Below are 131247 nucleotides of genomic sequence, written 5' to 3'. Positions count from 1 at the left end.
CCCCCTTCCCCACCCCCCCCAAGCTGTGCCCCCCATCTCGGAGTGGTTTGCCCCCCGCTTTTGGGGAGGGCGATGTGTTTTCTTCCCCCCCCCCCCCCCCCCCCCCCCCCCCCAATCAACTTTCTGCCGGGCGATCTCGTAGGAAATTAGTGCCGCCCTGTTCCTCAATTCGCTTCTCATATGACCTCCAGACTTTCTGGCGTCAGGAATTATCTTGTGACCAGAGAAAAAAATTAATTGCGGTAAAGCTGAGGTTACGATGGAGAAACCAGATTTAGGTCAGCGACGGCGCTCCTGCGAGCGGGCGGGAGGGATTTCGGGGGGGGGGGGACGGACCGGGGGGGGGTGGGGGGTGGTAGATTTATGGGCACGGGGCTGATTTCAGCAGCAGGACCCCCCCGAACCTTGAAGTCCGAAGGTGTATGGCCGGGGGGGGGGGCGGACCCCACGTGTGTGCCCACAGTGGGTGGCACTTGGAGGAGGGGGGGGGCAAAGCTCCCCCGTGAGAGCCGCATTGTGGATGGATGTGAGGGGTGATTTCCCCCCCCCGCAGTGAAAGCAATGGCTGTGCCCCCTCCAACCCCCCCCCCCGTGCATCCATGGGGCGTTTGGGGGAACTTCTGTAGGCTTTGGTTGCTTGGGAAGGGAGCTGGGACCCAGATAATGGGGGCTGGGGGGGTGGGGGGGAGGGGGGCAGCGGCACCTGGAGCAAATCACTGCCCCCCCCCCCCCCCCCAAGCAACGGGGATTTGTTCCGGAGCTGCCCCAATCCCAGGACAGCAGTGCAGGGTTTTGTTTCCCTCCTTCCAACCCGTCAGAGCAGTGCTGGGGGGGGGGAATGGGGGGGGGACGGCACATTTTCTATTTTTCTTCTTCCCCGTCTCACCCTCGTTACAAATTCCCTGGGAAATCACCTCAGTGTGCAGCACAGGGGCAAGCAGCCCCCCCCAGCTCCCTAAACCCCTATTGAATGGCTTGGGGTGAAGGGGGGGGGGGGGGGTCACGTAGGAACCACCCCATGGAAACAACAAAATCGGAGCAGAATAAAACAGAACACGATCAAATAGCTGAGGACACCCCAAACCATTTCCTGGGAGTGAGGGGAAGGGGGGCAGGGGGGAGGTTGGGGGCAGATGTGGGGTCCCCAATGTGTTCCTGGGGTGTGATGATGATGATGATAATGATAATGGGGGGGGTGGCAAATATGGGGTCCCCACTGCGTTCCCCTAGGGGGGCGTGTTGATGATGATGATGATGATGGAGGGATGGAAGGGAAGGGGGGAGGGACAGATGTGAGGTTCTGTTCCCATCCCTGGGGTGTGATGATGATGATGATGATGGGGTATGCGGGGGGGGGGGAAAGGGTGGGGGGGCAAATTTGGGGTCCCCGCTCTGTTCCCATACCTGGAGTGTGATGATGACGATGGGGGGAGGATGGGGGGGGGGGGGGGGAGAAGTTGTGGGCTTCAGTTCCCATCTGGGGGGTGTGATGATGATGATGATGACGGGGGGCGTGGGGGGGCAAATGTGGGGTCCCCATCCTGTTCCCACAGGCAGTGTGTGACGGTGATGATGATGACGATGGGGGATGGAGGGGGGGTGACACCCCTATTTCCCACCAGGCTGAAAGGACAGAACCAGAGGGTGAGGGGGGTTGGGGGGGGTGGATAAGAGAGGGGGGGGGGGGGGTTTGCTTTTGTTTGCAAGGGGTTTTGTTGGCGGCCGTTCCCACAGGCCCGAACGGGGCGGCGGGACCCGCTGCCTTTGCCCAGCTGTGGCTCGGGCCCTCCAGCTGTGTTGATCTAACTCCCGGCCCCAGACAGCCTGGCGCCAGCCCTGTGCACGTCATGCATTCACACAGGGATGCGTGGCCAAGGCAACCTCCCCGCGCCATGGCCACGGAGCGTGCGAGCCCAGCCGGCAGCGCGGGGACGTTTCCGTCGTCCGATGGGCCCCCCCAAATAGCGGGGGAGGTCGGGAAGGGGAGGGGGGGGGGGATGGATCCCTACTGGGGGGGGCTGGGGGGGGGGGGGGGGGGTTATCGATGTGTCCTCCCCCTCTCCGACCCCCAGCCCTGCCCTCCTTTGGATGGGAGGAGGAATTCTTGGCTCGGAGGAGGGAAAAGTGTGTGTGTGTGTAAGGGGGGGGGGGGGGAAGGGAGAGGGAATGCTCCAGAGTGCAATGATTTCATGTTGAAAAGGGCCCACACTGTGTGTTTTATTAAAAGAAGAAGAAGAAAAAAAAAGCCAAAAGGGGGAAAAAATAGAGTTGGAAGCGCGGAGCGTGGGAGGGAGAGGGGTTCAAACCTCCCCCCCACCCCCAGCGTGAGCCCAGCGCAGAGCTGGGGGGGCACCCATGTATCCCCCACCCCCCACCCCCCCCCTGCAGCACCTTTCCCCCTCGTTCCCAGCACACGAGGTCTCTTTAATCCCGGATAATTTTGGCTGTAGGGCGCTGTGGGAGTTTCACAGGGGACGCCCGTCACCCCCTGCCCTCAGCCCAGCCATCGCCTCCTGCTGCTGTTCTTTAGGACGCTGATGGAGGTGGTTTCTCCCCAAAGAAGCCCACGCAGGTGGCGGGAGGGAGAGGATGCAGAGCGGGGTGGAAATGGAGCTCTATGGGGGAAGGAGGGGGGGGGGAAACTCTGGTGTTCCCAAACCTGAGGGCAACGCTGGCCCTTTTGGGGGAATTTGTGGAGTTCTGGAGGGCAGAGCTTCCTGGAAGTGCTGCATCCATCCGGGGAAGTGATTTGGATGGGAGAGGGGAGGGACAGAGACGTGGCAAGAACCCAAGTGAGCTACAAAGGGAAGAGCAGCTCTTCCCCAGCGGTCATCTGGATTCACTTTCGGGACAAGGACAGGGCGTAAATCCCATCTCCCTGTGATCTTTGGAGGGCCTTTTTAACCAACCCTAATTCATGAGTGGGGGCTGGAGGGGTCATAACCAGCAGCACCCAAAGCAACCACATCCAGCTGTCCATCCATCCATCCATCCATCCATCCATCCATCCATCCATCCATCCATCCATCCATCCATCCATCTCTCCATCTCTCCATCCATCTGTCCATCCTTCCATCTGTCCATCCCTCCATCCATCCACCCATCCATTCCTCCCTCCCTCCCTCCCTCCACCCATCCATCCCCCCCTCCATCCCCCTATCCCTCCACCCATCCATCCCTCCATCCATCCGTTGAGTTTTGGGGATGCTTTGAGCAAATCTCAGCTCTCACCCCGGACTGCTGCAACCAGAAGAAGGTCGGAGGAGAAATGCAGATGGATGCTAAAGGGGAAAAAAGGATTTTTACTTCTTAACCTCCGTAATCTCCGACGCTCCTTGTCCCGAGGGCTGGACCCAACCCGGTGCCACACCGGTGAGGTTTGGTAACCGCGCTCCTCCCTGGGGCGCTGGGCTCCAAATGCCCCAATTCCTGAGTGTTCCCACTGGGGCTGGGCTCCCCAGCACCCCAAAATGAGCAGCGAGTCCCCCAGCCCCATCACTGGGAGCACTAATTGTGCTGGGATTACCCCCAGCCCCCCACCTCCACCCCCCTGTGTTGCAGCATTCCCTCCCATAGCCAGCCAGAGCCCGGCCCCCCCCGTTTCCCCAGCCTCCCCCATAGTGAGCTGTGGTGCTGCAGGAGGGGAGGGGGGCTGCTCATGGAGGCCATGGGGGTTTCCCAGGTTGGGGGTTGGCCTCCCCTAAGACATTGGGATCCCATGCAGCACCTATGTGCCTTCCCACTGAGCAGCCCCAAATCCCAGATTGAACCTTTCTGACCTCACCTGGGAGAGGCTCAGCCCTGAGCTCGGCAGTGTGAACACACAGGGGTCAAATCCACCTCTTCCAGCACCAGAACCCTCTGATGAAGCGTGATTTGCTCCTCCTCTCTGTGCTGTGCCTCAGTTTTCTCTCTCTGTTATTCCTATGCTGGAACACCCCACTATTTTGAAGGGGTGGAAGCTTCCCAGCAGCACAAACAGGAGGGATCCACTCCATCTCTCCCCAGCTCAAGGGAAACTGAGGCACGAGCCGAGGGGCTGCCAGGAGGGCAAACCACAGGGATGGGGTCTGGGGATCTCCTCCACCCCCACCAGGACAACGGTGCCTCACACTGGGGGCTCTCCTCCCCAAGGAAAGTCCAAAGGGGAGCACACAGCGCTGAGCCATCATTAGGGTTCAGAATGAACACAGAGATGCATCACCTTTACGGGCAGGGAGAGGAGAGCAGGCTCTCCCAGGGGAGGGGGGAAAAGGGGGGGGGGGGGGGCTGCATGAGGCAGCCTTGTCCATCCAACCCCCCCGGCATCGCACCAGGCTTTGGGGGTGGTTCTCTGGGGGGTTCTCACAGCCCTGCAGGGCCTCAGCGGCCGTTCCCAGCACCGGGATTCCCCACAGCTGCTTCCTGCCTCCCTATCTCACGGGCACATCTGGGGGAGCAGCCCCCCCCCTCCCCCCCCACAGCCGCTTCCTGCACTGTCCGCCTCCCCCCCCCCCCCCCCCCCCCCCAACTCTGGCCACTGTTCTCACGGCAGCCCCCAAGGCCAAGCGGAGCCCCCCGGGGTCCTGCTTCCCCTCCAAGATGCCCACCCTGAGCCTGACCCTGCTGCAGCCTTCCCACCTCCCAGCTGCATCCCCTGGGCTGTTTTACTGCTCTCCCCCCTCCCCCCTTCCCCATCCTTCACCCTTTTCGGGCTCCCCAGTGCCGCAGGGGGGCTGGAGCTGGACCCAAAGGAGCCCAGTACGCCCCCCAACCCACCCTGATGCAGCCCCACACGGGGGTCCCACAGCACTGTGGCACACAGGGAGAAGCAGAACCCCCCCCCCTCGCCCCTCCTGGGCACCAATATCCCCATCTCGGTGCATCCTCAAACCACATCCACCACCCTTTGGGCTGCACCCAAAACTCAGCATTCCTTCACCCCCCCCCACCTGCATCCCATGGTTCTCCCTTCCTTTTTCTCTTGCCCATCGTTCCCCATTGCAAAAGTGGGGGGATTTGGGGGGGGGGGGGGGGGGGGTTGGTGCAGGTGCACTCAGCAGGGTCTGCAGGTGTGGGGGGAGGACATGGGTGACTCACAGGCCTCGCTGCCACCCTCCTCCCACGATATCCTCCCAGGGAGGCGGTGAGGGTGGCTGGGGGGGGGGGGGGGGGCAAGGCCTGCCCCATAACCTCCCCCATAACCTCCCCCCATCCCCACACATGTGGGGCACTGCGGCTCCAAGTGGGGAAACTGAGGCTGAGGGGGATGGGAGCGACAAGGGGGTGGGCAGCTCTGGGGGGGGGGGGCTCTGCTTGTACCCCCCCCCCATCCCCACCATGCTCAGCTCCCACCTTCCTCCCCCCGCATCCCACACAGCCGCAGGATGTGGCTTTGCCTCTTTCCACCCACAGACACCCTTAAAACACCCCCCCCCCATCCAGCACCCCTTTGGCCCACGCTGCCCACCCAAAATCACCCCAACCCCAGCATGGGTGATGGAGGGGAGCACCCACACAAACCCCACCTCCAAACTCACCCCTCCATCGGCCTCAAATCACCAGAATTCACCCCAAAAAGGGCCAAATCCCTCCCCCCCCCCCCCGGAAAGCTGCGTCCCATGGAAAAAGATGGGGCGAAGGCACGGCGTTATCGCGGCCCCATCGACCCTAATGAGGCAGCTTTATTTTTAGCAGAGGTGAAAGGCAGCTCGCCCGGCGCGGAGCATTTTCCACTCGCATCTGCATTTGTACAATTTGGGTTTCCTGTCGTGTGGTTTTCGGCTCTTTTCGAACCTGAATTGTTATTTCTTTCGCTCGGCACAGAGAACCCTTCGCATCTGGGTATAAATAACGCTGCAGCCCCTCCCAGAGCTGCATTCGTCCCCAACCCCCCCCCACAAACCCCAAACCTCCTTAAGGCAGAGATGGGGGACGCGGCAAGGGTACGACAGGCAGCAAAGGGGTGGGGGGGTGATGGGGGTGCAGGGATGGGGGGCAGTGGGTTTGTCCCCCCTCCCAGCTTCCTGTGACGCAGAATTTCCATCCGGCCCAGCAGGTGCCAGGTGAGGGGCAGCGGGGTGGGGGCTGAGACCCTTTGGCCCCCGTCCCTCTGAGCACCGCAGCTGGGGATGAAGATGCTCGCATTTGAGTGCTCAGCCCCATCCGTCACCCCGTGTGCCAAACCCCACCACGAGCCGGGGGCTCACGCAGGCTGGAGGTCTCCTGTCCACGTCCTCATCTCCGTCCTTATCTCTGTCCCCATCCCTGTCCCCATTCCCATCCCTACCCCTGTCCCCATCCCCACCCCTGTCCCCATCCCCATCCCTATCCACGTTCTGTCCCCATCTCTGTCTGCATCCCTGTTCCCATCCCCATCCCTGTCCTCATTTGGTCCCCATCTCTGTCCCCATCCCCATCCCCATCCCTATCCATGTTCTGTCCTCATCTCTGTCTCCAACCCTGTCCCCATTCCCATCCCTTTCCCTGTCCCACATCCCTACCCCTTTTCTCATCCCCACCCCTGTCCCCTTTCTGTCCCCATCCCCATCCCTGTCCCCCCCCCGCTCCCCAGCTCAGCTCTCAGCACACACGCGGTGCCACAGCTGCAGGCCAGGTGCCGGGGCCGGATGCCGACCTGCCCTCGCTTTCTCTCCTCTTCTATTTTGTTGTTTTGTTCATTCTCCACTGACCCGGGAACTTCACTTTCTAAACAAGAGGTGCCATCGCACCCCCCGCTCCCTTCCCCCTCCTCCAGCCCCCTTTTTTGGGGACATACTGCTCAGCCACCCCATGCTGGGCTCAATTCCAGCCCTGCGACGTGGGACAGCGTGGGGACAGCAGCCCGGCCGTGTGTCCGTGTGTCCGAACGTCCCGTGTCACGTCGTTGCCCCCTCCCCCCCCCCCACCAGCACAGGACATTACCACCGTCCTTTCTCATCCCCTCACCGTCCCGACGGTTCCGTGTGTTGTGTCCGTGTCCCCCCGCACGCAGCCCCGCGTCCCCCTGCGCGTGACAACCGCGGCGACAACGGAGCCGGGACCCCCGCATCTCCCACCCGCTCCGAACCCGCGCTGGTGCTGCCCTCTGGTGGCGAGCATCGGAACTGCACCCCCCCACGGAACCCAACCGCACAGACGGTGACCCACCGCCCCCCAGCATCAGCCCCACGGCCATGGACCCCCCCCCTCCATCACCCCCCAGCCATACAGACACGGACCCCCAGCACTGTCCCCTCGCCCCCAGGCACACGTGGGACAGCACAGGACCGGGTGATGGAGGGGATGCAGCTTTAATCTCCCAGCAAGGAGCTTGGGTGGCACTGCGGGGACACGGGGACATCGTGCTGGGGATGCACGGTGAATTCAGGGCACAACGGGGCAGGGGACCCCGGTGCCCTTCAGGCCGCAGTACCCCCCGGGCACTTTGTGCAGGTACTGCTGGTGGTGGTCCTCGGCGTAGTAGAAGTCACCTGCTGGCTCGATGGTGGTGGTGATGTCCCCTCGGTGCTGCTGGCTCAGCTCCTGGCACAGCCCCACGGTGGGGACAAGTTGGGAACACCGGGACAGACCTCTCCATCCCACTGCCCCATAGCGTGGCATTGCCATAGTGGGGCTTTGCCCCACACCTGAGACAGGGGATAGCAGCCTGTGTTCCCGGAGAGGTGTCCCAATGTCCCCAAGAGAGGCCCTGCTGTCCCCAAGGGGGGTTCTGGTGCCCCCAAGAGGGGTCCCCACGTCCCACCTACCTGCTGGTAAGCATCCCTGCTGCGGAGCGCGGCCGCCTGCTGCTGGGGGTTCAGCGTGAGGATGATGGAGCGGTACTGGGTGCCCACGTCCTCCTGCTGCTGCATCCCTGGGGGACAGCACTGGGGGGTTATGGGGCACCAATGACCCTGACAGGCACTGTGGGGCCTCAGCTTATGCTGATGGAGATGGGGAAACCGAGGCACGGGGAAGGCAGTGGCTGCTAAATGGGTTTACGTGAGCACTGAGGGATGGGGGTGCAAAGGAGCTCAGATGGGGCTGGTGTGGTGTTTGGTGTTGAACTGCCTGGCCAGGGCTCCAGAAATGGCACCAGGGCTGAAGTCCCATCCTCATCCCCATCCCATCCCATGCCATCCCATCCCATCCCCATTCTCATCCCCATCCCAACACATCCCATTTACATTTCCATCCGATGCCAATCCCCATCCCATTCCCATTTTATCCCATCCCATTTTATCCCATCCCATTTTATCCCATCCCATTTTATCCCATCCCATTTTATCCCATCCCATCCCATCCCATCCCATCCCATCCCATCCCATCCCATCCCATCCCATCCCATCCCATCCCATCCCATCCCATCCCATCCCATCCCATCCCATCCCACCCCATCCCATCCCATCCCATCCCTCTCCCATACCCTGTGTGGGGTCGTGGTTCTCCCAGAAAGCCTTCAGCAGTTCCTCATAGCTGATCTTGTTGGGGTTGAACACCACCTGCACCACCTCAGCGTGCCCCGTCTGCCCTGTGGGGACACCCCAGTCCCTTCCACCCCAAAGTCCTTCCCTTCTGGGGACCGAGGGCACAGAGGGACAAACCTCCCCACCTCACGGAATGCCCCTGCCCAGCCAAACCCCACACCCAAATCACAGGGGCACACCCAAGGTAAATGACAGCCACAACGGGGACATTTTGGGGACAGAACCCCCCGGTACCTGAGCGCACTTCCTCATAGGTGGGATTGGGGGTGAAGCCCCCCGCGTATCCCACCTGGGTAGAGAAGACCCCCGGCATCTCCCAGAAGAGCCGCTCCACTCCCCAGAAGCAACCCATGCCTGTGGGGAGGGGAGGGGGGAGGAAGGCAGTGGGGTGACCCCACAGAGGTCATGGGGTTCCCAATTTGGGGCTGGGGGCAGCGCTCACCAAAAATCGCCGTCTGCATCTCAGGGGGGAAAGGAGGCAGCGTGGGATTCCCAGTGACGGCGTGAGTGGCTGCGTAGGGATGGGGGTCAGGGCTCCCCGGAGGGGTCGCATCCCCCCTCCCTGGGATTTGGGATCTGGGACCCCCCAACCCAACCCCAAGGAGCCCTGTGGGTACCCTCCACGTGCAGCCGCTCTGCTCTGCCTGCCAGAGCCGCGCTGGGGCTGGGGAGTGCCTGGGGATCCAGCATGGCCACCTCAGAGCTGTGCCACCGCTGTGACTTTGGACTGGGCTGAGCCCTGGCACTGGGAGCACTGGGAGCACTGGGAGCACTGGGAGGGACGGGGCACCGCAGGCAGAGCCAGGAGCTGTGTGAGCACACGGGGCTACAAACAGGGCTGATGTGTGACATGGGGACGGAGCTGGGGACAGTGCGTGTCGTGAGCGCATGGGGCTGCCGTGCCCTCCTTCCCTTTGGGGACAGCGGGGTTTTCGTGCCCTGTTCAGGGGAATGGATGCAGCACGGTGGCTGTTGCACAACTCCTACAGACAGCAGAGAATCCATCGCATGGGGCAGTGGACCCAAACCGGGTCCTCTGTCAACCATTAATGTGCCCCAGGGTCACCGTGGGACAACCCAGCGCCCTGTACCCCATGCAGGATTGGGGGCTGGAGCCCAACCCCAGCCCCCAGCATAGAAGGACAAAGGAAGGAAGTGCTGCTGAGACCCCCACCCACATCGCCCCTGTCCCCCATGGGTCCCCACGTGTCCTGCATTCCCCATGTTGCTGTAGGTCTGTCCCCACAGACCCCTCATCCCCATGGGTCTCCTAACACCCCCCAATCTCATCCCCGCAGGTTCCCATCCCTGTCTATCCCTATCCCTACGGGTCACATCCCCATCATCCCCCATTCCCACGTTTCCCTACCTCTGGGGGTCTCCTATTCCCCACGGATCCCCACAGACCCTCACCATTGTGGTCTGTCCCCCTCCCCCAAATCCCCACCCCACCTCGCACGGCGTCCTCATGGACAGGAGGTTCACAGCAAATCACCCCCCCATGGGAGAGCACAAAGGAAGCAGCATCCCCAAATCTCCCCCTCTTCCAGACACCCCAGGACCCCCCCCAGCAGCACTGTGCTCCCCCAGCCATCAGCCTCAGCGTTTCGTGTTCGCTGCAGACCTTGATTTCATGTCACACCATTAAGGCACAGCGAATGCCAAAGTGGGGAGGCAGCCCAGGCTGAGAGATGCTAAAACCAGAGCCAGAAGGAGCAGCCCTACGACACCCCAGGTAAGGGGATGCAGCCAGGGCCCATTGAGACCCCTGGTTCCCAAGGTGGGGGCAGCACACACTGAAAGGGGGGATGACAGAAGGCAGAGGGGACCCCAGAAATCAGCACAAAGCTCTGCAGCCCCAAAGCAGGTGGGGGGAAGCTCATAGAGCATCGCACAGCTACAAACCAGTGTGCAACCCCACACAGCACAGCAGAGCACGTGTCTACAGCAATGCACAACGACACACAGCAGTGGGCAGCAATGCACAACCTCACAGAGCAGAGCGCTGCGCGGCCCTGCGTCGCGATGCACAGCCCTGGTTGTGATGCACAGCCCTGGTTTGCAATGCACAGCCCTGTGTCATGATGCACAGCCCTGGTTGTGATGCACAGCCCTGGTTGCAATGCACAGCCCTGGTTTGCAATGCACAGCCCTGTGTCGTGATGCACAGCCCTGGTTTGCAATGCACAGCCCTGGTTTGCAATGCACAGCCCTGGTTGCAATGCACAGCCCTGGTTGTGATGCACAGCCCTGGTTGTGATGCACAGCCCTGGTTGTGATGCACAGCCCTGGTTGTGATGCACAGCCCTGGTTGTGATGCACAGCTCTGCACTGTGATGCACAGCCCTGTGTTGCAATGCACAGCTCTGCATTGCAATGCACAGCCCTGTGTTGCAATGCACAGCTCTGCATTGCGATGCACAGCTCTGCATTGCGATGCACAGCCTTGGTTGTGATGCACGGCCCAGCAGCACACAGCAGCCCTCACACAACAACCCCGGCCCCAGAACAGCCCCTACCCTGGTGTCTGGAAGCAGGGCAGCAATGCTGTGCGTTCCTCTGTGCTTCTCTCCAAATCCAAACCACGCACAGATGCTGCGATCGCAGTGGAATCCAGCGCAGTTTTCTTGCACCCAGCCCCCAAAACAGGGCTGGATGGCACCCATGGGTGCTGCACCTCAGCCCATCTCACCCCACGGGGGGCTCCGAACGCTGCTGCATTCCTGCACTCAGGGCACAGGGAGGCAAAAAGGGAGCAGCAAACACCAGTGATGCTCAACAGGATCTCACGTTTATTACTGAGAAGTGATTAATGGTGAAAAGAAAGGCGACGCCCAATTCCTCATTGGCTTAACAAGAACTGAAGGAACAAGTTCATCACTACACATTTTACAATATTTTTTTTTTTTTTCTTTCTTTTTCCTGTAAACAAAAAAACGGGAGGTTTTTGGTTTCTTTCTTTTCTTTTTTATTCCAACACCATCCCCACCTTTCCAATGCCATCAACACAAACCTCATCCGCGAGCCACGCAGCGCCGCAGAGCAGAGCATCGCTTTGGGCTCCCAGTGCTTCTGAGCAGCCTTTGGGCAGAGGAAAAGGAACCACTGGGACAGAACCTCGTGGGCAACATCTGCTGGATCCCAGGCCCCAAAGCCCCCCTGTGCTCGGGCTGCTCCTCCTCTTCCAGGCCAGATGGGAGGGGGGGGGGATAACAAAGTTCCTCCGCTTTGCACAGCGGCTCGGTGCTCCAAGTGCAAATGTCAAACCCAGGGGAGGAGGCGTGGGGTTAAAAATTAAAGGGGGGGAAGGGGAGGGAAAAGGCAAAAATGCCCCTTATGGGCCTTAAAATAAAAAAAAAAACGTAGTAGAAAGACAAAAACCAAAGCGTTTGCTCCGAAATCACAACCAAAGCCAAAAGGAAAGGGAACGGTTTCAGCTATGCTCTATAACCTAGAAGGGACTTTTTTTTTTTTCTGTATTTTTTTCCTTTTTTTTCCTTTTTTTCAGTCCTATGTCTTGTGAAATTCCAATGCTTTCCTCTTGTTTTTCCTCGAGTTTGTCACAGTCCTTTTTCTTTTCTTTTTTTTTTTTTCCTCCTCCATTTGAAGTCACTGAAATGAAGAAAAATAAACCAAAAATAAACCAAAAATAAACCCAAACCCAACCAAGTCCTAATTTCTCTCTGGGATTTTTTTTTGCTCTTTCTTTCCTTTCTCCGACAGACGGCGCGATGCAATCTCTGCTGCAGTCTCTGGGGGAGGAGAGGCCCTTCTATTTGACACGGCCCTGGCGTTCCTGCAGGGGGAAAAGAGAGAAGGCATCAGTGGTGCCCCATGTAAGGAAGGCAGGAGCTGCCTGCCTTCACCCATGGGTGCCACCTCACTCCTTCCAGGGATGTGGGATCACAGAATCACCCGGGTTGGAAGGGACCTCAAGGATCACGCAGTTCCAACCCCCTGCCCAGCAGGGCCACCAAACATCCACATTCAGATCAGGTTGCCCAGGACCCCGTCCAACCTGGCCTTGAACACGGCCAAGGACGGGGCATCCACAACCTCCCTGGGCAGCCCGTTCCAGGGCCCAACCGCTCTCCTTGTGAAGAACTTCCCCCTAACATCCAACTTCAATCTTCCCTCCTTCAACTTGGATCCATCCATTGGGATGCAGACACCTGCTTGCGTCCCCCTCCTCTCTGTGCCTCCAGCTAAGTGCCAGCAGGGCATCGCCACACCAAAGGGAGCAATGGGAGAGAAGAACCGAGCAGCACAGGGAGGAAGAACAAGGAAAAAACCAACTATGACAAAGGGAATCGCAGAACAGCCAGGCTTGGAAGGGACCTCAAGGATCACAAAGCTCCAACCCCCTGCCACACGCAGGGCCACCAACCTCCACATTCAACACCAGCCCAGGCTGCCCAGGGCCCCATCCAACCTGGCCTTGAACACCTCCAGGGATGGATGGGGCATCACAGCCTTTCTGGGCAGCCCTAAAGGTCTGGGTGAGGACAGGGACACGGTGTGCTGCTCTGGGTGGGCAGCACAGGAACCCAGAAGGTGGCTGAGGGTGGGCAGAGGGGCAGCTGCACATCACACCTCCCCAGCTGCCATGGACCCACGTGAGTCGCTGAAGCCAAACCCCAGATAGAAAGACAACAAGGGCACAGGGCTGCGGCCCCACAGTGCAGGGGAACGGCTCAGAAGGCACCCAGAGAGGCAGCAGCAACAGCACTTGGAGGCACTGAGCTCTGCAGGGAAGCAGCAGCAGCCAGGAGCACTCAGTGGTGGCCCTGCTCTGCACACACCGTGACCCTGGGGCTGTGGTGGCAGCACAGCCCTGTCCTGCTAACAGTGAGGAAGGCTGATGGCAGATCTCGTTATCCAGCCCCAACCACAGGCTCTGCAGCTCAGGATGGCAACGTCTGTGTGCTCTCACCTTCAACAAACACCTGACTGCAGTGCTCCTGTGGGGCAGCAGAAGGCCATCAGAGGGCAGAAGGAGGCAGCACGTGGCTCCCAGCTTCACTGGGATCAGCCTGCTTCCCAGCACCAGGGCTGCATGCTGCCAGCAGCGCTCCTGCAGGGCTGAGCTCAGCCATCCAACCCCTCACCCAGCAGCACACCCAGCCCCCAGCTCTGCTTCCCCAGTCCTGCTGCACAACGGATGCCCCCCCAGCCCAGCACAGCACAGCATTGCTACGTGCCCACTCCCAAGATGGGCTTCAGACCTGCCCTGGTCCTGCATCACAGCCATCACTGCCTCAGAGTTGCCCTGCAGAGCTTTCCCTTCTCAACACACCCAGCTCGAGGCACAGCCACAGCCAACAGACTGGGCATCACTTCTATAGTGCTCCACAAACAGCCCCCAGTCCTGATTTACAAACCAAACACCAGGTTTTTCTCCTGCCAGCATGAAAAAAGCCATCAGAGCTACAGAGGAAAGTTCCACCCCAGTCTGCCTCACCTATGAAAGAGGACAAAATCAAACATGTTGCTCTGGCTGCAGCCAGAAAGCTTCATCCTCCCTCTCACCCGCAATACCGATTGCAAAGGATGAGCCTCTTCTTGCTCAACCATCACCTCGGATTGCACAAACGAAGCACCCAATTCCCAGGAAGCTGATCATCCTCCTGCTTTTCCCCTTGGCTCTTTGGAAAAGGCAGAAGCCCACCTGGCTGTTTCAAGGCAGAATCAAGGCATGAACACCTCTGTGCTCTGCACATGAGTGCAGTGCTAAGGACTGCATAACCTTGGGCACAGGGGGCAGCTTGAGGGCCTTCACTGGAATTGGTGGTTTGATGTGGTCATAAGGAAGCCAGCAAAGCTCACTGATGGCCCTAAGGCATCCGAGCTAATCAAAACAGCAGCCACGTGTGAAGAAATGGAGGAACCTGCAAGAAAACACAGCGAGTTTGGCCTGCTTGGTTAGAGAAATGAAGTGATGCAGATGGGAAGAAGCAAAGCAGACACAGAGAGCACTGAAACCTTCTGCTCCCCACCTCCTCCTGGATGAGGTCCTCTGGGTCAAGGAGCTCCTGAGACACAAGTTGTTCCAAGGAAGGACTGCTTTCAGAGATGGACAAACACGTGCTTGCAGAGATCTGCTCCTAGCACTGCATCGTGCTGCACACAGAGCTCACGTGTTGTTTGCATGCACCCAGCAGGCCTCCAAAACCAAGGTGAAGATGCTGCCTTCCTCTCACACACAAAGCAAGTGCTGCAGACCCTTCCCCAGAGCCCTGGGACAAAGCTCTACTTAGACTTCACCTTAAGTTTAAGCTGACATCGGGTATCATTGTAAGAAATGACCCTGCTGTCAATCACAGAAAAGAAAGCTCAGCACTGTGCTTTGAATACAGAGCCTCTAAAGGCACGGAACCAGAAATGCTGCCTCCATTTCCAAATGGAAAGGACAGGAGAAAGCAGCATCTTGCAGACAAAGGGCACTGCAGCAGCATGGCTGTGTCAGCAGCCTGCCCTCAGCCTCCTCACACCCTGCACACGCAGCAGGGCCTCGTATCACCGCACCTCTGGAGCTCCTCAGCATCCTGGTCAGCTTTAGGCAACGTCCTGCAGCAGGCAGGAAGCCCAGCATCACTAAATGACACGGCTGATGGATGCTCTGCTTCAAAGGCAAGCTGCTCCCTATGGAGAAGCCTCTGCTAATAAAATAACCCAGAACACAGCCTGTGTCAGCAGCTCTTAACCTCGGTGCCAGCAGCTTACCCCAAACACTCACAATAAAAGCCACCAGCGATGACATCTTCCTCACTCCCTCCTTTCCCTCCTCGCATACCAAAACCTCCATGTGGTTCCCAGGGAATTCGCCAACCACACTCGCAATTCAAGTCGGCTGAAGAAGGAACAAAGTCTTGTTGTATTTGTTAAAGACTTTCCCTTGAAAGGGGGAAATTCTGGTTCACAACGAATGCAATCAATGCTTTGGTAGGAAAGAGCAGCTCAGGGCATCCTGCGACTCGGAGCTGCAATGCTGAGGCCAAAGGGAACCTGAAGCTGAAGGCAGCAATGAGCTGCTGGAACATGCAGCATGGTTTGTGCGTTACGGAGCTGTGACAGAAGGGCACAGACAGGCAGATTTAGGAGGCCTGGAACTGAACTGGGAGAAACAAGGTGTGTTATCCTCTGCTTGGAAACACTGTGGGTATGGTAAAATGAAATGTGAATGCAGTGCCAGCCAGGACAGCAAGCAGAGGGGTACAGCAGAGCCAGTCTGGGCTGTAGGACAAATGGAGAAGGAAAAAAAGAGCTCTGCAGAACGCATCAGAAAGCATTGCCTCTTTACAGGGCTGTGCATAGTCCCCAGCAGGCTCACACTGCACCACTCTGCTCACCCTCACCCCAGCTCCCACGAGGGGCAGCAATACTCCTTCCATCTCTGCTTCCAGAGGGTCTGAGCTCAGTGAGGAGGCCGACCCACGTGGTGCTGCAGCCCTGGGATGGGACAGGACACGACTGCACCCAAGCACATCCTTCCCAGCTCCTCCTGGGGAGGCAGTGAGACAGAAAATGGGATCCTCCACAGCTTACAGATGCTGCTTCCAGACGAGGCAAGTTGCTGCCCTGCACACGCAAGCTGCACATCCCTCTGCTATCCAGACCTTCATGCTGAGGTCACTGCAACGTTCCTAGAAACACACAGGCTTCCCAAGGGCTCTTTGTCCCACAAGGATAAAGCAGGCTTCCCAAGGAAGGCACTGCTGCCACTCTCCACACACAGCAGCTTCCAGCACTCCCACGTTCCTTCAGCTGGGATCAGGCCAGCGATCAGCTGCATCAGTTTGAGCAAAAACACCCAGAGCTCTCATAAAAGTGCATTCAGTGGAGAAAGGCACTGGGAAGGACTGAGAGCCTGTGGGCACAGGCAGAGCAGACAGCAGCAGGACGGCAGCGCTTTCAGCTCTGAACCATTCCGCCTCCCTCTGCTGGCCAGAGCGAACAGCACAGCACTAAGCAAGATATTTCTCCTCTGATTTCTTGGAACTATTTCTGGGCATTCTACAGAAGTGACTCTCACAGCAAGCAGCACAAAAGAACATTCAGGAGTTCCCAGACTTTCACAAGAGCTCGTCCATCTGCCTGGACAGCGAGCAGGAACCAAACTGTAAAGCAGACAAAGCTTCAGGCAAGCTGAGAGCCAAGTGAAACAACTGCAGCTTGAGTTCCAAACAAGCCAAACCCTGAGACATTTCAGCTTCAGGGGACAGGAATGCAGGACAAGAATGCATCGCCAGCATCCCAAGGCTGCAGCATTCACTCAGCTGCTTCCCCATGAAGCCACCAAACAGCAGCGAGAAACTCCAGCCATCCTCACAGAGCCACCAGAGAGGTCAAACTGCAGCAGAAAGCCCAACTCATTTCCTCCCCGGCGGATGTGACAGGGCAGGGGCCCTCTGCATGTAACACTGAGTCAACAGCAAAGCTGGCGTTTGCTTTGTCTATCTACAAGAATCCCTCCTTGCCTGTGAATTCCAGAGATGGATGACTAAGTTTCCTTTGAGAGAATAAATGCTTTCCTACTCAAAACTCCTGCACCGTGGGGTCGCACTCCGATGCTGCACTAGGAGGAGGTTTGGGCATGCTGTGCCTGCTGCTGACCCTCAGCAAGCTGCAGAGAAGCTGAGCATCTCTGGGGAGGAGCCTTCAAAATGCAACTGGAGAGATGAGCAAAGATGCTGTACATGTGAACAGAACTGCTGTGTTGCCTGTTTTCATATCCTGCCCACTTTAGGGCCACTTGCTCTCCAGCAAGGCCACCCGTCTGCCTCCTTCCTTCCCCCACGTCTCCCCCATTCTGTCACTCTTCCTTCTTCTCTCCTATTTCCATTCATCACTTTCATTGCTTTCATCCCCCTCCCCCTCCATCCTGCCGTGCTTCTCCCCTCACTGGGATCTGCCCCTTTCTCTCACTGTCAGATGCACAGCACACCACAAATCCCACTTCCTACAGCATCCCACACAGAGCAGATTTCGGATCGCATTCAAAACCTCAGCTGATAAAGGAGAAATCACCACTTTGGGACAGGCTGGAGAGCACGTGAAACCACGCGAGGTCACACAGAGATCAAGTTTACATGTAAAACAGAAGGAGAACCTTCCCTCTGCACACCTTGCAGTGAATTCTGCCTTACAGGCTTCCTTCACACACCACAAATGCTCGAGCATCAGCTGCAGCACACGACTGCCTTTGGTGGGAACGTTTGTGCACGCAACGTTCCATGCAAACTGCATGGCAAAAATGAAGAACCGAGCTGCTGAGGTGAGCAGCTGCAGCTCCTGACTCCGTTCCTCAACTGCTGCGTGGAAAATTCCCCGCTGCTGAAACTAAGGAGATGATCAGGAAACTTGGCCAGCTCCCAGAAAGCTGTGCTAATGCTAATTTGTCATGACTGTTCTGACCAAAATACGGCAGAGGGGGTCGGGTGGTTTGAACGGTCACTGAGTTTGGGTAGAATTTTCAGCCCTCCAGAGAACAGACAGAGGGGGACGGGGGGCTGTGATGCGATGCAGCCCAGCTGAGGGCTCAGCCAGGAGCAGCTCACTGCCAGCAGGAACACAATGACCTGCTCTGCATCCAGAGGGGAGCACCAGCAGTCATAGACTTAAATTGCTGCAAGGGAGATTGAGGTTGGGCATTAGACAAAGCCTTCTAACAGGAAGGATAATTAAGCACGGGGCTAGATTGCCCGGGGAGGGACAGGAACTGCTGTGCCTGAAGGTTTTACAAGCAGTGGGAAACATCTGTCACACTGATCCTGCTCGAGGTAGGGGGTGGATCAGACAGCTTGCCAGAGCCCAGCTCTGTTTCTCAGCCATTGCCCGGAGTCCCCACCGCTCTGTAAGTCCAGCATCTCTGAACCAGGAGCTGCAGGAGTTCATAGAACTGAACACAACACTGACAAGTCTGGGATTTACAGCAACCCGAGGGCAAGCTGCTATGAGCTCTGCCTGCCAGGACAGCGCCCAGCTCTGGCAGCACACACTGCACCCCAAAAGGAGCTCCTGCTTGGGCAGCACACAGCCAACCCCAAACCCACCCACCAGCCCTTCAGACCTCCCTCCCTCTCACACACACCCCCCCTTTACCTTTTTAACAGTTTCCTCCTCCTCCTGGCGTTTCTCATAGTGTGAGAAGTCATCGAAGATGGACGTGGTGTGCTTGTAGGTGGCAATGATTTTCAACACCTGCTTAGCCTTTTCCAGAGGCACCTCCTGAGTGTCCCTGGAGTTGGTCACTGGTTTATTCTCGTTGTTCTCTAGGCGGATGTGCCGCAGCTGGCTGTTGGGAACGTCCTTCACAAAAATCCACCTGACATCAAAACGTCCCTTCCACTTGTCCTGGGACCACACACCCGCACACGTGTTGTAGTCCACAGCAGATTTCATTTCTGCTACTCCGCAGAAGTGACCGCTACCGTTGACGCTGAACAGTAAGTAAACGGGGCCCTTCCCATTCATGGAGCGGTAGGCAGCGTCCAGTCTCTTGTTGCCGTGCTCTGTGCTGCACCAGATGTTGTATTTAATGGAACGGTGGATATCGTCCTCAGAGTAACTCTTAATGATGAAAACCCGGCCGTGCTTCGGGTTCCAATCAAAATCCTTGGGGTTGTAGTTGTTGATGGACCTCAACTTCTCCAGCACCGGGTGAGGTTCCGAAGGAGCCGTCCCAGCGCCGGGCTGCGCCGCCGCCACCCCCGCTGCCCTCCGTGCCGTTCTGGCCGAAGGCGCCGCCGCCGCGGTTGCGGGGGGCGACCCAACGCGCGGGCTGAGCTGCCGGCTGCGGGACGGGCAGCGGGGCGGGCGGCGGAGGGGGCAGAGCCTGGGACTGCTGCCCACCGGGAGCCTGGGCCGCGGGAGGGCTGCTGTTCATCTGCTGAGCCGCGGGCTGGGGGGAGGCCTGGGGGGGCTGCTGGGCCACGTTCTGCGCTAAGGTCTGCGAGGGGGCTTTCGTCACCGGCCCTTTGTTATCCCAAGTTCCTATATCCATGTTGTGTTTGATCGGAGGAGGGGGAAGACTCGAACCTGCCATGCCGTTCTTGGTCTTCAGCTTGGGCTGCTGCTTAGCTGGCTTGCTAGCGATGTCAGCCCAGGACGTCGGCTTCGGGGGAGCGATCGTGGCAGGGGGCAAGCTGTTAGATGCCACCATGTTGCTGGTCATGGATCCGCTCCCCACGGCCGAACCCACAACCTTGGGGACGTTGCTGGCCACGTCCGTGCTGCCCAGCTTCAGGGCTGCCATCCCCTGGTCAATGGTGTTCATCCCCGGAGCCTTGTTGAGAGTCTCGCTGGCAAAAGCGGACTGCCCGTCGATCATGGCCCCCCCCAGGGAACTGGGGGCATAGGCGTAATTGCTGCTGTAGCCGGAGCTTTGAGTGGATTGTCCCTGAGAACTGTTATTCCCCCAAGCCGAAAAGTCAATCCCGCTTGGAAAGAAGTTAAAGCCGTGCTGCCCGAGGAACGGAGTGCTGCCAAGGGCCCCTGGCTGCCCAAACATGGCATCTGGGAGGAAGTGAGGCTCCCCGTTGCTCAGCTGTCCGTAGGAGGTTAGGTAGGGCATGGGGGGATCGCCCCCCGTGGACCAGGCAGCCTCACCCAGCGAGTAGGAGAATCCAATGGAGGGGCTGTAGTAGTTTGGTAAGTAGGAATCGGACATTGCAGTGTATGCATTGTTCTGCAAGAGAAAAACGAGCACTGAACAGTTAGGAACAGGAGAACAAGCGGGCAGGGACCAGGACTAAGGGCCACCTCTGGCTTCCCTAGCCTTCCCACCCCGGGGTTGAGCCCACAAACAGGCCTGGCCCCAAGCACCTCTGCTGCTAGGGGTGCTCCCACAACGGCTTCGCTGCCCCCAGTACGAAGCACAAAGGCTCAGCAGGCTCCTCACACTGAGATCAGAGCACAGCTTTGGTGCGCCATGCAGGGCGCACACTGGGCTGCCCAGGAGCTCCTGCTCAGCTCTGAGAACAGCACCTTACCTCATGCACGGATATCATCTTCTGCTTTTCCTCTCTCTATGAAAGAAGGCTTTTCTCACCTGGGTAATGCACGTCTCAGAGCTTATTTTGCTGGGTGTTTGATGAAGGGCTTGGAGGAAGGAGGTGGAGAAGGGCAATACGGAGGGCAAAGGTCCAGTGGCACTGCACTGCCAAAACCATAAACATCCCTCGCTGCTCTTAGCACAAGCCCCTTCCTTGCACTTCCTACAGCTTTATCCTGACAATCCACAATTTGAGAGCTCCAAATACCCAAGAACTTGCAAACAAAACAGGATTTAATGCCAGAACGCCAGCTGCTCCAGCGCTGCAAGCACACACTCAAAAATACCTGAAAACAGAGAGCAGTCAGTAGTGCTGCACTGGGAGCCCTTTGCAGCACAGGGACCTCTGCAGCACAGCAAAGCAGGCTTTGGTCTCCCTTTTAACATCCAAATAGCCTTCAGGTTATGAAAACAAATGTTTAATTTTACAATTAGGAAACTCTCAGACATGACTAAGGTTCACTTACATGAAAAACATCTGTCATTCAGCATTCAAACCAACATCCCCCCGGGGAGCTGTTCAAGCCACACTAATGGACATTATCATCCAGTAACGTGAACCCATGTGCAGACAGCCTTGTGCTACACAGCAGCTTACATGCCAACCCGATGCAGATGAGATGAAAAGTCAGCCTGGGTTCCCATTTAAGAGCCTGGCTCGCAGCAGCTCTGCTCCATTTTTTGTTGAATCACGTTTTCGTGCGCCAGGCGCAGCTCCCACAAGACTTCACACCACACTGAAGCCTATGGAGGCTCCCAAGATGGCTCTGGCCTCCTCCAGAAACAGTTTTACCTCTCCACTATCCACTGAGTCAAAGGAAAGCAACAGGTTTGGGGCTGGGGCAGCCTCAGCCCTTCCAGAAAATCAGCAGGAATTATGGTAATGCTGCTCGGTTCATCGCACGACACGCTGCAAAACTTCCTGCGCTGCGTGAAGCTCAGAGTTACTGCAGCCTTTGTTTTCCCAGGGAAGATGGCACAGAAGTAAAACAATCAACTCTTAGCAGGGTACAGCTGTAGTTTCCAATTTCTGCAGCTCTGCTTTGCTATCAAGCACACCTCGCCCTGCTGCACTGGCACAAAGACCGATCGGTATGCAAATAAGCCTTTTAACTCTCTTCATTAAGACTTCTCGTGCAGTTGATTCCTCAAACTCACTATTCCTCTGCATCTGCACCTCAGACAAGGAGGGTTTAAGCTTACTGACTCCTGGAGCTGAGGAATCTCTGTGTTCCCGAGCCTTAAGAACACACAGCAGTGTGATTCTGCAGGGCTGACAGCTAAGAGTCACACCTGAAACTGCAGCTCTCCAGCAAAGAGCCAAGAAACTTTACCAGGTGTCACCTGGTGTGAGCGCAGGCAGCTCAGGTAGCAGCTCTGAAAGCACCTGCATTACTCTGCAACAGTTGGCTGCGTTTAATTCAGAGCCTCAGCTCCCTTCCCCTCGCCAGAAAGGCACACGTGTGACACTGCTGTCACAGCCCAGCTCGTGGGCTCGGCAGCTCCGCCATCCAAACTGAACCCCAGCTTTTTGTTTGCTGCCCACTGAGGCATCAAAGGACGGATGAGAGCGACGGGCAACGCAGTGCAGTGAGAGAAAAGGAGGCAAAGTCACCCTCAAGTTTCACCCAACGTGAACACAGAGGTTTTCCCTCACTGCTGCTGCATTCCCACAGCTCTGCTCCCCCTCCTCAGCTGCTGTCCTTTCTCACGACAGCCTGACCAGTTTGTGACACGCGTGCACAAGAAGAAACTAAATGTTGAGATGTGGCCCAAAATGGAGTAAAATACCACTGGGAAAAGGAAGCAGCTCGCTTTATTCAGGGGTGGAGAAAGCAGTCACTCCTCTCTCCCTGTGCAACTCAGATTCAGGCCTGTGACTTGTTTTAGGGAGCTAAATAGAGCAGAGTTACTTAACGGACAGGTGGAATGCCCAAGATTGTGCAACAGCTAACAGGTCCTTACAGAGCACAAGCAAGGAAAATACCTGCTGAGCGTTTAACTGAGACAGAAACCTGCTCATACGTTCCAACAAAACATGAATCACAAGCATCTGAAACGATACACTGACCAGGAAAAGTGATTAAAAAATACAGAAAGGGAGAAACAAAGCAGCTTTTTTTTTTTTTTTTAACCAGTCCCAACAGTAAAGGGAAAAGAAGCCAAGAGAAGGAACTGCTTCAGCCTTACTACAGATGTTTATCTGTAATGCTTGTAACATCTAATCAGCTGAACTCCATCTGTTGTGTGTCACTCTCCTCCTGCTCACGAGACAGAGCAGTCAGCAATGGAGCTAATCTCAAACAACAACTGAAAAGTATCGGGAAACCTGACTTTCAGGAGCTGCTCACAAACTCCTCAACTCCTAACTGAAGTTCTAAGAAAGTCCCATCAGCCCTGATGACAAGAGTGTTCTGGGAGGTGAGAAATGGAGAAAACCCCATGACACACATTTTCTGTTTCCTTGGCAGAGACAGGAGAGCACAGATAGCATCTTCCAAATGCCTCCACAGCACGGCTGCATCTCATGAAACAATTTCACAACGCTGCACAGCGCATCTGCTCCACAACGAGCCACACACAAGCAAAGAAACAAAGCCAAAGCAACACAACTGAAAGACCAGAAGCAGTAATTTCAAGACAGCCGACAGCGGGCTGAACCTCAACCGTAGGAAGCCCCAAAAAGGAAGACACAAGAAGTTGCCAACAGCTCCAGCCCTCACCCACGAGTGCAGCTTTTGCTGGGAGAAGCACGGGGACACGAACAGGGGGCGACGAGGGGAAGCTGGCAAGCAGCAGAGCGCAACGGGCACGGCAGAGCTCCAGCAGCTCAGCTCACTCACCGGCCGGGCCTGAGGGCTCAAGTAAGGCTCGAAGTCGTCGTCGTTCAGCCCATCCTTCTGATGCACGGAGCCGTTTTGCACTGAGGAAGAGATGCGCGGCGTTAGGAAGCGCTCAACAAGCAGCAACACGACCGACCGCCTCCTCCTCCTCCGGGCCGGCCCCGGGACCGCGCTGTGCCACCACACGGCGGGCAAAGCCAAGCCAAGCTCTCCTCCGCACACAAACTCTCCCCGTGAGCACTTTTAAGGTGTTTTCTTGTTGTTGTTTTTTAACGTTATTTTCTCGGCCCTTTTCCCGGCTCTGCTCCCCCCGCGCCCATCCGCACCGCCCGGCCCCGTCTCACCTTTGTTGCCTTGGCCTTTGGGTCTCTGCGGAGGCGGCATGGAAAGAGAAGGGAGAGCGGTGAGTGAGGGGAGGGGCGGCCGCAGTCGGCGGGAAGGGAAGGAAGGGGAGGAAGGCCCGGCCCGGCCCGCGCCCCGCAGCTAGGCCTCAGCCGCGGCCTCGCCTAGCGGGCCAGGCCCGGAGCCACCGAGGGGAGGCCGGGGGGCGGCGGCGAGGCCCCTACCTGCTCCAGGAGGCTGCTGGCCGACATGGCTCCGCGGCGGAGCGGCTGCTGCCGGGGCGGGGCGGGGCGGGGCGGCGGGCGGCAGTGGCGGCTTTGTCCGGGAGCGGGCGCGGCGCGGCTGCTTGGCGGACTCCGACTCGCCCGCGGCGGCTGCCTGGTTGAGGCGACGCTCTAGCCCGCTCCCCCCGCCTCGCCTCTCCTTCCGGCCCGCGTCTATGGCCCAGGCCCGCCGCCTCGCGCCCACACGCGCTCCCCGGGCGTCACGCGGCACCGCGCGCGCGCCGCGCTCCCAGGCACAATGGCGTGGGGGGGGGGGGGAAGGAGAGCGGGCGCGGCGCATGCCGGGCGGGAGGAGGACCGGCACAGCGCCCCCTCGTGGATGGGCGGGGGAGAGCGCGCCGTGCGGTGCGAGGCGCTCTTAAAGGGCCACGCACGCCATGAAGGGATGCGCTTTGCCAGCCCCAAAGCAGCAAATCCCAAATCCTGCTACAGACATCTCTCTCGGGTCCAGCGATTCATCACCCTATGATTTAAATTCCCTGAGCTCACTCCATCCCTACTCCGGAATGTGCAAGGGTTGCCCCCCACTCAATGCCCTCAGCCCCGCTCCTGCAGCAACCCAAGTTTCCGGGGGGAGGGAGGAAGGCAGTGATGGGGGGCCACGGTGGGGCCTTGGTGCAGGGTTAAGGGGGTGTGAGACTGCATGCAGAGCCCCTGAAAACTCAGTGCAGCAACTGCACCCACAGTGATGGGTTGCACCTGCAGCACACACAGACCCTGCGCCCCTCCTGCCAGATAGGGGCCCCGAAGCCCCATAGAGGAACCCAGTCCCTCTCCCCTCCCCAGCCCGAGGAGCTTCTGCACCTGCAGCTCTGTAAAGAGTAGTGCAAACTCTGCACTACTGCTGCCTCCAAACAAACCACCTGAGCCCGGTGCCGTTTTTCCTTTTAATGCAAAAAATAGCCAAACACATCTTCCTCCCCCCTCCCCCCGCCCTCCCCAGGTGTGTTTCCTTCGCTGTTGTTTTGCTTCATTCACATTTCCAACCAAACAGCTCCCCTCACCCCCCCCATCCAATCCCCCAGCTATCCCTATTGCCTTCTGCTGGGAAGAGGAGGGAGGAGGGACCGCAGAGGTGCACGCACTGTCCTGGCGACGCACCGCTCCTAATCCTGCAGAGAGATTATAGGAAAAAAAATAATAATAATACAAAAATAAAACCACCAAACGAGTAGCAACAAGCACGGAGCGGCCCCAGCACGGAGTGTAAACGGGACCGCCCCGATCCGATCCGGAGGCCGGCGCTCCTGGAAAGCGACAGCACGACATGCTTTGCACGCCCCACCGTGGGGAGGCTGTGGTTTTAAGCTTGAGTTGTTCTTTTTGCCTTTAAGCAAGTGAAGTGATCGGAAGTCTCCAAGCAGTGTGTGTAGCACCGAGCTCAGCCAGGCGGGGAGAGGGAAGGGCAGAAGTGCTGCGGGGAGAGAAGTGCAACCCAGAGCGGGACCGGGGCTCTGCAGCTGGCGAATGTGGGCATGGGAAGGGAAAGCAAATACAAAAAAATAGAGATATAAAAACAACGTGTGTGGAGGAAAACACAGGCAGCGAAGTCAGGATTCCTGTCTTCTTCCCCCAAGCAAAAATAATAATAAAATAATAATAATAATAATTAAAAAAAAAAAAAATCCCAGCTGAGGTGACAGTGAAAAGTCCAAAAGAATTCCCTTCCCTGGGCAAAAATAAAAATACAAATGAGGTACCTGTGCCACCCCTTCCCGCAGTGCCACCAGCACTCAGCCACTGGCTATTGTCTCTGTGACACGGAACCATCGGGCTGCAGCAGCCCTGGGGCAGAAGCACCACGCTCCCAGCACCGGGAGCCCTGTCCCATCCCTCCCGGTGGGGTTTTCAGCAGAGATCCAGTCTCTCCACGACCCTACAAACAGGCAGTAATGTTCAGTGCTCCGTGGAGGTGGAGCCTTTTCCAGGTCTCACGCGTTTCTCCAGCTTTTTTTTGTTTAAAAAAAAAAAATTATATATATATATATATATAATATATACAGTACAATGAAAAAATATCCATGGAAACAAATGGGGCGGCTGGAAAGTATGCTGAACAACAACAAAAAGCCCAAAATGAAACAGATTCCCAACTCTTTCCCGAGCTGACGCTCGCTTTTCCCACTAGTCCTCCAAAACCACGATCTCCACGTTATGCACGTGGTGCTGGTGGTCCTCCACATCTCCTACCACTTTCTCCTCAGTTCTCAGCTCTGTTTCCAGGATCACAGCTTTGCCCTCTGACTCATCTGCATCCGCCTCGGGGTCGGGCGCCGGGTCGATCTCAATGATGGTCTGCCCGTCGTCTGAGGTGCCTTCCACAGCCTGGATGGTGGAGGTGAGGCCGGATTCCATGGCCACCAGTTCCACGGGGTTGACCACGGCCGCCACGTTGGCCAGGGCACCTCCATCCTGCATGGCAGCAGAGCTCAGCAGTGCCAGGCTGGAGGACGGATGGAGGGTGACGGTGTCGGAGGAGCTGGTCTTAGAGGAGGACACCACGGTGGCGTATCGAAAGAGCTGAGAGCCTGAAGGCAAAGTGTGGACAGTCACCGGGCTGGAGCCTTGGCTGATGGTCGCCACGGGGATGTTGCCCACTGAGAACTGCTGGCCGACGGGAGCGATGGCGATGGGAGAGATGACCGTGAACTGAGGCTGCTGGATGGGGGTCGAGGGGCTGAGGACGGTGGCAGAGGCCGGGCGCTGCAGGCGGGGTCGTTTGGGGGGCTTTGGAGCACTGACGGGCATCAGCACCACGTTCTGGATGGTTTGGGACTTGGCCTTCTGGTCCTTGGCGAGTTTCTTCTGCTCTTCCAGCTGCCGTTCCAGGTCTGCAAAGAGAACGGGGAAGCTGTGCGTGGGGCTGGGAGCAGCAGGCTGTGAGTGCTCCGAGGGGCTCCACCAACAGCCAGCCTGCCCCAAGGAGGAGCAGGCACTGCTCCGCACTGCTCAGCTACTCCCACTGCCAAAAGGACAGGCACTTCTGTCTCCAGGGGAAACCCACCCATGGGGAATGGACAGCCCCTCCAGGCAGCAGGAACTGGTGACTGAGCACGGCTGGGTCCCCCAGAAGCCAAGCCCTGTGCCTGGAACAAGGAGCAGAGCTCAGACATCCTCCTCCACCCTCATCCGTATCACCATTAGAAGCCAAAAGCAGCACAGTAATTTCATTTATCCAGGGCAGTAGGGGACTAGAACACCGCAGATAAGTCCTACAGGACACAGACAGGAGGGAGACACATCCACCAAGCAGCTCTGGGGAATCCAGGTCAGGTTATTGGCTTCAGCTCAGGGGAGACACCGGATAGCTCCACGGCGAGACAGCAGACAGCTCAGCACCACACAGACAAAGAGTTTTATGAGCTTGGGTGCAGCACTGCACTGCCTGCGGCTCAGATGACTGCAGCACAGCTCACAGCTAGCAGCAGCACCTATCTGCTAATGCCAGCTGAATCAGATGGTGCTTTGGGGTGCTGAATGCCCTGAGCACCTCATCTCTCCTAGGAAAGGATACGTGAAATTCCACTCAAGCCTTAGGATGGAAAGGGGTTGGTTGGGGTACATCTGTTTGAGGGCCACGTGGATTGAACAAGGATGCAAATAGAGTTTGTTAGGTGCTGTGTTGAGGAAAGGTCACATTGGTTCCCAAGGGTGGGATGAGAAGCCAGGGCACTGACTCTACCTGCAAGTGTGTAAAGAAACTGTTCTTCTCCTTGCTCTGTCTGGTTTTTCCTGTTGTCCAGAACCTTCTTGACTGTGTCCATCAGGCCAAACGTGTGAGCAACGTTGTTTAAAACTGCAGCATCTGCAAGGAAAGCACAGGGGAATGAGTGCCTGATCCCACAGGGGGCCAAGGGCCTCAGTCAGGAACTCAAAAGGTGCTGTGATCAAAGCAAGAATTTTCTGCTGCTTTTTGTAAACCATTTCTGTTCTTCCACATGTGCTGGCTGACAAGGGCAGAGCCATCTCTCCTTCGTCCTTCAGACATCCAAGGACTAAATAAATTCATTCACATGATAATGAAAAGGAAACAGAGATGTGTCACCCAAGCAGCTCAAAATTGCTGCAAAGTGAAAGCATAATTTGCAATCACACAGATACAAACCAGATCTCCACCTACAAACCATCACCCCATGCAGCTGACGGTGTCATTAATGTGCCAGCTCCACCAAAAGCTGTGCTAAATTCCTATTATAATCCACTGACTTCAACCACTCACAGCTTCCAAAAGCTGCCACCTACCTGACACAAAGATTCACCAGCCCAAAGCTATATGAGAAGCAAAAAAAACACCTTGGGTAAAATGAAGTTTGAGGTTGCATGGGTGTTCTGCTAGAGCATCCACAGGCCGTGCTGCCAACCCTGTGCTCACAGGGCCACGAGCTGAACTGGATAAGGGAACGGATCCAAGTCAGAAATAAGCCTCAAAAGGGGAGGGAAGCTATTTTGAACCTGTGCCCTCATCTGGTTCAGCCCCAAAACAAGATTTTTTGGCACAGGTGAGGATGGAACAAGAAGTGAGACTGCAAGACCTATTTAAATTCACAGTCATGAAGAAAAGTGTTTGAGTAACCCCAGCCCAAGCAGCACATCCAGGCAGGCTTTAACAAGCACCTGGAGCTGAGGACAGTCATCCAATGGGCTCCTCAAGCTGCCAGTCAGCATGCTGCAGGAGCAGGGCAGCACGTTGAGTCCTTCTGCCTCGCAGTGGGGTAAATGAATGCACCCCTCATGGTTGGGAAGGCTGAAACCATGCTCAGGCTCAGCTTACAGAGCCCAGCCGGCAGGAAGGAACTCACCATCCTGACTCAATAGCTCTACATGCCTTGGCTGGACTCTTTCACTGGTTTTCCTGCAGCTCCCTTTCGAGCATTCTTCCCCATGATGAGGCTCTGGCTCATCACCTACCTGTCATCTGGAAGGGAGATTGCCCCAGCCTCTGCTGGACACCTCTCAGCACTTCTTCTATCTCCTTCTGGATGTTGCACACAACCTCTTCCATCAACCCCACATCAGCTATTCCCTTCCAGAACATCAGCGTGTCCTCTGGCACAGAGAGAAGGCAGAAGTCAAACATACAAGGAGTTGGCATTTCCCCACAGGACCACCTTAAACCTATGCCATGTGCAGCAAGCTTTTTGGCAAGAATAACTTTGCAAAATGACTTCTAATTTGGCCATTTGGGGTGGACAGATCCAGGAAGCAATTCAGTAACACGTTTTCAAACGGCACCATGACCTCCAAGGCAACGTTTCGTTGCTTCTATTCATCTTCCCAAGATGCAGAGCTTAAAATCTTTTGAGGAAATTCCTCCTCTGCTTCTGTACTGATCCTGAGAGGGAGAGCAAAGCGCTGCAGCCAGAGAAGCCAAGAGAGCTGACAGGGTACTAACAAGACTCTGCTCGCTGATGGTTGCAGTCAGGCTCTGGGCTGGCAGACATTTACGTCCTCTAAATGAACAAAAACCCCACAGTCCTCACTGTAACTGATAGCAACCGATCTGAGGGATCAGCCCCAAGGTCGAGGCTGAAGTTCCACACTGCCTGCACGTGGCTGGGAGCTCTGCTTGGCAGGGAGTTCTGGGATGGCCAAGGGGCAGTGGGACAGCTCCAGCACTACCTCAGCTCTCCTTATTTCCAGGATTTTCACCTTCAAAAGGAGAGCAGAGGGAGAGAAAACACCCGAGGAGCAGCCAGAGTTACCTGAGATCTCATCCGTGTCCTTTTTCATGCCCTCCTCAGTGGCCATGGTGACAGCAGCTGTCAGAGCAGAGTTCCACTCGATCCCCTCCTCCATGCTTTCCTCGGACAGTGCGATCTGGGTGATGCTCCCTGCCAAACAGGCAACATCAGCCCTCTCTGCAGCACCAGCCTGGAATCCCTGCTTGGCATTCCGCTCCCCTGCCCTTCTCAGGCTCCTTTTCACTCTCTTGGTCAGGTTGGTTCTGCCTGGCCTCTTTCAAACAAATCAGCTACAAGCAAGTAATGCTGTTTCTCATTGGAAGTACGATTGTGAAAGGCTCTGGGGCTTCTGGAGGGAAAACCACGTGCCCCAAAAAAACAAACTGGAGCTTTTGTAATAAAGGAAAGGGATCAGAATAGAGAGACAGAGAGCAAGTCTCAGCCCAGCCACCTTTCCCCTTCTGCATCACCAATAGAGTGCTCTGCACCTCAGACATGCCCTTATCTCTTAGGAAATGACACAGCCTGAGTCCACGCCAGTTCATACACATGAAATGTATCCAACTTGATCTTAAGCTTTTGGATCAAATTTCGGACACCTAAGGCAATATCCAGCCACTGCGATGTTTTCTCATGTGCTCACAGAGCTTTCCAGGAGATCTTCCCTAGCTTACAGACAAGTCTGCCATCCCACCCCCCCACAGCCTTATTAAAAAGTCACCCACCCAGATGAACAATGTGGTATTCTTCTCCTTTGACCTCTGCAAAGAGATCATTTCCTGTTGCAAAGCATGTGATTAGCTGAGAATCTGTAGCTGGAATGGCAGTCAAATCAAGCCTTCAGCCACTGTACTCTATTTGCTGAGCTCCAGGTGATGTGGAACAGGCTGCCTGGAGTCATTAGCATTATCCCATGCCATGGCTTTGTTAGAGAGCCTACCATCAGCTGAGGTTGGGGTCTGCACCACGCTCTGCTGCCCTGGCATCGGTGCTCTGGCGCTGCTGATGAGGAGATCAAACTTGGTGCTTCGGCAGGTGTTGGTGCAAACCTTGTCATGCTGGTAGAAGTCGATCTGTCCCGAGTCCATCATCTTCCTGTGCAGGGAGTGGGAGAGAATCAGACTCAGCTAAAAGCTCAGATTGGAGATGAAAGGGAGTTTTCCACTTTGGCCACGGGAAAGATGGAGAAAGGGGAACCCCGTGCCATTCTTCCACACAGAACTGCACAGCTTTCAGATGGGATGCACAAACCAACCCCCAGCTTCACACACATCTCCAGCCATCCCCCTCCCACCCCCGCTTCCCCCAGGCGAGGCTGTTACTACTCAGGATGAAGAATCCTGCCCTGTAGAGCACGATCTCTCCCCCAGAGATGCTGCAGGGAACAAGAGCCCCCAGGAGGTTTCCTGACAAAGTTCCTGCTTGGGATCCTGCAATTGTGCACAGTGGTGCAAGTCACCTCAGCATGATTCCTCCGAGACGGATAGCCCTCTTCCAGTCCTTTAGGGTAGACTTCCCAGCCAGGTGAACAAAATGCTTCGGGCTGATCAGTTGGTCATTGAACTGACAATGAGATAAAAAAAAAGCTCAGCAAACTCATGGTAGCATTGCTTCAGAAAACTGTGGACATATAACTACAGCCAGTCCAGTTCATCTAAGCCCTTACTTCTGCTCAGAAAGAGAAGCTGCTTTCAATTCTTACCAGTTTTGAATGCCTAAACACATCAATGATTCTAACTCCATGTTTGTGAGGACAGCCTGCCAGTCATTGGCATTCAAACCACACAGCCCAAGCCAGGAACAGCCCTGCAGGCTTTTGTACAGAGCATGAACCAAATGGTCTCCTTCTGTGAGAACACACAGTCATCTCAGAGATTGTTATGGGAGCTGCCTACGAAATCAAATCAACCAGCAGACACTTGGTATTCGCTTGGGCATCTGTTCCATCCTATTCCAGCACCTGAGCTCCTGGAGAGGGTCAGCCCTGGACTGCTGTCACTGCAGAGCCCTGTGACTCAGCCTCGGTGCATCAGCTGTTATGTGAGCACACTGTCAAATGGGGAAAGGTAGCAGCACGATTCCTCTTCTTGGTGCAGCCTGCTCACTGAGGAGCTGACAGGAGTGGAGTATCAGGGCACCAAGGGAAAGAAACAAGGAAGAAAAGCTCTGGCAGATCTCACTACGCATTCCTGCCTTCAGCTCCAAGTCCCTCAACGAGAGCCAAATACAACTCTGCTTTAAGCAGTAGCCAAGAAATATGAAGTGAACGAGACCTTCACCCCTTATCCCTCTCTTTCTCTCCTTCTGCTCATGCTAAAAACAACTTTAGCACCAACAATCCAGCACACTGCAAAGGTAAAGTCGCTCAGCTCCAAGGCTCAGATGAAAAACAAACAGTAAGGAAGTGCTGTGGAGATTCAGTGCCAGTCCTGGAGAGCAGAGAAGGAATCTGCTGTGAAAACTCCATTACCTTCACACACTTGACATTAATTCCTGGACAGACAAACTTCTTCCAGAGCAGGATGGCTTTGCTCTCCCCGCAGGTGATGGGATAGGCAATCTCAATTTCCTCGTTTGTTTCAATGGTGCTGGGGTCTGAGGGAAGAAAGGGACAGATGAAACTTGCCACCCGAGAGGCTCAAAGCCCACACATCGAGAGCTGAAAGCCCACAGGCTGAGAGACCTACGCTCTTGTGACCAAAAGAAGGGACATTCCTAGCTCAGGATCAGTCCTGTTTTAGCCTTCTCCTGTTGCTCTAACAGCAAGTGACATCTGCTTTTTAATACAAAAAGGAAGCTCGTCTATTTGGAAAAAGTGGGATCACATCTGTAAGGGGAAGGTCAGCGAGAACAACCATATGGAAAAAAACGCTCCAAAATCTGAAACACGCATCTCACAGACCTCTTGGAGCCCTGGTTTCTCTAGCAGAGCCATCAGCTACGTGCTCATCAGAAGTTCTCCACTGCCAGATTTTGCTAACGCTGCCAGAAGAGCCGCAGCCACACAGGAAGCACAACAGCAGTGAAGATCCAGCACCGAAGGCCAGGGGGCTTTTTCCCACTGCTCCTCGGGAGGGCAGGGTGCACACAGAGCCTCTTTAGAACGCTCAACCCAAACCTGTACAAGTATTTGTTCTGCAAAGCACAGCAATCAGAGCGCAGTGCAGACACAGCCACTACCCTGACAGCCCTCATCCCAGCTGCTAGAATCTGCACAGAGGCTACAGCAACATCTTGGCTCCCCGTGACCCCATGGGAGCCCTTACCAAGCACTGCAAGATAGCCAGGATCTCAGCTCCAAGGCCAAGCAGTAACAGCTCTCTTATTCCAGAGCGTGCCCAGACCCTGCACCCACATCCACAACAAGAGCCTAGGGAACACCATCTGCAAGGGCAGAGCCAGAGGGAAGCCCCACGAAGCAGGGACACCCTCTCAGCCCTGCAAAGCAGGGATTGTCCCACGCCACGCAGCCACTCACCGATCCCTTCCTCTAGTTTGTGTATGGTGTGCGTTTCCACGGCCACAACAGCAGCACTTGCCTCTGAGCCCTCCTGGTAAATCCTGTTGGGAGAGCATCCATGGATAAACAAGTTATTCAGATCATGGGAATTTAAGATTCGTGGAAAATTAAGATTCATGGCGCAGGGCTAAAAATCTGGCTTGTTTCTTTCCTCGAGGGACGTGCATTCTGTGCTTGATGCGGATTCAATCACAGTCATTTTTTGGCACAAAGGCACGATGACAGTCCCAGGGACCGACACAGGCAGAGGCGCTGCCAGCACCACTGCCACAGCCCTGCAGGACGCTTCCCTCAGCCTTTTCCTTTGATTCCTGACACAAGCAGTTACCACAACAACAGGAAGCAGAGCTCAATGGTCCAGGATTTCCCCTCCAACCCTGTGTGACATTCTGTAGCATCGGTGACTTCCCCCGGGGATCACACAGGGCTGCTGTCAGTCCCACAGCAACCCTGTTTTGCATATACTGCCAAACCAGATCCGTGTATTTCCATCCTATAGGAAGAAGTGCCTGCTGGCAGCTGCTTTAGAGTGCTGCAAGATTCCCCCCGACACCCTGGCATCATTGCATTTGAGAGGATCAATAAAAACCAGCACAGAGGTGCATGCAGATTTGCAGGGCACAGTCAACCAGCTGCAATGCTGCAAAATCCCACCTGGAGCTGAGAAAGGGTGACAGGAAAGGACAGACACGGGGCTGGGCTGCCCCACGCCCGCTCCCCACTGCCAAAGCCATGCAGCTGCAGTACGCAGGGGTGGCACCGTGCAGCCGCGTCTCTGCAGGACGACTTCAGCCCTCGGAGGCTCTGCAGTGCTCATACACAAAAACCCTTTTTGAGTTACGCCTGGTGAGGCTGCAGATGGTTTATTCCCCTCCGTTATCGGCACGGAGCTGGAAAATGCATCAAATTGCAGCCCCCCCCTCTTAAGCGCCCCCCCTAAACCCCAACCATCACCACGCCGGCGCTTGACTCACCCCTGCTGCACCGGCTGGAGCTGAAGGATCACTTGGGTTTTGGTATCCTCCGGGTTCTCCCCTTCGTTGTTGTCACTTGGTACAACCACCACATCACCCACCGGGACGCTCACTTCGGCATTCGCCATCTCTCACATGAAGCCCACCAGCGGGGGGCAAGCAGAAGGGGGGGCTGGACTGCAGCAGCCTCCCGAGCACCACCGCCTGTGTGCCAAGGGGGAAAAACCCTGTAAGCATCATCCCCGGTTCCCACCGCGGCACACGGCGTGGCTCCGAGCTGGCGGAGCAGCCTGAAGAATGGAAGCAGGCGTTTTAAATTCACCACCAGAGAGACAGCAGGTGCCTGTCAATGCACGCGAGGATTTCTCCCCGCCTGTCGAGCACCATTGCTGGGATCATCGCATCCGGCAGCACCGTGCAGTCAGGCGGCCACTAAAGCAGAACTTCCCCAGCTAGGGAACAGCCCAGCCCCGCAAACCGCACGTGAGGTTCTGGCAGCGGTACGGGAAGGACAAACCCCAGGGCCGGGCTTCTCCTGCAGGGAAACGCTCGGAGCATCGTGCCGGGACGGCCCCCGCTGCGGGTTGGAGCGGTGCGGATGTTGGCTGTGTTCTTACAGACTGCTTCACAGCAAAGCACAAAGGTGGTTTTGTTGCAGCGGGAGCAGCTCGGCCCCGCGCACCCGGCTCAGAGCCGCGTCCCACCGTCCAGCCCCACTCCCTCGCGGGAGGGGCAGCGTTCCCTCCGCAGCCCCCAACACCACGAGCGACGCGTCGCAGCTCGGGGCCACGCGGGGCCAAACCCGATCCGCACCGAGGAGGCGAGGACGAACGCAGGGCGCGCTGCGGCTCCGCGCCGCGACACGAGGGCAGGCGGGGACGCCACCCTCGGGACCCCTCAGCGCCCAGCCCGCCCAAACCAGGGGGGGGGGCTCAGAGAGCCCGGGGACCCCCCGCGGCCACACATGGCCGAGCCCTCCGTGCCGCCCCCCCCCCGGGGGCGAGGTAACCCCGGTAACCCCGGGCCCGCTGCAAACGGCGGCGGCCCTCAGCTCGGGGCTGGGGGCTGGGGGGCAACGCGCGGACGCAGCGGGGCGTGGCCGCCCGCGGGAGGGGCGTGGCCTCGCCCCCCCTTCTCTCCCCCCCAACCCCCCCGCAGGCGGACGCAGCGGCGCAATTCCCCCCCCCCCCCCTCCACCCCCCCGCGGCGCGCGGCGCCCGCCCTCGCGCCGGCGGCGGCACGTACGGCGCGACGCACGCGCCCCCGCCCCGCCCCGTCGCGCCGCCGCCGCCTCTGCCGTCGCGTGGCCCCTCCCGGCTCCCGTAGCGTCGCCGCCGGGTCGGCCCTTACCGTCGTCGCCCGAGCGGCCGAGTCCGGGGGCTGGGAGCCGAGGGGGGGAGGGGTGGGGGAAGCGGGGCCGGGCAGAGGGGAGCATGCGCACTGAGCGCCGCGGCCTCGGCCGCCAGCACTTCCGGCCGCCGCCTGTCTTAAAGGGGCCGCGCCGCCTCGAGCCGAGCGAGGCTCTCGGCCGCCCCCAACCGGCGGGATGCCCGCTCTGCTCCGTCCGAGTGGCGCCGAAGCTAGCCAATGGCGGCGCGGGGCTGGAGGGCAGCGGCCAATAGGAGCGAGGGGGCGGGGCGAGGCGGCCGGTGGCGGCGGCGGCGGTGGCGGCGGCGCCGGGAGGATGCGGGCGGGCGGAGGGGCGCGGGCGCTGCTCGTGCTGCTGCTGCCCCGCTGCCTTCTGATGGGAGCGCGCCCGGCCGCGGGGCAGCACGGTGAGTGCGGGCGGGAGCGGAGGCAGAACCGGGATGGACTCCCGGCGGTGCCGTCCCGCAACGGCTTCGATGTCGGTGCCGGCGATCCCGCCGTACTTTGGGGTTTCTTTCTTTGGGGGTGGCCCGTCGGTGTCTCCACTGAGATCCCCCATTGATGCTCCTGTTGAGGTCGGGTTCGGGGTTTACTTTTTGGGAGGTGACCCATTGACGTCCCCGTTGATGTCTCCATTCATATTGCGTTCGGGGTTTACTTTTTTGGGGGGTGACCCATTGACGTTCTCCATTGATGGCGTTGCCCTTGCAGCCCCCCTTTCCCACCCTCCCTGCCCCGCATCCCATCCGGTGCTCCCGCTTTGGCCGCCTTCCCGTCCCGTCCCGTCCTGCAGTTTCGCCTCCGCGCAGGATTTGGCACGGCTGAGGGTTTGGGGTTTCGTTTCCCAGCAGATGAGCGGTGTCCTCCCCCCCCCTCCCCACAGAGCCCTTGGGGGGCTCAGCGCTGCTCCCCCCATCCTCGTACCCTAGAGGTGCTGTCCCCCCCACACGCACATGGCAACACACAGAGCAGACTTTGCCCGGGGTCTCCGTGCTGCTGTGAGCTTTGGAGCCCCATCCAGACATGGCTTTGTCCATTTCTGGGGCAGGAACTGAGCGCTTTGGTTGACACGACCCAGTGAAAACCCCTCTAACGCTTTTGTATCTGGATTTTGGGGGTATTCTGCCATGTAAAGCCCCTTTGTGGCGGGTGTCACTTTGAGGACACGAGGGACACAGTGGTGGCTGGGCGCTGTACAGCCCTATGGGGTTATTTCCCCCAGATCCCCCCCAAATCAGGGTCCTAAAAGTAAAGGGGTGGCACAATGATGTCTGCAGAAGGGAAACTGGGGCTGTCGTGGTCTTGGGGGCCATCCTCAGAGAGGTTTGAAAAAGGACCCATATCCCTATGGGGCAGCGCAGCATGGGGAAACTGAGGCACGGAGAACAACCCCACTCCTTTGCCTTCATTTAGGGGACGGCTGTGGCCACACAGTGCTGACAGCACAGAGTGGGACGCTGAGCTCCAGGAACTACCCCGGCACGTACCCCAACCACACGGCGTGCCATTGGCAGCTGCGGGCCCCCCCAGGCACCTCCCTCATCGTGGCCTTTGGGGACGTCGACTTGGAGTCCTCGGAGCACTGCACCCACAGCTCCCTGCTGCTGGCCGACCCTGAGAGAGGCACTGCTTATGGTAAGGGGGAAACTGAGGCAGCACAGAGGGGTGCAGATCGCGTTACATAAAGCCTTCGCTAAGGAGGGGATCAGGGGAAATCCGGCTTTTTAGCTGATTTCATCCTGAGGAGGATTGGGGGGGGGGGGGGGGGATAGAGATAGCCAAGGCGACCCAGATGGGAGCAGATGCAGCTGCTGATTAAGTAACTTTGCCCAAACGTTTCCAGGATTTTCCTGGAGAGATTGAACAATTTGACAGCACCCCGTGGGGAAACATTTCCAGGGGGGAGAAGTGGCAGTAAGGTGGGACGGCCCCAATGGGACGGGATGGGATTGCAGAGGGGGGGTCAGCCACGCGGCCCCATTCCCAGCAGCACGCTGCCCACCCACCCAGCGTTCCGGACCCCCAGCCTCTTTCAGTGCCTTTGCCATTGGGATGGGGCCAGGCAGGGTCCCACCAGTATCTGAGTGATCTGAGTGATCCCAGCTGGTTGTCGGGAAGTGGCTGACTCAGAGCCGGCTCCTGGCGCCCAACCAGCATCACAGCCTGACCCCGCTGCCCTCCCCTCGGGGACATGCTGGGGTCCTGGGGACCGTCCCCATCCCTGGGACAACAGCAGTGCTGCTGGGAGCATCTCTGGGCGCCTGGAGATGGAAGCAATGCAGAGCAGCAGCACAGCCTGTCCTGTTGTGCCCTCCGTCCATCGGGAAGGGTGGACAAAGAGAGGTGACACCTCTTGTCCCCAGGGATACCTCTTGTCCCCATCTAGGCCTAGGGATGTCCCCAAGGAACCCATCTTCCCCGCTAAGCTGAAGTTTTAATCAGAGAGATGGAGACTGCAAATCAATTTGGATTAAATGGGTCGCTGCTCTGGGGGATTTAGGAGAAAGCTTTGGTGGCTCCTGTGGAAGGGGGACGGGTGGCAGTGGGGAGGGGATGTGGACCCATTCTGCAGCCCAACCGTGCGTGCCAGACCCACAGCCATTGCCTCAACAAGGGCTGCTGGCCCCACGGCTGCTTGCTTCATCCCAGCTGGGTGCAATTAAGAAGCTCTTAGGAGAAGTTTGCCGGGAAGCAGCAGGAGATGACCCAGCTGGAAGACGTGACGTCAGCACATTGTCACTTTGTGGCTGTGGGGACATTGATGGGGCCACCCTGAGCATCCTTCCCAGCACACACATCCGGGGAGGTGAAGCCCTCAATCCGGGTCCCTGTGTCCGCTCTCAGGGACCCCAGTCCTCCCCAAAGCCCCATCCCTCCTGCAGGGCCCTACTGCAGGAATGCTGTCCCTGCCGCCCCGCTGCTGGTCACCAACTCCAGTGCCATCACCGTCCTGTTCAACAGCACCAGCCATCGCTCAGGACGAGGCCTCCTCCTGTCCTATGCCAGCTCACAGCACCCAGGTAGGGAAGGGGGTTGTTCCTTGAAGGTGCTGAACCCCCTTGGCTGTGTCCCTGTCTGTATCAGGGGCACAGATAGGGGTGCAGGGAGGTCAGTGCTCACCCCAGCGTGGCTCTCATCGCCCCCAGCCCCCTATAGCCCCCATTTTCCTTGCCTGAAAGCTGTGGATGTGAGAGAGGGAATGGCAGGGAACTGGGAACCCTCAGACTTGGCGCCCCCAGGACAGCTGGGGCCACAATATCAAGCTCTGCTGCAGACAGCACTGTGACCAAAGAGACACTGTACCCTGTTCCTGCAGACCCAAGGGGAAAAACCCACCCCTGGAACAGGATTTGGTTGGGAAGGGGACAGAGATGGGGGTGCCCCAGGGAGAGCTGGGTGCTGTGGGGGTCCCACGCAGCCCCTCACCCTGGGGCATCCCTGCCTTGCAGACCTGATCTCCTGCTTGGTCAGAGGTACCCACTTCTCCCAGGAGCACGTCAGGTGAGCAGCTGGCCCACCAGCAGCCTGTCTGAGCAGACCACAGCCCAGCATCACTACCTGTCTCCATCAGTCCTTTCCCCATCCCAATCATCCCGTACATTTCAGTGTGTACTGCCCTGCTGGCTGCAAGGACATCGAGGGGGACATCTGGGGCAGCACGAAGGACGGCTACCGGGATGTACGTACAGAGCCCTGCTCTCCTGGGAGGCGTCCCCTGTGGGTGCCCTGCTGGGGACTGTCCCCAACAGGTGGCTGTCTGTCACCCTGCCACCTCCATCCTGCTGCCAGTAGGTGGAGGGAGGACAGGTTCACCTTGGGGGGGGGGCTGGCTGCTCTGACCCCACGCTCCCTGCAGACCTCAGTGCTGTGCAAGGCAGCTGTGCACGCCGGGGTGGTCGCTGATGAGGCGGGTGGGCAGGTCACCCTGACCCGTGAGAAGGGGATCACGCTCTACGAGTCGGCCTTCGCCAATGGGCTGCACTCCAAAAGGTGGGCAAAGGGGTCCCAGCTGCCACCCCCTCAGTGTCACAGCCCCCCAGCTGGGTTTTGCTGGGTCTTTGCCCTACAGGACCATTCCTGACATCCCCCCCCTTCCCTTCTCGCAGGGGCTCCCTCTCTGAGAAGCGTCTCCTGTTCCATAAAGGTATTTTCCCATGCATTCAGCCATCATTTTGGCTGCACGAGGAGGCCGTGCTGCTGTCCAGGTCCCCAGCTGTCACCTCACCTTGCAGCCTGCAGCGATGCCCTGGAGGTGGCCGCCTTCAACGCCTCATCCTGGTGGCAGGAGGTGGACACGCTGGGGCAGGAGCGGAGCTGGGCAGCTGAGCGGGCAGCCCTGGGCACCCCCAGCCCCTCCTGGGCAGCCGAACCCAGCACCGACACTGCCTGGCTGGAGCTGGACCTGGGCACCCGCAGGAATGTCACAGGTCAGCTGGTGGATGGGGCTGGTTGTTGTCCCCATGCCGCCTGGATCACTGCTCAGTTGGGTTGTCTGTCACCTGTCCAAACTGCCCAAAGAGGCTGCAGATCCCCTTCCCCCCCCCCCAACCTGTGACTCCCAGGAGAGTTTGGGGGCTCCTCGTGCCACCCCCTGCTCTGGTTGTACTGGTGCAGATTGGGATCCGGACAGCATCGGTCCTTCGTGGCTTTTTCCTGTCCCCATTTTCTTCCTTCCCCGCTGCAGCCATTTCTGGGATGAACAAGTCAATATTATGCTCTTGCATCTGGTGCCAGCGAGCGCCTTTTGTTCAGCCAAACCCGCCGCCAACGGGGGCTTTGTGCAGAGGCCGGCAGGAAGAAAATGGGGACATTGTGAGACCGGGGGCCGGAGGAGGGAGGAATGCAGCCGGGGTTTATCGGCTCCTTGGGGCAGAGTGGAGGATGTGGGTGCCCAGGAAGGAGCTTTGGGGGGGTTGGGGTGGCATAAGGGCGCATCCTGCCCAACAGGGATCATCACAAAGGGATCTGCTGAGATATATGACTTCTACGTGACGTCCTACCGGGTGTCCTCCAGCCGTGATGGGAAGAACTGGAGACCCTACAGGGGCAGCAGTGGCCAGGAGGAGAAGGTGGGCACGGGGGCAGCAGGGTGGGAGCAACCGTCAGCCTGCAGCTCTGCGGCCATCCCTGCCCTCCCCAGTAGGTCTTTGAAGGAAACGTGGACAGCCTCGGGGAGGTCTCCAATGCCTTCATCCCCCCCATCACGACCCGCTACCTGCGCATCACACCCCAGAGCTGGCATCAACGTGCTGCCTTAAAGGTGGCCCTGCTGGGCTGCCAGATGGCACGAGTCCGTGCAGCACGGCCCTATGGTGAGCATCCCTCGTGCCCCCGGGGAGCTCCAGCTCCCAGTGCTCCCAGCACTGACAGCACCCGCTCTGCCCTGCAGTGCCCAGCGTCCCAAAGGAAGTCCCTGCCCACATCCCCATCCCCACCAGCCGCCCGCCTGGCCGCACACCCATCCCTGGCATCGCCCTGGACCCTGAGAAGGCAGGTGGGTGCCACCACACAGGGGCTGATCCTCATCCCGTTGTTGGCTCTGGGCAGTCATTAATTGTGCAGCTCGGCTTACCCAGGGTGGGCTCTCAGCACCCAGGGGAACCAAAGGTGTGGAGGTTTCGGATGGTGGACCCAGGTGCTGATGCTGTTCTCTCTTCCCAGACTCCACACTGCTGGTGATGCTGCTCATCGGCATCTTTGTCCTCCTGTGCTCCAGCCTCCTGCTGCTGGCTTTCCTCTGCCGCAGGAGGAGGTGGGTCCCAGCCTGTCCTCCCCTCCCCACAAATCATGGGGTTTGTGGGGGGCTCTGTTAGGCTGCTGGCTGCATCCTGGTGGATGCCTCTATCACAGGCAGCCCCTCACCCGTGTTGTGCTCTCTCCCCTTGCAGGAAGCCAGCCACCGAGCTGAACTGCGGGCTCACGAAAGGTAACAACCCCCACTCACTGTGGGGGGCTCAGAGAGGTGCTGGGTTCAAGTCAGATGCAGCTGGTTGAAGGCTTGAGCTCAGGCTCCTTCCTGCTCCTCCTCATGTCCCACTCTGGGGGCACCTCCATCCCCAAGGGCACCCAGGGGTGGGGGGAGGCAGGCGTGTGATAAATGGGGGTTTCTGCTCTCTGCCCAGGGCAACCCAAGCTGGAGGCAAGCCAGGTGTGCTCCCTGGGGAGCCTGCCACCCCCCGGATCCACGCTGCCCTCCTTCCCTGTGGTGCTGGGGGACCTCAGCCAGACCCACTCACCAGGTAATGGGAACACAGTGATGGGGCAGAACGGACCCACATCCCTCCCACTGCACCCTGCTCCATCCCCTGCCCGGGATCCCGAACCTTTGCAAAGGGAGAGCCTGGGAGTGCGTGGGCATTAAAGGTGGCCAGAGGGCACTGGAGCAGAGGGAAGTGTGGGGTCTGTGCCCACCCGGGGGTGGACGTGGGGCCACGTCCCTCTGTGGAGCCGTTCCCTCTGCTCCGTCCCCATCTCAGAGCCGCGTTCCCCCGCCGCAGACTACGCCGAGCCGGATGTGGTGCAGGTGAGCCCCAGCGGCCAGTTGGCCTCGTCCACCTTCAAGCCTCCCCCTGACGAGAGCTACACCCTGCCGCTGGTTGTGAGCCACTACGACGTGCCGGGAAAACACCACGAATACGCAGAGCCTCTGCCACCGGAACCCGAATACGCCACACCGTTTGGTGAACCCGAGCACATCGGCACCCGCTGGAACCCCAGCGACACCGCAGGGCTCCCCGCCTCCCCGAGCCGTGCCGGCTCCCCGGGCTCCCCCCCAGCGCGGTACGTTGCCCCCCCGTTGCAGCCGCCTGGGGTGAGCGCGGCCCCCCGGGTGGAGCGGACTGCCAGCCCCCACGGGGAGGGGCTCCCTGCGGAGGGGTCCGACGCTCAGCAGCTCGCAGACTGTCCCTTCTCTCACGTGTACCACGAGGCCTGGTGAGGCGGCAGAGGAGAGCTGCCCACCCTCGGGGATGGAGCCCCGCCCTGGGACCTGGGGGGGTTTTATACCTGAATCCGCACTTTTATTTAAATACATACATATATATATATACATATATATATACATACATGGACGTGAGCTGCTCCGTCAGCTGCTGTGCGAGCGCGCTCACGCACGGCTCAGACTCGGGCAGAAGCTCAGGGCGCGCAGCCGCCATGGGGAACCCAGCCCACAGAGCGCTGCGGCGGCGAGCAGCGCGTGCACGCGGCGCCCCGCCCCCATAGGAGCGCCTACAGCCGCCACGCGGCCGCCCGCCTCCCCTAACGGCACCCCACGTGACCCCCTCCCGTCCTGCTGCTCTTCGCACCGCCACCCCGGGGCGCCAGAACAGGCGGTTACCGGCGGCCCCTCCCACAAAAATTGTGCTTCCGAAATCTCTTGATGTCGATTCCGCGGGGGCGGCCGAAGCCCCCCCGTGCCACGCACGGCAGAAGCCCTTTTTAAAGGCGAGCCTCCGCGCTGCGGCCGCTGGGGAGCAACAGGCTCCTCTCAAGCTCGCGGCGAATCTTGTTGTATTTCTTCAGAAGACAGACCCGTATACGTTATTCCCTACCTTTTCCCCTTCGAATTTCACTGCGCTTTTGGCCGCTTTTGCGTCTTTTTTCCCTAAAATACCGTTTCTCCCCCCGCCCCATCGGCCTCGGAGCGCTATGCAAATCGCGCGGGGCATGCTGGGCCTCTCCCTTCCCCGCCAGGACTCTGCTCACGCGCAGAGCGCCTCGTCTTCTGATTGGCGGTACCGACAGCACTTCCGGGTGGTGCCCCAGAAGGGCATCCGGTGTGCGCGGCGAAGGGAGCGCAGCCGGCGGCGGGGCCTCGGTCCGCCCGCGGGGCATGGGGAGGTACGGGGCGAAGGGGCCGGGAGAGGTGCGGGGTGAGTGCGTGGCGCAGCCGGCCGAGCTGCAGCCGGTACCGGCGGGGCTGAGGCTGGCCGAGAGGGGCAGCGCTGGCCTCCCGTGTTCCCGGGATGTAAGTCCTAAAGCGGGACGGGGGCGCTGAAAGCTTCGTTTGATTCCAGACGCTAATTACAGCCGCGAGCGGCTCCGCGCTGCTGCAGCCACGCTTAACGAGCTGCGGAGGATCGTCAGGAAGCGAATCGTGGTGTTAATTGAGGCCACGCCACCCGCTGTAAGGAAAGCACGGAGCTGCCCTGCAGTGCTCCCAGCTGGAGCCCCAAACCCAGCGTCTGCTGATGTATTCCGGGGGCTGGAGCTCCTCTGCTGCGTGTTCCTATGGGGTGTTCAGCCTGGAGAAGAGAAGGCTCTGGGAGAGCACAGTGCAGCCTGCCAGAGCTTGGAGGGAGATCGTAGATAGGAGAGAGAGCGGCTTCTGACGTGGGTAGACAACGATAGGACAAAGGGGAGTGGCTTTAAACTGAAAGAGAGAATTAGGTTGGGTGAGCAGCACGTCCCAAACAGCTGCAAAAGAAATTCACGGATGGAATGTGTGCTGCAGTGTGGTGAAACTGTTTCCTGTTGAGATGTTACGAGGGAATGGGTGACACGGGAAATATCTGGTGTTCCTGTAGGAATGAGAGTGATGTGGAAGAGGAGGAAGAGAGAGTAGGTTAACGCTGGCTGCTGACCCCGGGAAGGCTTTGGGAAATGGCCTCTCCGTTCGCTGGGCCCACAGCAGTGGCTGATGTAATTAAAGATCTAGACACGCAGATAGCTGTAAGTAAACTGCGTGAGCTTGCCTTGAGTTGGCATGCAGGACTGGTGGGGACCTCCTCATCCTGGGTGTTTTGCCTTTGGTGATCTTAAAGGCACACAAAAGGTGCCAATAAGATCGAGAGAGAAATGTGCAAAACGACTTTATACCAATAAAGTGCATCCTGCCCCAGGGATTCAAAGCACTGCACAGGCATTGCCTGCTCCCCTGCATGGCAGGTGAGGATTCCTGCTTGGTGGATGCATAAATGAAGCATGGGAGCAAATGGCCTCCAGCCAGCCTCTGTGCAAACCCTGGCGTGCAGTGAAACACCACTGAGATTTGAGCATAAGGGCCTTCTGCCATTGACTGGGTTCAAACTGGGTGAGCCGGGAATTTGCTGAGAGCCCTACAGAAATGTGTCTCAACGTAAATTCTTCTAGAAGAGCTCTGCAGTGCAGCAGTGCATGGGGTTGTGTTGCAGTGAAGCACTAAAACAGCCACCGTCTGAGCGTGATTTTTGTTTTCTGTATGAATTAATCCAAACTAACAGCTTGCTGTGCTGAAGGGAAGATCTCTGTTTGTAGCTGAGACAGGAGACACTCTGCTCATCAGTCTGTTCATGAGTGTATTGCATACAGCAGCTCTGGTCTGTCCATGCAATCGCTTGCAGCTGACAGTGTGAGCAACCACAGGCACATGGTGGTGACCCCACCACGAGATCTGAGCTGCAGGTTGTGCTGCCAGAACCCCATCTGGCTGCCTGTTAGGTTCCCTCACTGTGGCTTTTGGTGTCCTGCTGTGGGAAGCCTCATGCGTGTTTCCTCTCTTGTCACTGCTCCTTAGAACTGGGGCTGAGCTCTGCGTTGTGAAGATGGTTCTGGATTTCAGGAGGGGGGATTGCTGCAGAGCAGGTTTGGAGCAAAGCACTGCTGGAACCGAAACCTCCAGCGTAGAGAGCCTGAGCTTGGTTGTCTTCTGGTTTGGGCTTCTGCCTCCTGGGTTTGTGGAGGATGGAGAGTGACCATGAATGGGGCTCAAGCCTGCTGTGCATTGCAGGCTGGGCCGTGTCCTTAGGGGACTCTGAGCACAGTTTCACCCTCAGAGCTGCCTGCAGTACGTGTGAAGTGGTTCAGGCAGGCCCTGCTATGAGGCTGAATGCACGCAGGACCCAGCAGGGCGAGGAGCCACTGTGGTCAGTGTGCTGCATGCAGCTGCTGTGCTTCTCAGGGAAAAATTCATTCCCCAGATAGCAGGGAATGTTTTCTAAACATTCCTCTTCCTTACTGTGTCTAGAGACCTGCTCTGTAAACTCTGGGTCCTGTCAGTAGCCCCCTTTGGGTCCCTGCTCTGTTTGCTGACTGTCTTCTGTTTCTCTCTGCAGTTGATCGGTTTGGGCCCCCACAACCCCAAGAAGAAGCAGGACCTTGACAAGCTTTATGATCTAAAAGCTAAAGCCCAACAGATTATGAACCAGTTTGGCCCATCTACCTTGATCAACCTCTCCAACTTCTCCTCCATAAAGCCTGAACCTGCCAGCACCCCCCCTCAGAGCTCCATGGCCAACAGCACCGCCGTGGCAAAGATGCCCGGCACACCCAGCGGGGGAGGGCGGCTCAGTCCTGAAAGCAACCAGGTAAACTCAGCCCCAGCTGCAGGGGAGCTGCTCACAGCTCTTACAGCTGCTCAGCAGTGGTGAAATTCCCGATCTTTTGACACATTTGGGCTGGGAGGATGCTGCCTTCTGCCCTGCAATAATCCAGCACTCACGCGTGTCTGTTTGCCACTTGAAATGCTAAAGGTGATGAGCGCTGGAGCGATGGAAATACTTCCTTTGTGTCCTGGACACAAAATTAGTCACTGGAACGTTGCTTGCATTTGCCTTTTAAGATTTCTCATTGTGCCTTTGTCCTCTCTTGCCAGCAGCCACACTTCAGCCAGAGGCATTGTAGTGCTGGTTTAGTGCAGGAATTTAGTCATCCTGGCCTGCTGCTCTCTGCTTTCTGTTCAGAGCAGCCACTGGTGCTTGAAAATGACTCCTTAGCACTTGATGTTTCTTATCTGCCCTTCCTGAGCTGGTGCTACATGTCACCACGTGTGACTGGGGTCTGTGCTTTGTGGGGGAGGAGGTCTTTCGTGGCCGTGCAGAATGGGCAGTTGTTTGCTGAAGCAGCTCAGTAAATGGTTCCTCTTTTCTCTCTCACGTACTCAGGTTTTAACCAAGAAGAAATTGCAGGACCTGGTGCGTGAGGTGGATCCAAATGAGCAGCTGGATGAAGACGTGGAGGAAGTAGGTACCAACCTGCGGCAGGGGCTGCAGAAAGAGCAGATCTGGGGTTTTCCACAGTCCGGTGGCCCTTTGCCCAAAGCTGGGAGGGTTGGTTGATATTGCACTGCCTTCAGCCATCCACGTCTCTGCTTCCCAGCGTCCAGAAAGGTTTCAGGGAAGCACGGCAAACACCCTTGGAGCATTACCTTCTGAGGCTTTGTTTTCATCGTTTCAGCTGTTCAGTGCTGGTAAGAGCAATTTTTGTCCTCTCTCTGTGGCAGATGCTGTTGCAGATCGCCGATGACTTCATAGAGAGTGTGGTGACAGCTGCCTGCCAGCTCGCGCGGCACCGCAAGTCCAACACCCTGGAAGTGAAAGATGTCCAGTTGCACCTTGGTAAGGAGCTTCCCCTCACCTGAGAGGTGGGCTCACACCCCACTGCTGGGGAGAAAACCCACGAGAAGATCCATTGCCCTCGTAATAAGGGGAAAATCTGCCCCCCAACCCCGTCCTCTCCAAGTGGGTGAGGTGTGCTGGCACGTTCTCTCTGTTCCAGAGCGTCAGTGGAACATGTGGATCCCGGGCTTTGGTTCGGAAGAAATCAGGCCCTACAAAAAAGCTTGCACTACAGAAGCTCACAAACAGGTAAGGAGCCCTCAGGAACGTGCTGAGAATCGCCTGGTAGAAGCCTGGTGCAGGTAAGGTGCCTTTGGGCTCCTGGCAGTGGTGAATCTGTGGCCTCTTCCAAGTGGTTTGGACTTGAAGTAACTTCTGGTTCCTCATTGGTTTGTGCAGAGGGGATTGAGTGTGGCAGCCTGGGTGGGAAGGGTTAAAAAGCAGCTGAGAGCATTTTTGGTTGTTGGAATGATGCAGTGCGATGGAAAGCACAGCAGTGACAGCAGAGTAGCCAAGTCCTAGGTTGCAACAAATGCAACAGCAACAAAGGAAAGAAGCTGCTTACGTTCAGAAGGCCTCAGGTACGCATGGATCTGCAATGAGACACCCTCACCTCCACTGCTAACCTTTAAATGAGCTCTGGGAAGGGGTGGATCTTCCAGTCACTCAGGTGCATTGCGTGCAGCTGAGCTTCCCTGGGCTGGCCCTGCCTTGCACCAAGGTGCTCAGTCACTGCTTCAAGCCATGACTTGCATTTCCACTACAACTGTGGCTTGCACAGACACCACAGGAATAATTGTAGGTCTGCAAAGGCCACAAATGAGCACAATGCTGAGAGCTTGCCCTGCCCCTCCTGGCCTGATGCTTCCTGTGCAGGTGGTTAGAAATCAAGGCAAGGCCTGGGGTTTTCTTCCCAGGATGCTAAAGAAGGACTGGAGGAGGCAGGATGCCTGAGGAACTGCCTGGGAGAAGTCTTGTGGCCAGTCCTGTCTGGGATGCAGCATGCGGTGCGAGTAACCAGAACTGCCACCCTGCACTGCAGAGCCATGGTGCAGAGTCACAGTGGCTGGATGTGGTGTCACACACAGGAATCAGTGCTTTACAGCAGGCTTTGGCTCAGCTTCCTTGGGCTTCTTTGTACCCACAGGCCCAGGCTGCACTCATACACTGTGAGCAGTGCAGGGCACCTGCTGTGTCCTTGTGTCACAGGTCTCAGCTGCCTGTCACCATAAGGTTAAACAGCTGCAGCAGAGAACCTGCAGTCATCTGTGATTTCAGCTGTGACTGCAGCTGGGCAGCTGTTTTTTCCCCCCCTTAATTTTGCTTTAACTGAACTGGGTGATTGCTTTTGAACCATGAGGCCAGAGGTGGTGCAGGAGGAGCCCTGCAGGAGCTGTTGGAGTTCATGGCTGGTATTGCAGCTCTCCTGGAGCTCGGCTGGGCTCTGGTCCCTCCCCTGCTGCTGCTGCTCTGCTCTGTCACACAGCCTTTGCAGCCTGGGGGGCTGAGTGGGGACACGCAGACATTTCCTTTTCCTCCAGGACTCTGAGATTCAAATGGAGCTGACAGACCTGTGTGGAAACAAGACAGGCAGCGCCCTGAGAGAACCCGAGATGGGTTGCTGTGCACAGCTGCTCTCAGGTTGTTTTGCAGTAACCTCACCTGAGACTCAGCTTCCCACGTTCTTCTCTTTCTTCTTACAGAGAATGGCACTGATTCGCAAAACCACCAAGAAATAACGCCTGGGAAAAGCTCGAGGTGACACCGGTGCGTTTTGGGATCTCTGCCTCTCACTGCAGCCTCTGCGATGCCACCCATGGGATATTTTTGTTAATGCTTTACAGAGAAGCATATATTTTTTATTAATGGTGCAGCAATATCTGACTTTGTGAGGAGATCTGCCAAAAACATTCTGTCCTCGTTCCCCCCGTAAGAGCGCAGCGTGTCTCAAAGCAAAGACTTTTATTTGTGACTTGAAGGTGGTTTATCGTATAAGTGATTATCTGAGGAACAGAGCATTTGATCGTGTGTGTGGGACAGTATTAGAAGCATCTGTAGAGGTTTTTGTTTCCTCCTTCTGCCCCTCCCCGCTCCAGTACTTTGTAATGTCAGTGTTTATATAAATACTTGCGTTTGTTTTACATGAATAAAGAAATTATTAATCTAAAACCAAGGGGAAGAGGCAGCTGTGGGGCTTGCGTGGTGTCTGCGTGTGAGATCTGTGCTGGGCTGATGGTCTCTGCTCTGCAGGCAGGGCTGTGCCCACCCTGTGCTCACTGTGTCAAGGGCTCCTGATGTGGTTCAGCCTCTGCTTGGCTGCAGGTAGGAGGAAAGTGGTGGCTGTGGATAAGAGCTGAGTGCATTCACAACATGAAGAATCACATCCCAGCATCTGTTCTGCCCAAACTGGCACGCAGCAGAGAAACTACGGCTGCTGTGGGATGTGGTGGGGAGGGAAAGGGCAGCACTGCAGGCTCCCTGCAAAGAAAGGGAGGTTGTGGACACTGCCTCACTGCAGAGCTCGCTGCTGGGGCTCCAGGGCTGCCAGCACCCACGAGTGAAACCCCGTTTGTTGATGCTTGAGGGCTCCGTGCAGCTGGGCAGCCCGGTCTGACTGGTGCTCGGGAGGGAGAGGCAGCTCCTGGCGCACAGAGCTGCCGTCTGTTCCCAGGGCTCTGCCCGAAGCGTGGCTGGGTGCTGCTGGGCGCAGGACACCATAGCATTCTCTGCTCCATAGTAAAACGGGTTTGAGACCCGAGGGCACAGGGAGGGGCTGCGCTCGCTGTCTGGGAACCGCTTTGTAAGGGGAGAGAACAGAAGAACGGGGCTCTGGCACCTCCCTTTCCTCAGGAAACGGGGCAGGCGGTGGGGTGAGCAGGGGGCTGTTTAACGCCATCACTCGCTGCTCCTCCTTCCTCGGCACCCGGCAGAGCCCAGCACCTCAATGCCCTCCTTAGCACGCGCATTTCTTCTGCTTCTCCTTCTTCGGGCACGCTGCTGGCAGCGGCACGCTGCTCTTCACCCCGTCCCACGCCTCGCACGGTGCCAGCAGCCCGCTCTGCAGCGCCCGGTAGATGGCCACGGTCAGCATCTGGAACGCCCGCGTCACATCGCTGCCGTCCTTGGCTGAGGTCTCGACGTACTGCACGCCCAACGAGGCCGCCAGCCGCTCCGCCTCCCTCCTGCCCACCTTACGTTCCCCCACCAGGTCGCTTTTGTGTCCCACCAGCAGGAAAACCACGTGGAAAGGTTGGATGGTGTCTGTCACCTCCCGGTGCCACCGCCGGACGCTCTCGAAGGACGCGCGGTTGGTGAGGTCGAAGAGCAGCATTGCACCCGCAGAGTTGCGGTAATAGGAACGGGTGACAGACCTGGAGAGCAACCAGAGGTGGGGTGAAGGGATCCCCTTCGGTTGGAGCATCCCTGCCCCACCGCCCTGCCCCCATACGACCAAGGAGAACCGGATCCTTCGCTGTACCGATCGCCCCAGGCGGCTCCATCACAACGTGGCGCACGTGGAAGGGAAGCATCCCCATCTCAGATGTATTTTTGGGGAGGTGCAGCCAGCAGCACCAATTTGCTCTGTTTCCCAGTGGGACAAAAGGGAAACCAGCGCCACGCTCTGCCCATGGACTCTGGGGTGCAGGGAAGCTGCCCTGATCCCAGCAGGATCCCCAGCCTCTCCCCCGTCCCCCTGCAGCTCCAGGGGCCCACGGGCTCCTTTGGGCCCTCTGCACTTGGATGCAGGGCTCAGAAGAGAACCCTAAAGGCCACCTGAGGGCAATGCCTTTAGCAACGGAGACACAGCCCTACCGGGGCGTCCTCGGGATCCCAGCCCACAGGAATCCACCTCCCCCTGCCTCCCCGCGAGCAAAGCAGGACCCACCTGAAGCGCTCCTGCCCAGCCGTGTCCCAGAACTGCAGTTTGACCTGCAGCCCCGGCTCCAACTCCACGAACTGAACGTAGAAATCCACCCCCACCGTCTGATTGACAGCATCCAGGAAAACCCCCTCGGTGTAACGCCGCAGCAGGGAGGATTTGCCCACCGTCGAATCCCCCAGCATGATCACCCGGAACTGGTAATGCCACCGCGGCTCCATCGGCTCCCAGCACCCCGCACCCACTGCGTGCTGGGGCAGGCGCTGCTGCTCCTCCCTGGGGTGTGGGAGGCGTTCCTGGGGATGGGTGGCACAGAGGGGGGGGGGGGGGGGGGCTGAGGATCACCTCCCACTTCGCTCAGCTCCATCCAGCTGTAGGCACCAGGGGGTGTTTGGGTGCCAGCCGTGCTGTGGGGCGCAGCCTTGGGACGCTGTGGGTCTTTAACTGATGTGGAGATGCGTGCAGAGCAGTGGGTGATTCTCTCAGTGCCTCCTAAAGCAGAGCATCTCCCTCCTCTCCCCCCCCCACAGTCACAGCTGTGGGGCACCAGCACTTGGCAGAACCTTTATCTCCATGCAGGAAACATTTGGTTTTGGGTGCTGACCCTTTGCCAGCACTTCAGGGAGTCCCACACCACAAAGCCTGGCCCTGCCAAGCCTCTCACCGCCATTGGGAAGATGCTAAAGCACAGTCAGGAGCTCAGCCTCAACTCCACAACACCCAAAAGTTGTCTGCACAGCCCCACAAAGCCTCCACGTATCCCTGCCAGGCAGCCACGCTCATCTCTGCTGCACAGAGAGTCCTGGGCCCCCTCAGCATTCTTTAGGGAGCCTTCCATTGGAATCTCCTCCCAGCCAATACCACCAACACAACCCCCTCCTGTGCTCCAGGGCTGCACAGAGAGCTCAGAGACACACAATGGAGGAATGCAACCATCGTGGGCAGCTGTCGTGTATAAAGGTGGCTCTTTATGATTCAATATTAATGAAGTGCAAACCTGTCTTTCATATCTCACAATCGTTCTCCAAAGTCACTCTGATACACAGAGTGCAGATTCAGAGGAGCAGGTGGCTGCTGCTGTGACAGCCATTTCAGTCCTACAGCTGTAAGGGCCGTAGCAATGGCTCAGCCTCAGTTTATCTTTATTCCCTGGAAATCTACTGAAGCAAAATCACCACCATCTTCACCCCGTGACAGAAAAAACTCATTATGCCTTGCGTTCTAAGGCCAGCAGCAAAGCACTGGTCAAACTGAGAACTGGAGCTGACTTGAAGTCCTGGCTTCCATTCAGAACACAGCTCTCTCTGTGCCTGAGCCTCAGCTGCTCCAGGGGGCACCACAGGCTTTCCAGGGCGTCCCACTACTCCAAGGACTCCCCTTTGTACTGTAGGCACAGCAGACTACACCCAGAGCTCCGTGGCATTTAGGGCACCCTACAGACCTTCCAGTGTGCCCTAAAGGACTCTCAAGACCCCCATGGTAACCGAGGTCCCACTAGAATACCTTCAGAACTCCTCAGTGCCCGAGCTGCTCCTCAGCACAATCTAGCAATCTCCAAGAACCACCCAGTGTGCTCCAGGAAATCCTCCAGTGCTCCCACAGCTCACCAGTGAGCTCCAGAGGCTTCCTAGAGACCCTGGAGGCCTCCCACAGCCACACACCGTGTTCCAGGGCGCTGTCACAGCTCCTCAGGGTGCCCTCAGGTGCCCCAGCAGCTTCCCAACGTTCCCCCCAGTGCATTCTAAAGTGCAGCAGAGTTCATAGAGATTCCCAGAGAAACACCTCCTCAGCGCCAAATAAAACACGTTGAATGATACGAGGTCCATCCATGAAGTCTTAAATTTATGGCAAGAAACAAAGGCCATTCTGTCATGCAATCATGATAATTAGTGAGCTAAGAAATACCCAGGAGAGAGTAAAACCAGCCAGCAGCCTTCGGATGAGACTGCAGGGCTTCGTCACTTCCTTCCATTTGATTCTCCCATCAGTTAGGCAAAGCTATCAGGAAGACAGCCTTCAGCACTTGAACCCATGGCCTGCCAAGCACAGAAGACCTGGGAAGCATTGCTCAGCCTTCTCAGCAGCTCTGCACCACGCTCCAAACAGGAAGAATTGCACGTGTGACCTCTGTGGAAATGGTGATCATTTATATTGCAACAAAAAAAGTAAGTTTTAATGTGACTTTGAGTAGGCAGAAAGAACATCATCCAGCAGCACTCACTGCACTCTGCAGAAGATCCTTAGCCAGCCATCAACACCAAAATACAGAGGAAAAGGAACTTCCATCTTAAAAAGGGGGTTTTTTTTCTTAAATGTAACAACACCTGGAAAACATGTCAAATCCAGAGGGTCTTAAGTGTCCAGTGCAGAAAATTCCTAATAAATAAAAGTGGCAAAAGGTTCAATCCTTAGGAAGGCAGCTACTGTAGAGGAAATTTTGTGAGCTTAACACTTTTGCTTACGGAGCCGAATGACCATCATTTCTCCTCCATGACATCTCCATGACATCATTTCTCCTTCAGAGTCAGATCTTCCTCCTTTAGGGCAAATTTTCTCCTCAAGACTTCTGCTATCAGAACAGCAGGGTCTTCCTCCTTCGCAGAACTTCGGTTTCTACATGGAAGACAAACACAGGGTCAGGAAGGAGAAGTGCCCAGCTGCTGGTATTTCTGACACCTGCAGGTATTTCTCTGCAGTGTTCTGTGTTGGCTTCCATCACCTGCAGCTCCTTGTGCTGGATGAAGGGGGCATTCTGCAAACCTCAGCATTCAAACCTCAGCATTCAAACCTCAGCATTTTTGGTCAGTTGTGTTCATGGCACCAAAAGCAAAATACAAATTTGCCCATTATTAACAAGCTCTGTCCCCTCAGTACAAACATACAAGTGCTGCTTGTTTTGTCTTTTTGTTCCTTTTCTTTTACAAATAGATCATGTACTTGCAAGGCCTATTTCAGTTTCTTAAAAGCTGTTATCTCTCATAAAGCCATTAAGTTGTAAAGCCATTAAGCTTATTTTGATTCCTTAGGGCCATGCAGTCTATCCCCATGGTTTAAGACAGACTGTAAAAGTTGAAGTGCCAATATTTTGGAGGTAACTGTAGTGCACAGCTGCTGTTGCTGGCCCTCCAGCCTTGTGAGCAGTGTTTTATCTTAACCTACCTGGGCTGTTCACAGCCCTGCTCACCCCCTGCATCCCTCATGGGCAGATATGACACTACAAAGTGATGCTTCCCCCCGAATCGTGGGCATACAGCAGCACCAACAGGCAGGTGAATACAACAGCTGGTGCTGGGGAGCAATGGCATGAGGATATTTCCATTGCTGGGTAGCAATGGAATGTCTACCAGGACAAGAGCACACTTATAAGGGTATTTGTTAAGATTAAGCCTAGAAAGCAATAGAGAACGTGGCTCACCCTTTCCAAAGGCTGGTGACAGCTTGAGAAGAGCACAGTCAGCACAACCTCTGAAGAGAGACGTTGCTCCCTTGGCTGCTAACACTTAAATGAGGGTAAGGAGGACCCAGGGTCCAGCCCTTCCAGTCACTCAGACACACTGCTTGCACCTGAGCTCCCTCTGCAGCCCTGCCTTCTCACCTGGTGCTCAATCACTGGTTCAGGCTGTGACCCAGCAATCCTCACACAGGTGTCTGCAATGATCTGACAAACAAAAGCAGAAAAAAACAAACAAAAAAAAAGGATGCCAAACTTTGAAAGAGAAAATACAATCAAACTTACAAGTCTTTGCTCTGCTTCATCCTATGAATGTCTTTTAGAATGCCCATCATGTCTGCAAAACTGCTGGCCTTGGAAAGAGACACAGAATCCTCCTCATCAGGATCCTTTGGTTCTGCTTTGTAGCACTCAGATGCAGAACAGAGCATGGAGACTGAGGGAAGCTCGGGGCTCTCGAGTTCTGCCTCCTCCTCTGTGATGTCACTGATGACAAAGGATGTCGTGGATTGGAAAGAGGGTCCAAAACAATGCAAAGGAGAAGATGCATTTGAACTTCCTGGAGACAATACATCAGGGGTGAAGGAAGCAGAAGCTGAAAGAGAAAACAGGACAGGCGAAAAGATTAAACAGTATTTTATATTTTACTTTGGTTTGGTTTTCTCAAAACAACAGAGCACAAACCAGGGGCACCACGAGCCACCCACCCTTCTGTTATTTACAGAATAAAAGTAAGGAAATCATCACAGCCTGTGTGTTACTCTCCATGGCCACTCCATTTCTTATGGCATGGCACTGCAGCGCAAGACAGAGATGTGCTTGGTTTATTTCTCACTGAAAGAACCTTCCTGCACTGAAAAAAAACCCAACAAAACAACCCTGCAGTTTAATGCCCTGACACCTGTGGCCTCAACACTATGCTTGTCAGTAGTTATTAATTGCCAGCTGAGAGATTTCTCTAACAGTGCAAAAGCAGATCGCACAACGTTTCTTTTTTGACATCAATCTTTCTGAAACGAGCCTGCTGTGCACGCCAGATCCCTGAGCTCCAGTTCAGCCCTCACCCATTCCTGCCCACATCAAGTCAGAAGACACTGATAAGAACAGTTCTCACATGCCATCTGCTGAGCAGGCACGTTGCTGAGTTGAGGGCAGAGAGGAACTGAGTGATTAAACGAGTTTTCTCCCATCCAGATCTCTAATCTTCCTCATCATTACTTTTGGTGAATTTTAGCCCACAGTGTGCCCAGGTGGCCAAGAGGGCCAACAGCATCCTGGCCTGCATTAGAAACAGTGTGGCCAGCAGGAGCAGGGAGGTGAGCATCCCCCTCTACTCAGCTCTGGTGAGGCTGCACCTTGAGTGCTGTGTTCAGTTTTGGGCCCCTCACTACAAGAAAGACATGGAGGCCCTGCAATGTGTGCAGAGAAGGGCAACGAAATGGTGAGGGGTCTGGAGCACAAACCTTATGAGGAGCAGCTGAGGGAGCTGGGATGGTTCAGTGTGGAGAAGAGGAGCTCAGGGCAGAGCTCACTGCACTCTGCAACCTCCTGAAGGGAGGCTGTGGTGCAAAAGGGTCTGGCCTCTTCTCCCAGGCAAATGGCAGGACCCGAGGAAATGGCCAGAAGTTGTACCAGAGGAGGTTTAGGTTGGATATTAGGAGAAACTTTTTCTCTCACAGGGTGGTCAGGCACTGCAATGGCTGCCCAGGGAGGTGGTGGAGTCGCCATCCCTGGTAGTGTTCAAGAGGCGCCTGGATGAGGAGCTACAAGATGTGGTTTAGTGCTGGTGGTACTGATAGGAATGGGAGGGGGGTTGGACTGGATGATCTTGCAGGTCGTTTCCAACCTTGTGATTCTGTGAAAAAGAGCTTTTCTAACTTGCATGCTGGACAGCTGAGAGCCTGGGGGGGGGAACAGCAGGGAATCTGCCCTGCTCTTAATTTCTATTTCTTTGTTGCTCCGAATCAGAGCAGTGAGGGAAGAGGACGCGCAGCCCCTGTGAAGCACGCATCTGTGACAGCCTGACAGCCTGCGGAGCCGAGGGCAGCGCGGCTCCTCGCTCCCGTGCACAAAGCAGCATTCCACCACGAGCCCACAGCTCTGCTCCACGTTCAGAGCTTCTCAGCCGCAGAGAACAGAACTGAAAATGACCAACCGTGAGCTGTGAGGCCCTGGGGCTGCAGCCATCGGCTGCCTGCATTCCGCACATCACCAGATGCAGCCCCAGCGCACAGTGAGCCCTGGTGCTGAGAGGAACCTGGGACCTGTCTGCTGCTGGATGCAGGTAAGGATGGTTCTGAGCCACTGTCTCCCCCACCAACAGCTGCAGGACATCAGCTCGAGTGGTGCACGACCTTGTTTTGTTGCTTTAAAGTAATGGAAAGATTACAGATCCTTCTTTTCCTCGCAGCTGTAACACAACTGGCATCTTGGGCACTGGCCAAAATATTCTGCATACATGAGATGCAGCCTTTAAGAACTGCCTCCAGTTCAATTCCTGCAGCTCGCAGAACTGTTTGTTTACCAATGTATTCCAAGCTGTGAGACCAACTATCCCACTTTCTGACTGCTCCACAAATATACCCAAGTACTTCTGGCCTTGCTGGCTTCCACACTCAAGCAGCCACTGCAGCAACACACCTCATGCAACTACTAGGATTTGGGTTCTAGCAAATATCTTCTCATTTCCAGAGCTCATATGAACTGTATGCACCCTGTATACCCACACAAGGAAGGCCACGAAAGGAAGAATGAACTCACAGCTCAGTTTCATGGCCAAAACATGAATTTTATCACGTTTCCTAAAAGAAATAATAATTAATAAAAAAAAATAATAGATCAGATCAACCACGCTCTTCCCCAAGTACTTTCTTTGTTACATAAATAGGGCTATGCTCACAACAGAAACAAGTGCTGTTGGTCTCTCCTCCCCTCACACTCATAGTCAGCTTGGCAAGAATACCCCATGAACTGCCATGGAGCAAAGTTGTTGGGATGGAACAGCCTGCAGAACACATGCAGTCACAAAGCAACACCTGGTCCTTCTGAAAAAGAAACAAGATTCCTAACGAAATAAATGCAGACATCTGGACAAAGAACCAGCACTGAGTTGGCATCACACCAGTAAGAGTGACAGGCCTGCTGAACAGTAACAAGTCTGCTCCCTATGGAGGAAATAACATGCTTCTCTCCTGCAGCCCTTCTCATTCAGCAGAAGAAAACTCCTGTGCTCCTACCTGGCCCCGCAGCGACAATTTTAGCTATCTGACTCCGAAGGTGACTCAGCTCATCCTGGAGCTCCGTCGTTCGGCTCAGTGCAGGTAAACCAGGCTTCTTCAAGGCCAGCAGCTTCTCTTCCTGCTTCCTCAGGTTGGGGACTGAAGCATTTCGCTGTATGACCGTGAAGGGACTCGGTTTCCATTTGTGTTTCAGAGGGCGAGTGTCACTTCTACGAGACAAAGACCTGCCAGTCACCGATGGACCCGAGCCCCTCCGCAGCAGTGCTCAATCTCCCTGCCCCTCCCTTGGGATGGCAAAGCAGTTCAACACAATAAATCAAACCGTGCTCCACACCTTGCTTGGATGTGCTGTGCCATCACACCGCTGTCTCTCTGCGTTGCAAGGATTGGAAAGTCAAAGAAATCACCATCAAACAGCACAGACAAGGCGAAGTGGCACAGGGACAGAAGTCTCTGTGTGCTCCCACGGCTTCAGATCCCATCCCTCCTGCTAACTGTATCCCCGTGCTGGGCAGTGTGCTGGGTGCACAAGATCAAGCACCACTTACCCATTAACTTCTGCCTCTGGTTTAATCTCTCACAGGATAACCACTGCTGTTGTCCTGCTTAAAGGACACAGGTTTCACTGAACAGCACCAAACTCCAAATGTCCCAGGAAAACCGGGACTCACTTGGAGTGCACAGTGCTACAAGAGGCAGAGGGCACTAATTGGAACACAGGAGGCTTCATCCAAACATCAGGAAGCACTTCTTTACTGTGTGGGAGATGGGAGATGGAGCACCGGAATGGGTTGCACACAGAACTTGTGGAGCCTCCCTTCTTGGAGATGTGCAAAAGCCATCTGGGGTACACTGCTGGAAATCCCTGCCTGAGCAAGGGATGACCTCCAGAGGTCCTTTCCAATCTTAACTACTCTGTGATCCTGTGAGCTCAACCCTTCAACTCTCTAGGCTGAAAAATACCATGAGCTGGAGCCTTGCTCTGCTCAGATGTTTCAGTGAGTAAAACGCAGCACAAGCCCTCAATGCTTTGTGAGCATTCCTCCAGGAAACCTCTGTGTTTTTCTTGCCCCTTGAGAAAAACATCTTTGAACAGGCATCACATCAGCCCTCAAGGTGACCAGAGATCATGAGAGCAGATCAATTTCTGGCCTGCGCTACACAAAAGAAACCACTTTATAAAAACAAGGGTCAACAGACACAAAGATGAAACCAACCTGACTCGGGCATACGTTTCTTCATCATCTGCTGCTATCCACCCAATGTCTGCCAGGGTGGGGACAGGAGGGGCATCATTTAAATAGAGCTCTGAAACATTAGGTAGAACCTACAAAGAAGAAAATCACATGAAGGTAATGGTGGTTCTGTCTCCCGAAGCCACTCTGGCTTCGCTACACTCTGTCAGAGCTTTTCTCCTCTACACCAAGCCAGCCAACAAGTTTGCAACACTGTTTATCCTATGGAAATGCAGTGCTCCACTGCCAAAGTGTGCCCCAGTGTTACTGTGCCCTGAGTCTAAACAGCAAAGCAGCCAAGGGATATTTGATACTGCTGAACAGGCTGCCTAAGCCACGTGCAACACTTTGTCATTACACGTCCTTGACCTCACAGTTACACAAGTGCTTCCATTAGCCTTCCTTACTGCTTAGGAAACAGGCTCAGCAGCTGCACGAGGCCACAACACAAAGCAGAGGTTCAGCAGCACGTTTCTGCCTTTCTAGCTACAAGCTCTCCAACTCTGCACAGGCATTATTGTAGGAGGAGCTTTCCTCAACGTTTACCAATGGTCATTTACAAGCACAGGGATTACACTAAAAGAGAAAAAATACCTTAAAGTTAACTATGCAGCTACACAAAAGTTTTGCAAGTGTTGGTCTGCACACATCTGGTTCATGGTTCAGCAGTTCATGAGTGACACAATGAGATCAACATGTACAAGTAGTTCAGATACACTCCACTTATAGCAAATAAGTGCTCATCTGCACCCAGAACACGTTAAGCATATCATCCCAGCAAGCAAGCTTGCCACAAATTACCCTTATTTTTTTCTGTCTGAATGGTGTGCTGGCATTGAGCACAAAGACACATCAAAAATGAAGACCTGATCCACAATCTGTTATGAGAATTAATGGGGACTGACATCTGGAAACAGCTGTATGTACATTTCTCCAGAGGCTCTATCTTATGTCCGTAGCACGACGTCAATTTATGCTGGCTGAAAATTATCCTGATGTTTTCTTCTACTCAGTCACGCCCTCATAGTGTGTGGTTGCCTTATTTTCATTAAGCTTTATTTATTTTTATTTATTTATTTGAAAGAAGGAGGAGAAAAGAAGCTGCTTTGATTTGCCTTCTATGCCAGTGAGTATGGAGGGGGAATAATGTAAGTCATATCTTCCATTTGTTTGGTTGTTTTTTTGAGACACCATTAACTGAACATCGCTTCTGCCTGCAGTGTGCTTTTGGTATACAAGGAAGTTTCTCCTGGTGGAAACTGTGCTGGAGGTGTTCAAGGCCAGGCTGGATGGGGCCCTGGGCAGCCTGGGCTGCTATTGAATGTGGAGGTTGGTGGCCCTGCGTGCAGCAGGGGGTTGGAGCTTCGTGATCCTTGAGGTCCCTTCTAACCCTGGCCATTCTGTGATCCTGTGAGAGTGCCTTGTTTTGCTCCCTACCCACAGTCACCAAACTCCTTGTGAGCACGCTTACCTCGAAGGTCGCTCTGGGGCAGGGCTTTAAAGGCAGGTTGGATCCAATCCTCCTGACGACGCTGCGCGCCGAGCCGTGGGGTTTGTTCTGCCAAATGGGGATTGTCTGAAAGAAGCCGTGTTGCACAATTAATATTCAAAGTCAGCTGTCCTCTTTATGACCTATTAAACTGGGAGCCGTCATACGTAATCTGAGCTCTGATTTTCGATTTGCTTAAAGATAGTTTTAATTAGGAATATGAGAACCTACCGATAGCTAAGGTTCTAATGCCATCAAACTGTGCTTTAGTCGAGCAGCGAGTCAGTTACTGAGGGGCATTTTAAACACAAGTGCACTGTTTCAGGACTGAAAGCTACAAGTGTTCAGGAACAGACACTGAGCAATACATAAAAACATGCTGAAAGGAGGAAAACACTGTTATGTGAATGGCCCAGAAGAAAAATGAAGCCAGAAATCACATTTAAAGGAGGTACCTTTAATTCCACAACCTTTAAAAGCAGTGCTGACAGAACTGTGAACAATTCTCACACAAAGCATCAAGTCCATTCAATGTCTATCCAAACTGAGGGCCCTCAATAACAGTCACAGGGAGAATTTCCAGAATCAGTGTTTTTGCAATCGCTGGCTACTAATTAAACTGATTCAAAACAAGTTCTGTCTCTCTTTGGTTGTTCTCCCTCCCCCAGTTTTACAGCTCTGCCATTGGCTTTCTGACAGGACACTGCACAGCACCGGGCATCAAACACCACAACGAAAGCCAGGAATCCAAACAGCTTATTTTGCTCAGCTCACCACCAAACCCATTAAGAATTTATCACTGCCATTTGCTACGCTCACAAAGCCTACAAGCTAACCTTAAAATAGCAGTTACATCACTGCACTGAAAAGTCCCCGTGCTTCGAACCGAACGCCCGGCAGGGCAGCGCGCGAGGAGCGGTGCCAAGAGCATCGCGGAGCTGATGGATCGGTGATGGCGGTACTTACGGACTCCGTTGCCATATCGGGTACCGGCAGCTCGTCAGCAGGGCGGGATCAGGACTGCGTGCTGCGGGTCCCGGGGACGCGCTCCGGCCTCATGGCACGCCGCTCGGGGCCGCGCCGCGGGCTTCTCGCTACAAGACAGCGATCATTGCGCTGCAGGGCTGCGCTCTCCCGCACCGGGGCCGCGCCAGCAGCGACCGAGCCGGGCCAAGAGCGTCCCCTGCGCGCTGCCGAGCTCCGGCGGTGCCGCCTGGCCGCTGCCGGCACGAAGCGGCGAGGTCACCCAACCCGATGGAGCAGAACGCGCCGCTCCCGCCCGCCGCCCCGCCCTCACCCAGCGCTACCTGAGAGCGGAGCCGCGCCGCGCCCAGCGCCGCCCCTTCACCGCCCGGAAGTAGAATGCGCACCGGAAGCGAAACTCCTCCGCGCACTTCCGCTGCGGCTCCGCGCGCATGCGCCGCGGGCCCGTAGGCAGCACGTGGGATGGAGCGCGCCCCCAACACCCCACCCGGCGTTCTGCAGGCAAGGACTGAGCGAGGCTGAGCTGGTGGGATCGGTTTAAGGAACGCGGCTACAGGCGGCCCGGACAGCCCGTCACACCGAGCGGCACCGGCGCACGCAGATCCAGAGGCGGAGCAGCGCTGCTTTCCCACGAAGTGCTGCTGGCAGACATCAGCTCTGACCCGTTTGTGGATTTAAGGCCAGAGCGTCACGAAGCACAGGAGATCGTGAAAAGCAGCATCGCCCTCCCCCTTTGGAATATCACAAGCTTACTGAAAAATATAGTAAGATTACAAATATAAGAGAAAACGCTTGGCACGTATTAAAAAAAAAAGTCCTCAGCTAACAGTTTCTGTCCAGAGCCCATTCACAGCAGTGGATGGAAGGTGACAGGTTGATTGCGATGTCTTGTGGTTCATGAGATAACACGAGGACACTGCTGAATCCAGGATTCTCCACATTGCTCCAGGCTGTCTGGGCTCCTGCTTCAATTCAGACGAATCCCTTCTTGCTGTGCTCACAGCACCAGGGAGAGGGGCTCCGGTCCCTCCTCTGCCTGCTGCTCCCTAGCTTTGCAGAACTGCTCCTGTACCTGATTCCCCAAGCCTTGAGGAGACAACCCTGAGTTGTTTCAGCCACTGCTCTCTCTGGCCCCTTCTGCTGCAAAACCAGTCAAAAGAGAAATAAATGGAATGAATACACGTGTGCTGCTTTGAAGTCTGCAGCTCCAGACTAAGAGGCTAACAAAAAGTGAGAAATGAACAGAAACCCTCAGGTAAAGCTCCTGCTGTAAAAGCTGTAAGAGCAGATAACACTAAAGCAGTGCTTCCCAAGGTGCTGGATGGAGGTAGGCACTGTGCTCTGTTGCTCTTGCCTTGATTCAAAGTCCCCAGAAAGGTCAGAGGGGGCTGAGCTGCCATGGTGACTTGACTCCTGGTCTCTTTAACGCTGTCTGGAGGCTTTGACACTTTCCACAGCCACCACTGAAAGCACTGCCTGTATGTAATCCAAACCTGTAATTACTGCAGGCCACTTGGAGGGCTAGAAAAGTGTGGAACTAATGCATAGTTAAAAAGCCAATACTAGGAAACATCCCACAGGTAATTAATCTCACTTAGAGCAATTAGCTACACTACACTGAGTTGTTCAGAGGTCCATCTAAACTCAGCCTGATGACCTCCAGAGATCCCTTCCAACCTTTTCCCTTCTGTGTTTCTGTGAGTCGTGACCCCAGCATCCCTTCCAGGTCCTGATGCCCAGAATGAAAGTACCCCCCTTTCCCCTAACTTTGGATTAGGTCCAACAAAACTGTGCTTCAGAGAGCAGAAAAAGTATCAATTGAAAGGGCTGCTTGCAGGCATCTTTTGAAGATGGTTTGTCTCACCTATCTACAGGAATGTGCTTAGAACACCATTTCTTTTACTTTTCCTTCCCTAAATTTCACTCACTGTGCAGTCAGCCATTGGTACAGAGGAGGAACAACTGCTCAGGATGTTTATAGACAAGAGCAATTGGCGCTCTGTCCGAACAGTTCCCTCCCTGGAAAATGCTCCTGGCAGTTTCTTTAAAACTGGTCCATTCTAAACCATCCAAAACTCTCAGGATAAGGCTGAATCTCCCCTTCCTAAAGGTAACTTTATCACGGTTCATTATTCAGTATGACTTGAGAAATCAGAGCAAACGTGCACTGAGTATTTTGTCACTGCTGCCGACACGCTGGGAGAACAAAGCTCTCAGAACAGGTGGGGTGGGAGTAGCTTTGGTCTGAATAGGATGGGGGCACAGTTCAGTACAGCTCCCATCGCCTGTAGGCACACCCTAGGACAGGTGGAGCTCACTGCCAGAGGCTCTGGCCCTTAGTCCCCAAGTTAACCCATACCTGACATCTCCGAGCTGCACCATACCTCCAACGCCCCATTCTCCACTCCTAGTTGCACCACATCAACCTCACCATCTCCATCAGCTGCAAAGACTGAGTGATACAGCTCTTGCACCACGTCGCTCAGGATAACCATCCCAGGAAGCTGGGAGGAGGCTACTTCAGAGATCAAGCTAGATCTTCCTACTTCCACGCCTACACATTATCAGCTACAGTCCTTTACACACAGGTTGCCACTGCTGTCAAGAATGCTGTCACAAAGAACTGGGATCCACGCCACAGAGCAGCTTACAGCTCAGTGCTGCTGGCAGGAAGCTCGGCACACACCAGCTGCCCAGGGAAGAGCTTGCTGTCTGCACTGGATTCTGTGCACTTGCCCACACAGCACGGATGTGCATCATGATTGTTCAGTCATCACAACAGTGCTGTTCTCTGTAACTCAACACACAGTCCTTGAGATCAGATGTTTCCTGGTAATGCTTGGTATGGCTGTAAAAAGAGTTTCATCCCAGAGTCTGAGCAGGAGGAGGAAGAGTATGGGGGTGGGTGGCAAGATGTATGCACAAAGAATGTTTATAGATCCAAGTATTTTCACTCCTGTAAAAACTTGCCTGAACTCAGAAGGGCAGATGACATAAACTGGTATCACTTGGAAGTTTAGCCTTGAACCAACATCTCCAGATCATCCATGGAAAAGCCCCCGTTCTGGAATTGTCTGCATCTTAACATCAGTGCATGGCACAAAGATGAGGAAGAACTGCTGCAATCGAAATGGATGTCTGAAGTGTTTGGCCAACTCCATGAGGCATTCAGGTGCCTTTGGTTTTAGTTCTGCAAATAAGCTTTTGCTCTTTGCAGTCCTTCCTTAAGAAACTGGAGGTAAGTTGCAGTAGAAGGGTCATCAAAATTGGATGAGAAACTAAAGATACTACTTTCAACATCTTCAGGCTTCATAGAAGTAATATCCAGGAAGTAGTTGGCATTGATATGGTGAATCTAGGAGAGAAAACAGATGAGAAGACTTTAAAGGCCTGCATAATCTCCCATCCACTGCCTTGGCCTCTAGCCATGACACAAGACTGCAACAACTCTGAAAGAATCTCAAACACTTTGCAAATGCTAATTCAGCATCGAGGATTCGGGTTTCTATTTCACAGTCAGACAAAGATGAGCAAAAGACAACGGTCCATGGTCCATTCTTTCTCTTGAGAGTGCTGACCCCTCATTTAGATTAAGAAAAATACGAAGGGGATTGGGAAGAAATCACACAGGTGTGAAACTTAGCAACGAGTGCAAGTCAGCACGTGGCAGCCCAGCCATGCTGACTGCTGGGGTGCATGCTATCAGACCAGCCTACATGCAAAACCAGCACATGTGTTTAAAATGCCTTCCATTCCCCAAAGGAAATAGGAGAGGGGCCCACAGAGTCACTGCGTCATCCACGAGAACAACACACAGTCCTACAAAGCATTGAGGAGCCACAGAATGGCTGAGGGAGCATGGCATTCAGGCTCTGCAGGTGAGAGTACATTCAGGTGGGGAGAACCAAGGAAAATTGAAGAGATAACGATCGTACCACCGTGCCATTGGGAAGGCAGATGATCATCTCCACAGGGAAGTTGTATTTTTCAAGGTGCAGGTCAGCCAGCTTGCTGTAGAACTCATTCTCCCTGTTTGTCTGTAAAGGAACCCCAAAGAAACACACTGTATACACCAAAACTAGCAGAAGAAAGCAGGAGTAAAGCTAACATGAGAACCACTCTGTAACACGGTAGCTGCCTCCATTTTCATGATCTGCTTTATTATTCCCTTGCAAGTGTCCCCCTGCCCTCACACTTCTGCTAAGCTTTTCTCCTCCAAAAACAAAATCATCCCATTACTGGCAGTTCCCAGGCACATCAACAGTCCAACCCCAGCTTTTCCCAGCATCTCCAGCTCTGTAACTGACCCCTGCTTTCAGCAAAGGCCGAGGGATAGACTCATGAGTGGGGAAAGGTGCAGTCAGGAGATCCAGGAGTCAGAGAATTTGGTTAGTGCCTGGGTTACAGAGAAGTCAGCCTGCCAATAGCACAACAAGCCCTGGACAAGGCTTAAAGCATCTGGGAGCAGTGAAACATCTGGTTTGGTTTTTTGTACTGCCACCATGACAGAGTGAAAGGGATGACTGTGCTATTTTCTTAGCCAGCCTCTATCTGGTGTTTGTTCTGCCTCTGGTCACTAGAACACACAAGGCTTGGAACCAAAATCCCTCATCTGCACAGGTGTGATCTCCCCTCTTCTGCCAGCACCTCTGTGCCAAGCACCACCTGCGTTCACCAGCACCAAACACAAAGAAAGCAGAGGGGCTGTGACACTCACCTGCAGCTCTTCCAGCTCCTTTACAAGTGACCAGCTGCTAATGAAGCTCTCATTCAGCAGGGCGAGGATGGGCGAACTTTCCAGGACAGTCTCCCGGAGAGTTCGCCCTGAACCTGGCACACAAAGAGGGGCAGAGAGTTGTTTGCAGCTTCCAGGCTGATTGTTGCCACGATTCACGCCACTGCTGAGCTGCTGCAGCAGCTGCCTTAGGCTCTCCCTAACCTGGCACACGGTCTTATTTCCCCTCTGCTGACAGTTTTCCATAGCTTACTGCTTCCAGCATACACTGCTGGTAAAGAAGACTCACCAGAGCAGATCCCACCCACCTGCAAAACAGCACAAGGACCGGGGCAAGAATGTCACAGGGGCTGACAGGGCTGGTGCTTTTCAGAAAAGATCAGCCTGCGCACTCACCCTGAGTGCCTCTTGCTTTTCACACTAAGCAGAGCAATCTGCATAGAGAGTTTTTAAGGGCAGACAGGACAAAGATTTCCACACCTCTCCCAGATGTTTCTCCCCTCTTCTGTAGCACACAAGTTATTGGGCACATGGAGGAACAGCCTCACAGCAGCACAATTCCAGGCCCACACCTGGCTCTGGCTTCTCCCATGCTGGTGTCAGGGACAAAGCAGAGAGCAGTGTCTCTTTAACTCTGCAGATGCTGCCTCTACCTCAGCAGACTGAGAAGGGAAGAGGGAAGATCAAATCCACACCTTCCCCTCAACAAAGGCACCTAAATGACTGAGTCACCTAAGGCTTTTCTCTAATACATCTAATTTTACCACTGGTATCAAAGCTCTGATCAATAATTCCCCACTTCCAGCCCTTTTCTATCCAGGCATATTCAGTACCAAAATAAGTAACATAACATTTACCACTGGCTCCCTGCCAGCTTCCTGACACTCAGCCCTTCTCAGACCCAGAATGAGGTACATCATTCCTCCAGCTGTTGTGGGAGAGTCCCTCACCTCAGCAGGACTGGTCATCCAGGGCACCCCACAGCAGGATTGAGTGCACCAGCTTCTTTTCTGCTTTTGCTCTCTCAAAAGCTTCTGTGAAGGGAAGATAGGAGACCTGGAGACAGATAGGAGACTTGAGAAACAAAGAACAGCTTATCCCAAATACAAAAGGGATGTGAAGGAACCAAATCTTCCACACCCCAGAGATGGCCTACAATGAGCTACAGCAGTTCCTGTAAACCAAAGCAATTCTAACTGTGGTGCTCTCCCCAAGGGGGATTTTTATCTTCCCTCACCACAGAGTCAACACGAAGCAGGGAGGCAATGCAAGAACAACCTCTTTTCCTGCTGACTTTCAGCTGGTCATCTTGTTACTGCTGCTCAAGTAGAACGCAGCAAGGCATAGCAAGTCTGAAGCATTAACTGTGTTACCATGTTACCCATTCCATTCCTTTAGGAAACCTTCAGGAAGATAGAATTACCCTCAGGTCTGACAAACAGCTGAGGATACAGTGAGACTGTAACAAACCCCTCACAGCAAGTGGGCTTTTATTTGCACAGCCAACTTCACACATTGCAGACAGCCTCCAGATGTGCCTCTGCAGGCTGGGAAACCTGAACTTGAGATATTTATCACAAAGTCTCACTGAAACAGCTTAAAAAATGTCTGAGAAGGACCCTGCACAGAAAATGTTCCGATTACTCAAATGAAGGGAATTTTATCACCAATTGAGCAGGTGAAAGTGAGACTTGCAAGCTCAAGGAGACAGTCAGGGGAGCATTCCTTAGCCAAGGAAGGAGTGACAGGCAGCTGCCATCTGTTCCACAGGCTATTGTTATATTAAATAGTTTCTATATATAACCCAGTGCTATAAATCACTGTAGGATGCAGCAGCATAGGGAGCACACTCTGAGTTGCTCATACCACTCTGAATGCTGAGCAGGTTGTGGCCTCTGGTTTCTGCTGGTCCTCAAAGTGACTGAACATCTCAGTAAAAATGACCTGCCTCAGGGAAACATGCCAGTGAAAAGCACAGCCTGTTCCTCACCTTCTTAAATGGATACATGGCCACCTCCAGCTTCTGGGCTGCCTCTTCCCAGGAGATTTCCTGCTGCCAGGTTATCTCTTCAAACACAAACTGAATAGGCTCCCCTGAGGGATCCCTGCTGTCAATCACATTTCCATTCTCATCATAGATCACAGAGGGGATTGAGGGCCCCGTGGATTCCAGCTCCATCTGCAGGAGAAGAGGCTCAGAGTCAGACGTTGTAGATATTCAGCTATGGGTTTTTATGTATAGCAGGACGGGATAAAGATGCAAATTAAGACTTCACAGCTCCTAATGAAGACAGAGACCCATCTATCCTGGAGCTGCACCTGAACAACCGTAGATTCGTTTTACTGGGGAATAACAAGAAGGCAACTTCATTTCTGTCAGTTATTGTTTGCCTGTGCTATCTAGACTGGAAATGCATGAGACTTGTTCATCATGTGTTGCCATCTTCTGAGTGGAGATTATTGACTGTGGCATATCAGACCCTCAAAATGATTAGAATCTGCAGAGCTAATCTTGTTCACACGATCAGCAAAGCCCTTATACAGTCTGTGCCTATAGGCACAAGAAAGTGCAACAAAGAAAGCTGTTCAGGAGCTGCCCTGTAGCTCGGACTCCTGGTACAATGGAAACTATTTTCTAAGTCTGTTTTCACTAATTTTGCTGATTAAAAATAAATATGGAATTGAGTTCAGGAGAAAACGGGACTGTTAAATTCAGGTACTCAAAATTCTGACTCATGTTTCCTGTCCCAAGAACTGGGATTACCACAGAATAGAGGAATAAGCTCACGCAGTGTCTGAATCCAGACACACTGTCGTACACACAGCCCTCTGGGCTCAGAGCCTGCCTCCAGCTCCCTCGCCCCTTCTGCCTGTCAGCCAGCTCTTTAAAAATAGAAAAGTTCATGTGAGTCCAGGAGGTTAAGATTCAACCCACAGGGACCAACAGGGGGGTGTACAGTCACGTTGCTGCAAAGGACATACACAGATCAACAGAGAATATATTACTATATGGAAGCATTCAACAGAAAGCTCTAACTAGCAGGGATAACTGAGGTTATGCAGCTCAGGCAGCATAAATCCTTGCCAAGATCCAGCATGCACACAGAGGACCGAGTGTGGTTACAGACCTGAGGCAGGTAACCTATATCCACTTCCATGTTGCTGCCTTCACTCGCTCCATACAGCCACTCCATATCAACATTCAGAGACCTGCAAGGTGAACCCAGAACGTTCAGCCACCCAAGGCTAAAGCTGTGCATGGCAAATCCTGATGCTCTTCTTCAACGGCCCGCACTGAGGCTCAGAACCTGGAGGTTCCTAGAGATCACAGTGTTTCCTGCACAGGATCAATGATGGTGGATCCCTGCTGGCTCAGGGCCCAAACACCCACCCAACGTTTCAGGCAAATGCATTCATACATTTGAGTAGCATCAAACTAAAGAAGACAGAGGTATATTTGCACATCCTTCCCTGCCAGCACTTGCACATTCTGATCTCTCTGAACTTTTAAAAGTGTGGTTTTTATTGGCTTTTTTTTTTGGAAGCAAAAGGCTTTTTGTAAGGAGTTCTGGCAGAGCTGTAAGCGTCTGCTTGCTCTGCTGAATGTGCTGACAGAGCCATAAGGACAGAGACACCAGGATTTTAAAATGTAATTTTCTCTCGTGCCATCACAGGCAAAGAGAATTGAGGCTCCCTTCCCCTAGAACACTTCCAGCTGCTTGCCAGAGAGCAGGAATGAGCTGGTGTGAAACTACACCATAAAACGAAATGAGACAAGCAGAAATGTTTTGAAGCGTGTGCATCAGACTCTGCTGAACTTCAGGGCTTTCAGCCAGGCACTGAGATCATCAGGGGCTGCTGCCTCTTCAGACCCCTTCCAGCTCTCCCCATGCTCCAAGTACAAAGGGACAGTTCCTGGTGAATGAATCAGACCCTAAAATAAGTCAGGGATTCTCAGCAACTGCAGAGATGCATTTGCTGGTATTACAGGCAACTGTAAAGCTCATTTCACTCAGATTTTCCAAGGAGTTGGCTGAAAAGCATCAGCTCATCCAGCTGACACCCAAGGAGCCTTTGCAGCTTACAACAAGCATTTGACTTCTCCAAGTGTCCTGGCCAAGCAGGGGCTGCAGGGACAGGGCAGAGGATCACAGCCAGCCTGAAGCAGTGCTGATAATGAAGAGGCTGCTGTCTGTCTCTAGGGCAATATCTCTAGGAAAGCTTAAACTCACCATTCCCTTGTGTCTTCCCAAGTGGCTGCAGATACCTCCCTTCTGAGCTGGTGTGGCACGGTACAGCTCAGACTTGGATTCTCATTACAGTCAGGTTATACAAAGACATCAGTCCCTAGCCCCATTTACACCCTGTGTCTCCTGTGATCTCTGCCCAGCTTGTCCCTCCCTCCCCCCTCAGTCCTTGTCCTTCTCTGCCTCTCCCAGGCCTGATGCTCTCCCCTCGCACCTGTTGATAAGCAGAAGTATTCCTGAAAAAACTGCACCAGATCCAGTTTAGGGAACTGATAGTTTGGTTCTACCTACAGAAAACACGACAACACTAGCAGAGAAGGATGTGCAAACAAAACAGAAGCAAACAGCAAAACTATAATGCATAGAGCTCAGACTGCAGATTTGCCTTTCCTGTACAGGCCAGGACAACCATGCACTGCAGTGCTTTGCTCAGGGCTGTCACTGCACCCATATTTTCAAATAAAAAGAGCCCACCAGCCTCCTTCCATGCACAGTCTCCACCTCTGCTTTGTACAGGACAGGATCCCAGAGTCCCTGGGCTTCATTTACCACAACCCTCAGGTCTGTTCAGCACACAAAATAAACTGCTGTACCTCTTGTTAGGGACGAAGAGCTTAAACTCTCGCACATGGGAAGAATCCTTGGAGAGGACAATGTAACCTGTGAACTGGCCTGGGGAAAACCAGAAGGGGAAGTCTGGTGGCTCGTTCAGCTGGAACTCAGCATGGATCCTGAAACGAGATGGGAGCCATCAGCTCCAGAGCTGGGAGGAAGGGATTGTGCACTGTAAACGACAGCAGAGAGAAGTGATCTGCAGGCACCAGAAAGTACAGCTGCAGGAGAGAGGCTCGGTTCAAAAAGCTTTTCATGTCACACAACAAAGAAGGTAAAACTGGAGCAGATTCCCAGGGTCAGCAGTGTCGTGGGTACTGATACCTTTTGGAAGTGGGCAGTAAGTGTACACCCAGCAAGGGTGAATTACATTATGAGACCCTGAAGCACAGAAACAAACTCAGATGCCCTCAGTCTGCCATCCAGTCTAATTGGGCAAGTAGCAGTTGTATTTAACAAAGACAGTAAAACAATTCTATAGAATCCTCCCTTCCCTTGGAGAAATGCTCCATCCCCCCTCTTCCTCCTCAGAATTTCAGTCAAACACTGCAAAGTGTGACAGCATACTGGCTGCTGTCCTGCACCTGGGCAACACCACGCATGCTGTGACCCTGGGAGAACACAGGTGCCACCTTCAGGCCTCAGGAAAGCATCACACAGCTGCTCCCATCCAACTCCAGCCAGGGCACATCTCTAGTCTGGGCACAGCACTGCACACAGAGCACACACAGAGCACACACACAGCACACAGAGCACACAGAGCACACACACAGCACACAGAGCACACACAGAGCACACACACAGCACACAGAGCACACACACAGCACACAGAGCACACACACAGCACACACACAGCACACACAAAGCACACACACAGCACACACAGAGCACACACAAAGCACACACAAAGCACACACACAGCACACACACAGCACACACAAAGCACACACACAGCACACACAGAGCACACACAGCACACACAGCACACACAGAGCACACAGAGCACACACAGAGCACACAGAGCACACAGAGCACACAGAGCACACAGAGCACACAGAGCACACACAAAGCACACACAAAGCACACACAGAGCACACACAAAGCACACACAGAGCACACAAAGCATACACACAGCACACAGAGCACACACAAAGCACACACAGAGCACACACAGAGCACACACAGCACACACAGAGCACACACAGAGCACACACAGAGCACACACAGAGCACACACAGAGCACACACAGCACACACAAAGCACACACACAGCACACACAGAGCACACACAGAGCACACACAAAGCACACACAAAGCACACACAGAGCACACACAGCACACACACGCTCTCTGGCACATTGCAGCCTTCTCCACTCCCCTGAGATACAAAACACAAGTTCTCTAAAGGCTGGCCCCGTGCCCTTACCTGAATGCTATGGTGTAGTAGTAGGTGCTGATGGCTTGGATACAGGCCACGGATCCTTGGGGAGCAAAGCGGGTTTTGACGAAGGGGCGCGGGTGGAACATGCTCAGAAGCCTGTGGATGATGATCTATGGCAAGAATTGTAAGAGATAAGAATGACAGCACCTTGCCTATCGCAGGTAACAGGTCAGATGCAGCCCCAAAACAACCCCCCATCAGATCAGCAAGACAGGAGACTCGCTGTGACTTGAAAATTAGCTTGGGGTCCTACCTAGCCACAAAATAGAGGCTTTCTTTAATAATAAATCCATCGCCCATGTTTTTTAAAGCTATTCCTGTTGTTCACGAGATTCCATGATCCCAATTGAGTGAATGAGCATGCTAAACTGATCCACGTATCCAATCAATACTCCTCAAGAGTGACTAAGCAATCAATAAACACAGACTGTGAAGATGTATCAGCTGTGTGATCAGGGACACCTATTTGGGCACCCACACTGGCTTTACAGCTAGACTAAGAAGCCATAAAGCAAAACGGAGTTCCTCCAGTCAGCCTTACAAATGACAGATACCCTGAGATATTGCCTGCTTTCAGTTTTTACTGAAATAATTCAGTTTTTACCTCTGATTTAGAAGACAATGCTCCTGGCTGTACCCTGCAGCCTTTTTGCTGCCTTGGAAAGTCCAGTGAGACAAGCAATAGCCTTGTCCATTCAATTTATCTGGGCTATAAAGCAGTACACATTCATACAAGCCACCTCTCAGATGTATGGGAATCAAGTTTCGTATCTCACCTCTTTGCCTTTGGGAGGTGGAGGGTAAAACCTGTTGTTGGAAAGATATCCAGTGAAGATGTTCAATTCGCTAGGAATTATCCACCATGGATCACCAAGATCCAGTTTATTCTTCGGAGGAAGAAAGGCTTTAAACTGTCTGGCAAGCATCACACTCCTAAGGGAGGCAGGAGCAGTCCAATTCCTCAGCCCAGAAAGAGCCACGTGAGAGATCTGTTAAAAGACAGCATCAGAGCCCAGCCTACAGCCCTCACACACACAGCAATGCTGATGGATGTAACTGTGCTTAAGAGGAGAAAGAAAAAATAATAATAATCATATTTTCAATTCTTTGCACCACCCCGAACACCATCAAATAGTTCTGTCAGCTTTCAACTGCGTGAGCAAAATGGGAGGCAGTGAACAGGGCACAACATCACTGCTTGAGGTGGAGCCACCTCTGGTGTCTGCTTCAAGCTTCCCAGGAAGAGCAGAGCATTCATTCCTTGGGACACAGTGGGGCTGAATGCACTGAACACAGTACAACACTGCAGAAAGCTGCAAGCTTCCTGGTCAAAGCACACAGCTGGACAAAAACAACGTGATGGGTGAACAAGTGGCTGACAAAGGGCTCAAGGAAATGGGGTCACACCGGGCTGGTGGTCAATCACTGGTGGAGTTCCACAGGGCTCCATTTTAGGGCCAGTTCCCATTGTTTCAATCACTGACTTGGGTGCAGGACTTGAAGCTAACTGAGTGAGTCTGCGGGTGGCACTGAACTGAGAGAAGATGCTGACTGTCTGTGCTCATTCCTGGAGATGCTACCAGCCCACAGTACATGGTTACACTGGTATTTCTGGCCCTACACATCCTGCAGGATACATACTCCCAAGAAACCATCTTTGCTCTTCGTCATCGTTTCCATGACCAAAGGCTGGAATTTGGCCACAACGGACAACGTCTCCCCGTTTGGATCAGGCACATCCTCTTCAAAGTCTGAGACTGGAGTAATTCCTAGACAAGGAGACAGGAATTAAAGCAGCTGTTTCCCCTCCCTCCCCTCTTAAACCATGGTGAAGTGATTATACATTTTTCCTGGCTAATTTGGGAGCTCCCCAGCAGTCACTACACTGCGTGCAATGGGGAACCCACCAGAACTTGCAGCCACACCTGGCTTTTCCTACATGACTTAAAGGGGAGCCCTTCTTCCAGTGGATGACACTTTAAACTCCACGGCTGTTAAACACTCTCATCTAATCTAGGAGGGAAAAGACACGTGCTTCAGTCAATTCATTAAACATAAGCAAGCAACTCTGTGCATTTCAATTGTACTGTTAAGTTCTGCTGGATGTTATCATCACCACGCTTCCCCCTGCTTGGCACCACCAAGAGACATTTGCTATGTGCTGATACAGCTCCAAACACGACCTCTCACAGCTGCTATGAGAGAGAATGCTGCAGCAAGAGAAGCATATGATTGAAATAGGATTCACTAACAGTATTGGCCTAGCCTGGGCTGAGCTGTATTTGTTGCATTTATCCATCCCAAATCTCCTATAAGCTCCAGACAAAGTAACTTACATGCTCTGCTAGGCCAGAAACGGGACCTTTAGCCTTATAAAAACTGAACTTTGTGAAAGTAGCATCTAATGCTCAAGCCTTTCCCTGAGCAGTCTCTCTTCATGTAAGCAAGATCCAAAACAGCACCCAGAAAAAAAAATAAAGACGTCCCTCAAAATTGCTTCTGCTCAGTGTGTGCAGAGCGAGCTCCGCGCGGCGGGCAGGAACGCACCTGTCAGCTTCTCAGCTATCGGCTTGAACTCCTCTGGGCTGAGGTACAGATCGTTGTTGGTGTCCAGAGAAGAAAAGAGAAACAGCCCCTCACTGCCCAAAGACTTCAGCGCCACCTCCTGCAATGGGAAGAAAGGGGAAGCGAGGATCACCCCTACCCCTCCCAGAGGCTCATTCGCGGCGCTCTCAGCTTCAGAGTTAATTTGCATTCATTCCAGACCACAAGCAGTGATGAAACGAACAGATTAACATCCCTTGGCAGGATTTTGCCTCCTGTGTCATGACTGGGCTAAGATTTTGGCTCCTTGCTCCACAGGTATCACTACCCAGCCGTACATCAGGAACCACAACTCGACCACCTCCTCCAGACACTCCTGTAAGATCCCTGTGCCTCAGTCTCTCCCTCTGTAACACTTGGTGGGACAGCCTGCAAAGCCCACATGAAGGTGCCCCAATGGCAAACAGCAATGACACGCATTGAAATGCGAAGTCTCACTTGAAATGGCCCCAGAAAGGCTAGATTCTGATGGACTTTTCCACTCTGCAGCATTTGTTACTGATGGAAAAACAACAACTTGCAGGCAGGGCGAGAGAGCTCCACATTGCTGTGAAGGAAAGGACAGCAAGACAGACCAGTGGCATCACTCACAGCCAGCAGATCCCACCTGGCCTCTCATTTTGGGGCAGCTTCCCCTGCCACACCAATGAACACCTAAAGGACAAATACTGTCATCTGCTGTTCAATTGTTTATTGTTTGCTGCACCATTACCATCCCCACAGCTCCTGAACTAGTTTATTTTCCTGTCTGTTACCTGCCAGTCAGAAGCAGCAGTAATGCAGCCCAGAAGGCTGTGCTCCCATCAGCTGCAGCAACAGAAGCACTTAAGAGCCTCCCAGGGTGGTTTCAGGACTGAGCAGATAAAAAAGTAAAGATACTGGAATACAAACCAGAGATCTGGACTCAGACATGACTGAATAAAGGCAATAATACAGAACATGGAATGTGGAGAAGAGCGCATAGGAACTACGCAGCTGCAAATAGGAGTAAAGAAACATGGGAGTTATTTATCTACTGAGAGGAGCAACCCATTCAGGAATCCCCATGTTTCTAAAGCCAAAACCACACCTTTATTCCCCAGATGAATGGGGACAAACAAACACGGGGCTCTACATAACGTTTTCCTGAGCCCTGTTAGCTGAGAGCCAGGGGACAGGGTTATGTCATGAAGTGCTGGACCAGGCTCCAGGGCTTGCTTGGGCATGGCAACATCCTTACAGTGCACCATCCTTACAGTGCAAAGTGCACAGGCTGTGCACAGTGGCAACCTCCTCTGCACAGGAGGCCATCCAGGCTGTGTGCTAAGCTCTAACGAGACGGGCTGCATCCTAAGCCCATCGACGATTCCCTGCTGATGAATCTTTCAGAGCCTCCCTCTTCTTTTGCACTTCACAGAGACGGACCTCAAGGGATGGAAGGCAAATGAGCAACAACGATTTGAGCTGGTGAGACCACCTGCTGCTGTAGCTTAGGAAAACGACATGATAATTTGCTTAACAGAGCTGGAGGCAGAAAGAGGATCAGTTATGGAGGATCAGTTATGCCCCACACATGCAGAACATTTCTGAGCAGCGAAGGCAGCAGAATATGAGGAAGGGAATGTGGGTGCCAGGTGTTAAGACGTTACCGTCTATCAGCCCATAAGAATGGAGAGCATACTCCAATAACCAGAACCACGTGCTTTAAGCAAGCTGAAGAAAAGTTAAAAGCTTCGTCCTGTTCACTTTTTCTCTGATCTCCAGCACTGCCCAGTCACAACCTGCCACAACGCTGATTCCAGTGCCACCAACCCCTGGCTGCCTTCACAGCCCACTGGGAGCCAACAGCACCTCAGCATGGCAACCATTGCCATCACCCTGGTGACCATCTCTACCACAGCGGCCTTCTCAGCCCCATGATGGAGGCCTCAGCACTGTGATCATAGAACCACAGAATGCCAGGGATTGGAAGGGACCTCAAAAGATCATCTAGTGCAATCTCCTTGTGAGAGCAGGAGCACCTGGATCAGGTCACACAGGAATGCACCCAGATGGGTTTTAAATGTTTCCAGAGAAGGAGACCCCACAGTATCTCTGGGCATCCTGATATTAACCTTACTATGATGAAGTTTTTTTTCTTGTCTTTATGTGGAACCTCCTATGTTCCAGCTTGCATCCCTTGTCCCATCACTGCATGTCACTGAGAAGAGCCTGGCTCCATCCTCCTGACGCCCTTTACACATTTATCAACATCAGTGAGGTCACCCCTCAGCTTCCATCAAGCTAAAGAGACCCGTCTCCCTCCGCCTTTCCTCCTAAGGGAGATGCTCCACTCCCTTCATCACTGTCGTGGCTCTGCGCTGGACTCTCTCAAGCAGTTCCCTGTCCTTGAACTGAAGGGCAGTGATGGATCCTCAACCTCGTGATGGCCTCAGCTGTGCGAATGTCACGTCAGCACCATGATGGCCCCCTCATCCCAATGATGGCCCCCTCATCCCAATGATGGCCCCTTCATCCCAATGATGGCCCCCTCATCCCAATGATGGCCCCCTCATCCCGATGATGCACCCTTCTGCCCATTGATGACCACCTCAGCGCTGTGATGGACCCCTCAGCCTTATGATGGCCGCCTTAGCTGTGTGAATGTCACGTCAGCACCATGAGGGCCCCCTCATCCCAATGAGGGCCCCCTCATCCCAATGAGGGCCCCCTCATCCCAATGAGGGCCCCCTCATCCCAATGAGGGCCCCCTCATCCCAATGAGGGCCCCCTCATCCCAATGAGGGCCCCCTCATCCCAATGAGGGCCCCCTCATCCCAATGAGGGCCCCCTCATCCCAATGAGGGCCCCCTCATCCCAATGAGGGCCCCCTCATCCCAATGAGGGCCCCCTCATCCCAATGAGGGCCACCTCACTGTATGAATGCCACCTCAGCCCCACGACGACCCCTCAGTCCCATTATGGCCTTCATACGTCCCACTCTCCCCCATCGCGGACCCCCCAGCCCCGCAGCTCGCTCACTCCAGTCCAAGCGCCCCTCAGCCCGCTTCGCTCAGCTCCCACCACAGCTGCGGGGCGGCCAACCGAAGCCTCGCTTTCCCCTCAGCCCCATCGCGGATGCGCTCCGCCCTCCATTTCCGAAGCGGCCCGACCCGCCGTCCCGTTACCTGCTGCCGGGCGGCCTCGGCGTCTCGGTAATACTTCACGGCGGCCAGCGCTGCCAAGGCGGCCAGGGCCAGCGCCAGCCGCGACGGCGCCGCGCCGGGAACCGCCATGGGCCGAGCGCTCAGCGGCGCCGCTCCGCCATGGCCGCGGCGGGAGGAGCCGGGCTGAGGGAAGGGCTCCGCCCGCAGCGCGAGGCCCCGAGGGGGTGAGAGGGAAAAACGGAACTTTGTGCTTGGCAGCTGCTGTGCTTTGTCGGGTTGCTCAGGTTGGAAAACACCTTCCGGATGATCGGATCCAACCGCAGCCTAACCGTACGTAACCCGAACGGCGCTCCGCTAAGCCGTGTCCCAGAGCACCGCATCCAGACGGATTTTGAACGCGTCCGGGACGGTGACTCCACCGCCTCCCTGGGGCGCCCGTTCCGGTGCCCACAACCCTTTCTGTAAAGATTTTCCTGATATCCAACCTAAACCTCCCCTGGTGACACTCGAGGCCGTGTCCTGTCAGCATAAGAGCCCAGCCCTGCTCCCGCTGCAATCCCCTTACAGATAGTGAGGATACAAGCTCTGCCCTCAGCCTCCTCTTTTCCAACCTGACCCATCCCGATTTCCACAGCTGCTCATCATAAAACCTGTGCTCCTGTCCCTTTTAACAGTCGGTACAAGTTTCACTTGCGTTGCTTTCACAGGGATTGAAGGCCCATGGCCGTAATGGCTCGGTCACTTTGCAGCCACAGGACAATTCTCACCTGCAGTCTGAATGGAGCTGCTGCCATCCCTGCTCCTTGCACCTCGGTCTTCTTCGGGTCCTTCCCACCACCCTCACCCTTGTTACGGACATCAGTGACACCACAAACTTTGACACACTGAGTTCTTTGTGCTCCTCTGGGTGGTTGTCACACTGCTCCTTAGCACTCGATTGGCCAAGAGGTATATATTTAGTCATTTTAATCTTTTCCCTATCAGTCATCTCCTGCTCTTCCCTACGTGCAGTCCTGCACTGCACTGAAATCTTCATTGCTCAGGAAGATTTAGTGCTGTGTTTTGGTGCTGCAGGGTTAGCACTGCAGGTTGGTTGAGCTCCCTAAGGGCAGCAGGAAGCAGTAGCATTTAATCTTGTGAAGCTTTTGCTGTTTCGTAAGCCTTCCTAATCATTTCTGTCTAAGGAGAGTTTTGGTTAGAGAGCGAGACTGAAAGCCATGAAGAAGGCAGTGTGAGCTGCTCAAGGAAGAGGCCGGTAACCCTGAACAAAAGCCATGAGTGTGGAGTTGTGAGAAATCCCCAGGACCAGCAAAAAAAGCACTGTGTTTTCATAGGAACAGAGTAGTGCTGCACACAGGTTTGGACTGGGAGATAAGTGGCTGGGGAGCTGGTTGACAGCAGTCTCAGTGTGAACCTATGCATTCTGGGGTGCATTAAACACAGCACAACCAGCCACTCAAGAGGAGATTCTCACATATTTACCATTGGTCTGGCCTCACTTAGAATACTGTGTGCTGTTCTCAATTTAAAGAGGGTTTTAAGATGCTTGCATGTGTCCAGAGGAACACAACAAAGCTGGTAAAAGGGTAGGAATGAATGTCCTATGAGAAGCATCTGAGGACAATGTGTGTGAAGCTTGCAGGAGAGGTTGAGGAATCACCTCACTGCTCTCCACAACTCTGTGAGGAAGGGAAGCATTCACCTTTCCTCCCTGTTATCAGCAGCAGGATGCATAGCAATGGCACAAAGCTGTGTTAGGAGAGGTTCAGATTGGACATCAGGAATAACTTACTTACTATGAGGGTAGTTAGATACCAGAACTGACTTCATAGAGAGATGGCTGTCCACGATTAAGAGGCATTTGGAGAACGCCCTTCAACGTAATTTAACTTTGGTTCAGTTCCAGGGTAGCCTGCCAGCTGGAAGGGACCTACCAACAAAGATTATTGAGTCCAACTGAAACTATTCTATTCTAAACACAGTGCACTAGAATGGGGCACCCAGTAACACATAAACAGAGATTATCTACCGCTCCAATCAGTGCTGTTACATCTGCATGGCAGAGGGAGGGAGCAGAGGGCTCCTTCTGTCACCCTATAGAAAAAAAAGTGTTCACAAAACTCTATCACTGTTTTCTGCCCCATCAGTCTAAGAGCACAGCTTGGGGGCCATGGGGAAGAAATGGGAAGAATGGAATTAACAAAGCACTGAATGAATAATGGATTGGAATAGAGACGATGCTGATTGAGTTGGTCTCCAGTTAAGAAGCTGTGCTTTAAACTTTCCGTGACTCTCCAGGTTGGACAGAGAGGCGTAGAGAGCTTTAGTTTACCTCAAATAACCTAGCAAGTGCTTTTAGAGCATAAAGTATAACAGGATGAGACAGCTCTGAAACAGGATAAATATACCTGAGTGTCTGGGAAATGAGCAAGAGGTGACATGAAATGACAGACCCTGGAGATGGAAAAGGAGACCTGATGGAGTGGCTGGCAGAGCCAAAATGGTATCTTGTAGATAAGAAGCAGAGAGGCTCATTTTATAGCTGAACCATTTCCAGCATCATCAGCAAGCATATAAAAAATGACAGAGTTGAATTATTTGGTAGGAAGAAGAATGAAAGACAAAAGGTGAAGTAATTCAGGGCATCTGCTGGGAACCAATTCTCCTCAAAGGAGAACAAAACCAACTTCTGGCTCTGTGCTGCTGGTTCTTGAGATCACACATTACAGTGCTGAGGAGGAATTTCAAATATTCAGACATCTGCGGCCCACCCAGGCACCCTTGTTTCAAAGGAAATCCTCCTGATAGAGAAATAACGAGGAAGATTTGCATCATGAAAATTCACCCAGCAGGAAAATACTGTCCTGCATTCCTCTGCTCCCAGCAGGGAGAGTCCAGACAAAAGTAAGAAAAAAGGAAGAGCTTGGTAGAGAAATGGAAAGCTTGTATTGAGCTTTTTTGGAGTAGAACAGGTTTTCCGTACACACAGAGCACCTCCATGTTCTAGAGTGGCATGATCTGAGAGAAACCCTGTCCTCGTTTAAATGTATGGCCTCGTTCCCATAGCCTGAAACTTGGCCTGTTCTAAAGTCAAAGCGATCCTTACGTAATGGAAGGCAGCATTAAAGTCGGAGCTCTGCCCACAGATGGACAAAGTGCCTGGAAACAGAACAGCCCCTGAGGCAGTGAGTGCTGGTCAGCCTGCAGCCCAAAACATCCTTTGGAAAGCAGGAAGGAACGGGGAGCATTGAAGTCTGGCTTCACATGGGGCCTCTCAAAGGGAATAAGAATTACTGAGATGCGTTTATTGCAGCTTGCGTCTCACGGTAGATGCAGTGTGACACAGAACTGCACAGGCAGACGTGGGAAACACATTTCACCCTAGGAAAGGAATGGGCAGTGAAGCTGCAGTGTGAAGTTTGGTTCAGACATTTCACAAGTAGAAGAGTGTGAGCCAACACCTCCCAAATTCCCATGTGCTTGCATTCCTCGCTTTCATTTTCAATCCATTCCAGCAAGTCACTCACATGGGCTCTCTAGTCAACAGCATTGACAACAGCAAAATGCATTGACAATCCTTATTGAAAGCATTCCTGATTCCATTCTAATCACCTGTCTCCATACAGAATGAAGCCACAGACCCAATGCAGTGAGAAGTAACAGCTGGAACTTTGTAACTGCTAGCTCTGGTTACAATGCATCACACATGAAACAATCAGATATGCATTTATTTTCTGGTTTGCTTTGTCTTATTCCTCTGTACAGTCAATTGGCAACAGCCAGCTATTCTACCAGTTACTAGTTTTCATCTCCAGCACGTGATGGAGCTTTCATCAGAACTCCATTTAAAGGACATTCCCTACAGACATAAACCAGGATCACGTTCTGATGCTGAAAGTCAACACAATCATCTCAGTTCCTGAATCTGAATGCAAGAGAGGAAATAGGAAAGAACCTGGGCTGATACATTTCCTGCTAAGGTGACTCTAAAGTACAAAACACCACATATCAACAACATAACTGAATCACAGAATCACAATGGTTGGAAAACACCCTTAGGATCATGCAGTCCGACCATTAACCAATCCCCACCACACTCATTAAAGCACAGCCAAATCATGCACCCAACGAGGGGCATGAAAGCAGAAGGCAGGAAAGCAGCCCAAAGACACCTCTCTTCCCACATGGTTTCTGTTAGACATTTAGAGTGAGATCTCTGGTTCGTGCATAACACCCCATTAATCTACTTGAAGTATGAATATCGAGGGGTTTCCCATGTGGACAAACACAAAAAATCCTCCCACTCCTACCTAGTGGGAAGCACATGGAGTGGGGGCAGGATAAGAGCTGAAAGCCCAGAACTGAGGGTCCTGCAAGCATCCAAGGCTCAGGGCACACCAAGGAGTGAGCAGAGAGCAGAAGCATTTCAGAACAGCACCGAGGCAAACATTTCCATTACCTGCATCGCTGTAGGGCAGAAGAATCCCAGTTGTGGCTCAGGGCCGTGCCTTAGAACAGAGCTGATCCTTGGAACCAGTCTTTCTTCCTGCTAAACGCAGGCACGCTTAATGCAATGCCTGTGATTAATCCACTGACTTGAGTGGCTGACTGTAAGCAGGGCCAGAGGTACCTGCAGAACCGCAGTCTGCAGGAGTGGAAATGCTAAGGATGAATTCTAAGGATGTTTGCAACAAACAGCTTTTATTTATTTTTTTTGTGACTGGTGCCAACCTCCACACGAGTGTCGTGGTAAGCAAACAGCCATCAGTAAGCTTTACATCAACAGGCCTGAGCTGAGGAAACTCTCATTGCCAATACAGCCACTGAACTGCAACAAAGCAGCAGCTTTCCTCCCTAAGTGTGTGCGACTTTACTGATACCAACCCTGCTCACTTATGTGGAAGAGAAGAGCAGTTTTAACCCTGCACCAAGGATCTGTTCCTAAAGGAAGCCAGAAATACCCTACGGGGAGCTGTGTTTTACCTAACACTGTTGTGAGAGGCTCCAAGAGCACATGTTTTAATGTATGGAATTCCCTAGATCCATTATAAATGTTATCTGGGCTCAGCTGACTTCCCAAAAATCAAATCCCACAGATAAGACAATTAATTCCCAAGATGTTTATTTACCAATAACCATTCCTCTAGGCCAAGCTTGCCAGTCCACACTATTACCCAAGGAACAGAGATAATATCTGATATCCTTATTTCTCCTGGGCAATTCACAACCATGGATTTCAAAACACATCTTTTGTTCCCACAACTTGCTCCAAGCAACTTCAAATGGGGGAAAACGCTCCAACTTCGGAGGGCTGTGCAGCTTTGCAGGGGCCAGAAGAAAGACAGGCAGGAGCAAGCATCCCACACCCAGCCCCAAACTGCTAAGCAAGGGCTCCCAGGGACTCTGCACAGCCATCTTCTGCTCAGTCTCACACTGAAGACACACGTGGTGAACAGCAGGGACAAGCTGAACAATCTGGCTTCAATTTTTTACTCACTTTTTCTCCTATTACTTCATTCCAGAAGCCAACTTACCTGGGGATTATTTATTTTTTTGCTAGAAAATAAGGTATCAAGTAGAACTCCTGCTAACTGATAGCAGACAGCAAACAAGCAATTGAAGAGCGGTGCAGATGGGAACTGCTGTCCATATTCTGGTTAGATAACACTGGAAATCAACAGATCTGGAGAAACATCCCTGAAACCAACCAGTATTGTCAGCCATCTCAACAAGCAATGTAACAAGTCTTTGGCATATGGCTTTAAAGTAGGATCAACCCAGAAATGCTTTTTATTTTACAAGACTTATATTCCATTTCACAGATTTGACTATTACAGCAGTGGAATTATTACAAGTGATTCGTAACACTTAGTTCTAAATAAAAGTAGAAAAGCACAAAAATGATAATGGAGAGTTAAATGAGATATGATGTGTAGTAAATGTGTTTTAAGAACACAGGAAAAAAAAAGAGTATAAAAATACATCAGGATAAAGAATTTTGCTGACAGGTTTTGCTTCAGTTACAGTTTTGACACCACTTAGAAAGCACAGTCTATTGAAAACTGTTAATTAGAAAGGTGATAAATCCAACGGCGTATAAAAGGCAAAAATGAAACAAAAAATGAGAGGAGGAGCGTGTGTGTGTTGTGGGGAGGTCTGTTCTATGGAAAACTTCCAGTCCTTTGGCCACTATAAAGCAAAGTCAGTGGATTTCATATAAATTCTCTGTAGAAAGGAATGTCTATGAACTGTGTTCAGTATGGCCCAGAATAAACATCTCATTATCAGGCTATTAGAGCTCCTCACAGAGGAAAATAAGGTGCTTACTTCATGGTTTCATCTTCCCAATAGAATACTGTCCGGAATTGGACTAGTGCCCCAAAATACCATTTCAGGAACAACACAAATTCCTTTAATGGAAAGGAAATGCAGTAACCTGCTGATGTTGTGGGAGCAGGGTGCTGGGCAATGGCCTCACTATTGCACGCTTGCTTTAAAGTTTGAGTGGTTGACTGGCAGGGGGTGAGCCTCTGTGTTGAACACCCAGTCATCCAGAGACAGCACGTCATCTTCACAGAACAGAAGATAGAGGTACCTGCAGCCATCAGGGCAAGGGGAAGAAGATGGACACAAAGGGAGATTAAAAGGAGCTCGGGTGGGACGCTAAGCATGCGCAAGAGAGCCAGAATGCGATGGGGCTGCTGCTCCCAGAGTGCGTGGTGACAGCTTTCCTGACAGCACACTTCACTCTCTTGCTGAAAGCTGCCATTCCCGGAGGAAGCACAGCACAATGGTGCGAGCACCTGTGCTCAGCCACCCCACAAACGCTACCTCAAGCCACCACCAGAGGCAGATCTGCAGCAAAGGAACAGCAAACCCACGCCACGGTCAAACCTCCCCTTTGTGCAGGGCACTAAGCTGACTGAGGGGACAGCTGCCACTTAAACCATCACAGCTTCCACTCCTTTCAGAATAGCTCGAATGGCAGGAAGAGTTCTTTAAACCTAGCACATACGAGTCCTGCAGACTGCCTCTAAAGCAATAGCTGGACATGAGGAAGCTACTAAAGCTTTGCCATGCCCGTATCCCTGGCTCAAATTTCCCCACAGAAAGTTAAAATCTTTTCTTAATAGAGATTTATGCTGGCAAAATTGTCGATCTTGCAAGAACTGTGGTATTCTGACATGACCTTTGTGATACCAGACTTACTTCAGAGTCTCTGCAAGGAAAAAACTCTGTTGCATGTTGTCATGGGTTGGGACCGTGGTGTAAACATCTCGGATGCCAGAAAAACCAGCCTCTACTCTGCAGTGTTTTTCCAGAGCCTGAGAAAGGAAAAGAAATCTCAGTAACACGCGACAGCACGGACCAACACGTTAATCATGGGCTGCACTGAAAGTCCACTTTACAAATCAAATTCAGAGTTTGTAGCAGCTTATGCCTGTCACTGAAGTTAACTGGTGGTTACTCCAGCCTGCAGGAATAAAGCTAGCTCTAATGCAATAGCAAGAGAAACATAAACTGCCTCAGCTGGGTGACTGATTGACCTTGACATTACACACAACAAAAACAGATCTCAAGTGGCAACTCCAGCTGCCTGCAGAGTCTCTTTTCCAGGGCACCAGATGAATGATGGTTCTGCCACTGAAATGCAGTCCCTGCTACAACGCAGGGCACGAGCTAGGAAGAGGTGAAGGACTTTCTGGTTGGGAAGTTGTAGAGGGAAGAAGACAATAAGACAAAGAGCAAAGCCAGGTTTGCTGATTTTCCCTGGTGAAACCAATGGTTCAGAGCACTCCAGATACAAGGCTGACTCCTTTTTGCAGAAAGCTGTCACATCAACATCAGGTTTTGCTGGCTGCAGCACTCTTATCCATGAACCTCTGCAGCTTTGACTGATTACATTTGCTACAACCAGCAAAGAAGCTGCACTGAATTGAGCTCTTTTGCTTACTTCTGCCCCACTGCAAATGTTTCTCAGTCCCTCCCGTTTTAAGTAACTTCTACTCTTTTTCCTGAACTTGAAGGAGAGATTCTTGTCAGAATCCAGCAGCCTAAAGGGAGTTTTCCAGCCATACCTTCACGACCTCCCAGCCCCACTGCCTGTACTTGACATCGTGTGTCAGCCTCCACATGTACACGTAGCTTTCCACCACTTCTGGGCGCAGGATGTAGTAGCGCTCGCTGAGTCTGGTTGCCATGGCTTCGGTCCCAGCATCAAAACGAAAGGCTTCAGGGCCAAGTTTGGTATCTAAACAAAATCACACACAGTAATAATCAGTTTGAGCAAGCAAGTAAACAGACTTCAGGTGCTTTTATGCTGTTCAGGAGGCAGACATTTGACTCGGGCTTGCATGAGGTCAGTAGAGAAGATCAATCACGCCTGTGTACACGCGTCAGAGTTACTGCTCACAGTCTGGCTACCATTTAAGCTGAGGATGAAGTGTTTCTGAGGATGAATACAACTGAAAAAGCAAAGACCTGGACCAGATTTGAGGGGAGAGAGCAGAGTTCATCACTGCCAACAAGTCAGGATCCAGGTGAGAGCATACAGAGGCTGAGCATTTCAAAGAGAAAAGCCAAACCCTGTGACTGGACCTGCCACCACTGAGACACTGATGCACTGCTCCCAGACTGGAGAGCTGTTGTTTCACAGTCACCAGTAGAGCAGATTGAGACACTTCAACAGCACTGGTGCATGGAAGCTATAAGGGGAAGCACCTGGGACCTGCAACCACTCCCTCTACCTTTCTTTCTTGTCTACTGACAGCCTTAGAAAAAGGACATCATGTGGATAGGGAAAGCTTAATCCATTTCACCGATATTTCATGAATAAAACATTGCAAGTACCTTGATTTTTTTCGAGTGCCCCTTATGCAAAGCTCTCAATCTCTCACAAACATCATCTACTATTCAAATCATGCCTTCAAGACCTACTTATATCATCATGCCACATCAGGCTTCTCTTGCTGCACCTATACACTTACACATGGCTGTGTTTCAGGCAGTCATTTCATTTTTATACATATTTTGCACGCTTTCTCTGGGCCCTCCTATCTACACGGGGATCTAATGGTGTCTGCTAGTTGTGCTATTTGCTGAGAGCTGGTGCACAGACACTCTGCACACAATGAGCCTGCAGAGATGACAGCACTGTAATCAGTGTGGGCAGGCCTGCCATTGTCCTTTTTATGCTGATGGATACTGTTAAAAGGTGAAAATTGGCTGCAGGCACTCACAGCCAGAGGATTTTTAGTTCGGGTGATTTGCTTTATTTCTCTAAGTGCTGGGGGGAAAAAAAAAGACCACTAAAAAAAAATAAACCACCTGCCTTATTTGCAAATATAATTTCAGGTTAACCTAAAGCTTGTTAGGCAAGCGTGCCAGACCACAACTGCCAATACAGTCGTGCTGATTTGGTGAAACAATCTTTGCAAACAGTGCAGACAGGATGTGTTTGACAAGGTCTTGGAAAGGTGACTGCTGCTTTTCTGCCTGCAGGCTCAGAAGAGCTACAGAGATGCTTTCAAAGAAAGGAGTAGAGTCCAAAGCAAGCTTATCTTGCTGAAAGCCCTGTAGGCAGAAAATTTACCCAGTCTCTCATTCATTGCCAGTCACTGCTCTCCCAAAGCACTGACTGATAAGCACACTGTGTAGGTGAAATACATTGTACTGGACTTGTGAAAATGAAAGACTTAACCAGTCTCTCCTTAAACAGCAGGGAAGGGATAAGTAATTTCATTTTTCCAGTTCCTATCAGCAGCTGCAGGTCTCCTGCTGGTCTTCTCAGCTGCTCTGCTCCATATACTGGGACACCTTGCAGTTAATCACTGTTAATCTCCTATTTTTGTTTGCACAGGGATGTGAAAGGACAGACTTGAACTGTAGTCTTGCTGGGAGAAGGTTAGGTCTGGGGCTGTTCTGGGACTGTTCTGGGAGGCAGGCCTACAATTCAGTTCTGGCTTCATCTCCCAGCTCTGCCACAAGGGCACACATCTGTCTCTCCCTCTGTTCCAGCTGTCTGCTATGCAACATACAGTTTTCTCTTCTAGATAAAAAAAAAGTGAAAATCAGAAGGAGGGAGGAAGATGTTGCTGATGCACCAAACTCTGCTGCAACCCTCTGCCACATGAAAACGGAGTCTCCCAAGCTGCAGACTCTTCCTTGCTAATGGTTTTCAGGCAGCCCGCAGGTTTACCTGAGCGTGCGTAGGACTCATGACATGTGTTTGTAATTGCTGCAGCAAGATCCATGTAGTGTTGCTTCCTCTCTTCTCCACCATGCTCAGCTCCCAGTGCTATCATGCCCCCAGAGAAGCAAGCCAGGTGGCCCATTTTGTGGTCCAAGATGCCGCCCCTCCATTCGGCGATGTAGGTCAATCCTCCCGCAGATTTTTTGACCAAATGCTTTTCTATTGCCTAAGGAGATGAAAAGCAAGACCGTAGGAGACTCAGTGGATCGGGTGAGGAGTGAATATCAGATGAACCCAAAGGCACACAACACTCAGCAGAAACAATCTGATGGACGACGTCCCCCACCAAAGACCCAGCGCTCCAACCTGCTCCTTACCTCCAGTGCATCATCATACATCTTTTTTGCTTCAGAGTCCTTCTTGTCTGACATCAGCCACGATTTGATGAGATACTCATAAAAGCTGTCTCCAAGCCCTCCAATAGAGACATGGTCTGCAGTGGGAAAGCCAAGAAAGAGCTCGGGTTCAGGACATGCAGTGTGTAGCTGTGCTAACAAGAGCAAATAACCACATCCTAGTTGCTGTCTTTTTCTTTCCTCCTTTCCAGTTTTCTCAGAAGAGTTTGGACATCACTTCTTAAGAAAGGAAGAAAGGTGGAAAGTGCAATCCAAAGAAAACCATTCCTTGCCTTTATAAAACATTTTACAAGTTCACTGAAGCCATTTGGATGCCATATTTTCCAAGTTATTGGTACGACAACTTGGAGATACTTCTCGTTTATGAAGCAATCATCATAAATCCCTGTCCCATAAACAAAGTGCAATGGCAGGTACTGACAGACCTCTGCCTACACAAAGCTGCCAGGTGCCGACTGCCTGCCTCAGGAAAAGGAGAGCACATGTTAGATCAGCTATAGATGCCAGAAACGGGCTGCTGCAGGGACCTCCAGGTTCTGCCATTGGTATTCCTGTCTCATCGCTGGATGGGAAAGGCTGCTGGAGCATTAAAACGATAGTGTCAGGTGTAAGGATGTGCACAGGGTATTTTTCTTCTGGAAAACTCCAATTTTCAAAGCTACCTTGTTAGATGCTTTGACCTCAGCCGAGAGGACGCTAACAAACTGCACACTGACACAGGAAGGACAGCTGCAGGTTTCTGCCTGGCAGGGAACTGCTGGATTTATATCTTTAAACCACACCACAGAGGAAAAAGCAACAGCAATTCTCTGAAGCAGCCAAAAACTCCCCTTCTTAGAAGAACAAGAGAAATTGCCCCCCATGGACTGAACAGTCCCTGTTAATTAACTGTGTCTACCTCTGTGCCTGCACGCTTCCTCATTTTAAATGTAAGCAGGTGCAGCAGAGTTTTGGAATTAGCTGCTCAGATTTTGATTTCTCCTTTTATTGTACATACCTGATGCCCCCAGGCTTGTTCTACCTGCTAAGTCCCACCACTAGGAGAGATCAACAGCCACGCGTTCTCCTGACCTTAAAAGCAAACACGCCTCCCACAGTATGTCCAACGATCCATGGAACAATCCATAGCACAACAGTGAGATCAGGCACATGGATCCAGGAGGACAAAACAAACAGAAGAGGACAGAGCATTTACAAACAACGGCTGCACGGTGCGTCTCCAAAGAGATCTCTGTGATCTTAAGTGTGTCGCTGTAAAACCACCATAGCAGGAGCTCTGGTACATAATTACTTTCCATATGGCAGCAGCTCTGCCAGCATTTCCCTCTGAGGCACCGTGCACAAACAAATCCTTCCTTTCAGCAGGGGACTGAGCCCTGATATCCTGAAGGTAACAACTGCAGGTACAGCACTGCCTCTTCATGTAGGATTGCTGCTCAGCCAGGTCAAAGATTCGCCTCTTAAGAAAATCACTGCAATTCCAAGAAAAACACCTTCCTGCAAAGAGCTTTAATGATGAGAGAAAATGAGAGTCTGGCACCTACAGGGAACATCTCTGTGGCAGACAGCAGCTGCCTCCCCACTTTGGCCCTAATCTATCTTGCATCAGCAACGTTGTAGATGCAGAAGAGGCTGATTAGCCTTTTCTCTCACTGGAAGATGAATTCAGACCACAAATGTCACATTATGAGCAACAGCCACAGCAGTCTGTGCTGTCAGTTGCCCCCATGACGTGAAAGCCTAAGAGAATGAACACCCATCCTCCTTTTGTGCAAGTTTCCATCCCCAGAAAAAAATAATCAGAGGCTACTTCTAATAATCTCTGAGCACCAGCAGGCAATGGGCCCATCTGTATGACAGCAAGGAACAGAGTTCAGAACAGCGAAGCCAAATTCGCAGACAGAAATAGAGTTAGTGGTAGAAAAGATTAATCCTGAGTATCAAGCTGAGTATTTTAGACATCTGAATTAAAAGCACAGCTCTTCAGTTTCCCAAGGATTCAATCATGATGAGTTATGGCAACAGCAGATCGAAGAGGCAGGCACTCCTCCTCTCAGCACCAACGAATAGCAAGCATTAGGGCTGCTTCTGGGGAGGTGTCACATCAGCTGTTGGGAACAGCACAAAGGAAGCAGCACTGCAAGGGTGAAGTAGAAGACTGGAAATTGGTTTCTCAGGTGCAACATCTCACAGCAGCTCTGCAGAGACGAATGTGGAGGGAAAGCTGAACTGCTTTGGAATGAGTGGGAAGATCAATCCTTGGGACAAACAGAGAAGCCTATTTTCTTTCTTCACAGACAGATCTGGTTTAACAGACGGCTGCACTCACTCAAGATACTTTGCTGGGACACTGCTCAGCCAATCTCTGACCCTGACCATCGCTTCCTAAAACAGAAGAACAGACCAAAATGCACCATGAGCACAAACTGATACCTACGCTGCACCCAGTTCCCCGTCACTGGGCTGAGAAAGTTGGGATAAAGGCCCTGTGGTTTCTCCACTCTTTTCAGGACTTTACGGATGTTGAGCACCTAGGAGAGATCAGAGACAGGAACCGTGTTACTTCTCTGCTGGAAAGAAACAACGTCAGTAGTTCTCACCATCGCTGAGAGTTCTGCCACTCACCAGTGTCACCCTTGGCTGAACACAGCCCACAGCACTGCAAACCATGCAAGCAGAACCTAACGATGTGGTTCTGCAGTGAGAGACCTTCCTGCTGCACTCCTCAGTGCTGTCCAGTTCTGTGGGATTCTAACAGTGGTCCTACAAACCCTGCAAGGCCCCAGTTCTGCAACCATCAGAAGCAGTTTCCCAGCACTGGGTCAGAAAGAATCCCAAAGGGTGGAAATGGATGGGAGGTGGAAGGTGATTTCATTTTTCAAGACAGAAATGGACAGGAGCAGCAGGGATGAGTGACTCACACATACTTACATTCACCATGTGGTCACTCCATGAGATGAGCTGGTGCCTTCAGTTTCAACAACCAACAGCCCCTTTTATATGCTCGAGAAGTTTTACACTCCAAAGCCTCTCTTGGCTTCACCCCAATTAAATCCAACAAGCCTTTCCCATAAGGGACATCATTAAATGAGAAGCAGCATAAATATTCTACTAAAGCCCACAGAGCAGCTAATATGCTCTATAAACCTTTTATAAAATCAGACAATCTGTGCGTAAAAGCTGGCTACAGACTGCAGTTGATGCTTCCAACCAAGTCGTCAGGCTGCATAATATTTACTGAATTTTTGTAGCACGGTGTTTGAATAAAGACACAGATGGATTTCATTCCTGCTAAAATCACACAAGTCTCAAGCTGCAAATTAATGAGTTGATCTGTTTCTCTGAAGTCATTTCCCACAGGATGGGCTGTTTGAGCCCCTATCATCCTACGTTTTCTCTCTCAGAGGGCATAAAGATGAATGGCTCACAATCTCTGTAGCACACAGCAGACATGGGCAGCTCAGGGGAGTCCAATAGAAAAGTTCTGTCCTTACAACTCCACGGGCGTAAGAGACAAAGAGGAAAATATGTTACACTGGGGACAGTGGCTTGGTTTGGCTCAAAATACCACAGTTTGAACCTGGAATACAGATGCAATTCTGGCTGTCAGTGTCACATCTTCTTGCACTCGTGTTTTCAGTGCTCACTTCTCCCTTCCTGCCTTACAGGTAATGGAAAGAGGCAGCTGAAGGGGCCGGCAGCAAATGTAAATGCTCAGAGGAAACATTGGGGTTAATGCCTTACAGAGCCAGTTGGTGCAATGGACCCACGAGCAGAGTTTAGTGACCCTTTTAGGGAGCTGGTGCATAGGATGCTCTGAGTCTTGTGACCTTCGCACCCTGCAGGATGGAGGTTTCTGAACTCACGTCCCACTCTGGAAGGTTTCTGCTCTGCAAGCTGTATTGGTGTTGGGAAGAGGGGAGAGCTGCCATGCTCCCTGCTGCAGGCAAACCAAGGTGCTGCTCTACTCCAACCCTGCCCCACAAGGATGAAGTTTCCAACGATGAGGTTGGGAGTACTTGCCTTTTCTGCAAACACTGGGTTGCCAGAGAGCTCGGTGAGGTGCAGGAATTCTAAGTGCAAGGTACCAAATTCTGCTAAGATGCTGCTTCCGGCAGATGCCCAACCCCAACTCCAACTCATGCCGCTGCAAGGAGAGAAAAGGAAGCCTTCAGTGCCAGGAAAACACAGTCAAAGCCTGAGGTCACCCCGCTGCCCCAGTGCAAACCACACCTTTCCTTCTTGTACTCCACTGCCCCAGACTGCAGCTCTGCACCTCTCTGAAAGCTGCACAGACCCTGAAGGTGACCTCACGGCCCATGGGTCAAAATAGCCTCTGCAGGTTCTTGCTGAGGGAAGTGTGGCTGAGCTACCTCACAAGCAGCATGACTTTTATTTTCACTTCTCTTTGCAAGAACTGCTTGTTGTTGGTACAGATGAGGCAGCACATTTCCAGTGTTTCTGGGGGAGAGCAGCAGATAGCATCTAAAAGCCAGGCTATGAAAACAGAAGTGCTTATGTTGTTTACGAGAGCCTAAAACCAACGATCTTTCTGAGGCAAAAAAGGTTTCTCCTCCATGTCGTGTAAAGAAAACCATGCCAGGTCCAGAGCACTTTGTTTCACCTCCAGGCCAAAAAAGCTATTAGATAAGCAAGATGCTCCCAGCTTCAGGCAGCTCAGTCACTCACTGCCACCCATCAGGCTTCCCTCCGGAGGGTCAGGATGCTCTATGACCAATTTTTGCTTTGAAGACATCACGGCTAAAATGGGCACCCCAATAACATCAGGTATTAATGGATGAAAGCGTTTGTGGATGGGCTGAAAGGCTCAGAGTTCTGCCCAGAGTAACACTGGTGTGAGGGACATGTTGGAAACATCTGCTGGACCTGGCAGCGCTGTCCCTAGGATGAGTGTACTAATGAGTGTACTAATGAGTGTACTAATTGATCCTGATTGCTTGGTGTTCTCTTACCTATCACCAATTTCTGCACTGAAGGCAGACTGTAACAAATATGACCTCACGAGCAAACTGCTTCCTGAGCTAGTTTAGATGAGAGTTCAGAAGCAGCTGAATGAGGCTGTGTTAATTGCAACAGCAGCTCTCTGGGATCACAGTGGCTGACAACCCTCCCCTGGGAACTTCCACCCAAAAAAATGCAGCAAGCCACTGCCTGCAGGGACCCTGCTGCCAAGAATCCAAGCTCTGGGTGACAAATCACAGTAAAACTCAGGGAGAAGTGGTCTGGAGGAAGCAGAGTATGTCTGCTATTTGCCTGGGGTTAAAGAACAGCCTAAAAATGACCCCGTGCAGGAAAACATTTTTTCAGCATTAGACTAGACAAACTGGATCTTCACACGTGCCCTATTTTACAGCATCTCAGAAGAAACCACCTTTTCAAGGATCCTCATCTGCAAGACAAAGGAAGGTGCTTCTTCAGCCCCTTTTCCTTAAACTCTGCCCAGTGCAGCAACACCAAAAGCGACTGTAGCATCTTCCCTCAATTCAAAGCAGCAAAACGGTGCCAAGCCAAAGGAGAGACCAGGAGAGGAGGGTGATGAGGAAGGATTTGGGAACACAGAGAGCTTAGGGAAGCTGTGAAGAAGAGGAGTCAGGGAGCTGGAACAGGAGAGAAATCAAAGCATAACACAGTGCAGAACAGCAGCTTTTAGAAGATGATGTACTCCAGGAGCTGGCAGACAACGTGGCAATCATGCCAGGATGGAAACCAATATCCTCTATGGGATACGATACTGGAGCCTGTGTGAAAACACATGGCCATAGGGAAACCCAGCACTGGGGAGGGGACAAGAGGAAAATGCCCTGTGAGGTGTAGGAACAGAGAAAGGCAGCTAGCTATAGGAAGAAGGGATGGAGATAACTTTCTATCTGGGTCCTCAAAAATTGACTTAAAGCCAACTTTTGTTTGTTTCACATTTCTGAACACCGTTCCTACCCACCTATGAAAGCTGCCACCAACAAAAGCCTACACATGCTACAAGACCTGTGCTTTCGAGCTGATGAGATCTCTGCAATTAGGATCTGCTTGGAGATGTTGAACTGGTGAGGCAATCCCTTCTTGCCAAACTCTTCTGGGCTCTGGCTTGGCCCTGACACTCGGGTTCTCACAGCATCACTTCTTTGCTCAGTTTCCATTTCCCCACGCTATCTCAAACTGAATAACTCATGGCCTCTGGCTGTTCATCACGTTCCAGCACTAGTAGGACAACAGATTTAGCTCACGTCATCCTTACTGCTAAATCACTTGTCGCTCCAAGCCCTCACAGCCGATTCGTAGCCCTGATGCCAGAGCTCATGCCAGTAACATGGCGGATTGCAGGCTCGGTTTCATTCTTATTTTCTTTGCACTTAGAAAAGGTCATCAGCAAAACATTTGGGGAATGTCTAGCCAGACACAGATGGTTTCAATTGTCTTCACAAAGGGCACGGGAGGATTTGGCATTTCTGTGAAAGGTTAGTCTATGTCGAGTCCTTATCAGTTACAGAAGAAGCAAAATGTCTCTTCTGTAAAAAGAGACCAAGTCCTGGTGGCAGTGGATTGAATTTTCAGTAGGACGACATGCAGATGGAACAACCAAAGGGTGACAGTGGGATTTAAGCAATGGATCACCACGAGCCAAACATCTGACAGTCTTGCACTTCACAGATGGGAGCCAAACAGGAGATCTGGGCTGAGAGATGAGTAACGATTTTCATGGCTGCTGTTCTGAGTTTTGCAAGAGGGGAGGATGAAAGGTTTTGTTAACCCACATTTCCTGCTGTCTGTGCCTCAGCTGGCATGCAGCTTTTAGCCAGGGGAATTTGTCAGTAGGCATCAAGAACCAATGAGCCCTTATTGGCAGGGAACAATGTCTGCTGGTGAGAATCAGAGTCTAGCCTGCAAGTTTGCCTCTCTTTTCCAAGCGCCCTTCAACAAGCCATTTAACCCAGTTCTCCTAAAGCTCCCCTCCAGCAGGAGGCCACCACCTACCTGAAATCAAATGCTGTGGCAAATCAAATGCTGTGTGAAGGCTACACACCTGGCTGAGTGCTGCCAGCAGGGAGAGAAGCAGAGGATCAGTATCTCCGCCCTTTCTAGCAGCAAAAAAGTCAGTCAGTCCCATCCTGTTTCTTTCCAAATCTCTACAAAAACTGAACCTGGATAAATGCATGTGCATCTGATTGGGTACACTGCAAAACAGACTACAAATAACCTTTCAAAGAAAATGAGAATGAAGAAAATGCTACTGCAGCAGGGAGGCCTGCCAAGAATTAGAGGAAGAAACTGTGGATAGTCCAACATTAATAAAACACAGCTGGCTTTGAGTCACCTGCAATCTCTGCCAAGGCACTTCTTGGTTCTGAGCTGGCAAAACAAATGACCTCGAAGAATCTGCTCTAGAGGGGGGGCAGCTCTGAGAAAGTGCTGCTGCTCCTGCTTGGGTGCTGCTCTTTTACATTCAGTAATAAAATGACATGCTGGTAAGGACACGTGTCTTGCCTGCCCAGATTTATGACGCCACGTGGGATACCAGTGGGAGTGTTAAAAGCTGGCAGGAGTTTCTCTCCGAGCTCCAGAGCTTTACTCTTGAACACCTGTTAAGAGAAAAAGAGAGGATCAGTGTCTGATGGACTGCTCACGAACACCAGTCCCCTTGGATTCTTTGAAGCCCACCTCAAACTAACCATTATAGAAACCTAACAGCACTGTACACCATGCAGCTCTACCACTTACAGATCCACTGCGTGACGGATTTGAACCAAAAGTGGATGGGCTCAGCTGTCTACTGAAATATCCTCCAAAAAATCCGTTCTCGAGTCACCTGCCAAACCCTCAAGCTGTATGAGAGCACACAGAATGCCCCAAATACCCCAGCAACAAATTTCAGTGATCTGAACTGACCCAAAGGCTGTTCTTTTGGGACAAATCCCATGATTTTCCCGGTGTGGAAGTGCATGCTGAATTAAAATCAAAATACATCTGCGAAGCCCTGTCAGATTTACAACATGTTTGTCTACCTGTTGTTAACTCCAGACACAAAAAACACAATTTCCAAGGATCAATCTTTAGCTGGCAACTCAGTTCCATGAGGGATTCATAGTTCTATGGCTAAGCTGTTCCCTTCCCATTCATAATGCCTGAGTTTTTGAGCTTTCAAATCAAATTACAGCTTATGGTGCCTTGCAGCACGAAATCATCATACATAATTATTTTGGAACAAACTGCTGTAAGCACTAATCTTTGCTCCAAAGCTTAGTCCAGATCAAGAGAAGCTTGTAGGTGACTTAAGAGATAAAACAGAAGCCTTTTACCTCTACCCCCCTCCTGTATCAGCCCAAGCTGTCACAGTAATTCCAAGAAAGAAGGAATTCACTGCTCCAAAATCACAGCACTGAGGAAAACTGAGCTCTCCTGGGGGCTATCAGCCTACTGATGTGCTTACAAGTAAGTAGGGATTTGATTCAGAAGTCAAAGCCAGAAGACAGGGACTTGCACTTTGCCAGGCTGAACCTGGTGAGTGTATGGCAGGTGCTGCCCTGGCTGCATTTCCAGAGGTCACTGCTGGAGTTCTACAGTTTAATGTGGTTTCTTTTTGCTGTTGACCTGAAGCCTGCTGAAGCTGTGACTGGGCATGGCCTTGAGTGAGGGCACGAGAGAGTCTGGGCACTTTGAGAGTTTGCCCAGACAGGAATTACAGACAGAAGTCATTCCTGAAAGTGATTTAAATGCAACCCAATTAACAGTGTGGCTGCAATGGTGCCACTTTGCAGTGATGAACCGTCCCATCCTACTACAAACACAGTCAGCATATGGCACAAGAGCTAAACTCTCATTTAACAGCCAGTCTTACAGCTCTTTCACTCACAAAACTCCCCCCATGGAACAGAATTGTTGCTTCCTTAAGACTTCTGGAGCAAAGCAATGACCTCTTAATCTCCCTACAGCCAGATGTAAAATTCCAGTCTGGCTGTATTACAAAACAGATTACAGCTCTAAGTCCTCGCCTCTGTCAGGATGGAGAGTAAGAAGGGAAGTGGAAGTGAGAGCCTCCTGCTTTAAGCAGCACTGCAGGAGGAAGGCAGCACCCACGAATGGCTGCTCCACCACAGCACAATGTGGGCTCAGCCCCCAGCACCAGCACACTGCATGGAGCTGCACCACTGTCACAAGAGCTGGCAGAACACAGGAACCTGCCTGGCAGCTTGACAGGCCCTCCTTCCCTGTGTCCCAAGGCACTTTATCTGACAAATAAATGCTGCAGACTGTTCAGACAAAGTTTGGAGCAATTGCCACTGACCAGTTGCCTTCCTTTGGTTGGAGCAGGACTTGGAGTGATGTTTGATGTAATACTGCCCACTTTAGAATACAAAGGAACAGCAATAAACACACCATCACTGCAAGTGCCATTTCAGTGGAGAGCAACGTATCCAAACTGCTCACCAACAGGAGAAGTCTGTGCAAATGAGGCATTCAAAGCAATCACACGAGAATTAAAGAATATGAGTGGCGTTTCAATATACACAAAAGCAACAGGTTTAGCCTGCTGTTATGGTGAGATCATCCGGTGCTCAGAGAAAAGCTGCTGGAGAAACCTTTCAGTTCAGTCTTGCTAACAGTGTGATGCACAGAGCTGCTGGCACAAACCTCTTCTCCAGTTAAGTAGTACGCAGCCAGCAGTCCTCCGATGTAGCGGATGTTCACCTCGAACAAGGATGCTTCTCCATTCTGAAAACACAAAGTGATACACCTGACTGCCAAGGCCACACACAGAAATAGCAGCTGAGGTGAGCAGACTGCAGGCAGATCCCCAGGTCTCCCAGGCCTACTGCAGCACACCTTCCCATCTCAATGCACTTTGTTTGCTCTACAGCGATAGCAGGAGCCCAAGGGGAAGAGAAGCACCCAAACTGCCCATTCATCTCCTGCTAACAATATCTAAACCAGTTAAGGAGGATTTATTGCCCAGCCATTCAACTCTGTCTTGGATTACACTTTGCAAATCTCTACCAGAGGTGTGTTTTAAAGAACAAACTGCACAGCCACGTGGAAGAACGCTCTCTACTTTTTGGTGAAGACTGCATCGCATTCAATAGACTGAAGCACTTCCTGCACAAGGAAGGTTCTGTCATTCAAGGACTCAGCCCAGTTTGCAGGATCAGAAAGGCCCACAGTGTGCATGCAGTCTTGGGCGTGCTTAGGGAGAGACAAACTGCACGACAGCCATCTGCACCAGAGACAGCAGACAGAGATGGATACGGTTCACTGAATCAATCACTCAAGAGCCACTCACCTGGAACAAGTGTTGCTCTACCCACCCAACCCACGATCAGCAAATGTCAGAAGGACTGCATTCAAAACAGAGCACGGGCTCCCAGCTGGTCGGTCTGCATGATAAATGATTCCTACCCACATGCAAATGCGTAAAGCCGCAAAACGGAAAGATGTTTTGCCAACACAGCACTTTCAGTGAGCAGGGCAAAGTGAAGGGGACACCCAGCCCTGTGCACCAGGCTGTTCCCTCCGCAGGCTACAAACCAGAGCAAACGCTCCCTTGAGATGAAGCCTGAAATGCCAGGAGGCAGTGCAGGGCACCCAGTCTCCAACTGGGCCTTGGGAGTCCCTGCCTCACTCTTTGGGACTGCCAGAGCCACTTGCACAGAACAATTTTGAATTAACCTCTCTGCTCCTCTCTGCTGGGCTTTCTGACACCACCAATCAACCCTCAGCATTCATCCTTGTCTCTGCAGATCAGCCTATTCCACAGACTAAGATTAAAAGCTTTTATGAGATCCAGATGAATTATTTCCCAGTTGATTTTGTCCCTTGTTTATCGATTTAGTAACGCTGAGAGCATCCACCCAATTTATCAAATGCAGTCTTCCTTTTATGAACATGTGAATGCCAGTCGTGCCCACCCACATGATGAGGCAGCTGCATGCATTTTTCTCCGTGGCAGACAACGAAGCTGGCATTCAAACAGAAAAGCTGGAGCTGTGGTTGGATTTGAACACTCTCTGTATTCCACTGATGAGATTCCATCAGCTCTCCCAGGAATCACAGAATGGTTTGGGTTGGAAAGGACAGCAGTGATCACCTACGTAGCTCGCTCCAAAAGTAGCGCCCCCTTCAAAGCTCCCCTCCTCAAACTGGGGTTGGACACGATGATCTCTGGAGGTCCCTTCCAACCCCTACAATTCTGTGATTCTGTGAAATGACTCTTAAAAAGGCTCTGCAATTACAACTGGCCAAACACGCAGCGAGGCTTCTGTGATGCAGACGGGCACTGCCAGTAATTGACTCACCACATTCAAGTCAAAACTCTTCTCCACCCATGTTTTTGCTTCTTGGAATTCCTCCTCCAGTTCCATGATGTACAGAGTATCTAAGGCATCTACCACCGTAGCTCCTCGAAGACCTCCTGCAGTGCAAGCAGAACAGTGTGATGAAAGCACTCCTTTTTTTGTCTCTACATGATTCTGCAGGAGCTGAGACAAGCAGGCCCTCCTAGTCCCAGCAATGGGGATCTCTGGATGGGACCCAGAGTGACCACAGCCTCGGCTGAGATCTTCTGGGAGGACCTGTGAGCTCTGCCACCCAAAAGATATTGCTCTGAGAAGTCAACTTTCAAAGGCCTGATCCTGTTCAGAAATAACCTCCAAAGAACAGCTCCAGATCCATACTCTAAACATCAGTCATGACTGCAACCCTTGGACTTGTTTCTCAGCTCGTCTCAGACAAAACGTTCAGGCAATTCCAATTCTAATCTCTGCTCAGCTGCAAACCCCAATACAGCCTCTTCCTAATTCAGTCCTAAGCACAGCCCTCTTCTGAGGAAAAAGAACCACATTTGCACTGTGCAGGAGCACCAGGACGGGGCTCTGATCATTGTGTCCTGATGCAGTTTCATTATCCAGGGCACAAAGTACTTTTCCACCACATCACAACCCAGGGTTTCCCATTAGCACAACATGCGAACCACAGCCTGAGCTGTGGGTGCCTCTGGGGATGACAGAGGACATGGAAGACAGCAGTTTGCTGTCTTTGAAGCTTTGCTGTCATCCCGCAGTGCAGCAGGCCCACAGGCATGGTGATGTTTTGATTTGGCTCCCATCAGCTCCTTTGTCTGCCTACCTGACTTTAAAACACCACCCCGCATTCTGCCAGCAATCCCAGCCTGCCCACACCAGGCTGGCACTTCTGCAACACCTTCAGTTCTACTTCAGCTGTAGTTTTGTTTGAGAAAAAACCCAACTAAGGAACGACTGCAGAGAAGAGAGGAAGGCAAAGGTGAGGCATGTCATAAATCTCAAGTATTTGGCTTTTCTCACTAAAAAGTGACAGTGTCTGATATACATCACACCCTCACCCAAAGAAGGGCTCAGACCCTCCCATCTCTTGCAGGGCTCATTTATGCTTTCAGCACTCGTACCCTGTGCAAAAGGCATCCTTGCCTGATTTTGTTGATGTTACAAGCCTGCAGTTTTGACACTTTTCAGCCAGTCAGCACATCATTGCTTTAATAAAAACCCAACCAAGACTTCACTGCTCAGCTACCGATTGCTGGATTTCGGACGCTGTCTGCATGAAAAAACAGGGACTGTGGAGAAGAGATGAAGGCAGTCTCTAGAAATCCATTTATTCCTACCAGGCTTGCAAAATGTTCATCTAACTGAAGCTATCTTCCAGCATGCAATAGATGGAATCAAATAGCCACTACATCAACTGATGGTTACGAAAAAAGTCAACTGAGCTGAGGTTTGCGTGGTGTGTTTTCCAAAAGCAGTGATGAGAGCATTGCTGCAGTCAGAGCTCTCTGTATCAACTGTAATGCTTCTTCAGTATTAATGATTATGTCTTCATATATATATATATATTTATATATCAAGGAGAGAAACAGCATGGACATAAGCAAAATGTTTCACAAAGAGAAGGAAGGGCAATAGAGCCGGAGGCACAGCCTGTTACTGCGACAATTCCAATAACACTAATTGGGTCTGTTTAATTTGATGATATTCCTTCCAGGTCTCTGCTTGGACTTTGTTTCATCAGATCACAACAGAGCTCATGACACAGTGTCCAATGGCTGGGACTGCACTCAGCTGCCCAAGGGCAGTGCTGCACACATCCTGGCACGGTTGTTAGATCACACACACAGCCATTGATAACGGCAGGGATATTTGCTTGCTGTGCTGATTACTTTGAGAGATGTTAAAAAAGAATCCCCTTTAAGATCTATACAATGCAATGCAATGGATGTAACCAAAGGGGAAGCGGGTTTGGAAGGAGGAGGAATCAAAACCCAGCATCACTTCTGACTTTTGCTGACACTTCCCTGCCCAGCAGCTGCTTCCATCCTCATTGCACTCCTGCTGAGAGGGTTCTGAAGCACAAACCCTCACATGCAAACCTCCCAAAGGTGCCCAGAAAAGGTAGCAGTGACATTTAACAAGACTCTGTGTCTGAGTTTCTGTCTGCCTCTATGAATCTCAGGTCCTGTGTGCCAATAAAATCCTCCCACCCTGCTGATCCTGCTGCACAGCTGGCTCAGAGCAGAGCTACACCTTGCTTGGAAGAGGCAGGTCACAGCACAGCTGGTGGCCAGCAGGACAGCATGTGCCCAGCAGACAAAGCTCTGGGATCCTCATGAGCTCCTACATTGCTCCATGAGAGTGCATGGCCATCGTGAATGGGGAGGAGGAATTTTTTGGTGAGGACCAAGGGAAAACTGGGAGCTCAGGCAGAACAAGGTGAGGCTTGCATGGAGATCAGGGTATTTTTAACTGAAGGACTTTGCAGTATGGCAGCAAGCACCAGGGGCTCTGCCTGAAGCTCCATCTGTGGGAGAATGCAGCAGCTCATGGAAGCAACACAGACATTCATCTCCGTGGCCCCTCAGACTGAAGGAGGTCCCGTACCACCGCGTCCCAAGCTGCGAGCATTCGCTCTTTTATGCACGAGAAGAAAGGAGACAGCCATGTCTGCAACAAGGCTGCTCTGTTCCCACTCCCACCCACCCAGGGCGATCACCATCCATCCCCTCACTTGTGAGCACTGCCACAGCAATCACGAACAAACGTTACATTAATTAACATAACGCCTGTGAAAGGTGCAGAATGGAGCGTGCTGCAGAGAGAAGGAGGCATTGTGTGCATGCTGTCCCCCCTGGAGCCTCTGTGGGAACACACTGTGATGTCAGCCAAAGAAGCCAGACTGTTCAACTGACACTATCTCACAGGGGCCTTTGAAACCACCCATAAAGCCCACAGCAGCTCCTCCCAGTTTGAGGTCCATCAGCTGAATAGAAGGCCTCAGGATCCCCTGCTCCCACTCTATCCCTGACTCCTTTCTGGTGTCTGTTAGCTCAGGTGCCCATTAAAGCCAGCAGCAGCAGGAGTCTGCAGGACACAGCACGCTCCCAAAGGTTCACTATGAGGTTCAACACACACTCAGCAGACCAGAAGGGCGATGCTTTGGAAGACGTGCATCAAATCTCAATAAACACGGTCCCCTGGCACATGCACAGGTTTCACCCACTTTGCACATCTCACAGCCCTGCTCCTTTTTCAGGCTCCCAGCAAGCCCCTGTGGGGAGGAGAAAAGGAAACAACACCCTTCTCCATGTGTAAAGGGAGGCCATAAGAGGCAGTCAGAGGTGAAGAACACCAGCCCACCACCTGCCAAGCATGCAAAGACCAATTACAACCTGAAAAGCACTGCAAAGCACCAAGCTGGGACTTAACACCAACAGTGGGAACTCAACTGCTGCTGCATCTGTGAACCTCCTTACAGCTACCCATCATCAGCAAATCAAACCCACCAACTCAGGCACAAACAGACCAGTGAAACACACCCACAACAGAAACTTCACGTTTGATCATTAGCAGATTAATGAGGGTTTAGATCCGACTTGGTGAAGCTTTCAAAAACCACCAGTTCCACATGTGTAATCCAACGGAAGCGACCACATCCCACCTGCCTGTGCTTACAAACCATGGGACTGCTGCTGGTTGTGCTGGGATAGGTCCAAGTGCTGCTTTCACACCACAGGAGAGCTGCTCCATTACAAAGAGGGCAGGATTAAAGTTTTTAAGAGGCAAGACAACCCGCTGTACAGAAAGCAAAGAATCACCTCCTATCAGCAAACCGTACCCTTGGTTTTCCTCTCCTTCGGCCTCACTGCAAGCTATGCAGAACAGAACACAGACACATCAGAGACAGCCACCAGTTTTTATACAGCTTCTTGCAGCCAAGGTGAAAACCTTCAGCTCAGAACAACCTCAGTCTCCACTTCTGCAGCCTACAGTGCAAGGTGAAGCACACAGCACTGCGCAGATTTAACAGCAACTTTGTGACCAAGGAGCAGAGAGCAAAGGACAAAAGCCAGGGAAGAGGGTCAGAAGTGGATTCCGAAGAAAGAAAAATGACAAACAGACTGCAGAGCACTTGCAAAAGCATCCAGGATATTTTCAATGCGTTCCCTGAGCACCAGGAAACAAACAGCAGTTCTGACTGAGTTCAGAAAGTGGTTCACCTTCCCTGGCTGTGCTGCTGCTCCATCAGTTCCACCCACCAAAGCGCTGCCTGTAAGTGAGGAAACCTCTCAGCTTGCAGGTGTTGGACCCTGAGCCTTACACCATCTTGTCAGCTGCCATCCCAAAAAAGCCCCCCTGCACACCTGTAAGTGGGAGCAGGGCCTATGGCTGCTCTAACAAGGTGTCAGTGACTCACTGACAAGGGAAGAGAGGATCCTGAGGCAACAGAGTGACTCACCAGCAACAAAGCATGATTCATTCACCTCCATCCTTCCTCAAAGACTCTGTGTTAAGCAGAATGGACAACAGCAGGCCCAAGGAGAAGGGACAGTTGGTGCAGCAGCTAACATTTCAGGATCTCTCTCCAGAATTGCACAAAACATTCCTGCATGCTCTCCTCCCCAGGGGATTCCCAGCTCCAAAGAGCTCTCCTAGCTAATGGACACTGCTTGCAGTTGCACATTCAGGAGGTCAGACAGCAGCCACCAAGTGGTGGTGTGGTCCAATGGGGCATACAGGAAAGCTGAGTAGGGGCTTCTTTTTCAGGGAACGTAAGGATGGAACAGAAGATAATGAATTAAAAGTAAAACCAGGTTGGATGGGGTCGTGGGCAGCCTGATCGAGTGGAAGGCGTCCCTGCCAGGGGCAGAGCAGAAGCAGGTTAAGGTTTCTTCCAACCCAAACCATGCTACAGTCACACTACTGTTACGAACTGCCACAGAGACAGATGGAAGCCCCAGATAACCTCAGCATCACAGCCACCCAGGAGGCAGTGCCAATGCACCAAGACACTACAGCAAGCCAAGAAGCTGAAGAACATTGTCTCTAAAGTGCTGGAGACAGAGCCCAGGGGGCCCCACCATGCCATGCAGCACATCATTCGTTATGAAACTTCTCAGCGAAGAAAAATCAGCTCCTTCATTTCCAACAAAGCCATTTACAATTATATATATCCATACAGGAATGCATTGTGCCAGTGCTTGAAATGAAAGGTACAAATCGTGAGGAAGCCATCGTACTTCACCCTGCATACAGCAGAGTTGTGTAAGGGCTACAGGACAGAGTGTCAAAAAGCTTTCTGCTAATTTTAATCACCGAGTTTGCAAGTGAAAGGCAAGAGCAAGAGGGGATGGAACTGAGATCAGTGCAACGCAGACCCAGATCGAAAACGAAAGGCCCCGACTCCCACTGTTCCCATGTCACATCACATTTGTCAGAACAAAAATTAGTGCTGAAATCTTGTTAGGAATAAAAATTAGGATGCAGCTCTTACCAAGTATGACAAACCTGTTAACTATTCAGGCACAGAAGACTCCAGTCATTAGTGGCTATTTATTTCCACCTCTCGGAGAGTTGGCAACACAGGGCAAAACAAGAACGAAAAATACTGAGATCCCTTCTTCTCATCATGCTGGTGGTGAAGGCTTCAAAAGATTGAACCAGCTTTGATTAACATCAGTGCCTTGTTAAAACAGCAGTCTGACAAGCACTGGTCTCTGAGCGCTCCTTTTCTCGTTCCCTTTGGTTCTTTTTGAACATTTCTACTGCTTGGAGACCAGACTCAACGTCTGACATCCGTGTGGAGGTTTGTGGTGGCAGGGAGCTGTGGCCACACAGCATCACAAAGGATGGAAAAGACCTCTAAGATCCCCCAGTCCAACCATCCGTCGACCACCACCATCCCCTCCCTAAACCACATCCCTCACTCAGTACAGCATCTTGAGCACCTCCAGGGATGCTGACTCCCCACCACGCAGCTTCTGGATTGTGGACAATGGCAGAATTTGGGGGGGAACCTTCATGCAGGCTTCTGCACATCTCAAGGTGATCTCAGCAACAAGATCCACGGTGAGCAGCTCCTTGAAAACGTGCTCTGCAGTGCACATTTACCAGTCCTCTCTGTGGGATGCTCTGGATCAGACAAAATGAATGGTTGGAAGCCTGGTCCTTCTGAGGTATTGATCTGTATTTAGGTCAGAGCTCCCTACCCGCTCTGGACCACTCTCATTATCCACTGTTATTTGTTAACCTGTAAACTTGATAGCTGTAACACAGAGTAACTTTATTTTCTTTCAGGTGAACTAAATCTGAGCAACAAGGAAGCAGCAAAGAGAGAGAAAGGGGACATGAAATTAGTTCAAGAATTAGAAATGATCTGCTCCTTAGCAGCACAAGCTTAAAAATGAAAGGTTCTTCAGGCCTTCAGACAACCTCATCTTTCTTTGCTTTCCAAATAAGGCGCTGCACCTGGACTTCACAGAAAGGAGGAGAAGAAAATAAAGGTGTTTGGCACGAAAATGAATTGCTCATCACAGTAATGGTCCTTCAGGTAGTTACTTCCTCCAGTGGAAGGAATGACATAGTAAGCATCTATTGCCAACTGATCATTAAGCATTTAATACCTGGCAGCACCCAGTTTAATATTTTTCCCCCGATTTCTCCAAGCACTTTTTGACACTCAGTGATCCTCCACCAACAGGTGACATCCCATCATCAGGCAACGCCAAATTCCCCAGTGCTCAAATCAAACTGTGTCTGCTTGTGAGCCACAGAGGAAGAAGTGGTTTGCCTGAGCCTCAGGAATATAATTCTCAATTCAGAAGAGCTACTGCAAATCCACTCTCTGTGTGTATTCAGTTTCCCATGGCACAGATTCTATTGCAGGCAGACTAAGTTGGCTACGCAGAGCTCAGTGGAAAATGGAAAGCAATACTTGCTCAAATGCTCCTTTGGGAAAAGAGGTTTTCTCCTTTGTTTTGGTTGTCGGTGAGTCGGCAGGGATTGTTGTGGGGAAAAGGAGGTAATTTGACAGGCAAGGAGAAATTCTGGGTAAAACAGTTCAAAGAGGTGAAAGGGAAGATGACAGCAGCAATAGCAGTGGGCAAAACACTGTTGCTCTCTTCTCTTCTGGATGCTTGAAATTAATTTCAGGCTGATTAAAGGTAACCTGATTATGTGTTATTGATTGCTTTGTCATATACCTCCTTGAGGACATGCATCATTTACACGAAGGGCCCCAACAGGCCTATTAAAATAAACACACACATTCTACCTGCAACTATTATCCATGAACTTTGAGAGATATAGGCAGCAGTTAATGAGCAGAGGCCGCTAATTGATGTTAGAATTCAAAGGTGAGACACTTCATTATAATAAAGGAGAAGGTGCCCTTCTACCTTCCCATCACACAGCCCAGAAAGCATCTATGGCCAAAGCACTGTGACAACACAAGAGGGAGATGGTCAGAGGTAAGTCTAGGCAGCACTTTCCCTCAGCAGATGAGACTCATCCTGGAGAGGCTCTGCAAAACAGACACTGCCTTTGTAGGCAAGGCTCTGAAACCTTACAGTTTGGGTTTTCACCCACAGCCCAGGTGAACAACCATCACTTCCCATGGTGTGCTCACAGAAACGCTCTGGCCCTTAACAAAGCCCAGTTGTGAGAGCACGCTTCAGAGAGATGAGAAATTGCCTCTTGTTTCAAACTTGGGTTTAAAAGGATTTCTTATGCTGTTCACTGTGAAACTGAATGGAAGGATCTGCACCTGGACACCTGCTTTGAGACCAGATACAGTGAAGCTCTCATTACTGGTCACGAGTTGAGCTAGGTGAGCAAGGAAAGGATCTAAATACATACTGTTTGTGAATGCAGCAGGTCTGGAGAATGCACGTGGTCCATTACCACATCTAGGCTGATGAGCAGAAACACACAAAGCCATTTTAACTTGGAACTATCTGTCCATATTCCTTTCTCCTCCCATTAGGGGAAAGTCACACCAAGAAGACTGCAGCTGAAAGGCTCCAAATGCTCCTCAGTGTCTTACAGAACAGGATTATGTTTCAAGATAGCCCTGAAAACTGGGAAAATCTTCTGAAATAACCAGGATGCAATCCGACAGGAACACAAAGTATCTCACCCAGAGGGAAGAACAAAGCCTAAGGAATAAATGGTTAGACAGCACTCTGCAAAGAACGATGCCAGGACTACAGCAAATAACAAATTCAGCTCAAGTCAACGTTGTAATGTTGCAAAAGGAACAAGCCTCACCTAACGATGGGTAACTGGGGTTTGCTGCAAGTGATGCGTGGAAGGGCTCTTACACTCCATGCTGGTGGAGCCTCAGCTAGAACAGAATCCAGGTCAAGAAACACAGGAGCTCATGTGGAGAGTTTGGAGGGAAGCAAAAAGCAGGAGAGCAGGGTCAGACACCAGCAGGGGTCTTAAAACTAAAGCATGGGGGTAGAATGGCTCTACTGAGTTCCCAACATCTGGTAACTTAGGAATGGCTTGAGAAGGGAAAGACTGAATGTTCCTTTTCAGTCTGTGATTACTCACTAAGGTGGATGGGAATTGCAGGTGAGCAGGAAACCTCGTGAAGGTGCCTCCTGGAGATGCACCAAAGCGATGCTGAAGAAAGGAAGTGCTACACAGAATGCTTTCTGATCCACGCAAAGCCCCAAAGCTATCTTAGTGACACAGCACACTGCAGTACAATTTTGGATGTACACAGAAGTCAGGAAATTAAAAGGGTTGGTTCCCACAGCAACCAGGATGCAGCCTGCCAAGAGAGAAGGAATGTTCCAGCCTAGTCAGAAAGTGATAATTTTAACACCCACATGGGGCAGCTTCCACTTCCAGGTGCCTGAAGGAAGGCCTCAATGAGGGCAATGCAAGTTCTCTGCTCTCACCTGTAGGGAAAAGCTTGATCCTTAGCTTCCTTGAGCCCCTGCTTTCAGGACACAGCACAGATTGGAGTTTAGAAATCAAGGTATGACACAGAGAAATCATGATGTGAAGAGCATCATGCTGCGCTCATGGACCACGCTACCCTGCAGTGCTCACTGACCGGTGCCTTCCTGTCCTCCAGCTCCATGAAGAAATGCAATTCCTATGTAATCAGACACTCAAATTAAAGCACTATGGCTAGAATTAAGCATAACTTCAGTGTCCTTCATTGCGTGGCTCTATCAGAGCAAGGATATTCTGAGCACATTTAAATTAGTACAGAAACAATCCCTGCCTTTAGAACTCTCTCATGTAACACCTTTATTTTCCAGCACTGATCATTTTCTCATTATTTCTATCTGGAGCTGCAAATACAGTTTCGGGGTGTAGCAGGTTGGGTTTTTTTTGGCTAATCAAACATCACAAGAAGGATGAATGATTTTACTAAGCCCTGAAAATCCTCCCAGTTTTTGCACACTGATGCCTCCAGCGAAGGCTAAGCAGTTTTCCTGAACTTACCAAAAAGAAATTCTCCCTGGTGAGAAGAACAATCTTGAGGGCTGAAAGAGTACTTTGAAAAATCATAAAGGTCCTCAAATGAAAAATGCCCACCCCAACACACAGACCCAACTCGGAGAGCACTGAAACTCGAAAGCTGATGCCCTATGGGATGATGTATCCCTGCTGATCAAGAGAGGTAAGAGACTTCCCTCCTCCCAAAAGGAGCAGAGATGAAAAACTAACAATACCAGAAATGAGAACTTGGCAAAATTACAGAAAAGGAATTTCTGCAGCAGAAACTTTTAAATGCAATCTCCCAAAGGCAAACAGAAAGCTGTCAAAGTTTAGCAGTAATTCGGATGAGGTTGGTAATGAAGGTGGCAAGAAACTTCAGCAACAGCATGAGAAAGCGTGTGATAAAGCAGCTCAGTTCTAAGTGGGAAATCCAGCACAGCAAAGCCAGGTCTGAACCTGTCTAATCTCTTCAGAACTTTCAAGAGTGAATTAAAAACAAAGAAAATAAATGGGTTTTCTGCCACACAATTTAGAGCTGCCCATCCCCTCTGAATAAATGAGGAAAAACCAAACACAGGAGGGTAAGATAAGAAAGCCAGAAGTCTCCGGATACTTCAAACATAAAGAGATGCCACTGAAAACATGGCTTTTAATTTTTAACTCGTTCTGCTGCTGGTGGCAACGTGTCTGCAGGTTCACCTCTGCAGCAGGAATTACATGTAGCATCCAATGATGATACTAAGATGACCAAATGCCCTCAGCTCTTCTGCAAGATGTGTTCTTTCCAAGGCAGAGGAGCTGCAGTGTTTGTATTCAGAGCTGCATATCATCACCACCCAGCTGGCACAGAGAGGTGCCATGGAAATACCTGGGCTGGATGCTGGATGTCAGCTCAAGCCAGCTGGAAAGGCCAACCTGCACCCTGCATTTGCTGTAGGGTTGCCACCAACACCTCCATAACCCAGAGAAGCAGCAGGGCAGGCCAGCAATGCTCACTCTCAGTTGGCCGCCTTTTAATCACACGCTCAATAACTCTGCAGATGAGACAATTATTTCTGCATAATTAATGCCTGGAACGAGGCGCAAACAACACATATATGGGCAGCATTAAAGAAGAGCCTAAAGACAAACTCGTTGTATCCTTCAGTATGTTCTCCAGTTAGTGCAAAAAGGAGAAATTTGTCCCAGCCCATCCACGCAGTGAGAGGAAGCTGCCTCCACAGCTCCTCTGTGCTCCTCAGCATCTTGAAGAGAGGGCCCAAAGAACGCTCCCTAAGCACAGAGGATTCTGTCCCTTCTGCTTTTATTTGATGCTCTATTGGCTGTTTTTCCTATTTTTTGTTTGTTTGTTTGTTTCCTCATCCTCCCTTTTGCTGTTCTGACAGATCCCAAGACGCTGTCCTACTTTCAGGCCTCATTAAACTCAAAACTGTGTTTAGGGTCAATGGGAAGTTCATTAAATTCGTGAAGGAGCACGGGATGATTAACAGTTTTACTGAGGTAATGTGAAATTTGTTCCACTTCTCACCAAAAACAGATCAAACCTCTGCCATCCAAACTTTGCAGCTGTTTTCATATCCAAAGAGCTGAAGAGAGACTGCAGATGCAAGCACAGACACTGGAACGTGCAGCTGTGCTTTGCATCTTAGGCCAGGACTCGTCCCCCAACTTTGCTTTTATTTTCTAAGACTTAAATCTCAGTCTTCAACTCTGAAGGGACTTGAATCTATTTGGTCCAAATCAAACGTTTTCAGGAACTGCTGAACACAGCAAAGCAGATCTGGTCCACGTCAGCCCCAGAATAAGGATGTTAATAGCAAAGGTGTTTGAAGAAGCCCACAGGACAGGATGTGACATTAATAGTGCTTTTGTTTTTCTCCTGTTCCAACTTTTCAAATGAGCATTTCAAGCTGTAATAAACACGTAAAAGCTTTCACTACTTTTGTCTGTTTTGCCTTCCAGCTCCTTCAGGAATTTTGACACAAAGTTGCAAAGCGCTTAACGAAGAGCTGAAGTTAATGCAAAATTCTCAACTGTGGGTATTCTTGGGGTGGAAAAAGAGGAAGGGAAAGAAAGAATAAACCCCAAATCACTGCTCCTGACAGAAGTGAGACTGTGTAAGTGCAGCATCTCGGCACATGCAGCCTGTGCAACACAGTGCTCACTTCCCAAATCGCATACTCCAGGCGCCCCAGCAACTGTTAACACAGCTTCCATGCAACTTACAGACACCACAACCAGATGTAAGTAACTCTTCTGGTATCTCTGCAGGAACAAAAGAGACAAATGCCTCGTCTGCGGCAACAGAAGGACTTGATAGCGATGCCACAAGCAGAACCCACAGGTTTTTCCTCCCAGAGCTGTGGTTGAACTGCAATGCAGCCCTTCTTCCTCTGCCATCTCCACCAGGGGATCTCCTCAGCCAAGCAGCACTGCTGCTCTTCATGTTATGAACACCGTGGGGGACACATGAAACTATTTCCTCCTTCAGACATCCACACACACACATCTCAAGCTCCCCTGAGCTAATGAGGCTCCTACAGGAGGCTGCATGTCATACGACCCACGTTAGAGAAAGGCTGGGACACCTGGAGAGCATCACGTCAGAATGAGCATGAGAACAGCACTGCAATTATGCAAGTGGCTCACAAAGAAAAAAAGTACTTTGCTAAAGAGTAGAATTATGCAAGTAACCACATGGCATAAAGAGCCTGAAATATTCATTCACTCATTCAATATTTCATGGAATTCACATCTTGCTCAGCAATGGAGCAGTGACAGAAGAAATGCTCAGTTTGGTCAGGTCCTGATGTGTATAAACTTAAGCAAACAGCAGCATTGACAGATTTGGACCGACTTCATGCTTTAATAAACATACAGCTTGGTTTTAACATTACTCCTGGATGCGTTTGGTGCCAGATCTGCACACGGAGATGATGCAGGTTGAGCACTCTGCTTATAGGAAGGAGATTGCCAGCAAAAAGGCACGGGCAGGGAACTCCTAGGAGCATCAACTTCATACAAATGGAAGAAGCACCTGACTGCATCGCTGAGAAAGGAGTGACATGGACGTGTGACCTTAAAAACGAGACGAGTTCACAGTGAAATGGATGCAGAACTCACCAAACATGTTACCAATGTGGCCATTCTTAGTCAGAGGTCGCAGCTCATTCTTTCCCAGCGCATACTGCTTGTAGTTATCCCAAGCGAATTTCATCATCTGCAAAAACAAAAACTGAATTATAGCACTGAACTAAAAGTTTTCAGAACTTCAGTTCTGGGAAGGAATGATATTTTCCCAGATGCTGCTCGAACTGGCAGCCGACAGCTCATTAATTATAACATCCTTAATCCTCACGGAACACCGAATGAATGGGGCTGCATTCAGCACTGTGCTGAGCGGTCTCAAACTCAGCTCTCCTGGTGCATTGCTGAAGTACTGCAGTGTTTAACACACCAAGAGCCTGCTTTTACCCTACGCCACGCAAACCAAGCTGGAATTCTGTAAACGTGCCTCGGGCTCTGAATGATCAGTGTGCACTGGAGGAGCGCTGGCGTTTTGGAATGGTAATTAAAATGGGCTAAAAATGGACTAAAGACTGAACCTGATGCACACCTAAATACAGAGGTGTTCATTTCTGAGTTTTCACATTTCTTTATGATACTGACAACAGAAGTCAACTGAAGTGTAAACCCACCCAACCCCTGCCCTCCTGACAGCAGTGACACGTACAGCTTTGGCAAAGAGGGACACAACGTGTCCAGTACTGAGCAAGCACAAAAATAAAATGGTCTTTAAGGACTGCAGAGCAGCTTTCCTTCTGTTAACAGAGCACTTTTACAAGGAAGAAAGAAGAGATCCGGGGCACTTGGGCATCTCCCCATCAAAACTCAGAAGTGTTTTCTTTCCAGAGGCCTGCAGATGGGCTGGGTGTTTTCTGAGGACCCCTTCCAACTCAAGCAACTCCTTCAGGCCTATATGAGCCATCCTGCCCACGCTCAGCACATGAACCTTCCCTGGAGGACTGCAAGGTTTGTGTGCGTTCCAACACACGCACCAGCACAGCTTTTCCTCTCCTCCTGCCCCTTTGGCTTCATCTCTCGTTGGAAAAAATTAAACCTCTCTTCAGCTAGGAGAGACCAGGATTTGTCAGCTTCTAAGGGCTGCTTCAAATAAAGCTCCCTTTTATAACACACAGCTCAGCTCTGAGCAAGTTCAGCCCTAGCATCTCAGTGCCCCGCGTATTCTTTGATTCAGATAGCAAAGGGAAGAAGGCAGCTTCAGAAAACCAACTGCATTCTTCTCCAGCATCACTCAACAAAGTTAAAGAGTCTTCCAAAATCCTTCAGGCAAACAGGAAACGTGAGAGAATGCAACAGTTTAAAACAAATCTTGGAGTGATGCTGCCCAGCAGCTGTAACAGCATTCACTGCTGTATTTCAGGACCAGAATACACAGGTTACTTCGGTCTGAGGTTCCCATTGTCATTTCAGCTCTTGCTTTTGTCCTTCTCTCTGGCTGTGTGTTCTACAAACCCAACACAGCCTCAGGCACAGCCCTCCCTCTTCAGCACAAGCACAGAACGCCCATCTCCAGGTTTCATAGCAGAATTCCACCCAGCTGCTCACCTGAAGTCATGGAAAACATGCACTGATGGACAACATGCAGACTCCCACAATGCCAGGAAAAGGAATGGGGGACAAACCAAGTCAGCCTGGGCTCTGAGCACTGACAGGGGTGTCAATCAGTCGCTCACATTCACTGCCCAGAGGAAAAGAAGTAATGATGGGGAAAGGAAGAAACCCTCCATAAAATGCACTTGAATATACACCAACCATCTGCCTCAGGATATTCATTTCATTTCCTATAGATTTGGTTGGGTTTTTTTGTCTTTTTTTTTTTTCTTCAGTGGCAGCACTATTCTAAATGGGGAGCTTTCTTTCTTTACCATCACAACAGAACCAATCTGTAAGGAACCCTGGACTCAGCTTCACACTGCAGCTTTCTGCAGGAAAGTTGTTTTGTCTTCTTCCATAGAAATGACAGGGCTTGCACACAAGAAAGGAAATAGGTGGGCAACCTTTCGGGGTCATTTTTCTTCTAAATCAGAGCCTAGGAAGGACTCACCCTTCCCGCACAAGGACAGGATGTGGAAACGACTACTTTGCTGCACAGAACTCCTCACACTGTAATTCTGAGTCAGCATCATTTTAAGCCAAGTAGGAAATTTCAACTTATTTCCTTCCCTCGCCAGTTCTAACCCCTTCATTTGAGAAGGTCAGAAGGCCCATCCTCAAAGCACACAATTAGCCCAAGCTGCATTTTTCAGGTACAAAAAGTCCCACTACGAAATGGTTCCCTGGGCTGCAGTGCCTTCAACCTTCCTGCCCTGTTCTGTCCCGCACTGCTGATCAGGCACACAGAGATGGATGAGGCTGGATGTGCTGCCTACTCGTACTAAAGGGCTGTCAGTTTTCCTTTGCTCACTGCTTTTTAACCCCATGCACTGGAGAGGCAAGATGCACAACACGGCGCTTGCATTTTCCAGGATCCAGCTCTCACTTTGCTGGCAAAGTGATCCAGAAGCAGCAATTGGAAAAGTTGAAAAGCACAAAAGCATCCGTGTCATTCTGCTCCTTCTGCTTTCTTGCAGTTGTCTTTCCATTGCAAATTCAGGAGTACATCTTCCAAACCACCAAAGAGATTCATCACGTTTATACAAGTGAGGACTTCACGTTTCTAAGCTCTAAGGGGGACTGAGATGTGCTTTGCAGGATTTTCTTCCTGCCAAGTCTCTAAGCATCAAGCTGAAACAGAAGGGGATGGAGCTGAGATGTGCAAGATGGAAAACTGCATGGTACATCCTCATAAACAAGGTATATTTCATGCCTTTCTAATCATGACAGATCAGCACACATCAGCATTAACACGATGCCATTTTAGATGTGAAAAACAGCACCAGAACCACAAAAATCACAGAGTTTGATCCATAAGTTTAGGTTCTGTTCTCACTATGCTGCCTGCCATCTAACAGGCAGTAGTCCCAGCTTTTAGCTGATTTACAGCAGAAGCTTCCAGAATCATCAGAGAATGGCTGGGGGTGGAAGAGACCTGCAAAGATCCCCTTGTGCCAACCCCCAGCTCTAGGCAGACGCCTTCCATTAGGCTGCCCATCCAACACCCCATCCAACCTGGCTCTGAACACTTCCAGGGATGGGGCATCAGCAGATCCCCTGGGCAGCCTGCTCCAGCCTCACACCATCCTCACAGAGAGGAGTTTCTTCCCAACATCTAACCTAAACCCCCCCTCTTTCAGCTTTTCTTTCCTCCCCTGCAGCTGCAGAAAAGCCAGCTGTCACACCAGCTCCAAATCCAGGACCTGCTCTTTCCTATTTCCTCCCCATCTCCCTGCCAGCTGCCCCACAGCCCTGCTCAGACCCTGCTATACAATGTCAAATAGATCCCCAACTGGGTTAAAAAGGTAATTTGACTGATGATAATAGATCCATAGAATCCTTAGAGTGGGAAGGGACCTTTAACAGCCATCTAGTTCCCTAGCCGTGAGCAGGGACATCCACAGCCCCATTAGGTTGCTCAGAGAACATCCAGCCTACCCTTGAAAGTCTCCAGGGACCACTTTTATCTGCTGTTTTTTCAGTATTACTTCAGAGTTTAAAATACCCACATAAAAACCATGTCGGAAGGCAGCTAGAATTTATCTGCAAATCTGCAACAAAGCTGAGCTACCTCTCAGACAGCTGCTTTTGCCATCGTTCTACCCAGCTTGTCCTTAAACACGAACCAAAACCTCACGTTTCCATACCCAGAGCCCCAGCCTGAGCACCCAACTGCAGCCAGGTGCTCCAGCTCCTCCTAACAGTTCTACAGCACAACTCAAACCCTTCTTCACCGAGGGACATTTATCTGCCTGTCATTTCATGCTGGATGGTAAACAGATATTCTATTTTATTTGCTTTAGCCAGGAGAAAAGCAAGGCCAGCAGGCTGCTCTGCACTGGAAGAGAGGGAGAACAGCACAGAGTAGCCCAGTGCTGTTACTGTCAGCAACAAGGACAGAAATAGAACTCAAGAGTCTCTTCCTCACGCACAGTTTCTGCTAGGAAAGCTGAATGGGAGAGAGAACAGAAAAACAGAACCAAACTAGCTCCTAATTAAACTCTTAATGCAACTAGATTTAACCATGTCAAGAGGGAAAAAAAAATAATCATCACTTGATGGGACTATCACAGGCATTAAGACCCAGCTGGATCCAGCTGCATCTAAATCTGGAAGCATCTCAGCAAGAGCAGCTGATTCTGCACTTACAGTCCCTTAACGAGGTGCAGGGCTGTAAGAGGATGACAATGGGTTTGAAAACAAATTTGCAAGCCTGGACCAAAGCACAGGGCACCGTACAGAGAGCAGAAAAGCTGTAGTCTCACCTTCTTCACTTCACAGAATCAGAGCTTATAAGAAAGCTTATAGAAACAAAAGTTACTTGTGCTCTTGGCCCCTCCAATACCACCAGCTGATTTCCTCCACGTTTCTACAACAGATCAACCACCTGATATTCCACAATGCAATCAAATCTGATGCTGTAATAACAAAGGCAAACTTTGTTTATGAGCGTGGATAGTGACAGGACAAGGGGGAATGGTTTTAAGCTGAGACAGGGGAGGTTTAGGTTGGATATGAGAAGGAGGTTTTTCACCCAGAGGGTGGTGAGGCACTGGCACAGGTTGCCCAAGGAGGCTGTGGATCCCCATCCCTGCAGGCATTCAAGGCCAGGCTGGATGTGGCTCTGGGCAGCCTGGGCTGCTGGTTGGTGACCTGCACACAGCAGGGGTTGGAGCTGGATGAGCACTGTGCTCCTTTGCAACCCAGGCCGTTCTATGAAAAACAGCAGTGATGAAGATTCCTCTGGCCCTACGCTTAGGCTGCTGCTCAGACACTTGCTGTCAGGATGTTCAGAGGACTTGCATGAGATTGCACTCTGATGCACAGCTTGCACCCAGAGGAACCAACTCTCTTAGTTGTGCCCATCTGCAGTGCAACAAAATGCTTTCAGAGGAAGAAGACAGCAGAATGCATAGAAGTAACAGCAGAAAGCAGGACATCCATTACCAAGAGGGTATGTTAAATTGTGAGAACATACCCATGAGCCACACCACACTGTGCAATGCCTCCCTGTGATGCTAGGCTCAGGAATTACTGCGTGTGCTGCTGTTTCCAAGAGGAAAGGTGCCATATATCCACATGAATGCCTACAGACTTTCATGCACAAAGAGGCACAGCAAGCAAATGTTTTGCCCAGCACTACTGCAACGTCAGAAACCATTACCTTTACAGGCTAATGTGATGCTTCACCTCACAAGCTTATTTTGCTAACAGTCACGTGTCAGGAGATGCCTGTCAAACAAGCAACGATTATTTCCACTGTGCTGCTGGGGTGGATGTACAAAAGCAAGCAGGCAGAACCCAAAAATGAGCAATGTGCTTTGTGTGATGATGTTCCACGGGTTCCTTTCTTAATTATAGGTTGGACCGCTCGGTAATGGCTTTTCTTAGTGACTACTACTTGATTCCAGCATGCTTTGAGGAATACCTGAGCAGTGAGTTGGGCAGTGATTGTACTTCTACAAATGTCACCTTGAAGTTCCCCTCCGGAGCTCTGTGCATGCAGTACAAGGCATGCAGGAACCCCCCAGCTCTGCGCTGTACCCGCAGGCTGCCTTAAGGCTTCCTACATCTCAAGTTCATCCCTTCACACACACACACAGCCTTCCTAAATCCCAGTTACACGCAAAGACTACAAATTCTCTTCAGAAGTGACCAACATTCCAGATGGATTACATACAACGAGCAGCTGAACCAAGCCAGAATCCATCTGCTCCTCACCAAGTACCCCCACATTCATGGGCAAGGTGGGTGGAACCACAAACACTGAGCAAGATTGCTTTTCCAGACATGCATTACGACAAGGCAAGCCATTTTCACGTTCCCTAAAGACACCATCTGAAAGAGATTCTCATTTCTGGAGAGCCAGAGCCCAAGGGGATGCTCTAAAAGATGCTGTTGCCATCACTAATCAAAAATGGGCAGGTTGCAAGGAAAAAAAATGGCAGGGATGCTTTTATTTTCTTTCTAGAAGGAAAATAATAAAAGAAACAAAACAAACAAACTCATCTGTAGAAGGTATCGGGTCTGTCTGTTGGACAGCCTGGGGGACAGATGTCAAACAGATGAATTACAAAAAGAAACAGAAGATACAAAGCTTTGTACTCCTGAGCTTTGGATGTGCGACCACAACTGGCGTGCACTGTTGGTATGGAATATAATTGCCACCAGAATGACTGAACAGGGGCCAGAATCTGTGCATAAATCTGCCCCTGAGCCATCCTGAAGTCAGTCAATAAAGCCTTCCTTGCCCACAGCAAAAATATCCATACAGTCACTGTGAAGCATGGTTATGAAAATTACAGTGCACCAGGAGGCTCTGAAATCAGCAGCCCAGAGCTCTAGCGCAGCTGAAGCCAACATATCCAAAGTGTTTTCATATGTAAAAAGTGAAACTCGCCCTTACAATTAAGCACATCCTCTCTCAGGAAGAAGAGATTCTCAGCCTGGGACACAACAAATCGCTTTTGAACAGGAGAGAGGTGGAAGTCAGCACAGAGGGCCAGGTGATAAACAGAAGTGATTTATGTCACAGCCTGAAGCGCAGCCTCAGCCAATGACAATCTAAAATAACTGAACCTTTCCCATCCTTTAATCAGGAAAAGCAAATCACAGCTTTGAATGGAGCTTTGATCCAGGCTCTAAGAAAGGAGTCCTTCTACATTGAGGGGAATAAAAAAAAAAAGGTTAGCACAGTCACAGGTTCACTCAATGGCTCAACACACATTTCATTATTTCCATTTCAGGACCAAGTATTTGATCTTTCCTCCCAACACTAACAAATTGTGAATTGCTTGACACACAAATGACTCAGAAGCCCAAAAAGCACAGAGTCATAAGCAGATGAGAGAGCTGAAGGAGGAAAGAAAAAAAACAAAGGGTAAATACAAGAGGTACCCTGCATCACTGCACACAATGTTCTGCACTGCGAGAACTGACACAGGAACAGAAGAAACGTGTCTGAAAACTGTCTTCGTCTCAGCCTCAGCCACTGGAAAAGGAGAGAAGAGGGAAGTGCAGAGCTGCTGGCACACCTGGTGCTTTCTCTCACTATGGGATGGCTTAACAGGAGAGACTGGGAGGAAGAGTTGAGTTTCACCATCTCTTGCTTGATCACCTGCTGTCCATCTGTCTTTGCAGTCCTTGCTCAGAGGGACAGATTGAAGTCTTGCTGTCCTCCTCCCCTTTCAAGAGCTACTTGTGATTCGAACTTCTGAAGATAGGAACAGAGCAATTCTTAAGCATTAAGTAGTCAGTAGAGAATAGTCTAATGATTTATCAAAGGTAACAGCTAATAAAACGTACAAGAAACTCAGTCACAGCCTTCCTACAGCTTCTTGTGCAAAAGTACTTGAAGAAATTCTTAGCAAGTTTATTAGCCAGAAGCTGATACAAGAGACCCTCAGTCAACAATAAATCACACAAATGAGCTTGCAAGGACTGGATCTTTAATAGAAACCAAGTTGGTGGAGTGGATGTTAGAATGCTGCTGGCAGGATGAAGAGGAATCACTTTCACACAGCCTCCCATCACAAGAGGGACCCGGATTTGGCCCCAGCACCATTCCAAGGCTGCCTCAGTCAGCTGTCACACGAGCATCATTAACCCAGCAGGCAACGACCTCCTGGTTGTTGGAAGGCTCACAACACTCAGAACAAATGCCTGATAGATAAGATAACCAAACACAATTACGACATTTCAAGACTGAGGCACCTTAATATGGTAAGGCTTTCAAAACAGCCAAAACAGCACCAAAAAAATCACCTTAATGCAATTAGAGAAATCAACCTGTTCTGAAGCATCGCACAGACACTACTGTGGCTCCAATTCTAAGCACAGACTGCCCAGAGCCATCTTGCTCCATAAAACGCTCTCCATAAATGGGAGTTAGGTCACTGATTTCTGTAGATGCTCTTAGAGAGGAGACGTCCTCTGGGAGGAACTGACCATACAGCCTCACTGTACAGCATCACCCCATGCAAGTATGCAAGTGCTGTTGGAGAAAGAAATGCTGTAGAATTTCTGAATCTCTTCCATCAATTATCTTTGCAGCTTTCCTCTTGCATCATTCCACACACTAAGAAACAAACAGAAAAAACACAACAGCTGAAGGAGCACCTGACAGCAACATTGCCCTCTTTTATGTTCTTCGGCGGCGAGGAAGGGAACGCTGCTCAGACTGTCAGAACCACGCGCTGGAAAGGCAGCAAACCAACAGCAAATCACTTTCCACCAAAATGCAAGTCCTGAGAACGTTTCTATTTTTGTCAATTACCTTTAGTGACAAACTGTCAAGATATTTGCGTTTAGAAGACTGATGTACCTTAGTATGTGCTTGCTAATCTGCAGCGATGCAGAATAACTGCGTGCATGGGCTCTGACAGCTTTCTCTCCACTGGGATCTGATTATCAAAAGCAAACACATCTTTAGAGCAGCATTAAAAGAGGCCAGCAGACAGCAAGGGGAGGCAAATGCAGGTGAGGACGAGAAGAAAAGCCAGGATGAAAGGAATTGCTGTAAAACAAATGGGTTTCAGTATTACCAGTCCTGGAGGACATGAAGGCACGTGTCAATCCCTAGAGCTCTACTCCAGAGGAGGAGTAGAAAAACTGACTGAATTTGGCCTGTCTCCCCATTCAGAAGGGACAAAGGACACTGTCAGGTTAAAGTATGAGCTATGCTCTGACATCAGACAAAGAAACTTTCCTTTTGTACCTGAAGAGTAAAAGAACCATTGAATCTACTTCGCCACTTGCATTTTTTTTCCTCCATCTTCGTGACTGGAAGAAAGCCAGCTTGTTCCAATGCATCCACAGACACTTTCTGGTCCAGCTGCTTGCAGTGGTTGCTCTTAAGCACTAGATGGTATTAACAGGGTTGGTATAAAAATACTTTACAGTAATGCTGTTCTCTCTCCCCACCGCTTCCTCACCTATGAGACGCACAGGAGCACGACTGCAGGAAACAGTCTGCTCTGCTTCATCCATCATCAGCAAAACTGTCAGCTCAGCTCCAACAGCAAAACCTTTATTACTTGTTATGATGCGAAAGGCAGAAACCACACAGTATGATTTTCCCAGATCTGAGGCCGAGTTTGCAGTAGCAGCAGTTGGAGGGGAAATCATTCTGACTTTTCACTGAAGCAATTTGATCTGAAAATTGTTGAGAGTGAATAAATATGGAATCCCACTGTGGCGTTTTTGCAGTCACTTTCTGACTACAAACAGCCTGTTGTAGTTGTTGTCTTTTGAATACCTGTTATTAGCTGGTTTTTGGCACATGCTGTTGACACATATGATGTGCTATTCCCTCTGAAGCCATGCACGACTGATTACAGAACTAATACATTTTCGGGCATCGGTTTAAGAGGTGAATAATCAAAGACCTCTTTAAAATTTCCCAGCCTCCAACGTGGGGAGGTGGTTATTTGCTTCTATGGAAGTTTTCTGCAAGAAGTCTGAGTGCCCACCTCGCTCACAGCTGCACCTCGCAGGCAATCCACCAGGTGACCAACGACCTTTTGCAGAAAACAGTCCATGCAATACAGGAAAACAACTGCTTATCGATGCCAGACTTGTCTTTAACAAGACAAATTGAACCTAAGAAGCCTACAACTCTGCTAAGTTACCCTCCAGTGCAAACGAGAACACTTACATGCACACGTCAGCTCAGCTAATTGCAGTACTTTCTCCTAACAGGCTTCAACACCTCGTTTAAACTTACTAATCTACTTCCTCTCCATTCTGTACCACTATTAAAAGCACAGCACTCAAAGCGCAGTCGAAGAGGATATGTACCCCCTACTCAGAATCAATCTGCAGACAGCCCTGCTGCTCCTACTGCTGCCTGGAGCTCTCCCAGACAGCAGCCAAGTAGAAGATGCTGCAGAGGTGAATTTTACACTCCAGACAGCATTATATTTTAAGCAGAATAAAATCTAGCAGTAACACATTAGTTGGCAGTTTACACATAGCCTCAACACGACAACCACATCCTCTTCTTTGGTAGAGCACCAAGAAGTTTAGGCGTGGGGCGGTGAGGAGGACATTCTGAAATCACACCATTACCCAGGTTGGAAAACACCCTTAAGATCATCAAGTCCAACCATCACCCAGTGCTACCCAGTTTGCCAAACCACATCCCTGAGCACCATGGCCACACATCTCTAGGCTGGACTCCAGCACCTCTTTGGGCAGCCTGTTCCAACACCTGAGCACCCATTCTGCAAAGAAATCTTTCCAGAAACCCAAAGCAAACCTCCCCGATGCAATCTGAGGCTGTTTCATTGGGTCCTGATAAATGAGAAAAGAGACCAAACCCCTCCCTGCTACATTACTGATGAATTCCCAGGACTTCTTGCATCACAGCTTTGCGCCTGTCCATGATTTTGATTTATAACAACCTGTTCTGGAGACAATAACTTAACACGTAGGGCTTTTTTTGCTATAAATTACTCTGCCCTTCCAACACAGAACTGCTCTTCCAGCAATTTGAACACATTTCCTGCATATTTCCTGTGCCCAAAGCTACATCATCACATTTCATTTCCTCCTGAAGAAATACTATCAGAATACCTTAAATCAATGAGTTTTTATCTTAATCACGCGTGTGCGTGGCCGCACTCTTCGGTTCAATGGACTAGAATAACCTGCTGGAAGTTTTCAGTAGCCTTATGTCATTGTGCCTGTTCATCTCAAGCCAGAATGGGAGTGCTGCAATTGGATATCGCTAAGAAATCTACAGAGGAAAGAGAAACAAAAACAAGCATGCATTCTCACTTTTTTTTTTTTTCTTCTTTTTTTTTTCCCCCCTTCACTGTGGTGAAAAAACAGAATCTATAGTTCTTGGTTAACTGGGTCACGGATTGCAGTGCAATGTCTGTAAGGCTGCCAGGCTTTTACGCACCAAATGTGGGCACGGGGCCAAGCTCTCCCCTCCATCACACCCACGTCACCCTGCTGACGATGGTACCAGCCTTGTCGGGGTCCGAACGAGCACAGGCTCAGGACTGCAAGCATTGCCCTGAGGACAACTCCATCAGTACCAAGCGACAGAACAGCCTACAGGACAGTTGGCCTCAAGCCTTATTGAATCACAGAATGTCTGAGGTTGGAGGGAATCTTAAAGATCATCTAATTCCAACCCCTGCCATGGACTGGGTGCATCCCACCAGCTCAGGCTGCCAAGGATTCCATTCAACACGGCCTTGAGTGCCTCCAGGGATGGGGCATCCACAGCTCTGGGCAGCAGCGCCAGTGCCTCACCGCCCTCTGAGTAAGGAATTTCTTCCTAACGCCAAACCAGAATCTCCCATCTTTCAGTTTAAAGCCATTCTCACTTGTCCTGTCACTATCAGACTGTGTAAGTCAGTGCCCCTCCAGTCCTCCCTTCAGTACTGAAGAGGCCACAGCGAGGTCTCCCTACAGCCTCCTTCTCTCCAAGCTAAACAAGCCTAACTCCCTCAGCCTTCCTTCATAGGAGGTGCTCCAGCCCTCTGATCATCTTCCTGGCATCCTCTGGACCCGCTCCAACAGCTCCATATCCCTCCTGTGCTGGGGGCCCAGAAACGGGCACAGTACTGCAGATGGGGCCTCACGAAGGCAGAGCAGAGGGTAAATCCTCCTCTGCCCATTGCCACCCCTCTGCTGATGCAGCCCAGGGTACTGCCAGCCTTCCGGGCTGCAAGCACACACTGCTGGCTCACATCCAGCTTTCCCCCACCAGAACCCCCACATCCTTCTCCGCAGGGCTGCTCTCAAGGAGCTCATCTCCCAGTAAAGCCTTTTCTCCGTGACCACGAAGGCGCATCCATCTGTACATCCCCACAGTCGGGCACAGTTCCATCATCTCCCACCAGCTTTCACGTTTTCAAACACCACATCTCGGGTGGGAACCTCTTCAACAACCACATAATCACGTTTCGTTTTTCCCCTTGAATAACACTAAAGCTGAAATCTCCTCTTTTGCCTGAATTCAGTGCTTTCCAGCCTCACGCTGTTACATTACCCTACGTTACCCTAAGACCAAGAGGTGTGTGTGTGTACACAAACATCACGCCTGCCAGTGTGTCACGGGAGCAGCCCACAGGCAGAGACGCTCTCCCTTCTCTAACTCATCACCCTGCCTGGATGGAGAAGGAAGACGTGAAGGCGATGGGGCCTGGTTTGGGAACTGCAAGATGAGAGAGGTGAGGAGCGTGGGCTGGCAAGGGATGATCAGGACAGGACAGTGGAGGGATGCATGGAGCGACTGAGTGGGCAAGGCGGTGAGCGGGACAACGCAGCTGTGAGGTGAGGATGAAGCCTGATGGAGGAGAAGGAGGAGAAGCAAGGCTGTAAGGGTGCCCACGGCAGGGGGATGAGGGGTAGGAGCCAGCAGAGGGAACATGAGGCTCTGAGGTGAGGGCAGGGCTGGGGCACGATTCTGTGAGGAGAGCGGTTCGTGCAGTCCTCACCTCTTTGATCTTCATTTTTCGGGCTCGGGTGTCGGGGTCCTGGTCGGGCCGCTCACCCCGCACCGGGTGCCGAAGGCTTTGACGGAACCGCTCGTAGTCGAAGTGGAACGGAGCTCTCGACTCGCGGGGAGCCCCGGTGCCGACCTCGGCCGGGCGTTCGCCATCGGGTCCCTGCGGGCGGGATGCCGGGGCCGTGTGTGCCGCTGGGGCGGCGTTGCGGGCTCGGAGCTTCTCCCGAAGGCGACGCGGGGCGGCGGGGCTGGCGTGGCGGGGCTCGGCGGCGGCGGGCGGGCTGCGGGGCAGCTCGGTGTCCCGCGTGGATGACGATGATGAGGAGGATGAGGAGGACGAAGAGGTGGCCCGGCGGGGCAGGAAGAGGCGTTTGAAACGAGAAGAGTCAGGCAGGAGGAAAAGGGCCCCGAAACACAGCGTGAGCAGGCCGGAGAGGAAGAGCAGGAAAAGGAACTTCTGCGGCAGCCGCAGCCCCAACGCCGCCGGCCAGCCCGGCATCCCCGGCAGCTTCCTCGGCAGCACCATGGGGTGGCGGATCGCGGCCGACGGGTGGGACCCTCCGCCGCCACCACCGCAGCGAAGGGCTCAGAGACGCGGCGCCGCGGACGCCTTCACGGGGCCGCACGTGGGTGGGTGCGGGGCGCGATGAGCCGCGGGGCTCCGCCGCTGCCCGGAGGTCCTGCGGGCGGATGGGCGCTGCGAGGCGGGGCGGCGGCGCTGCCCGAGAGGTTCGCGGGGCGGCGGCTCAGGGTCCCCCCGCCCGGCATGAAGGCGGCGGGCAGCGCATCCCGGGGCAGACGCCGGACGGCGGCTTCCAGACTCGGCTCACGGAGAGGTGCCGGGCAGGCGCGATCCCGTCCCTTTAGGCGGTGGGTTCATGCTGCGGCATTTCTGCGGGGAGGAGGGGGGAGAAGAGCGTAAGAGCGCGTTATTTCCACGGAGGAGCTGCAGCCCCCCCGGCCGTTCCCCCACCCTCCAGCAGCACCGGTTCTCTTTCGCCCTCTCCCTCCGGGCTTCCCATCAGCCGTCGGATCGCTCAGCTCTGGCGCTCCGGCTGGGATCTCCGGGCAGAGGCTGAAGCGTTTTGTTTTGCTCAGATCCCAGCGCATCATCGCTCTCTCCAATCTCTGCTCGCTGTTACTCACATCCCCTCGCTCGCTCCTCGGGTCTACGGGAAAAGCTTAACTTTCAGACCACGAAAGCAAGCAGGAGCGTTTCCAAAACGCGCTTTAAAGCCTGTCATCACGGTGTTTTCCCCGGGGCACCCCGCTCACTCACCCCTCCGACAGATCCGAGTGACAGCGAGCGCAGCCCCGCTGCTGTCAGCGCCGACGGGCGCCGTTACATCAGGAGGAGGCACGGGGCAGCCCGCCGCTCACAAGGGCAGCTCCGCTCTCCTGCCCACCCATCGCTCAGGACGGATCTAACCGCATCGAGCCGCTCGGGGGGACTTTTCCGCCCCGTCCCTCCCGAGGAGCTCCGCCGTGCAGAGCCGCGCAGCACCGCACGCCGCCACCGCCGCTCACTGCGACAGCTCCCGCAGCCCCGCCCCTCCTCCCGCCCGCGCCCTCGGTCACCGCGCCAGCCCAACGGCCATTCGGGAGGCGGCCAATCAGCAGCCCGGATCCTGCCCGCCGTGACGTTAGCCCCGCCCATCGCCTCCCCCCGCCCTCGCTTGCTATTGGTTAACGGGTGGAACTCGGCCTCGCACATTGGTTCTTCTGAACGTCAGGAAAGCAGGGAGGCCCGCCCGCTTGTTTACCACAGTTGCTGGGCTCGAAGAGGTGGCGGTGTGCGGTTGTCCCAGCGAGCCTTTTGCTGGCCGTGTGTCGGCTGCGAGTGGCGCGAGGCTCTGAGGTACCTTAGGCTGGGGGAACACGTGTGGGGAAGCGAGCGCGATGCCTGAGGGGCTGCACGACCATTACAGCCTATCCTGGTCGAGGCAGCCCTTCAAGGAGCCTTGTCTGTGGGCTGACAGCCACCTTTCTATAGACGCAATTGTTTTTTTTCGGTTCCATAAACCCCAAATCAACTCCTACCGTGCAACACACCTGAGCCCCAAATCCTTAAATCCTCACTGTGCTCTATGCTCACCCTCAGCACGCTGCACAAACAGCAATTCAGCAAAGTCTGATGGTCACCTTGTTAGCTATCACTGAGGGCAGCAGGCTGAAATGTTTCTGCTCACAAATGCTTATAAAAAGTGCACATCTGTCACAGGATGAACAGTGAGCGAAAAAAGGGCTCCCATCCAAACCCAAAGCCCTCTGAGGCTGCTGAGGAGCAGCGCTGGGGGGTGAAAGGGGAAGAGCAATAGGATGAAGGGGAAAGGTTTTAAACTAAAAGAGGGAAAGCTGAGGTTGGATGTTAGGAGGAAATTCTTTGCTATTCTTCTTTGCTGCTCAGAGAAATGCGGGTGTCTCACCCCTGGAGGTGTTCAAGGTCAGGTTGGATGGATCTCAGGTCCCCTTCCAGCCCAACCATTCTGTGCTATGACTGTAAGAGCAGCTCCCAGGAAAGGCTAAACCACAGCCACGGAAGTACTGATGTGACTAAACTTAGAAAAGCTAAAAGAGAACAGTTTGTAGGCTGCAGAGGAGCTGTGAGGAAAGAAAATCATCTGCTGTTTGCATCTTCCTGTGTTCAGGGAAACAGGAGCACGTTCCTTCCTCATGAATAACTAAAACCACAGGAGAAAAAGAAGTGCTTTGATTTCTGGGTCTAGCAGGGGCCCACGTTTTAAACTGTTCAACCAATAATTGGTTCTGCTGACATCTTCTTATTCAAAGTGCTGACGGTGCTATGAAGCAGGCAGGCAGAGCAGCTCTAGGAGGAGGATTGCAAGGAGGCTGTTGACCCAAGGCCTGCAACCACAATGCTTTACCAACCTCCTTACACCCACACGACTACCGCAGGTCTTCATCCAGTCAAAATAAAAATAAGAAGTAGCTCTAGTGCTTTTGGATCTCTGGTGGCTGCCCTGTGAACCTTGGACTCAACCCCCCCTCAGAGGCAAAACTGCACCTTGATGATTTGGTTTTGAATTTGCGCCATCTCCTGTGGTTTACAGGCAGGACCAGTTCAGCCTGAGCAAGGAGTGCATGCAGGCCACTTTCTCTGCATGCTGTTTTGTCTGGAGCAGCTGCTTGAGGAGTGCTGAGTGCTCTTGCTTCCCTGCCCCATAGCTGTACCAGGGAGAGGGGGTACATGTAGCTGCTCTGTTGGAAGGTTGCATGGGAGCCATGCTGAGTGCAGCAGACACTCCAAAGGCTGCTTGAAGAGCACAGGAGCTCTTTGCAAAGGATATTTTGGTTTTGCTTCATTGTACGCCTTCATAATGCAGTTCAGAAGAATGGGAGGAAACCTGAAAGCCACCTGCCAGCTCTGTTATTTTCAGGACTGGTTCAGATGAGAAGGCTTTTATAGCCTCTCGCCTTTATCAGGGACCCATTTGTCAGCACTCCTCTAGGGACCATTGCTCCATGAGCTTCCATCATTCCTTCTCTGATGTCTTAACACCCAGCTTCAGCCTCACACTGAAGAGGAAAAAAAAAAAAAGAAGCATTTACCTCCAGATCTCTTCCCTGGAGGAGAGGCCACAAGACTGTGATTTGCCTCAGCCTCATCAAAACAAACAGAACAACAACATCCCTGCTGTTGTGGTGGTCCCTTCATCTTCTTAGTGATGGCCCCAGGACCGTAAAGGTCAGATAGCACTGCTTGCTAAGAGGATCTGGCAGCATCAAGGAGGATAAGAAAACACACAGCTGAGAACAAATCAAAGGGATAATAAAACAGTTCTGAACAAACCCAGGGGGTGTGCTGAGCTCCTCTTCTTACACAGGAGTAATAGAAAAGTTCAAGGCTTGTATTATGATTATGCTAGATTAAGATTTTTTTTTCTTTGTGTTTAGCATGATGTTGTCTTGAAGGTACATGCTTACACATTAAAGGTTTTCTGAATGAGGTTAAATTATAATATCATTGCTCTTAACGAAAACAAAGCATTGTCTTTGAGGTAAACGTTTAATTACTTTAAAAAATTTGTAATAAGGCAAAAAGCTCAGCCTGCGTGTACAAGAGTTCCAGACATAGCAACATAGTCATAGGACTGGGTGCTGAAGGAGCCAGGAGAGTGGAGTGTAATTACTGCAGAGATGGGGGTCCTGCTGCGTTTTGCTTCTGGTTTTTAGCAGGGCTAGAAGAAATAATTTTGAGAGAATCACTTCTTATGGCCGTAAGAAAAGAGAGAATATCTCCTTCTCTGTGAGGAGGAAGAGCACAAAGCAATGGGTAACAGCGAAGGCAAAAGTTTGGCAAAATAATTATGCTGAGCCTCCTGCCTGTCTGTTAAAGTAGGCTTCATTTCTCTCCCTCTTCTTACTGTGGGAAATGGCCTCTGGCTACAGGAGAGGTTGGGACACCTGGACTGGGCTGGAACAGCAATCATCCATAGCCAGAAAGCCTTCAACTCAGAAGAGCCATTTAACTCTGTGATTTTTAGTATCACAGCAATGACAGGTCAGAATGGGCAGGTTGAAGAGAGTATTGCTGTATTGCTGGTGGGTAGCTTGAGTTAACATGGTTAGTTTTGCAAAAAATAAAGCAGAGGGAAGCAAACAAAACAAACAACAACACAACCTAACCTCAAACCACTTGTCCTGACCTGCATACAGCGAGGCTGGTGTCAGTTTAAGCTACATGTAAGCTGTTGCAGCTCTCATCCCTTTATCCAGCTGTGATCAGAAAAGGGAGAAGCTGTACAGACTGGCAGGTGTGTTATGCATACAACAGCCCGAAACTTTCCTGAAGTGGGGCTCGTCTGCACGTGATGAGAATGAGCACAGCAATCCCTGACGGCCTGTAATCACTCAGAACAGAAGAGATCCATCTGCTATTGATTATTCCGAGGTTTTAAAAAGGCAGGCAGTGAGGACACGAGGCTCCCCAGAAGCCTAGATAATTAGAAACTTTGTTACCTGCTATGTGAATGGGAATTGCAGGTGCACAATACTTGTAGTAGAGTGCCAGCAGAGTCTGCTTTTACCTTAAGGCACAAAGCACAACAGCACTGTTAGGTTATGTAATGATGCATCACTGGGATTGGTTTGGTAGGAGCTATTCTAAAAGGCACCAGAAAGGCTAAATTGTAACAATGTTAGACCGTGGCAAAGCCACCCGAGCAGTACAGATAGACACCCAGACGAGTTCAGCCAACAGCACCGCTTCCCTCCAACAACAGCATGGAGTACCAACCTGTGCACGGTACAAGAAAACCCATACATAAAACAGCTGATAAAGATGGAGTAGCGTACTTCAACTGCACGGTGCTTTGCAGCTGCCTTCCTCTACCTCCCCCTCAAATGCCCGTGTTGTCACCTGTTGATCATCTCGTGCTGCCGAGGCTGGCAGGCTGAAAGTAAGGAAGGAAACTCGTTATTTCAAAGCAGGACCTGCTCAGACTCACTGTCACGCGTTACAGATGTTGGGCAGAAGCACCCAGAGCTCCTCATTGTTTTTTGGTTAGGCTGACGTTTTGTATCCTGAGCTTTGCTCTGAGGCTGCTGTAGTTTTAAGCTTGTTTGCAGCTATCTCTGTGACTGCTATGTCAGGTAGGAAGTAAAAAGATGCAATTCTGAGCTCAGCAGGAATGCACCTCCTCATGCAATCTGGGTAATGAGACAAGAGAACGCCTGTAACTGAACAGTTCTGCTCCAGCCTCTGCTGCCTCTTCATTACTCCTGGTCCTAAGGGACTGTGCCCTCATTTTCAGAGCATAAAAAGCAGAACTAGGAAGGCTCTTGGTATCCAGGGCAGAGGGAAACACCTGTGAAAAACAACGAGCTGCACTAGCTAAGATTCTCCCATTGTAGTTGTAAAGCAACTTGTGTGCTTACCCTATTTAGGACCTACTTGAAGTCCTTCAATAGCTTTACTAGAATCTTCCCCCGTTCTCCCATCACATCCCACAGGCATCAGGTCAGCACAGTACATAAATGTGAGGCCACAGCAGAGCAAGCAACTCAATTCTGACAATTCCCCCATAACTCAGTCTCAATTTATACAATGCCAGCTATCAACTGGATCGCAGTGATACAATCAACACAAACAAAGCAAGGCCCACCTGCACAGCACCCTCAAAAGGAAAGGCTTTGCCCCCTCAGCGCTGTTCGTGGCCACAGACAGTCATGGCTTGCTGGTTAACACCCACCTTACCAGCAAAGGTGCTCCCAGGTACCTGAGGACACAGCCTCTGGGATTCATTTAATTACTCTGAGCACTGAGAATATGAGCTCAGAGAAACTGTGAGTCAATAAGCTCCACCTACAGATTAGGGAAAACCTCCTGCTGGATCCT

The 131247-nt window shown here is 52.0% G+C and overlaps 9 protein-coding genes, 1 long non-coding RNA gene and 1 other non-coding gene across 15 annotated transcripts; 3 read left to right on the top strand and 8 right to left on the bottom strand.

The window, feature by feature from the left end:
* Positions 1 to 7252: 7252 nt before the first annotated feature.
* Positions 7253 to 9199, bottom strand: LOC128088365 (peptide methionine sulfoxide reductase MsrA-like). Of its 2 annotated transcripts, XM_052698820.1 has the most exons (6): positions 9065 to 9199; positions 8890 to 8958; positions 8682 to 8801; positions 8387 to 8491; positions 7728 to 7834; positions 7253 to 7503 (listed from the first exon to the last, which is right to left on the bottom strand). In XM_052698820.1, exons 1-6 carry the CDS (start codon positions 9135 to 9137, stop codon positions 7345 to 7347), a joined length of 633 nt encoding a protein of 210 aa, XP_052554780.1. In that variant the 5' UTR covers positions 9138 to 9199; the 3' UTR covers positions 7253 to 7344. The 2 variants fall into 2 exon arrangements, with proteins under 2 accessions (XP_052554780.1, XP_052554781.1); XM_052698821.1 differs by lacking the exon at positions 8387 to 8491.
* A 2817-nt stretch (positions 9200 to 12016) lies between these two features.
* On the bottom strand, positions 12017 to 24125 carry YTHDF2 (YTH N6-methyladenosine RNA binding protein F2). The gene is given in 6 exon segments (XM_052698725.1): positions 12017 to 12243; positions 18549 to 19157; positions 19159 to 20133; positions 23343 to 23422; positions 23687 to 23711; positions 23909 to 24125. Coding segments are annotated over 6 exon segments (1740 nt in total). The 5' UTR covers positions 23936 to 24125; the 3' UTR covers positions 12017 to 12219.
* An 847-nt stretch (positions 24126 to 24972) lies between these two features.
* On the bottom strand, positions 24973 to 35549 carry GMEB1 (glucocorticoid modulatory element binding protein 1). The gene is made up of 10 exons (XM_052698756.1): positions 35494 to 35549; positions 34144 to 34347; positions 33128 to 33210; positions 32120 to 32244; positions 31109 to 31212; positions 30590 to 30744; positions 29671 to 29799; positions 28877 to 29014; positions 27651 to 27773; positions 24973 to 26799 (listed from the first exon to the last, which is right to left on the bottom strand). The coding sequence occupies exons 2-10, from the start codon at positions 34269 to 34271 to the stop codon at positions 26093 to 26095; spliced, it is 1692 nt and encodes a 563-aa protein (XP_052554716.1). The 5' UTR covers positions 34272 to 34347; positions 35494 to 35549; the 3' UTR covers positions 24973 to 26092.
* A 58-nt stretch (positions 35550 to 35607) lies between these two features.
* Positions 35608 to 42562, top strand: LOC128088333 (discoidin, CUB and LCCL domain-containing protein 1-like). The gene is made up of 15 exons (XM_052698755.1): positions 35608 to 35918; positions 36925 to 37146; positions 38394 to 38531; positions 38961 to 39012; positions 39118 to 39190; positions 39368 to 39501; positions 39618 to 39655; positions 39744 to 39938; positions 40459 to 40580; positions 40655 to 40823; positions 40901 to 41005; positions 41173 to 41263; positions 41400 to 41437; positions 41634 to 41750; positions 42009 to 42562. Exons 1-15 carry the CDS (start codon positions 35690 to 35692, stop codon positions 42446 to 42448), a joined length of 2163 nt encoding a protein of 720 aa, XP_052554715.1. The 5' UTR covers positions 35608 to 35689; the 3' UTR covers positions 42449 to 42562.
* Positions 42563 to 42823: 261 nt separating this feature from the next.
* LOC128088424 (U11 spliceosomal RNA) lies at positions 42824 to 42950 on the bottom strand. The gene has a single exon (XR_008210243.1). It is a non-coding gene; the product is annotated as a U11 spliceosomal RNA (small nuclear RNA).
* Positions 42951 to 43230: 280 nt separating this feature from the next.
* Positions 43231 to 48996, top strand: TAF12 (TATA-box binding protein associated factor 12). Of its 2 annotated transcripts, XM_052698853.1 has the most exons (7): positions 43251 to 43350; positions 44037 to 44181; positions 45543 to 45794; positions 46371 to 46448; positions 46709 to 46823; positions 46984 to 47072; positions 48527 to 48996. In XM_052698853.1, the coding sequence occupies exons 2-7, from the start codon at positions 44113 to 44115 to the stop codon at positions 48560 to 48562; spliced, it is 639 nt and encodes a 212-aa protein (XP_052554813.1). In that variant the 5' UTR covers positions 43251 to 43350; positions 44037 to 44112; the 3' UTR covers positions 48563 to 48996. The 2 variants fall into 2 exon arrangements, with proteins under 2 accessions (XP_052554814.1, XP_052554813.1); XM_052698854.1 differs by lacking the exon at positions 44037 to 44181 and having other exon boundaries at positions 43231 to 43350.
* A 435-nt stretch (positions 48997 to 49431) lies between these two features.
* Positions 49432 to 53184, bottom strand: RAB42 (RAB42, member RAS oncogene family). The gene is made up of 2 exons (XM_052698855.1): positions 50710 to 53184; positions 49432 to 50194 (listed from the first exon to the last, which is right to left on the bottom strand). The coding sequence occupies exons 1-2, from the start codon at positions 50922 to 50924 to the stop codon at positions 49777 to 49779; spliced, it is 633 nt and encodes a 210-aa protein (XP_052554815.1). The 5' UTR covers positions 50925 to 53184; the 3' UTR covers positions 49432 to 49776.
* A 19-nt stretch (positions 53185 to 53203) lies between these two features.
* On the bottom strand, positions 53204 to 61518 carry MTFR1L (mitochondrial fission regulator 1 like). The gene is made up of 7 exons (XM_052698852.1): positions 61425 to 61518; positions 61084 to 61211; positions 60100 to 60204; positions 58611 to 58720; positions 57391 to 57602; positions 54440 to 54749; positions 53204 to 53316 (listed from the first exon to the last, which is right to left on the bottom strand). Exons 2-7 carry the CDS (start codon positions 61096 to 61098, stop codon positions 53211 to 53213), a joined length of 858 nt encoding a protein of 285 aa, XP_052554812.1. The 5' UTR covers positions 61099 to 61211; positions 61425 to 61518; the 3' UTR covers positions 53204 to 53210.
* A 102-nt stretch (positions 61519 to 61620) lies between these two features.
* Positions 61621 to 78046, bottom strand: SELENON (selenoprotein N). 2 transcript variants are annotated; one of them, XM_052698849.1, is made up of 12 exons: positions 77886 to 78046; positions 74683 to 74800; positions 73777 to 73904; positions 72912 to 73124; positions 72121 to 72245; positions 70677 to 70814; positions 68965 to 69046; positions 67827 to 68015; positions 66787 to 66892; positions 65819 to 65931; positions 65037 to 65138; positions 61621 to 64456 (listed from the first exon to the last, which is right to left on the bottom strand). In XM_052698849.1, the coding sequence occupies exons 1-12, from the start codon at positions 77991 to 77993 to the stop codon at positions 64286 to 64288; spliced, it is 1593 nt and encodes a 530-aa protein (XP_052554809.1). In that variant the 5' UTR covers positions 77994 to 78046; the 3' UTR covers positions 61621 to 64285. The 2 variants fall into 2 exon arrangements, with proteins under 2 accessions (XP_052554809.1, XP_052554810.1); XM_052698850.1 differs by lacking the exon at positions 77886 to 78046 and adding an exon at positions 75178 to 75316.
* On the top strand, positions 78039 to 83832 carry LOC128088383 (uncharacterized). The gene is made up of 2 exons (XR_008210235.1): positions 78039 to 78194; positions 78572 to 83832. It is a non-coding gene; the product is annotated as an uncharacterized LOC128088383 (long non-coding RNA).
* MAN1C1 (mannosidase alpha class 1C member 1) lies at positions 82970 to 126435 on the bottom strand. Of its 2 annotated transcripts, none has more exons than XM_052698847.1 (12): positions 124879 to 125578; positions 112370 to 112466; positions 99776 to 99891; positions 98118 to 98198; positions 95973 to 96067; positions 92496 to 92619; positions 90910 to 91003; positions 88434 to 88549; positions 88063 to 88282; positions 85943 to 86115; positions 85074 to 85189; positions 82970 to 84459 (listed from the first exon to the last, which is right to left on the bottom strand). In XM_052698847.1, the coding sequence occupies exons 1-12, from the start codon at positions 125413 to 125415 to the stop codon at positions 84342 to 84344; spliced, it is 1887 nt and encodes a 628-aa protein (XP_052554807.1). In that variant the 5' UTR covers positions 125416 to 125578; the 3' UTR covers positions 82970 to 84341. The 2 variants fall into 2 exon arrangements, with proteins under 2 accessions (XP_052554807.1, XP_052554808.1); XM_052698848.1 differs by lacking the exon at positions 82970 to 84459 and adding an exon at positions 126169 to 126435 and having other exon boundaries at positions 85070 to 85189; positions 124879 to 125781.
* Positions 126436 to 131247: the final 4812 nt, after the last annotated feature.

Source organism: Tympanuchus pallidicinctus, unplaced genomic scaffold (genome assembly GCF_026119805.1).
Source record: "Tympanuchus pallidicinctus isolate F22 unplaced genomic scaffold, pur_lepc_1.0 scaffold33, whole genome shotgun sequence".
Classification (NCBI taxonomy): Eukaryota; Metazoa; Chordata; class Aves; order Galliformes; family Phasianidae; genus Tympanuchus; species Tympanuchus pallidicinctus.
The sequence above is the reverse complement of the archived record's forward strand: the minus strand, read 5'-3'. Positions and strand labels throughout refer to the sequence as shown.

Excerpts from the sequence above, each read along its gene's own strand:
- LOC128088365 (XM_052698820.1), bottom strand. The coding sequence starts at position 9,137 with ATGCTGGATCCCCAGGCACTCCCCAGCCCCAGCGCGGCTCTGGCAGGC. Across the intron at positions 8,492-8,681 it reads CTATGAGGAAGTGCGCTCAG|GGCAGACGGGGCACGCTGAG; the intron begins GTACCGGGGGGT and ends GTGTCCCCACAG. Across the intron at positions 7,835-8,386 it reads GAACCACGACCCCACACAGG|GGATGCAGCAGCAGGAGGAC; the intron begins GTATGGGAGAGG and ends GCTGTCCCCCAG.
- GMEB1 (XM_052698756.1), bottom strand. The coding sequence starts at position 34,271 with ATGGCGAATGCCGAAGTGAGCGTCCCGGTGGGTGATGTGGTGGTTGTA. Across the intron at positions 31,213-32,119 it reads TTAATGTCAAGTGTGTGAAG|TTCAATGACCAACTGATCAG; the intron begins GTAATGGAGTTT and ends TCTCATTGTCAG. Across the intron at positions 30,745-31,108 it reads CTCGGAGGAATCATGCTGAG|GAAGATGATGGACTCGGGAC; the intron begins GTGACTTGCACC and ends CTCCCTGCACAG.
- LOC128088333 (XM_052698755.1), top strand. The coding sequence starts at position 35,690 with ATGCCCGCTCTGCTCCGTCCGAGTGGCGCCGAAGCTAGCCAATGGCGG. Across the intron at positions 37,147-38,393 it reads TGAGAGAGGCACTGCTTATG|GGCCCTACTGCAGGAATGCT; the intron begins GTAAGGGGGAAA and ends TCCCTCCTGCAG. Across the intron at positions 40,581-40,654 it reads GCAGTGGCCAGGAGGAGAAG|GTCTTTGAAGGAAACGTGGA; the intron begins GTGGGCACGGGG and ends CCTCCCCAGTAG.
- TAF12 (XM_052698853.1), top strand. The coding sequence starts at position 44,113 with ATGGCCTCTCCGTTCGCTGGGCCCACAGCAGTGGCTGATGTAATTAAA. Across the intron at positions 44,182-45,542 it reads ATCTAGACACGCAGATAGCT|TTGATCGGTTTGGGCCCCCA; the intron begins GTAAGTAAACTG and ends TTCTCTCTGCAG. Across the intron at positions 47,073-48,526 it reads CTACAGAAGCTCACAAACAG|AGAATGGCACTGATTCGCAA; the intron begins GTAAGGAGCCCT and ends TTCTTCTTACAG.
- RAB42 (XM_052698855.1), bottom strand. The coding sequence starts at position 50,924 with ATGGAGCCGCGGTGGCATTACCAGTTCCGGGTGATCATGCTGGGGGAT. Across the intron at positions 50,195-50,709 it reads GCTGGGCAGGAGCGCTTCAG|GTCTGTCACCCGTTCCTATT; the intron begins GTGGGTCCTGCT and ends GTTGCTCTCCAG.
- MTFR1L (XM_052698852.1), bottom strand. Across the intron at positions 54,750-57,390 it reads AATTGTCGCTGCGGGGCCAG|CTTCTGCTTCCTTCACCCCT; the intron begins GTAGGAGCACAG and ends TTTCTCTTTCAG. Across the intron at positions 53,317-54,439 it reads ATGAAGCAGAGCAAAGACTT|AAACCGAAGTTCTGCGAAGG; the intron begins GTAAGTTTGATT and ends TCTTCCATGTAG.
- MAN1C1 (XM_052698847.1), bottom strand. The coding sequence starts at position 125,415 with ATGGTGCTGCCGAGGAAGCTGCCGGGGATGCCGGGCTGGCCGGCGGCG. Across the intron at positions 96,068-98,117 it reads ACTACTTAACTGGAGAAGAG|GTGTTCAAGAGTAAAGCTCT; the intron begins GTTTGTGCCAGC and ends TTCTCTTAACAG. Across the intron at positions 92,620-95,972 it reads GGCGTCATAAATCTGGGCAG|CGGCATGAGTTGGAGTTGGG; the intron begins GCAAGACACGTG and ends CTCTCCTTGCAG.